The sequence below is a fragment of the Pogona vitticeps genome, chromosome 6 (genome assembly GCF_051106095.1).
Source record: "Pogona vitticeps strain Pit_001003342236 chromosome 6, PviZW2.1, whole genome shotgun sequence".
Lineage (NCBI taxonomy): Eukaryota > Metazoa > Chordata > Lepidosauria > Squamata > Agamidae > Pogona > Pogona vitticeps.
The window spans coordinates 119,588-256,979 of NC_135788.1; the positions used below are offsets into that span (position 1 = coordinate 119,588).

The 137,392-nt window shown below is 55.6% G+C and overlaps 6 protein-coding genes across 9 annotated transcripts in view; 4 read left to right on the forward strand and 2 right to left on the reverse strand.

Moving 5' to 3' along the window:
• Nucleotides 1–13,373: 13,373 nt before the first annotated feature.
• CHPF2 (chondroitin polymerizing factor 2) lies at nt 13,374–20,249 on the reverse strand. Its single transcript, XM_020800208.3, has 4 exons — nt 19,816–20,249; nt 17,365–17,929; nt 16,215–16,397; nt 13,374–14,720 (listed from the first exon to the last, which is right to left on the reverse strand). The coding sequence occupies exons 1-4, from the start codon at nt 20,118–20,120 to the stop codon at nt 13,446–13,448; spliced, it is 2,328 nt and encodes a 775-aa protein (XP_020655867.3). The 5' UTR covers nt 20,121–20,249; the 3' UTR covers nt 13,374–13,445.
• A 166-nt stretch (nt 20,250–20,415) lies between these two features.
• Nucleotides 20,416–28,745, forward strand: ABCF2 (ATP binding cassette subfamily F member 2). Of its 2 annotated transcripts, XM_020800207.3 has the most exons (15): nt 20,626–20,734; nt 21,033–21,199; nt 21,742–21,954; nt 22,874–23,056; nt 23,256–23,427; nt 23,538–23,633; nt 23,738–23,840; nt 24,078–24,173; nt 24,301–24,420; nt 24,579–24,668; nt 24,758–24,868; nt 25,012–25,074; nt 25,503–25,631; nt 27,422–27,625; nt 28,465–28,745. In XM_020800207.3, the coding sequence occupies exons 2-15, from the start codon at nt 21,046–21,048 to the stop codon at nt 28,600–28,602; spliced, it is 1,872 nt and encodes a 623-aa protein (XP_020655866.1). In that variant the 5' UTR covers nt 20,626–20,734; nt 21,033–21,045; the 3' UTR covers nt 28,603–28,745. The 2 variants fall into 2 exon arrangements, with proteins under 2 accessions (XP_078234324.1, XP_020655866.1); XM_078378198.1 differs by having other exon boundaries at nt 20,416–21,199.
• A 10,602-nt stretch (nt 28,746–39,347) lies between these two features.
• Nucleotides 39,348–61,838, forward strand: DRC11L (dynein regulatory complex subunit 11 like). The gene is made up of 20 exons (XM_078378252.1): nt 39,348–39,404; nt 39,905–40,414; nt 40,955–41,068; nt 41,283–41,536; nt 45,020–45,260; nt 45,528–45,620; nt 46,256–46,461; nt 46,893–46,977; nt 47,137–47,268; nt 47,443–47,518; nt 47,937–48,043; nt 48,164–48,254; nt 48,324–48,402; nt 52,836–52,918; nt 57,145–57,252; nt 57,398–57,597; nt 58,023–58,109; nt 58,411–58,588; nt 59,118–59,356; nt 59,580–61,838. The coding sequence occupies exons 1-20, from the start codon at nt 39,348–39,350 to the stop codon at nt 59,688–59,690; spliced, it is 3,051 nt and encodes a 1,016-aa protein (XP_078234378.1). The 3' UTR covers nt 59,691–61,838.
• Nucleotides 61,839–64,493: 2,655 nt separating this feature from the next.
• ASB10 (ankyrin repeat and SOCS box containing 10) lies at nt 64,494–81,367 on the forward strand. The gene is made up of 5 exons (XM_020800250.3): nt 64,494–64,917; nt 73,867–74,134; nt 74,538–75,042; nt 79,835–79,948; nt 80,341–81,367. The coding sequence occupies exons 1-5, from the start codon at nt 64,572–64,574 to the stop codon at nt 80,524–80,526; spliced, it is 1,419 nt and encodes a 472-aa protein (XP_020655909.3). The 5' UTR covers nt 64,494–64,571; the 3' UTR covers nt 80,527–81,367.
• Nucleotides 81,368–90,069: 8,702 nt separating this feature from the next.
• Nucleotides 90,070–99,368, forward strand: GBX1 (gastrulation brain homeobox 1). Its single transcript, XM_078378253.1, has 4 exons — nt 90,070–90,667; nt 94,755–94,898; nt 96,567–96,808; nt 98,223–99,368. The coding sequence occupies exons 1-4, from the start codon at nt 90,193–90,195 to the stop codon at nt 99,093–99,095; spliced, it is 1,734 nt and encodes a 577-aa protein (XP_078234379.1). The 5' UTR covers nt 90,070–90,192; the 3' UTR covers nt 99,096–99,368.
• Nucleotides 99,369–101,083: 1,715 nt separating this feature from the next.
• AGAP3 (ArfGAP with GTPase domain, ankyrin repeat and PH domain 3) overlaps nt 101,084–137,392 on the reverse strand; it is a 71,185-nt gene continuing 34,876 nt past the window's right edge. For 2 of the 3 annotated variants that reach the window (XM_073002621.2, XM_073002622.2), the window contains exons 6-18: nt 135,608–135,742; nt 134,970–135,097; nt 133,353–133,508; nt 129,200–129,292; nt 125,011–125,115; nt 122,360–122,531; nt 113,518–113,709; nt 109,524–109,685; nt 105,197–105,351; nt 104,615–104,705; nt 103,593–103,815; nt 102,173–102,428; nt 101,084–101,926 (exon numbers count right to left, since the gene is read on the reverse strand). In XM_073002621.2, the coding sequence (XP_072858722.2) occupies nt 101,702–101,926; nt 102,173–102,428; nt 103,593–103,815; nt 104,615–104,705; nt 105,197–105,351; nt 109,524–109,685; nt 113,518–113,709; nt 122,360–122,531; nt 125,011–125,115; nt 129,200–129,292; nt 133,353–133,508; nt 134,970–135,097; nt 135,608–135,742 (2,093 nt within the window). In that variant the 3' untranslated portion in view covers nt 101,084–101,701. Of the gene's footprint in view, nt 101,927–102,172; nt 102,429–103,592; nt 103,816–104,614; nt 104,706–105,196; nt 105,352–109,523; nt 109,686–113,517; nt 113,710–122,359; nt 122,532–125,010; nt 125,116–129,199; nt 129,293–129,645; nt 130,828–133,352; nt 133,509–134,969; nt 135,098–135,607; nt 135,743–137,392 lie in introns of those variants that run through there. The other variant, XM_073002623.2, reaches the window with a different exon arrangement.

The window sequence follows — 137,392 nt, forward strand, 5'->3', positions numbered from 1 at the left end:
CAAATTGCTGAAGTTTATTCCACCAGTCTTCACTCTTCCTTCATCTGAATCCAGTCCAGCTTTTCATATATGTTCTGCTTACAGACAGAACAAATAAGGGATAAAATGCACCCTTGTCTGATCTCTTTGCCTATGGGAAACCATTCTGTTTCCCCATATTCTGTCCTAAAAGTAGCTTCTGGTCCACAATACAGTTTATACATCAGAGCACTCAAGGGCTGAAGCACACCCAGGACACAGAACAGGCTGTCCTGGCCCACCTAAGGTCTTTGCATCAGCAGCTTTTCTTTCAGAAGTTCCATGGGCAAGAATTGGCAGGGTCCCAGGGCAACTGGTATGTGTGTGCATGGGGGGGGGAGAGAGAATTAATGGAATGGAGGGAGGTGGGGAGGAAGTTGAGTGAGGAGCACTGGCAAGGGAGGAGGGGAGGGAGGGAGTTGACAGGAGCTTTGCCTACACACCGAAGGTTCACAACATTCCCCAAATCAAGGACACCATAGAGCATCCCCCTCCCATTCCAGGTTTCCCCAGTTCACTGTCCTCCTCTTTCCAGGAACATACAAATACCTGCAGAAACCCAAGAAGAAATTCATTCATGCCACCTCTAAACTATCACAGGCCAGGCCTAATCTGTAAAGTAAATATTTGGATAGGAATCCAATGGTACTCACACACCCTTAGTTGGAGGACATGTTTGTGTAGAAACGGCGGTCTTCCACACCAGCCTTTCCGTGTCCAAATGGCTGATGTAGATGCCCTCTTTCATGCCCCACCTATGGCAGGGCTCTGGTCAGCAAAAGGGCCCTCTCAGGGGCTGCTCCTTCAAATTCCTGGCCCAAAGGCTTGAGCGGGCACCCTCTTGGCTATCACTCCAACCCAGGGCAAGGACCATTGGCTTCTTGGTTTTATGGAAGGTTCCTCTTACATTACCATTTGCTATCTATGTTTCATCCCGCACCCCCTTTCCTCAAATGGGCTTAAAGCAGCACTCTTGGTGGTCCTCCTCTCCAATTTACGCTCACAGAAATCCTATGCAGGAGGTCAGACTGAGTGTGTGTGTGACTCATCCAAGGCCGCCCTGACAGCTTCGTGACTGAGTCAAGACCTGAACCCAAGTCTCTCTGAAGTCCAGCTATCCAACCACTTCGTCACACCAGCTGGCTCTTCAGGTGCTGTGCAAAGAAGGGTGTGATGTGATCCCACCCCCAGGACCCCTACATCTGGAAAGAGAGGCCATGACTCACAGTGCTGGTGGTGCCGAGACATTGCCAGAATTGTCACTGGCTTGCCCCTGGGCAAGCTGCCAGATGTATCGGTTGGGCTGTTGGTGGCTCACGATGGCCATCCCCTGTCAGCACCTAACAAGAACACTGCAGAGAAATGCTCTCTGGTTCTCTACATAGTTCTGACACCGTTCTCTCTAATACTTTCCAAAATACAGATGGACATGCGAGGCAAACAATTGGAGCAGAAAAGGCAAAAGCAGAAAAAGGAGGCAGGTTCATCATTCTCCCTCACAGATGGTCATGCATTATTTGTTCCGTTTCACACTGTTGTCCTGTTTTCTGAAACAGATTTTCTTGTACACATGATTTAATCAGATTCCAAGCAAAAAGCTAAAGTGGGACAGGAGCATCTTCTGCTGGGCAGGCCCAGGGCATTTTGCCTCCTAAAGGGAACCAGGAAGTGGCCCTACCCCCATCCACCTAGGCTGAGGTGCACAGCATCCAAGTTCACCCACCTGTTATGGCCTAGAACCCATGAGGATCCTGCCCAACTCAAGCAGTTTAAGTAGGAAATAGATAACCAGTCAAATAACTCATAATTTGTTCCCTTTCCCCAAGACCTACCACATGTCCAAATAAGGTAATCTTCTCTAGCAACATTTAGCAGTTGGGTGTAAAAATGAAATTCCCACCACAGCTTTAATGAACCAGGAGACAGCCATCAACTGTGATCAGCCATTGCCCCCCCCCCCCGGGCAAAGCCATGCCTAACCACCACCAATAGAATTTTATTTTATACCCAACTTAGAGTGTTAGATCATCTGGAATCAATTAGCTGTCACTGACTGTGGTTGAAGAAGCTACAAGATAGCCTTGACCAACACTGAAATGAAACACCCTGCCCAGGCAATTAAGGAGGTCCTGTGGGGCTCAGTCAATAGAGTGTCAGGTTAGGACTCAAGAGGCCTGGGTTCACGTTCTTGCTTGGCCATGGAATCTCACTAGGAGGATGCGTAGGGTGGTGCAGGTAAACACCCCCCCCCACACACACACACACATTAAATATCTCACATACATTGAAAATCCATTTAGGGTCACCATAGGTTAGATCTAACTTGGTGGCCCATAAGAACAATGCAATTGCAATTGGCATGTGCCATCAAGTTGCCTCTGGCTTATGACCACCTTATGAATGAGTGATGTCCAAAATGTTTTATATAACCTAGCCTATCTTTCTTTTTCCCATCTTGGATTCTGCTGTTAATTTGAGTCCTATTCTTAGTACATTTATACTTTCAGAGTAGACATGTTCTAGATGGGTGGTATATAAGTTTCATAAAACAAACAAACAAATAAACAAACAAACACATAAACAAACAAACAAACAAACATTTATTAGCCCTGCTCAGCTGTTTTAGACTCAAAGCTCGGCCTTGCTTAATGGAGTCCATCTACCTCTTGTGTCATCTTCCTCTTTTCCTGCTGCCTTCAGGAGAAATCTCACAATGAATAATGTTTAGTAGCCAACAATCATGCCCCAAAGTAGGGCTTCACCCATTTCTTCTGTTGCTGCTGAAAAGTAACCCTGTCTGCTTTTCTTACTCACAGAAACAGTCGTGTATTTGTGTGTGTGAGAGAGAGTCTTATAAGGGCTCCAGGTACCAAGGGTAGAAGTCAAAGCAGAGTCAACGTGTGCGTTCCTGTTCAGGTGGGATTTCCTTCCTGTTCTCTAACGAAGCTGAGCAGTGCAGGAGTACCTAAGCCAAGGGGCTCGGGCGGTCTTTCTTTGCCAACTGCCAGGGGTACTTCTCATCCTTGGCCTCTGAACTGAATGGGGGTAAAAGGGAGCAGCATGCGATGAGCCCAAGACACGCACCAGGCCTCTTGTCTTTTCCTCCCTCTCTCTTTAGTTTCCTTCTGTTTGCCGTCCGCTCAGCAACCCCCATCCTCCCCCCTCCCCAAATGACTGTGCCACAAAACACACAAGAAGGTTGGGCAGAATAGGGAGACTTTGTCCAGCCCCACAAGGTAATGGGAAGAAACACTCACAAGGGAGGGCCTTCCAAGATCCAGAGTCCTGAGATAAGAGACATCAAGAGGCAGATTGTTTCAAGCGCAAGATGGCCTCGGCAAAGAGCCTCTCTCTGTGGAATTCCCTGAAGCCAAGGCCACCTGAGAACCCAGGTGAGGGCTTCTGCTTCTCCACAGGGCTGCCCCATCCTCTGCCTCATCCTTCTCCCGCACCACAGACCCAGAGACAGCTGATGACTCCAGTGCCCTCCTGCTCCTTGAAGGCTGCTCTTTCCCTCTGCAGTGCCACTGGACCTGGCAGGAACCAGCATGGCACCCCCTTGGGCGCCAGTCCAATCTCAGACCGAAGAGGCTTGTGTGGAGCCTTGCAAAGAAGGGTGTCCAGTGCCCGAGTGGGTGGGGAGGACAGCTAGAGGGGCGGGACTCCCACGGCAAAACTCTTCCTCAGTCAGTGACCGCTGGCTTCTTAGATCAACAAACCATACAACCAGGAACATGGGAGCAGGATAAGCCAAAAGTTTTGCTCACAAGGGAATGGCAGGGAATACCTCTTGAGAAGTAAAAAAGGTGGACAATTGGGGTGGGGGGGAGGATGCATGACAGGAAGAGGTACTATAGATGGGAAAGGATGTGGAAGGCTTCTGCAGGAACCTGGGGGTGGTCTCATTCTCCGAAATAATTCCTCTCTGCAAGCCACACCTACTGAGTGATCCTTTTCTACAGCCACTACAGCTTTGTGGCCTGGTGGCAGAACATCCACATCAATGGCTGAGTGGGGCTTCATTTACTGCACAGCAATTATGACAATGGAGCTCATAGTGGAAGAGAAAGAAGAGGACCCTGCCCTGCCCCTGATGGTGCCACCTCAGGTTGTGGCCACTGCCTCCCTGAGGAGGTTTTCCCACTCTGTCTAAAAGCATTCCAGAAATGGCTAAATACCAATAAAGCTGTGTTTCTCCCTCCCATGAGAAAACAACTCCATGGAAGAGGAAGCCAAGTGAGTGCCTTGCACGAGAGACAAGGCTTAAAGTAAGTGACTGAAAGACCAAAAGCACCACCACCACCACCATCACCATGAGACCACAAAGCAGAGAGAAGGGGGCTTGCACCTTGCATCCCTTCCAAAAAAGCTACATGCATTGGCCCAAAGGAGAGAAACTCTGGAATTTGCAGAGAAACCCCTTGGATGCACACCTTCCACTGTGTGGCCTTCTGGAACACACAACAGTCCCATCCTTTCCCAAAGGTAGACGCTGCCAGGTAACAGAGCAGTCAGGACTTGGATGCCGGGAAGGCAGTTGTCCCTCATTCTGGAAGTCTCTGGAAGTCAGCCAAGAGTCCACTGATCCATAGCTAATCTCTGGAGCCAAACTAGCTCATGACCTGAGCAGGGAGCCCCTCTCCCATTGGGGTCACGTGTCACCCCAATCAGAGAGGGACTCTGGAGAAAGGTTACTATGGCACTTAAACCTAAGCAGGTCCAGAAACAGCCAATGTCTCTCATCCACCACCCCACTAATGCCACCTCCAACTCACAGCTGCTGTTGGACCTGACCAAGCCTCCCATGGGCACCTCTCTCGGGCGTCTCTCAGGGGCTGGGGTCATCTCTCCCAGCTCTGTGTCCCAGTGATGACTGTGGATACTGTAGTGGGCCAACCAGGTGGGCTCCTGTTGCCATTACCGGGCTTCTCAAGAGGCTTGGAAAGGCCAAGACTGGTGTGGGTGGCATTGGGGGCGATGATACCTATACAGACTCCCCATATGCTCCATGCCACCGAATCCCACTGGCTGACTCGCCACATCGCCCTCCCACCTTCTGCTTGTGGAATTAACATGGGCATCTGCCTGACCATCCCATCAGGGCCTCTCCCTCCTCCTGCAATGCTCTGTTATTCATGTGGGACAGACCTATGGCAGGCATCTCGGGTGTGTGTGTGTGTATGTGTGCCTGGAATTTGGAAGCCACTTCTAAGCAGGGGAATGGACGGGGACATCCATCTCTCAGCGAAAGGTTAGGCCTTGCTCCTCTGGGAGAAGATGTTATCCTGCTCCTGCCTTTGGGGCAAAAGAGACTTTAGCAGAAACAGAGAACGAGTCCTTTAGCGCGATTTACTTTTCCTTTGGAGAACAGCTCCGCGAGGGGCGATCCGCGGAAGCATGGGACCGGCGGCGCAGGGAAGGAGGTGCCCGGCTCTTTCTCTACCCCGAGAGTCGCCCTTTGCCAGAGAAGAAAAGCGGTCGCCGGCACCGAATCACGACATACAAGGAGAATTAAACCCACACACGCACCCCGGTCGGCTGCGGAAGCTGGAACCGACCCAGGCATCCTCCCGAGCGCTCCGGGCTGGGCAGGAGGCGCCCCTTGGTCTCTTGCTCTACTAGCAGAACGGGGGGGGGGGGCGGGGGAAGGGGCGCGCCAGTGTCACCAGTGTCATCGGAATACGAGCGAGGGCAGGCGGGAGGGCGCGCGAGGGACTTCGCCTCCTTGCCAGGGGTCCGAGGAGAGCGTCCGCCCCTGGACGGAGCCGCCTGCGCAAGCAGCCTCGCCGAGAAGCCCCGCTGTCGGGGGCCAGCTCGCCGCCGCCGCCGCCGCCGCCGGACCAGGCGCAGACGCGGGGCTCCTGCCAGCAAAGGGCAACGCTGCTTCCGCGCGCCCCCCCCCCCCAGCCGCGGATCGGCCCGCCGCCCCCGCCCCCGCCCCCGCCCCCTTCGGCCCTCCTGCCTCTGCCGGCTGGAGGCCAGCCCGCCCCGCTCCCCGCCTGCCTCGCGCGCCGCACAGGTGCCCCTCCGGGGAAGGGGCGCTTCTTCACGTGGGCGCGAGAAGCGGGCGGGCGCGCGGGCGGGCCGGCCCCCTCCCCTGGCCCCGCCCGGCCCGCCAAGCTGGTCTCCTCTCCCGGGAGCGAGCAGGCCGGCCCCTCACTCACCCTCCTTCCGCCGCCGCCGCCGCCGCCGCCGCCGCCGCCCTGGCTCTCCGGCTCCGGGGGGGCTCCCGGTCTGGCTGGCGGGCGCGCCCCTCCGCCCCGAGCAGCCCGATGGGGCGGCCCGCTCTCCCGCGGGGGGCCGCTTCTGGCGGCGAGGGGGACCCGGGAGGCGGCCCCTTCCCTGCCGACCCGCGTTGCGGCCGGACCCGAAGACAAAGGGCAGCTGCGCCGGGCTGCCGCCCTCGCCGCCCGCTCGCCCGCTGGCCGGCTCGCCCGCGCCCTGGCCCGCGCCCGGCCGAGAGAGAGCGCCCGCCGCCGGTCCGTCGCTCGGTCCGCTCGTCCGCCCGTCCCTCCTCCCTCCCCAAATGCTGCTGCTGCTGCTGGTGGTGGTGGTGCTGCTGCTGCTGCGGCTGCCGCCCGAGTTTCCATGGGAACAGTATAATGCCTTCCCCGTTGCTGGGGAGATGCAGCCCGAGCAGCCGCGCGCCAGTCAGGCCAGCCGGGCTCCGTCTGGGAGCCGAGCGGCCGCCGCTGCCAGCCAGAGCCGGGCGGCCGGGCGGGGAGCCCGCCCCTCTCGCCCTCGCCCCGCTGCCGGGGAGCCGTGGGCAAGAGCCCCGGGGGAGGGGTGGGAGAGGAGAGGGGCGAGGCGGGAGGGAGCAAACGGCCCTGCTCGGACGGGGAGGACCCCCCCCCCCCGCTAACTTGGTGGTGAGCGCCTGCGGGCGGAATCGCGTCCGGAGGGGGGGCTGCTGTGCCCGCCTTCCCCGGAGGTCGAGAGGGCCACATGGGGAGGGCGGCTGGATGAGAAAGAAAGACCCAGGTGGGTGGAAGGGACCGTCTCCCCGACCCGACCCCCTCCTTCCCCTCACCTCCCCCCTTTGCCCCCGCCTCGGGGAACCCCGCGGAGTATCCTCCCCGCAGCAGCCCTTCATGGGATAGGAAAAGAAGAAGAGGCCAATTGAAAAATGATGATTTTAAGAAAATATGGAATGTATTTTTGGAACATGTATTTCGGAGAGGGAAGGGATATACACAGAGGGAAGAAACAATGAAATTTTGGAGTGAAAATGGATTGAATGAAGTTTAAAGCTAGTTCTGAAGGTGATGGGGGCACATGTGTAATTGTATCTTATGATTTTGTATTGTTTTGTATAGTTTTTTAATGGTTTTTTGTGTGGTAGTAGGTTTATGTTGTATTAATAATTTTTTAAAAAAAGAAAAAAGGGGGAGGGGCACCCGCCCGGCTCCACTGTGGGGAGAAACAGCCCAGCTCCCAGATATAAAGCGGATTTGCTCAGATCCACAAGACAGAGGCTTGGGACTCATGGGGTCAGAGCAGGCATTTCTTCTTCTTCTTCTTCTTCTTCTTCTTCTTCTTCTTCTTCTTCTTCTTATTATTATTATTATTATTATTATTATTATTATTATTATTATTATTATTGCAAAATAACGATTTACAAAACTAACCTAAAGTACATATTCAGTAAAAACTATCCACAATACAAATTAAACCTTCCCCATCTGTACCACCTTCACACTCAGGACTAGGTTAACTAAAGATATGTATTCTCGAAGGCTTTCACAGCCGGGATCTGATGGCTGTTGTGGGTTTTTCAGGCTCTTTGGCCCTGTTCTGAAGGTTGTTCTTCCTAACGTTTCGCCAGCCTCTGTGGCCGATTAACAACCATAACCAAAAGTATCCTTTTAAAACTTTTCACCCTGTTCCACTCCAAAAAATACTGTACATACATTCTCCTGCTGGCCTATAATGTTTTTAAAAGAAAATTAATAATTACAACACTAATATAAAATGTGTATACGTACAATGCAACTATAATTCCCCACCTATGCCACCGTCACCCTCTGGACCAGGTATCCAGAAATATCCTTTTAATCCCTTTTCACCCCATTCCACTCCAAATATACATTGATTCTTCTGCTGGCTTAGGACCTTTCCCCTTCTCAAAGGCATACTGTACTTCAAATATAAATTCCATACCTCTTTAAAATCATTATATTTTCTCATTCCCCTTCTTACTTTCATTTTACATGTTAATTTATCATTAATCACCAACTCCACATTTCTTTGTACAGTACCAGTCTTCAAGATTAATTTGCTTATCACTTTTCCAATTCTTAGCAAACATTAATCTTGCTGCTGTGACCATTACAATAATAAACTCTTTCCGTTCTTTTTTAATTTGGTCATTCTTAATTATATTTAATAGGGCAATAATTGGTGATATTTGAATACTACGTATATCCTATAATTTCTCTAAAACCCAGTGCCCATACTTTCTTATTTTACACATCCACCACATATGCCTATAAGTCCCTTTTTCATTTTTACATCTCCAGCATTGAGATGGTACATTTTTATTTATTATATTCAGTCTTGCTGAGGTAAAGTACCATCTCCATGCAACCTTATAACAATTTTCTTTTACCCTTATAAACGTACTCTTCATTATTCTTTGTGACCATATTTTATTCCAATTCTCACTTTTGACCTCTTCTTCTAAATCCTCTTGCCACTGGTTTTTCATCATAGCTTTTTCAGATCCCACTTGTGTTATAATCTTATAAATTACACTCTGTATCCTTTCTTTTATTTCCTTCCTCTTAAATCTGTCTTTGCTCAATAATCTAAAATTTTGACAATTTTCTTATTTCTCCTACTTTTCTGGTCAACTTCTTTATCCAGCTTTCCATTTGGAGTATATTTAACCAAGATATTCCCTCTTCCTGACCCCAAATTTCCTTTAATACTGTAGTATGTTTATCTTTCTTCTTTTTCATCCAACTTCTTATTGTATTTAACCCTTTCTCTACTAATATTTCTTTAATTTTAAGAATTCTGGAAAAGTTCTCAGTCTCTTGTTATAATGGGAAAGTAAGTGGGCTCAGTATATATCTATTTTCTTGGCCTATAGCCTTTTCATTTCAAAAATACATATTCCAAATACAAGTTCCATACATCTTTGAAATCCTTAGACTTTATTATTCCTCTTCTTATTTTCATTTCATATATTAATTTATCATTGATTCCTAAACTCCACATTTCTTTATACCAGTCTTCCATATTAATTTGTTACTTTTCCAGTTCTTTGCAAATATTAATCTTGCTAATTTGCTTGTAATTATGCTTCCAATCCTTTTTAACATTCCAGGTGTTAAAATGTCTTTCTTGAAGGTGGGCTAACTCTCTTCTGCTCACCCCCAGCTATGTGCTTGACATTGAAACAAGGTTGTGCATGTAGTTTAGGATAGACTTTTCTTTCAAATATATATTTTAAATAAAATTAGTAATCTTTTATTTTAAAGGTTAACATATGACTTGTTTTATTGCTCTAGAAACTAGAACAAAAAGATAGGGTTAAAAGGCTCACAGGAAACACCATGGCTGTTTAGTCTTATAAGAAAGTGACCTCCTAACAGAGCTCTCCCGAATAAATTTAATGATTTGAATCAAACATTACAACATGAGGAAGTGGATTTTGACCCACAACAGCTTACCCTGAAATAAAACACTTCTTCTTTAAAGGGATGCATCTTTTGGCTTCCCACCCCATTTTTTTTTCTTTTGCCAGCTTGCTGAGACAGACTGAGCCACCAGCAGCTGCTTCCTCCTCTGGTGATGAGAGCAGCATTGTAAAAAAAAAGAAAAAGAAAAAAAAGGGTGGGGAGTCTCAGAAAGGGCTTCCAAGCGATCTTCACGTTTGGGAGAAGGTGTCCGGATGGCCCACCTGCCTCTGCATCCCCTGCCCAGAAGGAAAGAAAGGGTTTCTGGAGAGTCCTCAGGAAACAGCTGAGCAGCCCTGCAGGATTGTGGCCTGCCTCCTGAGCAGGCAATGGGACTACTCTGAGAATCTTCTGAGCTTGGTAGCAATAGCAGCAGCAGCAGCAGCCAGCTTTTGCTGGGAAACATGGGGGGGGGGGGAGGCTACAGTGGCATGACTTTGCAATGTGATGCAAGGAAGCCGTACCCTGAAAATGGGCAGGAACCACCAGCAAGGAAGGCCTGCCTGGGTTGTGGCACAGAAGCCTCACCAGGTGGGTGTGGAACAGAGAAGCACAGCAGACTAGCAGCTCTGCCTCCTCCAGCCAGCCTTCGTTGCATCTCAGCACCCCATTCTAGTTCTGTCCCTGTTTGCTCCATATCCTGTTTTATGCATAGTTTAATTCACCTGCATTGTGCTGTCCCACATCCCCAAAGGTGCCCCAAATGGTAGCATCTTTCCTCAGAGGCTGCAGCCTCTTGATCGTTGCGCTTGCCACTTCCCTGCTTCTCTTGTTATGTGTTGTCAAGTCAAGACTTACTTACAGCAGCTTTCAAGTGAAACATTTCAAGGAATGGTTTTTACCCCACCCCCAGCCCCCCCAGTAAGTTTCCATTGCCTGAGCAGGGGGATTCGGACCCAAGCTGCTTGAGTCGCCTTGTCCCTTGATCCACTCCCCCGCACTGGGTACGGCTCCTTCTTCCACTGGACTCTTCTTCAGGTGTGGCGACTATAGCTGCGCAGCCGCAGCAGCAGCACCACCACCAAAGCGTTTGCCGGGGGCCCCCATACTGCTGATTTGTATATAATCTCTTGCATGCTTACTGCAAATGTTTGTGTTCCTTATCAAGTAGCTTCTGATCTACAGCAGCCCTAATAGGATGTTCGAAGGATGCAAGGTGTTTACAGAAGAGCCTCAGCAGTGGATTCCCACGGGTAGGTGGGTCTGTGAACCAAGCTCTCCCGAGTCTTATTCTGACACTCTACGTACCTGCCACTCCAGAAGTTATTACGTATTAGGATACAGATACTACCCCTTGCCAAAAGGTCCCTAATGAGGTCCTAAAGGATACCTGTGAGCCAATATCATCATCACAAGCCCAAACCAAAGGATGGCTGTACTTATTTTCTTGTGTGGGTGGGGTAGAGGAAGAAGGTTATCAATCTTGACCCCTAGGATTTAGCTGCCCCTTGCAGACCCTGAAGTCAGAATCACAGCCCCCCCCCGTGACCCTCGAGCTTTTCCAGCCCCTGCCTCTTGCCCTGCCTCCCCTCCAGACACCCACCCTGCAGGAAGGCCTGGCCACGTCCAGTCTATACACCTGGGCCGGTGGGGGAGAAGGGAGATGACCATGCGAAGGGCGCCAAAAGGGGACAGGAGTCGTCTGGCAGTCAGGCCAGGCAGAGAGGGAAACTTGGTGGAAGGCAAGCCTTGTCCAAGACAGAGGCCAGACCTGTACCGTGGGAACACAGAAGTGCCGCCCGCCTGAAGCGAGGGAAGAGCCTGTCCTGTTGGCGGAAGGCAAAGGTCATCCATCAAAGCCACACTTACATTAGGTAGAAACAAAGAGGCAGCCCAGCCTGGGAGCGGAGCTACGGACATCAGCAACAATTTGTCTCGGCCTCCTCAGATCCCGGCCAGGCTTAGTAGGGAGCAGCCCCTCGTGCCTGCCAGCCCCACCTCCCTCAGCCTCGGAGGACCCAGTTCCAAGGAAAGACAGGCAGGAGCCTGACTCACAGCAGCGCAGGAAGCGGCTGCCGTGGCAAGGAGGAAAGGGAGGAGGCCACTGGACCCACAGAGCTGCTAGTCCCAGCCCCAGTGAAGTGAAAATAAAAAGAGGAACAGCAAAGGCTAACGATTTCAAAGATGTATGGAATTCATACTTGGAGCATGTTCTTTTGAAGGGGAAAGGGCAAATGTCAGCAAAAGAATCAATGTCTTTTTTGAGAGGCCCGGAGTGAAAAAGGATATAAATGGATATTTCACCTAGTCCCAAGGGTGAAGGTGGCACAGGTCTAAGGTGTATTGTATGTAGTAATTCTAGAATTATAGTTTAGTTTTAACGTCAAATAATATGTATCTATCTAAAAAAGACAGAACTAACCCCACGGGCAGGAGCAGGACAAATCCTCCCAAGGCAGCAGGGAAAGGTTGAGTGGTCCCTCTGGCAGCTTCAGCCTCCCACATGCCCAGTGCCACTCCCAGAGCAGAGCCAGCGCAGCCTGGAAGGAAAACCACCTGCCAGTTTCGCCAGGCCCAGCACCATGTGGGTGTTTGCCCACAGGCCCTCCTGTAGACGCCCTGCACACACAGACTCGCCCAAGGCCTGCCTTCCCCTCCCCTCCGCAGTGTCACCAAGCACCTTTCCCACACTGCCAAGCATACTTGTGCTCTGCCATGCCAAATGCCCGGGCGCCAGTAGATGTCCTGGGCTTCCTGCCTCCTCATGACACAAGGAGGGGGCAGGCAGGGCAGATGCCAATCCCAAGAGTGCTATGGCAGCCACTTGTACTACCAAGGCATGTCAAGTTTGATTTCCAGCATGCTGCCCTGTGACACATCCACCCATCCCACCCCCACCCCCGTTACAGGCCGACGTGCATGGCCTGGAGGGCCACCGCCCCCCCCCCCCGGGTGAAGGACCATTAAGACAGAGGAGAGCAGCCCGCCTTGGAGGCTGAGCCGCTGGATCCTTCCATGTCTTGCAGAGAAGAGAAGCCCTGGACCCTCGCGGGCGCCCACTTCTGTCCCGAGGACAGCGCTGTCTCTCCAGAATGCCCCTCCTCTGACATTCTGGGGGGGGGGAGGAGAAGAACGCCACCCCTTCAGTAAGGTCAGAGGGGACTTGCGGTTGGACCCCAACAATCCCTGCTCTGGCCTCCTGGATGTCTGTGGCCATTAAAGACCTTCCAGCACTAGGATCGGGGTGCGCATGCGTTTCCCCTGCATCCCTTAGGGAGCATCCCTGTTGGTGGTGACAGGCGCGCCCAGAGGCAAGAGGGAGGCTGATGCACCCACAGAACATGCAGCTGCTGCCACTGCCCTGCTGGGCTCCCAGGCCTAACTCCCCACCCCACCCCTGCTCAAGTCTGAGGCTGCGGACCTTCCCCCTTACCTTGCATGGGCTTTCTTGTCAGTGTTCCCCCCAACCAGAAAGTAATCAGGCAGCTCTCCTCTATGGGAGATCAAGCAGGCGCCCAGCCGCCCTTTGTGGCAGAAACCCCACCGCCCTGCCAGAGGGAGGGAAGCAGTGTATATGGACTGTGTGCAAACCCGGCAGGAAAGAAGGGGAAAATCCTCTGAGCAGTGCCGCCAGCAAGGACCATCACCCCCCCCCCCGCCTGCACCCACTGTACCCCAGCCCTTGGCAGGAGCAACACCACGTAGAGTCCTGGAAAAGATCCAGTCGATCCATCAGCAATGAGGCTTTAATGGTTTCCCAAACAAACCTATGCTTTTCCTTCTCCTCTTCCCAAGACCTAATGCTCAGGTGCTATTGGCCTGCTCCTGCTCAAAGAAGGCCATGGCCAGGTGGGAGCGCGAGGCCAGGCCCTGCAAATTGCTGTGGACACAGTGGCGGTAGAGCTCCTCACTCAGGCGGGGGTTGCAGCTCTGAAGCACATACTTCTGCACCAGCCCCGGTTCCACCGCCCGGAAGAGATGAAGCTGGGAATAGCGCAGGAACAGGTCAAAAACCTCCAGGTCCTCCAGGGCCTCCTCCCGGTCCAGGGCAGCATCCGCCGCTAGTCTGCTCCGGGCTGCCATGTAGTCCGAGTTATAGAAGCAGGCCTCGGCAAAGGCATGGCGGTCAAAGTGTCCATCCCGCAGAAAGTCTGTGCCACTGGTCGAAGCGGCAGCCGCTGGGTCTCTACGATAGGTCAGCACCGGGTTGAACTCCTGGAAGTGTATGGGGAAGAAGGCCTGCCAGCTGCCAATGGCATTCATGCGGCAGCGGTTGAGAACCTCCCCACTGATCTCCGTCCAGACACTGGCCAGGAAGAAGAGCGTGTCCACCGGGTGCTTCTTGGAGACAACATCCATGAGCTTGATCTGGGAGGGCACTTCCGTCTTGACGCTGATCCAGGGGATTTTGACGTCTGCGTAGCGCTTCTCCAGCTGCGCCACCATAGCCTTGACCCCTGCAAAGACGTCCACCTGGGCCACCCGCTGGGCATCGTAGGGGTCGTAGACAAGCAACAGGGTGAGTAGGACGTTGTCATGGGTGTCCAGGGCGTTCACTGCAAAGGCGTCCAGGAAGCTGCCAACAAAGTCCAGCTCCTGCACCGTGAGGGGCAGCACCAACTGCACTCGCGTGGCCTCCATCACGTAGGGCATGGGAATGATTTCCACCTTGCTGAGTGGGCGCAGGAGGTTCACCCGCTTGGCCAGCAGGTGGCTGTGCCCCTTCTGGGTGACGGCCTCCAGAAGCAGATCCAGGGTGTACTCCATGCCCCGCGTGGGGTCAAACCGCCGGTAGCCATTCAGGAGCTGGTGCTTGCGGAAACGCAGCCGGGGCCGGTAGCGTCGGTTCAGCTGCTCCAGGGCAGCCTGGAGGATGTTCTCCACGTCAGCCTTGCTAGCCCCAGCGAGCTCACACTTTGGGGCCCCACTGGGGCAGGAGAAGAGGTGCTGCTCGGTGAAGTAGTCCCAGGTGATCACCTCAAAGCGACTCTTGGGCACAAAGGGGGCTTCGATGCCCACAGGCCATGTCAGCTTGGCCTCTCCCACAGGCATCCGCGTGGTCAGATTACAGATCTGGTCCTAGTAGCAGAGAGAGCACAGCCTGTTAATCTCCTCCCTTTGACCTTTGCACCTGCAGCTGGACCTTGGAAAACAGCAGTGGCCTCAATTGCCTCCCGAACACACACACACACCTGCCCCAACACAAGGGTGGACTCAAGAAATCTGCCAAGGCCCAAACCCCCCTCCCCCCTGCACAGGTGTCCTACCCAGCCGGACTCCCAAGCTGTTCGATGTCAACTCCCATCACAGGCAGCAGGAACTGAATTCTAGGATCATGGATCTGGAAGAGGCCAGTCAGGCCAGTGAAGGAGTCCAAATCAGAGCAGATTGGACAGAGGGTGGTCCTGTTTTCTCTTAAATGCCTCCAGCACTGGAGCACTCACGACTTCCCAAGAATTCTTTTTCCACAGGTGTAGAACTTCGCACTTGCCCATGTCCAGTTCCATTCTCTTGTCTTCAGCCCCAATGCTCAAGCCTATCAAGATCTATTTGAAGGTTGTTCATGTCTTCCAAGCTATTAGCTATTCCATCCAATCTTCTGTCACCTGCCCATCTGATATTCCCTGCACTCCCTCATCCAAGCCATGAATAAACCTGTTGAAGAGCCCTGGGCCAAGGACTGAGCTTTGGGGTACCCTACTCGTGACCTCCGCCCAGGTTGAGACAGAGCCCTTGCTAAACATTCCCCGAGTGCAATTCTGTAGCCAACTGAGTATCCGCCTGGTAGTTGTTTTATTCTGCCCACTCCTAGTTATCTTGCTACTGTATTCACATTATCATGAGCCACTTGGTCAAAAGCTTTGCTGAAGTCAAGAAACATTACCTCCACAGCAGTCTCGCCATCGGCAAATCTGTGTTGGCTTCTGGTCATTAGTCAATAGAAACTGGGCCTTGCCAGAGGGATCCATGGGCCAAATCATTTGTGCTCATGTTTCCCAGGAAGAAAGAATAAGGGGCATCTTGTTTTCAAAATGGACTAAAGAGATCTGAGGATTGCAATCTGTGAGTTTCTCTTTTTTTAAGAAAGTGGAAGCTCTTCCCATTGCTAAATCTACTAAAACACCCGTTTTCTTGTTTCGTGATGCATCAGGCAAAGGAATAAAATGAGGCCAAGGCCAGGTAAGGAGGATCTCGGATCTTGCGCTGTGTGAGCTGAATTCCTCCTTCTGAATCCAGGCTCACATGCAGCGTCCTGGGATGAAATATCTGGGACCAGAGGGTGGCTGGTTAATTCCCCCATTACTTGCAAACTGTGAATCCTGAATTTGTGAGCCTTTCCATTTGCACGTACGCCCTAGAATCTTGGGATGAACTGCCAGCCTTGTTCGTTCAATTGACTTGGCCCTCCCCACATGTGCCATCTGCTTCTGTGACAGCAGCCCTTGACTCCCTGCCCAATCTATGTGTGCATGCACCCCTGCTTATGCAAACGAGAGACCCACTCCCTCTCCTCTCCATTGGCCCCCAATATTCTGAACCAGGCTGTAACCAGGATTGTCCCTGCCCCCCCACCTGCAGCCGCTCGATCTCTTCGTAAGCCCGCTCCAGCTGGATCCTACTGTATCTCTTATGGAGGCGGTACATGAGGGTTGGCTCAGCCACAGGGTGGACAGTGATCGCCCCCCTAAAGGCCTCCCCTTCTTCCTTCTCTGGCTCCACATTCTTGGCCAGTTCATAGGAGAGGAAACGCTGACCCTAAGAGGGAACACGGAAAGAAAGGTGGTGAGCGGCAGGCGGCCCCTGCCCCCACAAGCCCCACATCTCCCATCTCTCCCCACCCCAAAGCAGGGAGACCAAGGGAGAACCACTTTAGGCCGGGACCAGGGAGGTTTGGCAAAAGAAAGGCTGGCCACAGAGCAATGCTGTCCATGGTCTTGAAGGGATCATTGTGAGCCAAGGGGACAGGACTGCCGGAGCTAATCTCAGCTGGAAGTGGGCTGGCACATGTTCTCTTTCGTGTCCGGGACTCCCCATTGCTGCCCCTCCTGCCACCCGAATCCACCAGTCCCCCAGACTTCCCAGCAGGTGCCCTGTGACTGGGCTATAGAAGGCCAAATCATATCAGCCATGGGGGTGATGCCAGCACAGTCAAGAATGGCCCCAGCCTAACTGGGGGTGGGGTGGGGGGCAGCCTCTGTCACTTGAGGAACCGGCATGTCTGGGGATCTGCACCATGCACGCAGAAGGAAAAAAAAACAGAAGAGTCGGACCTTTTCCCTTCAAAGGCACCAGAGTTGTGGGCTCTGCAGCTCAAAAACCTTCCCACGGAGGGGAAGGCACATGCTCCCTCTTGTCAGCTACGTTGATGCTAGGCACCCTCCTCTCCCTCCCTCCTACAACCCTTCCAAGCTGAAATAAGTTTGGGGTGGGCTGGGGAGACCTGCAGCCCCATCCCAGCCCTTGAATTTGGTCTGGCATTTGCAGGACGCTTCTGTCTTCAGCAACCGACCCAGAGCAACAGCCCCCAAGAGGGTGGGCACCAGCATCAGCCATGCCCACTGAGTCCCCCTCATGGGCTCAGGAGCCATGCCTGGTTGGTTCTGAGTGCCCACTGTAGGCTGGCATGAATGGACCCTGGCCTGCAACACACAGACAGGCGGACAGGCGGCCCTCTCCCCCCCCCCGACCCCTCTGGGTGTGATTCAGCCTTTAGCTCTGGCACCTGAAGCTGGGAGAGGCAGCTGAGGCCCAGGAAGTCCACAATGCAGCGTCCCAGCCACTCGTCCGGGCGCACGCTGAGGATCTCATTCCTGCAGTTGTCGAGGTGGGGGCGCAGCTTGAGCAGGAGGCTGCGGGAGAGCAAGTAGCCGAAGCCCCCGTGGCAGTAGGGGGCCTGCTCGTCCCCCCCAATGAACTGCTCCGCCCGGCCCAGGTAGACATCCTGGTTGATGCTGAGGTGGCCCGCCAAGGCCTGGACCCGCTCCGCCTGGGCGTAGGTGTCGTCTTGCATGACAAAGAACCAGTCAAAATCGCCCCCAAAGTGCTGCTGTATGTAGCGCACAGTCTCGTACATCAGCCAGACGGGCCGCTCGTCCCCATGGGAGACCACCGCCATGCCGTGGGGCACCTTGGCACCCCGCAGCCCCGTGAAGTACAGCAAGTGGGAGAAGTGGTGGGCTACTGTCTTGTTGACGGCCACAGCCAAGGTGTTCAGGGTGGCCTTGGAAGTCAGCACAGCCACAAAGAGCCGCTCTCGGAAGCCCAGCTCCGTCTGGATGTAGCGAGTCCTGCAGCGCATCAGGAAGAGAGAGGCGAGGTCAGGAGGGGACACCATGCACCATCCAGTTCATCCCAAGGAAAGACCCGGGACAGGAACCCCGCCAACCCCATTCGCCCTGTGAAGCAGCACATGCAGGGTTAGTTGGGGCGGCACGGAGGGGCAGGGGTGTGTGTGTGTGTGTGTGTGTGTGTGTGTTGAGCTGCTGCTGGCCAACCCCTCCAGCAGCCCTCGACAGCCAAAGGAATCACGACACAGGATGGCAGCGAGAGACGGCAGCAACCCCACCTGCAGAGCTACCCATCTTGTACTGGCCTGAAGACACCCAGCCCGATGTCTGGTTTTGGAAACCGAGCTGAGCCTCCAGGCACCGATCAGGCCTACTTAGAACCCGGTGAGTCGGGGGTGGCCTTCCTTGTCAGTCACGCGTAGTACTAGCCACGCAGGCTAGTTCCGAGATGGCTTGAAAGCAGCCACCTGAGTCTGACTTCCTTTGTAGCTGGACCTGTTCATAGTGCAGGTGGACCAGCCATCCTGGGAGCCACTGAGAGACACAACACAAGGATGCCGCAGTAACCTGGCCACCGTTGTGCCTGACGTAGCAGGAAGGAATTCTCATTTCCTTTCCTTTGTTGTGTCAGGGAGTCAGATGAGCCTCCCCTTCTCCCCTTAAGCAAGACTTCTGGCAAAGAACCTTACTCTCCCAATGCCAGTGATGAGTACAAGCTTTTCAGCTGGCCTCCAATTTCCTTAACATATACTGCATATATGCAGGAAGGCTGATTTTTTCTTAGCCAAGTCAAGCACCAAGCCCACAACTGGAAGGAAGCCTGGAGAGGCTGGAGGGCTTGTCCCCTCTTCTGTCTACCCATTTTATCCGGGCTCTCAAAGCACTTTGCAGTGGGAGCTCCCTTTCTCTTTCCTGAAAGGGTGTGTGTGTGTGTGTGGGTGTGAACAACCTCCCCCCATGTCAAATACGAAGGCCTTTGTTCTCTGCAGAGTTTGAAGAGGGAAGGAAAAACAAAGTCCCTCACTCTCTCCATATCAAGCAGTCAGAGTTCAGGGAAGGCCAGCAGACCCCTGGCCCCAGGTGGCGGGGGGGGGGGAGGAGGAAGCAGCTGCTAAAACTGCCAAGGGCCATGGGAAGTGCAGCAGCAGGATGGGGGGGGGGCGGTGGCCAGGCACTGGGAGGCTGCCAGCTGGCCCACTGGAAGCGTGGGGAGGGTCTCTACCCACAAGAGCCTGCCCTCGCTGGGGTGTCCTTCCTGAGGCCAGGTGGCTATTTGGAGCAGACTCAAGCCACCTTTCCTGGGGCTGCCTGCCTTGCGGCGCTCCCTCCCCGGCAGCCTCTCCGGCTGGGGGTCCCTGGGTCACCCCCCGCCCCCAAAAGGCTGAAGCCTTTCCCAAGAGGCAGCAGGGAGAACCTCCGGATCCTGACCTGGGCCCACCTCCAGAGTGGCAAACCGAGCAGGGGGACAGGAAGCGGGGGAGTGGGGGGGGGAAGAGGCTCTCTGCCCCGCGGCGGAGGCAGCAGGGCTGGCGGGAGGCGCAGAGGAAGGAGGAGGCCGCCCCGAAGATTCGGCCCCGTCCGAAGAGGCGTCCCGGGTAGGACGCCTTTCTTTGGCCCGAAATGCCGCCGCCGCCGCCGCCCCCCAAAACACACACACACACACACGGAGGGGGGAGGGAGCCGTCCACCCTGACCCTTTGGCCACCCACCGGTCCCGGGGGAAGCACTTCCTGGGCCCCTGCGCGCCGTCGAGGGGCACCCCCCCCCGTGCCGAAGGAGGGCCCTTTTCCACCCCCACCCTTTCCGCACACACGACCCCCCACACACACACAGGGGAGGGGAGGGAGGGAGCGGCTCTCTCTCTCTCTCTTTTTTCCCTCTCTTACCGGAGCACCTTCTTGTAGGGCTTGCTGGGGTCCCGGGAGTAGGGCACGATCCGGGGCTTGAAGTCCTCGTCCGCCGCTCGGCCTCCTCCGCCTCCTCCGCCGCCGCCCTCGGGGCTCCTCCCCGCCGGGGGCCTCTCGGGCCCCGCAGCCCCCTCCAGACAGGCGGCGTCGGCGGCGTCCCCCTCCCCCGCGGGGGCGTCCTGGCTCCAGGAGACGCGCAGGAGGCTGAGGCTGCAGCCCAGCGAGAGCCCGAGCAGGAGGGGCAGCGCCGGCCGCAGGAAGGCCAGGAGCCCCGCCGCCCGCATGGCTCCCGCCGAGGGGGGACCATCGGGGGCGGGCGGACGGGGAGAGGGACCCACGCTCGGTGCCGGAGGGCCGGCAGGCGAAGCCCCGCGAAGAAAGTCCCGCTCCTGCCGGGCTCCGGAGCGGGAGGGAGGGAGGGAGGGAGGGAGGGGCCGTCAGCACGCGGGGCGGAGGCGCTGCCCGGCCGGGCCTTCGACGGGGCTCCCCACGGGGCTCCCCCCCCCACCGCCCCACGCTCGCTCGCAGGGAAAGCCCGTCCGCCTCCCTCCCCCGTCTCTCTCTCTCTCTCCCCCCCGCGAGCGAAACCCGGGACTCAATTTCCCGACAGTCCCTAGACATCGCGCGGGGCACCCTGGGCGTTGTAGTTTCCGCGGAGGGGGGGCGCGGGAGCCTCCGTCACCAGGTGACCTGGAAACTCGCCATCCCGGCGGCGCCCGGCGCCCGATGACGTGGCGCGCGGCCATTGGAGGGCGCGGCGGCGGGGGCGGGGCGTGCGCACGCGGCAGCAGCTGTTCTGTTGCGACAGAAGGGAAAGTGCGCCGAGCCGGAGCCGGAGCCGAAGCCGGCCGGGAGAGAGGGAGGGAGCGAAGCAGGGAGGCGAGGCGAGGCGAGGCGGGTAGGCCGCGGGGCCGCCGGCGGATTGCGTTCTCCCACCCAGCCCCGTCCGGGGAGCGCCGCCGTCCCTGCCCCCGCCTCGGGAGGGAGGGAGGGAGTATCCGCGCCGTCCGGCCACGTGCCCCTCCGGGGGTGCAGGTCTTTTCCCCTCCCCTCCCTTCCCTTCCCCCTGCCGGTGGGTTTTCCGAGGGAGATCCCGGTTCATCCTTCTCTTTCCCCCCCACCGCCCTTTTCTCTCCCTCTCTCTCCCTCTTGCCGGCTCTCTCTTCGCCGCCGCCGCCGCCGCCGCCGCCGCCCAGGATCCCGGCCACGATGCCGTCGGACTTGGCCAAGAAGAAGGCGGCCAAGAAGAAGGAGGCGGCCAAGGCGCGCCAGCGGCCCCGCAAGGGCCCCGAGGACGCCTCCGGCGAGCCCGACGTCGCCGCCCTTCTCCAGGGCCGCGAGGCCAACGGCGCTCCGGAGCCAGGTGCGACCCCCACCCCCAACCACCCCGCTCCGGGACCGGCGAGACCGCCCGGCGGCCTCCCTCCCTCCCTCCCTCTGGGCCTCCGGCCAGTGGCTGAGCCTGAGCGGCCTGCCTGCCTGCGCGGGCAAGCCACCCTGACCCCCGGGGAGGCCCCGACGGGACCGACGCCTGGGACGCCGCGCGGACGGAGGCTGGGGAGCGGGGGGGGGGGGTTGAAGGTGCGCCCCAACCGGCGTCATCCGATGGCCGCTTCTTAGCAAGGCTGGTCCCAGGACCGCTTGGCCTTCAGAGGCTCTCCCCTTGACCCCACCCGGCCCCGGAATTGACCTTCTCTTAACCCACCTTTTGGGGTGCCGCCTTGGGTGGGGGGAAGAGGAGGATGGGCCACAGAGACCTCTCAGCTGGCCCCAGGAGGTGACCTGAAGGAGCAGCCCACTGATCAACTCCAAAGAAGCTCTCTTTTGGGGGAGGGGCAGGGAAGGTGTGGCGAACCCTCCCTCTCGCCCTAACCCTAACCCTCTCCTACCTGCTGCTTCCCGTAGACGTGGATGCCATCACGAAGGCCCTGGAGGAGTTTGAGCTGAAGAAGGCGGCCGCCCGGGCGGTGACCGGGGTCTTGGCCTCCCACCCGAACAGCACCGATGTCCACGTCATTAACCTCTCGCTCACCTTCCACGGGCAGGAGCTGCTGAGCGACACCAAGCTGGAACTCAACTCAGGGCGGCGTTATGGCCTTATTGGGCTGAATGGCACTGGTGAGGCTGCAGGCGGCCATGGGGGCTGGGAATGGCTGCACGGACAGCTGGAGATGGAAGAGTGCAGGCTCTCTTGAGCCTGTGACTTGTTTCTTTCGTTCTTGACCCAGTGCAGCCTTTGTTTGCCCAGATGTGGCACAGGAGGAGCAGGGATGTGCCCGTGCTGGTGGGGCAAGGGTTGAGGTGGTTGGCGCCAGGGTGGGTGGAGGGGCTGGCCCTTCTTCTCTTTGGCTCACTGGAGGCCTTGGCCCGGGTGGTTTGGTTCTTCCTTGTTGCCCTGCTGGGTTTTTGAGAGTCTGGTGGGCAGGTGTAAGAGGCTGCCAGCAGGCAGGCAGGGATTGCCTGTCAGATCCAGGTATAACGTGTTCCTCCAGCCAGGGGTCTAAATCCTTTGTTTGCTTTTCCTTAGGAAGAACTGTTGGGGGTGTTCGAGAAGCCCCCTGCTTGCAGGCAATGATTTTTTTATTGTGCCAAGATGCCCCCTCCCTCCCTGTGCATGTTTAGCAGTGAGCTCTGGACAGGCTCTTGGGAGCCCTGGAAGGAGTGACGTGTTCTTGGCTGAAGGGACTCGAGGCTTCACAGTCTAACATGGGCACCTGCCCGTTCCGCTCAGGGGCCTGCCAGCTGGGCCTTCTCCATGCCTGCCGGGTTCTTCCCAACTGGGGTCTAGCTTTTGCCCTCTGTTGCCCGCGTGCATTTAAGCGGGCTGTCCTGTTTTGGGGCCAGGCATTCTGGGATCAGACGGGCAGGTCCCAGGCCACGCAGCTGCCCCCGACAGGAGCGCCTGGCAGTCACTGTCTTCTGAAGGAAGCCCCTGGAGGAATCTCGGGACTGGGGCCATGTGGGGAGAGAGTGACCTGCTCCCCGAGAGGCCCCCATGGGTGATCGGAGCAATGTGCTCCTCTTCCTTTGTCTGTAGGAAAGTCAATGTTGCTATCGGCAATCGGGAAACGGGAAGTGCCCATTCCAGAACACATTGACATTTACCATTTGACCCGTGAAATGCCCCCCAGCGAGAAGACGCCCCTGCAGTGTGTGATGGAAGTGGACACAGAGAGAGCCATGTTGGAGCGGGAGGCGGAGCGCCTGGCTCACGAAGATGGTATAAACTCCTCCCTGTGCTTTCATGGGAGTTCAGAGAAGGGCTGGCAGCAGGACTCTCCCTCCACGGGTGGGATTCTGGGTCCAAGCAGGTTCTTTGTGGGTGAGCGTTGGAGGGGGGGCGGTGTTGGAGAGGCAGCAATGGGGATGTCTGCCTGTAGCCTCCAGCCACTGAGCCCCTCCCCTCCGTCTGCTTCCAGCGGAATGTGAGAAGTTGATGGAGCTGTACGAGCGCCTGGAAGAACTGGATGCAGACAAGGCTGAGACAAGGGCCTCGCGGATCCTCCATGGTCTGGGCTTCTCCCCGCTCATGCAGAGGAAGAAGCTGAAGGACTTCAGTGGGGGCTGGCGCATGCGTGTGGCACTCGCCAGGTGGGGGCCGCACGGTCAGGCTGGACAGGGCGGAGGTTTCCTCCTTTCTCAAGGGCTCCGAGGGGCTGCTTTGGCTGAGCGGCTCCCTCATTCGGATTTCTGCTCTGTAGGGCGCTCTTTATCCGGCCTTTCATGCTGCTGCTGGATGAGCCCACCAACCATCTTGACTTGGATGCCTGCGTGTGGCTGGAGGAAGAGCTGAAAACGTGAGTGGGTCCAGAAAACCTTTGGGAGAGGGAGGGGGCTGAGTGTGGAGGTCCTTCGTCCACCCCCAGGCCTCACTTTCTTCCTTCTGCATTTCCTCTTGCAGGTTCAAGCGCATCCTGGTGTTGATCTCCCATTCACAGGACTTCCTGAATGGTGTCTGCACCAACATCATCCACATGCACAACCGCAAGCTCAAGTATTACACGGTGAGCAGCCTGTACCTGCCCCCCCCCCCCAGTCCTGGCGAGAGGGAGGCTCTCTCCTGCAGGACCCTGCTTGGGGCCCTCCTGATGCCTGCTTGCAGGGCATGGGCCTACTACAAGGGGGTGGGGTGCCCTTCTTGGGGGGGGGCCACATAGCTGCCTGTGGTGCTCGGTCTGCAAAGGGGTGGGGTATCCCAGAGCCTCGTGCAATCAGGCCCCCTGCTGGACTTCTCCCTTCAGGGTAACTATGACCAGTACGTCAAGACACGCCTGGAACTGGAAGAGAACCAGATGAAGCGCTTCCACTGGGAGCAGGATCAGATCAGCCATATGAAGGTAGCTGCGCAGCCTTGGCTGACCTTTCTCGCCATGGCGAACGTGTAGTTCTCTCTGGGCAAGATGGGCTGGTCTCCGTCCTTTGCAAGGCCTTTGTGCCAACATACAGTCTCTGAACGGTTTGCAGAATTACATTGCGCGCTTTGGTCACGGCAGTGCCAAGCTGGCTCGTCAAGCCCAGAGTAAAGAGAAGACTCTCCAGAAGATGATGGCATCTGGACTAACCGAGCGGGTGGTCAATGACAAGGTGAGGCAGAAGGCTGGCAGATCTTGACTTCCCGGGGCAGGCAAAGGCCCAGGAGGGACACTGACCTAATGTCCTGGGCCAGGGCCGAGAGCAAGAAGGAGAGGCAGCTCTTCTCTCTGGGGCCAAGAGAGTGATAGGACTCCCTACTTGGTTTCCAGACACTCTCCTTCTACTTCCCATCCTGTGGAAAGATCCCTCCTCCAGTCATCATGGTGCAGAACGTGAGCTTCCAATACAGCAAGGATGGGGTGAGTGAGATGGCCGGAGGGAGTGGCCAGGGGCACCTTGCTTCATGACCGGCTCAAACAATGACTCTTTCTCTTTCTGTGGGTTTCAGCCGTGGATTTACAACAACCTGGAGTTCGGTATTGACTTGGATACCCGAGTGGCCCTTGTGGGACCCAATGGGGCTGGGAAGTCTACGCTGCTGAAGCTCCTCACTGGGGAGGTAAGCCTCCTCTGCAGGGCCAGAAAACCAGTGGGCTTGGTGGTCCCAGCCTTGGGCAAAGGCTCTCCCTCCGCTGGGCCCCGGCAGGGGTGACTACGGGTGCAGCTTGTGCTTCTTCTCAAGAGATCTTTTCCTTCCTCCAGCTGCTGCCCACCGACGGGATGATCCGCAAACACTCTCATGTCAAGATCGGCAGATACCACCAGGTGCTTTTGGAGAAGGGCGCAGAAAGAGGAGTGTTGGAGAGTGGGGCACCTGCTCCTCTTGCTGTCCTCCCCAAGCAGATCTGTTGCAGGATGAGATCTGCAGATGGGCTTCCCCATCTCTCATACTCACCTGCTCTTTACTGGCGGTCCACAGACCAGTGGTAGGGAGCCCCTGTGTTGCATGCAGAAGAACTCAGCAGCATCTTGAGGGTGGGTGGGAGACAATCCTGCCTGAAAACTGAAGGATCCGTACTGGTCATGAATGGCCGTTCTGCCCTAGAGGTGCCCCTCTCTTGGTCCAAAGTGAGACAGCCTGCTGGGTGCCTGGAGAGGAAGGGAATGGGGGCCTGCATTTCCATTTCTCCTGCTCCTTTGTCCTGACCAGCATCTGCTTCTCTTTTCCTGGTTTATTCCTCTGTCTGACTCAGCATTTGCAAGAGCAACTGGACCTGGACCTCTCCCCACTAGAGTACATGATGAAGTGCTACCCAGAGATCAAAGAAAAGGAAGAGATGCGCAAGATCATCGGCCGCTATGGGTTGACCGGGAAGCAGCAGGTTGGTCTGGCAAAAGGGACAGAGCAGGGAGCCCTTGGCACCTGCTGAGATCCATGTCGCAAAATTTTGGGACCAGGATTCTGTTTGGGAGAAGGGGGAAACAGCAGGACAGGGTGGGAGCAGAAGCTCTTCCAGGGTAAACTCGGACTTCCCTGAGCAGTGGAGAGAGAGAGAAAGCCCGGTCTCCTTGGTGGCAGCTCTCCCTGGGAACAGGCAGGGACCCCAAGGCCCTTCTGGAACGGGATAGGGTTTACTTAGATAGACTTTCTAGGGCCTGGTGGGCTACAGCTGAGAGAATGGAACAAACCGGGCAGGCAGTTTTCAATTCATGGGATCATGGAGTTGGAAGGTGCCTCCAAGGCCATCAAGTCCAACCCCCGGCTCAGTGCAGGAGTCCAAGGCAAAGTATATTTGATGGATGTCTATCTAAATTTGAATTTCTTTTTAATGCTGGAGGCGCTCACCACCTCCATTGTAATGCTCCTCTGAGAGTTAAAACGTTTTTCCTGGCATTCAACCGAAATCTGGCTTCCTGAAACTTGAGCCCATTATTGCATGTCCTGTACTCTGGGATGATCAAGAACAGATCCTGCTCCTCCTCTGTAGGACAATCTTTCAAGCATTTGAAATGTGCTATCCTGTCTCTCCTCATTTTTTCCTTCAAGGGTAAATGTGCCCAGTTAGTTCAGTATTTCTTCATAAGGTTTGGTTTCTAGTCCCCTGTCCATCTTTGTTGCCCTCCTCTGAACTTGTTCCAGTTCGTTGCCGTCCTTCTTGATGTGTGGTGTCCAGATCTAGACACAGAACTCAAGATGATGCCTAACCAGTGCTGAATAGAGGGGAACTAGTCCCTAATGGGTTTTGGAGAGTATACTTCTGTTAATACAGCCTAAAATAGCATTTGCCTTTTTTGCAGCCAGATCACACTCTTGGCTTATATTCAACTCCAAGATCCTCGCTTACAGAGCCAAGTATCCCCCATCTTGTAACTGTGCATTTGCCCTCCCCAAGTGTAGATCTTTGCACGTAAACTTGTTAAATTTCCTTCTGTTGTTTTCAGCCCATTGCTTGAGCTTATCAAGATCTTTTTGATTTTTGCTTCTGTCTCCCAGGGCATGAGCTGTTCCACCTAATTTATGTCATTCATGAATTTAATAAGCATTCCCTGCACCTGCTTGTCTAAGTTACTGGTAAAAATGTTGAAGAACAGCAGGCCAAGGACTGGGCCTAGTAGCGCCCCATTTGTTATCTCCCCGGAGTTTTAGAAGGAGCCATTAATAGTGAGTGAGATTTTCTAACCAGCTGTGTATCCACCAGGCTACCCAATCAAAAGAACCCAGATTAGTCTTGCTGAATTTGTTCTTGGCGAATCCATGTCAGCTTCTAGTTATTACTGCATTCTTTTCAAGGTATTTGCAGAGTGATTCCTTTGTAACCTGCTCCAGAATTTTCCTCGGGATTGACGTCAGACCGGCTGGTCTGTAGTTCCCTGGTTCCCCCTTTTTGCCCTATTTGAAGATCAGGACATTAGCCCTCCTTCAGTCATCCAGCACTTTACCCATCCTGCTTGTTTTCAAGAAAATAACAGACAGAAGTTCTGAGAGTTCTTTATCACCTTACCAGGCTCTGGAGATTTCTTACTGGAGTTGTTGTTGCTGCTGCTGCTGCTTCCCACAGCATGCACTCTAGGATTGGCCGCTAATAACCCTGCTGCAGCTTTTGGAGGAGGGGGAGGCATTTGACCTGGCATGTGATGTGTAAGCGGGTTTGTCTGTTTCTCTTTGTGGCAGGTGAGCCCAATCCGGAACCTGTCAGATGGGCAGAAGTGCCGCGTATGCTTTGCGTGGCTGGCGTGGCAGAACCCCCACATGCTCTTCCTGGACGAGCCCACCAACCACCTTGACATTGAAACCATTGATGCTCTGGCTGATGCCATCAATGACTTCGAGGGGGGCATGATGCTCGTGAGCCACGACTTCCGGCTCATCCAACAGGTCTGACCAACATGGGCCCTCTGGGGTTGCGGGTTGCTGCTGTATGTGTGGAGGGCATTGTGGTTCAGCTTCAGAAAGTTTAAAACCCCAAACCTTTGCAGAAAGCTTTAGAACGGGGGCAGGCGAAGTGTAATCTTCCAGTCCTCCAGGGATTGCTGGAAAGAAAGTCCCCTCATCTCTCACCGTCAGCTTGGCTGGCCAGGAACCATGGGAGCGGAAGTTCTACCACATGTGGTGGGGGTGGAAAGGCACACGGGCTTCGCACAAGGATGCTGTCAGGCTGACCAAGAATACTTCTGGGTTGTAGGAAACGGCTCCCCAGAGACACTTTAGTTGAGGTAGGGCAGCAAAAGAAAAGGGGGAAACCACCCTGGCAACCCTGGGCAGCGGTGGGGGCGGGTGAAGGGGAAGGGATCACTCCTGGCATGGACAAGTGTCACAAGATCCTTTCTTTTTTCATGCAAAGAGGAGGAGCGGCACTGGAGAGGGGGAGAGAGAGAGAGATTCCCTCTCAGCACTAGATAGCGCTCAGCACCCTTTTCTAAAGGAGCTGGCTCCAGTATGGCTGGAGAAGCGCCTGGGGGTTTGCTCTCTGGTTTATGGTGCTGAAGAGGGGCAAAGGGGGGGTGGCTCTTAGCTTCCAGAGAGACAGTCCGCCCAGAGGGTTGGAGGGCTGGGGTGCCGATGCCAGAGAACTGGTGCTGCTGCTGCCCGCTCCCCGGCTTTCTCTCTGCTGCTCTGGCAGAGACTGGAGCCGGGTCTTGATGATGATCCCTGGCCGTGGCTGTCCCCTCGCCTGCCCCAGCTGCTCATACAGGGCTGCTCTTGCTTGCTTCCAGGTCGCCCAAGAGATCTGGGTGTGTGAGAAGCGGACCATCACCAAGTGGCCGGGAGACATCCTTTCTTACAAGGAGCACCTCAAGTCCAAACTGGTGGATGAGGAGCCACAGCTCACCAGGAAGTCCCACAATGTGTGAGCCCTCGGGGTTGGGGGCTCAGGGGGCCTTTTCCCCAGAGACTGGCAGCACCCTGTGCGGGCAGCCCCCCTCCCCGCGCCCCCCGCCTCCACCGCCTGCCTCCTGCTCACCCCAGGGAGGAAAGAACTGGTTGCTGCTGCTGCTGCTGCTGCTGCTTTGTTTCGTTCTGGTGCTGCCGCAGCTTTTTTCCTCTTCTCACCACCGGCTTCCCTCCGCAGCCCTCGTGGCCTCCACTTGGATCTTGGATTGCACCCGTTTCATTTCCTCTGCCTGCGGATGGCACTTCTCCCTCCCTCCCTCCCACTTTGTGTCAAGGTGGGCAACAGCAGAAGGGAGGAGGGGTGCAGACTTCACTCCAACCTCTTTGGGCCCCCGTTTGTTTTTAACAATTATTTATCAATGTAATTGCCAGACCTGCCTGAGAAGTATCAGTCAATAAAGAGGGGGGGAAACGGTTGCAGACTTCTGCCAGCTTCTTGTACCGTTAGATTGGGGTTGGGGTTGGGGAATGGCTTTAACATCCGCTTTATTGCCACCAACCTCCCAGGCCAATGGCAGATCGATTGAGAGGGGAGGGGAGGGGAGCACTGGGGGTCCCTTTCTCTGCCTGCTGTCATCCGAGCTCCAGGCTTTGTGATCTTGTCCAGGAACTTGGTAAGAATTTCTTCTTGTTTGTTCCTTAGACTCACTGATAAAGATAAAACTTAGAACCTCATGGGGCTGTCGTCATCCACTGGGAGGAAAAGGGGAGAAACTCAGACTCAATAAAAGTTAAGGACTTCATCGCCACAAGATGAACTGATGGCCACCAACTTGGGGGGAACTCCACAGAGGATGGGGTTCTCCCTGATCAGGATGGCTACGTACTGCCTCCCTGTCAAGTGTGCCTCGGTGGCTTAGCGGCTCTCGCATTATAGGGGCCCAAGACAGCACAGCAGGAGCTGCCGTTCCTCTTTGGTCAGTTCAGAGGCTTTTTGTGGAGGACCGGGAGAGTCCTCTGAGGTGAGACGGGTCCAGTTGGCTTGCCTGTGGGGAGCTTCTTTTTCACTAAAATAGGTGGGTGAGGGTTTGGGACAGGATTCGCAGAAGGAGCCTCCGAAAATCCAACTGCTGTCGAAATCCTGGGGTTGAGCCACCCCTGGCCTGATTTGGGAGATGCAGGTGAAGAGGTCAAGGGTGGGTCAGAGGCATCCTTTGGAAGGGTAGACTGTTTTGTGTCCTTCCCCCCCCCCCGCCCCTGCAGCTTCACATTTCTTCACCTCAATCTCTGGGCCTCCAGATAGTGTGGGAATGAAACCTTCCTCCTCATGGCTGACTCTGCCACCTAAAGTTGTTAGGTGTCAGGATGTGGGGAGGCTGGATAGCTGCACCCTATGCAAGGCGCCCCCCAACTTCTCTAGGTCAGCAACCTCTGCCCCCCCTTCTCTGGTCAGGAGCCAACTGCCTTCCCTGTTGAACCTAATCTTTGTTTAGGGTAGGTGCCACCAATTGGGGGGGGGGGGCTGCGCCAAGACCCCAAGGCGTGAGGAGCCCGCTCATTTCCTCAAGGCGTCTGCCTCAGAAAGTGGAGGCAGGCGAATGTCGGAGCAGCCCCGAGCCCCACTCCAGACGGAGGAGAGCAAGGGGCGTTCGCGGTCCGGTTCCTCGTTCCTCTTCCTCGGCGGCAGGCGGGGAAGGAAGCGCTTTCCCGGGCAGGTGGGAAGAGGAGCGGCGTGGGCAGGGAGCCGGAGAACTAGCCAGCGGCCTGGGAGGAGGAGGAGGGCCCCCTCCAGACGCACGGGATGCGGCTTCCACACGACGACGCCTTTTCTTCTTCGAAGCCCGGCGGATTCTCTAGGCCTTTGTCCCGCCAACCGGAGGCGCAGGACCACCGCCCGCCGGCAGCCGCCCAGCGCCAGGGGCTGCTTCCCCTGACCGTAGCGTCGGCCGCGGGGCTCGAGGAGGGCTTGGGGGGGGGGAATCTGCCCGGGCCGGAGCCTCCACTCCGGGCGCCTGGCAGCCCTTGCGCAGGGAGGGAGGGAGGCCAGCGGCCGGCCCCGGAAGAGTCTGCGGCCGCCGCCGGCGTGACTCGGGCAGAGGCGCGGCCCACGGCAACGGAAGCAAGCGAGAAGCAGCGGCGGCGCTGAGGCAGGGAAGGGGCTGCCCGAAGAGCCCCGCCGGTTGGCCCGGCCGGGAGCCCGAGAAGGCCAGCTGGGCTCCGCGAGCAGATGCCTGGGAGCAAGCAGGCGGGAAAAGGGCTGGGTTCCCCCCCCCCCGGCGCGCGTGCCTTTCCTTTTCCTTTCTCTTTCATCTACATCACACTGTTGATTCATATTCAGCTTGTGGTCTTGTGTGCTTTTAAAATCTCATGCAATTTATTCTTTTAATGTTACATTTATACATATTTTATATTGTCTTTGTGAAGTCTTACACAATAATGATGTATTCTGGTATGCCATATGAACTCAATAAGCTTGCAATCTAGGATGATTCCAAGATCCTTCTCGCTCTTAGCATTGCTGAGCCAGGTCTCCCCCATCTTGTAACTGTGTGTGTGTTTTCTTTTTCCGAGGTGCAGTACTTTGCACTTATCTCTGGTCAATTTCATTGCGTTGTTTTCAACCTAGCGCTCCAGCCTATCAAGATCTTTTTGAATTTTGTTCCTATCTTCCAAGGTATTCGCTATTATCTATCCAACCAATTTTGTGTCATTTGCAAAACTGATCAGTACTCCCTGCGCTCCCCCATCCAAGTCATTAATAAAAATGTTGAAGAGTACAGGGCCCAGAACTGAGCCTTTTGGTGCCCCAACTTGTTACTTTCTCCCACTGATAAGCCTGTTGAGAGTTCTGGTACTGTACTGAATTCCAGTACAAAATGCACAGCAGAAGTGCCAGCCGGTTCAGGCAGAATTAGCTAGAAGTTTCCCTTTGTACCCACCCCTCACCAAACACTAGCACTCAAGAATAACACTCAGGAGGCCTTTTGTATAAAAGAAAGAAATCTATATTGTACTCACGAAGATAAGCATTTAGAAGGTTTCAGGTAGATACAGGAATAAAAATAGCGAATACAATGTTCTTCTGTTCTGGCCCCACGTGGCTGGAGGGGTCTCCAGGCTCAGTGGGCCGGCATGGAACCTTTACATCTTTCCAGGTGAAAAGCGTGTGCAGGAATGGTGACCAACAATGGTGGTTCAAACACCTCATGGCCAGGAGGGCCGGAAACAGGGGTGGAGCCTCCCTACCCGGGAACAACAAAACTCTCTAATTGGTCAGCATGTAAACAAACAAGCAAACAAGTTAGTTTGTGTTGCAGGCCCTTCCCCTTTGAAATTTACATCTAGATTGCTTGACCATCCAACACCCCTTCTCAATCTAGCATGCTAAATTTCAACAAGTCCCATCATGCTTCGCAGGTTCTGGAAGCGATCTCTTGGTAGAGGTTTTGTCAGGATGTCTGCTGTCATCTCCGTGGACGGACAGTAGGTCATCTGAATGGTACCCCTCTGGACCAGGTCTCGCGCTAACTCATGTCTCACACTAATGTGCTTGGTGCGCGCGTTCATCTTTTCTGCATGCGATAGCCTGATGCAGCTTTGATTGTCCTCCATCATCTGGAACGGTGTTCCTCCTTCTATCTCGAAGTCCGTCAGCAGCTTCTCCAGCCATAGCAGTTCTCTGCATGCTTCTGCCGCTGCAATGAACTCTGCTTCTGTGGAAGACAAAGCTACAACATCCTGTTTACGACTGCCCCATGAGATAGGACCATCCCCATACATAAAGAGGAAACCACTAGTGGATTTACGATCTTCTGGATCCTCAGCCCAGTCCGAATCTACCATTCCCACAAGTTTTGGGGTGTCACTAGCTGGCAGTCTTAGCTTAAAGTCCATGGTCCCTTTCAAGTATCTAACTACTCTTTTTACTGCTGTCCAATCACTCTGTGTCGGTGAGCTGACTTTTCTGCTCAATATTCCTACTGCAGTGGCAATATCAGGTCTTGCAGTAGTTGTCAAGTATAAGAGCTTCCCTATAGCTGCTCTATACTGGTTACTGTCGGGCAAAGGTTCTCCTTTCTCTTTACTTTTGTAAAAATCTGTAGTCATTGGTGTAGCAGCACCATGGGCATCCTGCATACCTAGCATATCTAACAGTTCAAGTATCTTTTGTTTCTGACTCAATAAATATGAGCCATCTGCTGCTTTCTCAATTTGAATACCCAAATAATATGTCGCATTTCCCAACTCCTTTATTTCTACCTCTTTGCTCAGATTCTGTACTATACCTCTGTACTCCCCTTCTTCATGGGTTGCTACTATGAGGTCATCAACATAGGCTAGAATATATGTGTAGTGTCCATTCCTGTTCCTAGTATACAGGCACTGATCTGCTCTTCCTTGCGTGAAGCCTTGCTGAAGTAGCATTTTGTTCAACTTCTCATTCCAGGCTCTGGCTGCCTGTTTCAGTCCATAAAGGCCTTTCTTCAGTTTGCAGACAAAGTCGGGGTGCTTCTTGTCAATGAAGCCTGGTGGTTGTCGCATGTAGAGGTCTTCTTCAATTTCGCCATGAAGAAATGCAGTTTTGACATCTAGGTGCTTGACTAGCATCTGTCTGGATGCTGCAATACCCAGGAGCATTCGTATTGTGCTGTGTTTCACAACTGGAGCAAAGGTTTCATCAAAGTCTTCTCCATACTTTTGTAGAAATCCTTTGGCAACTAATCTTGCTTTGTAGCATTCCACTTGTCCATCTGCTCCCTTTTTCTCTTTGAATACCCATTTGCATCCGATTGCTTTCTTTCCTGCTGGTAACTTTGTCAATGTCCATGTTTCATTCTTGTGTAGGGCTTCTATCTCCTCTTTCGCAGCTTGTTTCCATTTGGCTCCCTCTTGTGCTGGCATTTGTTCAACTTCTTCCCAGCTCGCTGGCTCGTCTGTCTGCGACGGCCTTGCAAGGTAGGACAGGCGAAGCGGCGGCACACCTCTGTTGGATCGTGATGAGCGTCTGACCTCTGGTTCGGGAACCTCTGGCAGCGTGGTGCCATCCTCTGGTTCTGCAGAGTTGTCAACTGCTCCATCCGTATCCCCTTCTGTTGGTGTACTGCTCTCATTCTTCATCTCATCCTCATCTTCCTCTTCCTCTGGTTCGTTTTGTGAGGGCACTGGGATAGGTATGTCTAGGAGAGGTTGGCTGTATTGATTCTGTTCATCAGAGTTGTCTAGCACAGTCCCTCTCTTGTCAGCCTTCCTTTGTTCATCAAAATGAACCACGTGCCTTGTACTGACCTCACCAGTTCTCAGATTCATGACTCTGTAACCCTTGACACCTGAATCATACCCAATAAGAATTGTTTGTTCAGTTCTAGAGTCCAACTTATGCCTTTTCTCTTTGGGAATGTAAGAGTATGCAATGCTTCCAAAAACTCTAATGTGTGAGATGTTTGGGACTCTACCATGCCAAAGTTCAAATGGTGTTTTTGTGGTAGCTTTTGTTGGTAGTCTGTTCTGAAGGTAAGTAGCAGTTATAATAGCTTCATCCCACATCCTGGTGGGTAGCTCTGCATCTGCAAGCATGCATCTAGTCATCTCCAGAAGAGACCTTAGTTTTCTCTCAGCTACTCCATTTTGTTCTGGTGTGTATGGAACAGTCCTTCTGTGTAGGATACCTTGTTCCTCAAAGAATGTCTGTGTGTGGTTTGAAATGTACTCACCACCATTATCTGACTGAAAAGCCTTAGGCATTCTTTCAAATTTGTTGCTCACCATGGCCACGTATTTCCTCAGAAGGTTGTGGGTTTCACTCTTGTCCTTCAGTAGGTAGGTGACACAGTACCTTGAAAAATCATCCAGAAAAATTAGAATATATCTGTTGCCTCCCATCGATGGTACATTAATTGGTCCACATAAGTCAGTGTGAATCAAGTCTAACACTTTTGTGCTTCTTTGTTCAGTACTTGAATGAAATGAGGGTCTGACCCCTTTTTCTGTAAGGCAACTTACGCACCTGGATGTCTTGTTACTGTCATGTGGCTTTACCTCAAGTCCTTTGACCAGGTTCCTTTTGTGCAGTTCCAGGATTGCACTTGTGTCTCTATGAGCAAATCTGCGATGCCACAGGTCCAGGCTGCTCACTTCTTCTTGCGCCGTCTGCGCTGTGTTGATCTGCACCTGTTCATCTAAGAGACTGACTTTATATATGCCATTAGATTCATAAGCTTCCAAATATATTTCATTGTCCTTTTCAACTGTGCATTTTTCACCATAAAAATGTACATCAAAACCCTTTTTCGCGAGACTTGACACACTGAGCATATTGCAGTCAAGGTTGGGAACATAGACCACGTCACTTACAGTAGTTTCATAGACTGCATTTGGTGTTAGACACATCAAAGTTCCAGACCCCTTGCCTTGCACCTCCACACAGTTCCCATCAGCCACCTTAATTTGCCCATTGGCTGATGAATCAAAAGTTTTAAAAAATGTTTTGTCATGAGTAGCATGCTGTGAACATCCACTGTCAATAATCCATGAGTCTCTATTTCTATGGTAGCTCGGTGTAACTTCATAAGCTATAAATGCACTCTGTTTAGTTTCTTTCTTTGGCCTTTCTGTAGCTCTGTCCCTCTTGTGACCAGAAGCTGCATTCTTGCCTTTGCTAGCTCTTTGTTCAACTTGGTGAGAGCTCCCATTGGCTGGAGCCTCCTTGTGGGCGTCACAGTCCCTTGATTTATGTCCTTTCCTCCCACAAGACCAGCAGCTGATACGTGATTGGTCGTGGGGCGGAGCCTTTCTATGGCTCCTGTTTTGAATCAGGTAATTTGATCCACTTGCCTCTTGGGAACTGAAATAGCCTCCTGCCTGGTTTCTGCATTCATCTCTCAGAGCCTTAACACTGGCATCAAAAGACAACTGTTGTGCATTTACAACTGAGGCAAAAGCATCAAAACCTTCTCCTAGGGATGCTAGCAGAAATCCCCTTTTCATCCTATCAGGCATTTGATGACCAGATGCAATCAGATTATCTGTAATATTTAAAAATTCAGATATGTGTTTTTCACAATCCTTCTTATTATTTAAGCGGATCCTGGTTAAATCCTTAATTAATGCTGCCTCAGTTTGGTGGCTTGCAATCCCAAAAGATTCCTCCAGATTTTTAAGCATTTCTTTTGCTGTTTCACAATTTGCAACATAGGCCAATTGTTCATCAGTTAGGTTGCGAAAAATTATTGTTTGTGCAGTTATATCTTTCTTTTCCCATTCTACTTTAGCTTTGCTTTCTTCTGGTTTGTCTGAATTTAAGCAATCATTGAGCTCCATGCCCTTAAATTCCAGTAATAGTCTTTGTTTCCATCTCACAAAATTAAATGAGGTTAAGGCTGGCAATTTAACTTCCTTCTTTTCTGCCATTCCTGCCTCCTTTTTCAGCACAAAATCAACAAGCAAACAATAGCAAACTCTCTTCAGCTAGTTTGGTATATTGAGGGGGGGGAGAAAAAGAAACGCAAGATACACTTGGAAAACAACAAACGCCCGAAAAATACTTCTTAGCTAGTCTTTTCCTTTTTGCTGGCTGTTTAGTCACTCTGGGCCACATAACCTGTTGAGAGTTCTGGTACTGTACTGAATTCCAGTACAAAATGCACAGCAGAAGTGCCAGCCGGTTCAGGCAGAATTAGCTAGAAGTTTCCCTTTGTACCCACCCCTCACCAAACACTAGCACTCAAGAATAACACTCAGGAGGCCTTTTGTATAAAAGAAAGAAATCTATATTGTACTCACGAAGATAAGCATTTAGAAGGTTTCAGGTAGATACAGGAATAAAAATAGCGAATACAATGTTCTTCTGTTCTGGCCCCACGTGGCTGGAGGGGTCTCCAGGCTCAGTGGGCCGGCATGGAACCTTTACATCTTTCCAGGTGAAAAGCGTGTGCAGGAATGGTGACCAACAATGGTGGTTCAAACACCTCATGGCCAGGAGGGCCGGAAACAGGGGTGGAGCCTCCCTACCCGGGAACAACAAAACTCTCTAATTGGTCAGCATGTAAACAAACAAGCAAACAAGTTAGTTTGTGTTGCAGGCCCTTCCCCTTTGAAATTTACATCTAGATTGCTTGACCATCCAACAAAGCCCTCTCTGAGTATGATTCTGAAGGTAACTGTATATCCACCTGACCCCTGTGTTCAATCCAGCCCACACCTGGTTGCTTGCTAATCAGAATATAATGGGGCATTGTGTCAAAGGCTTTGCCGAAGTCAAGATATACTACATCTACAGCACTTCCACTACAGCACTTCCACCGTCTGCCAGGGAAGTTACCCAATCAAAGAACATTCATTCATTCATCATCTATCTGTCCATGTGTCCGTCCATCCATCTATCCCGCCTTTCTTCTTAATAAAATACTAGATCAGTCTGGAAGGATTTGTTCTAAACAAATTTGTCTTGACTTCTAGTTATTACTGCTTTGTTTTCAAGGTACTTACAGAATAGTTTTTCTTTTTCCTTTTTAAAAATTAATACATGCAAAATTACAAATTACAAAATTAGAAGTAAAATACAACTAAAATACAATGTATATGCATGACTACATGCAATAGGCATTGAACTTTTCTCACCTGCGCCACCTTCACCCTTGGGGCTAGGTGACCAATAATATCAATGTGTACTTCTTTTCATTCCATTCCTCTCCAAAAATACATTGATTATTCTGATGGAATATAGCCTTTTCCCTTCGAAAAGGCATACTCCAAAAGAAATTCCATACATCTTTGAAATCATTAGACTTTACCATTCCTATTCTTATTTTCATTTCACATTTTAACTTGTCATTGATTGCTAAGCTCCACCTTTCTTTATCCCAGTCTTCAAGATTGATTTGTTTGTCATTTTTCCAATTCTTTGCAAATATTAATCTTGCTACCCTAACCATTATAACAACTAACTGTTTCTGATATTTTTTTTTCAAATGGTCATTCTTAATTATGTTCAGGAGGGCAATAATTGGCGATATCTGAATATTGCATCCAATACTTTTTCTAATTTTGTTTAAAAACCAGTACCCATACTTTCTTATTTCACACTGTGAGGGTTCAAATGGGGTCTCTTCAGGTTTGGACATAGACACCATAGGCTCATGAGTTGCAAAATCAAAACTAGGCTTTATTGGAACATTGAACAACAGGTCCTTTGCTTCTAATTCTACTCCAACGTTGTCTCTCCAGACCAACAAGTCCCGAGGGCATCCAAATGTCCTTGTTAAATGGATTAAACTCAGAATCATTCCAGGGACCCTTGGTAAAAGGATTATTGTCATCCAAGTCCAAAGAGTCAATTCCCGGGTCTATCAGCAGTATGGTCTCCTCATCTCTGCCCGCAGGGTTGAAGGGCTCCTCATCTCTTCGTAAGGGAGCCCACGGTCCGGCCATAACCCTCTCCGACGGGCTTCCTCCAATCTCCATGCTCTTCTCTCCCTTCTCTCTCCACACCTTCCTTCTCCTCCCTCCGTCTCCGGCTCCACTCACGCGCCTCCGATCCCCCCCCCCGCCCATACGAGGGTCGCAGGAGGCAGACCTCTTTTCTTCCTGTCGTCTGCCTCCTCCCTGAGAACCCAGACCTTTTCGCACTTCCCGGTCCAGGGGTCTTCCACCTCTATTAACTCCCAGCCCCCGGGTATATTGTCCCTTGCCCCTTTTATATCCCCTGTTCCCGCCTCCACGGTGGTTCTGCCCCTTTCTTCTTTTCCCCCATTTCCCCTTCAGTCTGAGTGGCTATCGTTATTTTAGCAAACCCCTGTTCTAGTTCCCTGGTGTCCGCTCCCCGAGGTACGGTCGGGATGGGTGATGCAAGCGGGTCTGTTTGCGCCTCCTGTTCGTTCCTACGGGAGGACGACACTCCGGCGAGGGCTTCTACAACCTCGCCTCGTGTCTCTCACACACGTCCACCATATGTGCATATAGGTCCCTCTTTCCTTTTTTGCATCTCCAGCATTGAGATGGTAGCAGTAGTTTTTCAAGGTAAGAAAGATTCAGCAGGGGTTCACCCTTGCCGCCTTCTGGGCAGCACGAACACAAGTTAGCTTCAGTGTCTTGCCTCCTCTGCCAGTATCACCTTGAACTACGGAGGCAGTTCTGTTCCAGCCCGTTGCTGCCCTGAAGAGGACGGACGGACACCTCTTGGTGTCTCAGCTGTGCCTGTGACACCTTGGATGACTCTGCTGGGAGTCCAAGCCCATAAGGGAGTCTGGCCTCCTGATGGAGCCTTTCAACCATGTTAGGTGTGCATCCAAGATCAGGGCAATTTTTTGTATCTATCTATTGATCGATCTCTTGATCAATCTAGTAATTTTCAATGGCAGGGCAAGACAATACAGCAGGGTGTCTTTCGGTCGGTTGAGAGCTTAGCCGACTCCCGAGGTTTATGCTCTTGTGACCGCGTTGCTCATCTTTACCCTAGCCAGTCTTTCCCTGGAGCTTCTTGGGTCACGGGGTGAGGTGGCTCCCTCTTTAGAGATGATGGGTCTTACTTCGGTCACTTTGGAGACAGGGCACGAAACCCTCCCTCCCCGAGGAGCTACCTTGCTTCTTTCTGCCACTGGAGGAGCCATATCACACCCGACGTTCTTGAAGCTGGGCGCCATGGGGAGGGGAACCAATTTGTTTGAGGGGGCACTTTGTCTAGAAGGCCTAGATCTTCTGCTCTTGTCATCATGATTTGCATCCTGTGGCCCTTCTGGTCCTCACGTTTCTATGGTGACCCCACGGGACAATGGTGGGTGGAGCCTACACTCCAACCCCGGAGCAGCTTCGTCGGAGGCCAGTCAGGGTGACAGGAGCCAGGAGGCACCATGGCTAGCAGGTGGGTGCACAGGCGGGGTGGGGGCAGGGGCGGGCTCCTCTTTCGCAAAGGGTGAGCCTGTGTCCCCTCCCGCCCTCCCGCCCTCCCGCCTTCCTTCCCTGCGCAAGGGCTTCCAAGAGCCTCGCTGCTTCCATCTCCGTCTCTCCTGCCGGCCCACCATCCTAAGATCGATGCCTAAGCGGTCCCCTCCCCGCCCTTTGCTCTTTCCCTAGCCGCCGCGGGCCCCGGAGAACTCCTTTGGCTTTTTGTCCTGGGGCGCAGAAAATTTTTCTTTGCTAAAAGAGCAGGCTGCTGGAAAGGCGGTCCGAGGGACGGAACAGCTGCGAAGGAGGCGAAGGCCGCCCTAAACCGCCCCGTCGGGGCGGGAAAGGCAGGGGAGGGAGGGAGTTCTGCCTGCTCTCCCCATATGTGGCCCCCCCTTGCCCGGTTGCCGGGAGTCTCAGAGGGCAACGACGCCACTCCTGTAGGCTGGGGCGTCGCCGCCGGCTCCCCACGCACTTGGGGCAGAAGGCGGTGCCCCCCAGGAGAAGGCAGCCCAGATAGCTCTTTCGCCCGGCGGTGAAGCAGGGAGGCCAAGCTTGCGGCCGGGCTCTCGGTGCCGGCGACTCAGCGGGTCGGGGCCTCCCCCCTCCTCCCCCCCCCTCTGCAGCACGTACGGGAAGCTGTGGCAAGAGTCGCGGCTGACCCTTCAGGAGCTGCTGGCCCAGGAGCTGCCCAAGGAGCCGGCCAAGCCCGAGCGGAACCGCGCCGTCTTCTACCATCGGGTGGCCACCCTCTTCGTGCGCTACCTGCAGACGGCGCGCCGCCTGGAGGCGTGTTATGGCCAGGGGGTCCACCCGCAAAAGCGCCAGGTGCTGCGGAAGCTGTTGGACGCTGTGCTGGGCCGCATCCTGGAGCTGAAGCAGGAGCTGGTGGAGCTGGACGTCTCCGAGTACCACTACATGGACCACGTGCTGGAGGAACTCAAGCTCACGCCGGTCCGTAAGGGGGGGCGCGTGCGGACACTATGGCGGGGGGGGGAGCTGCTGGCCACGTCTCCCTTCGGGCCTCTCAGGCTTTGCCCTAGAGGGATCCGCCTGCCCGCCAGGCCCTCCTTTCCTAGTGGCGGTGGGAGACGAGGTGGCCTGCGGGACGCAGCCGGAGTGGAATGAGGCTCTCTCCCCGGAGAGCTGGCCTGGCTGCCTCCTTGGCGTGACCTTTCTCCCCCTTCTGCTTTGCAAGCCTCCAGACACTTGGCGTTGACGTTGCTCGCCCTCGCCTTTTTCGTCTAGGGTGGACACTCTGTGCTTTTTCTGCGCTCCAGCTTTTCGCCTTCGTAACGTAAGGCATCCTGAGAACCTGCCCAAGGGCTGGTGTCCCTCTCACCCATAACGTCACGCTCAAGGCGGACGCAGCGCTCCCGAAGGCGCTCCGTGTCGCGGCCTCGCCCAGTTGCAGCGCTCCCTGGGCCGCCGCGAACGGTCCACTAATGTCGCTCTTCTCTTGGCCTCTTCTTCCTCCTTCTTCCATCTTCCCAGGCGGATCTGGAGGTGCCCATCCCGAAATACTTCCTGAGCGAGCGGGCCAGGGTGCTACAGGAGCGGCAAGAGGTGCTGGCGGGGCTCTTGACCCGCGTCGGACCCAGCAAGGCCGCCTTTGTGAGTCTCTCCCTGCCTTTTTCTACGGTTGGGGAGGGACGTTTTTTCGGACCGGCTGGGGCTTCGGCAGAGGCTCGCGGCCTTTCCGAGCCCTTGCTCTTCTAGGTCGGCGTTTCCTCGCTGAAAGATGGTAGGCCGCCAGGGCCACCATCCTAAGATCGATGCCTAAGCGGTCCCCTCCCCTCCCCGCCCTTCGCTCTTTCCCTAGCCGCCGCGGGCCCTCATGCCGCGAGAGGAGGCCGTGCGGCTGATCCAGATGGCCGAAAGGATGCGGCAGGGCCGCCTGCGGGCCCGCTTCATGTGGGAGATCCGGAGGGACGAGGAGCGCGAACGGCGGGTGCGCGAGAGCGGCATGTCCGAGCCCAATCGAGAGCTGGCGGCCACCTGCATCCAGAAGGTGAAGGAGGGAGAGCTCTGTACCTCCCGGGGGACAAGAAAAGGCAGGGCCAAAAGGGGACCTGGGTTAGAATTAAGCGGCACCATTTGTCCGGAGTGTCCTACTCAAAATTTTGCTTATAATCGCCTGTTCGGGTTCGAGGTGTGTGTGTGGGGGGGGGGGAAGAAGCGCCTCTTTTCACCAGCCCCGCAACTTTCTTCCGCGGCCGACTCCTCCCAGTGCCGCCCCCCAACGGACTCCCCGTCTGCGGCTTGAGCCTCTTCTTTTCAGCCGCCAATCTTTCTCTGCCCTGGCGAGGGTGCTGTCGGTTCTCTGCCCGTCGGAGGTCCGGCCCCGAGGCAGGGCTGGGCGCGGGGGGCGCTCTTTGGCAGCCAAGCCAGCGGGACTGTCCTCCCTGCCTAGCCATTGGCTACTTACTCTCTGGAAGCCGCCTCGCCTCTGGCCTGTCCGCAAGAGACCCGCGGGAGGCCGGGAAGCGAGGAGAACCGGATGGCGGAAAGCTCGGCATCTCACCTCTTGCAGAGGACGAGAGTGCAGGGAAGGAAAGCGAGAAGGACCGGGCCGGCGCCCTTCAACTCTTTCTCTGCGTATTCTGGGGAAGCTAGGTCAATGGGACAGGTTTCTAGGGAATGGGGCTGGAACGCCCCTCAAGGGGCAGTCTGGAGCGCAAGGTAGGAGCCACACAAAGGCAAAGCAGGGTGGGTGGGAAAGCTTGTGCACGTGCAGGCGCCCGGGCCCTATCTGAAAGTGCTGTTCCAAATACCGAAAACAAAACTGTGCCAAGATCATGCACTCTGTGTGGGTGCTGCCACACACATTAAGCGTGCCTACCCCCCCCCACAACGTTTGACCGTATAGTTCCCAAAGATCTAAAGGCAACTTGGACCTATGCAGGCCCCCGGTTAGTTAGATGTTTCCTGCGTTAGTAGGGGGCTGGTCCATGACAAGCCATGATGGGCTTAAAGGAAGGTACTTCAAAATGCCAGATGCAGGGGAGGGGTATCAGGAGACTGGTCTCTAGTGGTCTCCTGTGCTCCAGAGGCATCTGATGAGGCCACCGTGAGAGGCAGGAAGCTGGACTAGAGGGCCCTTGGCCTGATCCAGCCCGGGGCTCTTCTTAGGTTCTTATGGACTCCATAATGCATCAGATCCCTTCCAGCTGTCCAGTTCTCTTGATTCCATGAAAAATCAAGACTGTGTGTTTGAAATTTATGTGGAGTTCTTTAAAGGTGAGGCAAGTTGCATTCAGTGAAGGTGGATTTGACTTTCCTGATCTTAGTTTATATCATTAAGCCTATTTGCAAACTTGTATAAAAGCTGGACAGTAAAGAAAGCTGACAGGGGAAAAATGATTCAATTGAAATGTGATGTTGAGGGAGCTTTGCAGATAGCCTGGACTGCCAGAAAAAGAAAAAGAAAAAGGTCCTAAACTAAATCAAGCCTGAACTCTCTCTGGAGGGAAAAATGTTGAAGCTGTCCTACTTTGGGCCCGTAATGTGAAGGCAGGACTCTCTGGAAAAGACAATAAGGCTGGGAAAAGTGGAAAGCAAAGGAGGAACACCAAATATGGGATGAATCAACTCTTTGAAGGAAGCCACAGTCTCATGTTTATAAGACTTGAGCAAGGCAATTGAGGAGATCACTCATTCATAGGGATGCCATAAATCAGAAGGAACTTGGCATCAAAGTATTTTTGGAGTGGAATGGGGTGAAAAGTTCCAAAATGATACCTTTGGTTACCTAGTCCTGAGAGTGAAGGTGGCACAGGTGGGGAAAGTTTGATTTGTGTTGTGTATAGCTTTTATTGAATATGCATCTTATGTTAGTTTTATTATTTATTTTCCTTTAATTAAAATATTTTTTTTATAAAAGAAGGAACTTGGCAGACATAATGACTAATTGTTGGAACGGATCTCTTTTAAAACAAGCAGACTTTATTCCCTGGTAACTTTGGTACATATGATCACATTAGTTTTGGTTTTCACAAAATATTTGGACATACTTTAGATCAATTAACTGGATATGAAGAGCTTGCTATTTTGTAGCCTGAGTGGAAGGTATGACTTGCCAATCCCAGTTAAATGGCACTGCTTACGAACGCTGCCTTTGTTGGTATTTCAATATGGTCCAGCAGCATGGGGTGCCTGATATACTACCGTGTTGAGAATAAATGGGACCCTGTAGTGCCTTTTAGGGACGTGGTGGCGCTGTGGGCTAAACCGCAGAAGCCTGTGCTGCAGGGTCAGAAGACCAAGCAGTCGTAAGATCGAATCCACACGACGGCGTGAGCGCCCGTCGCTTGTCCCAGCTCCTGCCAACCTAGCGGTTTGAAAGCATGCAAAATGCAAGTAGATAAACAGGGACCACTTCGGTGGGAAGGTAACGGCGTTCCGTGTCTAAGTCGCACTGGCCATGTGACCACGGAAGATTGTCTTCGGACAAAACGCTGGCTCTATGGCTTGGAAATGGGGATGAGCACCACCCCCTAGAGTCGAACATGACTGGACAAAAATTGTCAAGGGGAACCTTTACCTTTACCTAGTGCCTTTTAAGGAAGGGTCTGGAATATCCCTCAAGGGTCACTTAAGCAATGTTACTGCAGTTTTCCTGATGCATCTCTAAAATATATTATGGTCATGGTCTGTCAGTTTTCTTCACTGTCCAGCCTTCACACCCATACATGGGAACTGGAAATGTAAGTGTATGGACGATCTTGATCTTGGTCTTCAATGACACATGCTCACATTTAATGATCTTTTCTAATTCCTTCAACGCTTCCCTTCCAAGTCCCAGTCTTCTTCTGATTTCTTGGCTGCAGACACCATTTGGATTGAACCAAGATATACAAAATTTCCGACTATTTTAATTTCTTTAAAATAAGTAAAAAATAAAATAGGAGGTCCAGCATATAGGTGCCTAACCCGCGGTTGTCCAGATCTTGGCCAAGTCTTAGGGATGAGAGATAGAGCAGTAATTAGGAGTCATCCCTCGATTCACCATTGTCCCACTGCTGACTTCCTGGGAGCAAAAACAGAAATAGATCCATGTGGAAATTGTATTCTTGGCACCGTGGGATGCCACCTTCCCAACTGGGAACATGGAGCTGGTGCATGAAGCTCCCGGAAGCTGGAGATCCAGTACTTCTGGCAAGCGAGGGAAGGTGCCCTTGCTCTACCGGGAAGGTGGGCTTCAGCACTGACCAGTTGCTGTTGCTGGCCTGGCCCTGTTGCTGATCTGGTTTCCCTGGACACCTCCTCCAGAGGCTGGGGTTCGGGTTTTAGGCTGCATGGAGAATGGATGGCTCCCTCTTGTTCCCCCTTGGGAAGCAGATGCGCCGGCAATCTCAAGGATTGCCTGCTTATGACAAACGGACAGAACTAGTGGTCTTGCTCCGAAGTGTGTTTTCAAATGATATCTTTACTCCTGTCTAGATAAAGAAGTAGATAGCAATCCAGCATGTTTGAGGCAAAGTCCTCTGAGCTGTACCTTTGTGGACAAGCAAACAATTCAGTTACGGGTTTTACCGACTTTCCCAACCTCGTTCACAGCCGACTTTTCCCAGCGCGCCCGTTGAGGAGCCGGCGATTCTCAGATGCAGCTCGGGAGCTGCCCGTCGAAAGGAAAGGCTCAGGCCCCCGCTGTGCTAAGACGCGGGTTGCAAACCCCGCCCCCCAAGGACGCTGGCGATCCTTTCCACGGGTGTGCCTTTGTGTAAAAGATAGCCGCTCGCCCACGGAGCGGGAAAAAGAGAACGGGAGCGAGGCCACCCCCGCGGTGTTTCAGGGCAAGGCGAGGCGAGGCGAGGCGAGCAGAGAGCCCCTCCCCTTGGGCCTCCCTCGGAGCGGCCACCAAGTCCTACCCGAGGGCTGGGCCTCCAGTGCTCAAAACATCTGTTTAATGGGGGGCGGGGGCGATGAGCTACGAATCCCTTCCATGGGGAGGTTCTTCCAAGTGGGTCCGAGGGGACTCGCGAGTTCCCTTTGGAGCGTACTGGCTGCGAGTCGCAACGATCTTGACCCCGAAGCTTCCCCCACACACACACACACACCCGTGTAGTACATGGCCTTCTCTGTGCAGATCTGGAAGGGGTGCATCTTGCGGAGACTCACCAAGGTCGCCCGGCAGATGGAGATGACCTTCATTGGCATGGTAAGCGTTGCCCGCCCGCAGGCGGGATCCCGGCCGGAGGCGCCCCGAGAGAGCTGCGCGAGCGGCAAGGCGCGAGGAGGCTGCCGGAGCATCGCCCTCCGGGGGGGGGGGGGTGGGAGGGTGGAGGAGACGCGGGGTCGCTGCCACGGACGGGCACCCCGGCTAGGGCGCCGCTCGCCTACCGGGGTCCGGAGGGGCGGCCCGTGGGAGAAAGAGCTGCGCCCGCGCCGCCGCCGCCGCCGCCGCCTCCTCCTCCTCTTTGCCCCCATTAGCGAGTGTTTAGTTCAGCGTTTTAAATAATTGTGTCCTCTCGGAATGATATTTAAAATCCATTTGCGGGGCAATGAGGCGGGAAAGTGCCTGCGCGCGGCGGCCGCGGGCGCAGGGAAGCGCCGCGCGCCCATATTACAAACTCATTACGGGGTAATTTAGGGAGCGGCGCGCCTCGCCGGCACTCGCTTTCTCCTAATGGCCTCCCTCGTCCCCCGGCACCGCCAGGGGTTCGGTCGGGGGCCGCCCGCGTGGCCCGCTGGGATGATGGCGCGGCGGGGCGGGGGCGGGGGGAGAGGAGGAGGAGGAGAAGGAGGGAGGGGGGAACCGCCCGGCGTCCGGTTGCAGCGCCTCCCTCTCCTCAGGAAATGGAGCCGCAGTTGATGGGACCCTCTCCGGCCATGATCCGGGCGCAACTCGGGGAAGAGCTGCGGCGCATGCGCCAGTCCGACTACGAGGTCGAGTACCGGGACGCCCTGGACCACGTCCGCGACACCCTGTACGAGGTGGAAGGGCCGAGCATGCGCGAGCAGCTGAAGGAGCAGCTGCGCCAGTGGTTCATCGAGTGCCAGTGAGCGTCCTCGGGCCGCACAGGGGCAGGGGCGGCCGGCAGCCCAAAGCCGCGCCAGAGGAGGAGGAGGAGGAGGAGGAGGAGGAGGAGCCGGCTGGAGGCGCGCTGGTCTGTGTGCCCAGCAAAGGGCGTCTTTCCAGCCCTGCGAAAGCGTCCGTCGATCGCAGCCCGCTTCTTCGGAGGCCGCCAGAAGCCGGCTCCAGACAAGAGCTGCCCGTATTTCAGGCGCCGCGGGGGCAATTCCGTGCTTTCCGGGCGCGGCCCTAGGAGGGCTTGGCAGAACCCCCTTGAGCCGGCGACGCAGCAACGCAAGGGCGCCCCCCCAAGCGTCTCCGTGGGTCCGGGCGCCCCTTAGACGGCTCCTCGAGCGTGTCCCCGTCCCCTCCTGCCCTGCAGGACTGTCACCGAGACCCCTTTTCTGCCTTTTGCAGCGACCTGACCGGCCGCTTCCCCGACTACCCGGAGGAGGCGATGGGGGGCTGCGCAGTCCTCTTTGCCCAGAAGACTCCGGAGGAGGTACGGGGAAAGGGGGAAGGCAGCTCCCCGGGCTGAAGAGCCTTCACCGATGTCCCTCGGGGGCTGCCCCCAAGCTGTCCTACAGGATATTCCCTCCCCCCCCCACACGGCTCAGTCACCCAAATTTCTGCACGCCCTCCCCCACCCGACCGGCGGCAGGTGAGGGCCGAGCTGGACCTGGCCGAGATCAAGGCAGAGGCGAAGAAGAAGGAGAAGAAGAAGGAGAAGATGGAGAAAGGCCAAAAGGAGGCCGGGAAGGAGAAGGACAAGAAGGGGAAGGACAAGAAAATGGTGAGATGGAGGGCCCGACCCGGGCCTTCTTACGTCCACCCCCCCTCCCCGCCAGGCCGCCACCTCTCCCGGGCCCGGGGAGGACAGGGCGGCGTCGGGTTTACGAGGGACGAGGCGGGAGGCCGACGACCCTCGGTCTGCGGGCTGACGTGTTGGGCTTGAGGGTCCCCGCAGGAGGAAGACGAAGGCCTGACGCTCTCGCCGTCCAAGTTCCTGGAGACCATCCAGCAAGGTTTCCTGCACTACTCAGGTAGGCGGGCGAGGGGGGGGGGAGTCCTGAGCGGCCGAGCCAGCGCAGGGGCGGGCGGCAGGCGGGGGGGGGCGCCGACAGAGGGTCGGCTGGGAAAAGCAGGGCAGCGTCGGAGCCGCTGAGTCGGCCAGGGGCACCCTCCGCCCGCGCCAGGTCTTCCCAGCTCCCGGGCAGGCGACGGAGAATGAATCCCGAATCGGGAGAAACGAGGGAAGGCTTCTGTGCGACTCTGCGGGGGGGGGGCGGCGGCAGAGGAGCCCCCAACAGTGCCTCACCCAGGCTTTCCAGGGTTGCTCCAAAAGCTGCCAGGCCCCGCTGACGTCTTCTACGCTCGGTGGGGAGGCTCTGTCCTCGCCTCATTACGGGGGGGGGGGGCGGGAGGTGATAAACACCTGCTCTCTCTCTCTCTCCTGTCTAGGCTGCTGGAGCGACCGGGACGAGGTCGTGAACTTTGAGCAGCGCTACCAGGTGGAGCTGATCAAGGTCGAGAAACGGAAAGAGGTGGAGATGGAGATCCGCCTCCAGGTGAGTGAACTCGAGGGCCCGCCTTCCAGGGAAAGGCCGTGTGGGTGGGCACAGCAGCCCAACAACTGCCTTTGCTGGGCCCTCCCTCATGTCCTTCCCTGAGGTTTTCCCGACCCACAGGTGGATGAGCTGATGCGTGAGGAACTCCAGAAGTTGCGTCTGGCCGTGGACCAGGAGGAGCAGAGGGCCACAAAGCCACAGAAGGCACGGAGCAGTGCCAAGGTCCGCGGGCAGGGAGGATGCCCAGGGGACCCCTCCTTTTAACCATTCTCTTTTCAAGTACACATTGGCAAAAAAAATTTTCTCTGGCAGAAAAAAGGAAAGAAAGGTAGAAAGGAGAAAGACCTGACCCCGGAAAGGTACGTTCATTCCTACCCTTTCTGAGCCACCCAGTCTCCCGTCCCCACCCCACCCCCGCTTGATGCAAGCAGTCCTGCAGGCACTAACTAGAATCCACATTTGTTCCTCTCCTCCATGCACCCCCTAGGCCTAGCCTGGCTCACGGAGGCTGGTTAGGAGGAGTTACCTAAGAACATAAGAAGAGCAGCCCTGTGCTGGATCAGGCCAAGAACCCCTCTAGTCCAGCTTCCTGTCTCTCACGTTGGCCACACCAGATGCCTCTGGGAGCACAGGAGACTCCCCTGCATCTGGCATTTGGAACTTCCTTCCTTTGAAGCCTGGAGATTAGATATCCCCATCATGGCTTGTAAATTGCAATGGACTTTTTCTCCAAGAATCTGTCCTATTCCCTTTTCAAGACCTCTAGACCAGATGCCATCACCGCATCCTGTGGAAAGGAGTTCCCTAGACAAACAACATGCTGGGTCAAGAAATATTTTATTTGGTCTGCTCTCACTCTCCTAACACTCAATTGGAGTGGATGTCCCCTGGTTCTGGTATTGTGTGAGAAGGAAAAGAGCTTCTCTCTATCCCTTTTATCCATCCCCTGTAGAATTTTATATGTCTCAATCATGGCACCTTTTCTCTTGACTAAAGAGCCCCAAACACTGTTGCCTTTCTTTGTAAGGGAAGTACTCCAGCCCAGGCATCATTTGAGTTTCTCTCTTCTGCACCTTTTCTAGTTCCACTAAGTCTTTTTTGATGTGCGGCGACTAGAACTGTATGCAATACTCCAGGTGCAGCCTTACCAGCGTTTTATGCAATGGCATTATGATGTTGTATCAATCCGCTTTTTAATGAGTTCTGCATAGCACTTCCCAGAGTAGCATTTTGCTAAATGGGCAGTATATTAATTGAATAAACAAATACTGAAATGAAGAATTCTTCATGAGGGTCCCTCCTTTTCTGCCTCCTGAGTCTCCAGCCTTGGTCCATCAGCTGATGAGACAGGAAGTAATTCCTTCCTGCTCACATTCCTGGTGTCATGAGTGCACCCGAAGATCCAGAACCTGAAGGGTTAACTGTAGCTGAGGAGAATGCTGAGCGATTAGAAATATAAACACCTGAATCGTCTCCAGATTCTCCTCCCCCAGTAGACAGGCTTCAGGCCAGGCTTCGGGGAAGACTTATGACAAAAAGGTCAGAGGATCGCTTGAAGGCTGCTCGCAGAAACATCTAATCAACTAGTCCTGAGTTCTGACAGGATGAAAAGGCTTCCAGCAGTTCAAGGGGCTGTTTTACTATATAAACAGCTCTCAGATGGCTGAAAATCTGTGGAAGCAACAAGTCAAACCTCTGGCTTGCATCCACGCTCCTGACAACCTTGAATCTTGTTCTCTGGACCCTTGGCTTTGGACTCTGACCCTGGACGATGTTGTGTGAGTTGGCTTTGGTACAGTGGTGCCTCGAATAGCGAGTGCCTCTATTAATGAAAAAACTGAATAGCGATTTGTTTTGGGGGGATTTTTTTTGCTTTGATTAGCTATTTTTTATTTGGGGAATTTTTGATTAGCGATGCTTGGGGCGGCGGTGGCGGCGGGGGAAGGAAAAAGGCCCGGGCGAGTGGCGCTTCGGCCGGCTCACTCCTCCGGGGCGGCAGCGGGGGAAGGGGAAGGGCCCGGGCGAGCGGCGCTTCGGCCCTGCTCACTCCTCCCAGGGCGGGGGAAGGGGAAGGTAAGGGCCTGGGCGAGCGGCGCTTTGGCCGGCTCGTTCCTGTGGGGCGGTGGCGGCCACCCATCTTCCGGCGGCCCGGCTGGGCCTCCTCTGGCTCCGGCTCCTCCTGGCGGCCCTGGGGGTCGAGGGAGGAGAACAAAGGGACCCACTGGGCACCTCCCCCCCCGGCAGGCAGGGACGGGCGGGTGGATGGCCCCGCTCCTTCTGGGCTGGCTGGCTTCCTCCTCCTTCCTCGCTCCCTTGGTGGCTGGCTTTGTTCTCTTTTTTAATTTGTTGTTGTTTTTCCCCCATTGAGATGCATTGAATAGGTTTCAATGCATTTCAATGGGGGAACCACGTTTTGATTAGCGAGGTTTCCCATGGAGATTTTTGAATAGCTACGGCAATTCGTTCCTATTGGAACGGATTAGCTGGCTTTCAATGCATTTCAATGGCAAACCGCATTTTAAATAGCGAATTCCAATAGCAATGTTTTTTGCGGAACGGATTAACATCGCTATTGGAGGCACCACTGTATTTGGATATCGGCTCTGCATTCCCTGAATTCCTGACATAGGACTGGCTTGTCAGACTCTGCCGTTGTAACCCCCAGGAACGTGACACCTGACACCAAGTGTACGCATTTTTATGCACATTAAAATCTATGTTCACTTACTAGCCTTTTTTCCTAAGCCAAACAGTCCCCTTTTAGGGGAATACTCCAGGCTCTCGCACATCTTGCTTGTCTCTTCCTGCATCTTCTCCAGTGCTGCTACCTGTTGCATATTTTCAGAATCTCATTAATGGACATACCCAAAGGGCATCAATCCCAGCACAGACTCTTAGGGATGGGAACTAGCCAGAATATGTGTGTAGCAATCAAAATGAAAAATAACCAACTTTTTTGAGAAAATTGCACTTAATGTAGAAAAGCCTAAATCTGACTTCTAAATAAAAGAAGGACGAGGGCCCGTTGTTGAAGGAGAGGCAGCTTCTGACCAAAACAAGGAAGATGGACAAAGTTTGAAAAGTGATAGGAGCCACTCGCAAGATAGGTCTGGGGCATGGGGGGAAGCAGACACCTGAGGCAGAAAAGGACAGAGTAGGCTTTTCCTTAATTGTTCAGTCAGGAGGATACTATGATGGAAATTGAAAGAAGCAAGTGCCAAACAGGATTGCAGCTGAATGTTAAGACAAAAATCATGACTACAGAAGACTTACACAACTTTGACACTGGCACTGAATTTGAAACAGTGAAAGGTTTGATATCCCTTGGCTCAATCATCCTTCCAAATCGAGAAATCAGCAGAAGACAGAAAATTGGAAAGACAGCAAGGAAGGAATTACAGGAGGCCCTGAAGGGCCAGGATGTGTCCGTAATAACCAGGAGCAAGAGAATCCGCACCCTGGCACTTGCAATCCCCACGTACAGGTGTGAAAGCTGGACAGTGAAGAAAGCGGGAGGCGGAGGATTCATTTGAAATGGGGCAGTGGAAGAGAGCTTTGTGGATAACCTGGATGGCTAGAAAGACCAACAAGTGGGTCCTAGATCAAATCAAGCCTGAAATCTCTCTGGAGGCAAAAATGTTGAAGCCGAGGCTTTCCTACTTTGGGCACAATATGAAAAAACAGACTTCTCTGGAGAAGATCTCCAGGCTTCAAAGGAAGGTACCTCCAAATGCCAGATGCAGGGGAGGGGGGATCAAGAAGGAAGTATCTAGTGGTCTCCTGTGCTTCCAGAGGCATCTGTTGGGACCACGGTGAGACACAGGAAGCTGGACTGGAGGGGTCCTTACCCTGATCCAGCAGGTTGCTTCTTATGTTCTTAAGACAATAATGCTGGAAAAGATGGAAGGCAGCAGGAAAAAGAGAAAGAACAGAAATGCACAATTTGGCTTACAATATTTGGACAAAATGAACAAGTAGTTTTATTTTCAGTCCTTCTTTAACTGTACCCAGCATGGATTTGGCCTTTAAAAAGGGGAAAGGCTGCACAGTGGGTCAAGACATCCATGGGGTAACCCAGCACAGTTCCAAGGTTCATTTCTTGGTCAGTTGCTGCTGGCTCAGACCCTTTCTGTTTCCATTTTAATGCCCATGGCACCAGTTTGGAGAGATCTTCCTCTCACCATGTACCTCATGCCTCATCTCTAATGCCAGGTCATTTAGGAACGGGTGAAATGGCGCTGAGCCCAACTGAGAGCCCTTTGTGACATTGTAGTTCACACCCCTCCATTGTCCTTTGGACAGTTGCTCCCATCTCTTCTCAACTGTCTCATGACTAAATGGCTTTGTTTGATCCATCCATTTGCATCCATCTGTTTTTGTATTTCTATCCCTAAAATAATTTGCTGTCACAGACTTATCTGGCCACTTTTTCACTCACCTGAATCTCCAGGTCATTAATGAGCATGGGGGGGGGTGTCAGCTGTTAAAGGGGGGGTGTCAGCTGTTAAAACTCTAATCTTACATGCTTCTTCTTATCTTTATGGATCAGTAAGACCTGTCCTTTCCACCCCATGGAAATCTTTGCTGTTCCTCTGAGGTACATTGGCAGGAGCTTTTTGAAAACCTGAGAAGCCCAAACCTGCTGACCCCTTTCCATTCACATGCTTGTTGACCTCGTAAAGAACTCTGAAAATTTGTCAAGGGAGAGGTGTCTTGGCTACAGCTTTGACCTTAGCAAGGCACCTTTCCCCACAGTGGATGACTTTGACACCCCCCCTCCATTTCCCTCCAGGACCATAGATTCCCTGTATGAAGAGCTGGTGCTTCAGGGCATCATTAAAAAGCCCCAGAAGGTGCAACTAGCAGAGTATTCAGGTGAGTGAGCAAGTGGCCCCATTCTCTTCTCTCCAACCTAGACAAAGGCAATTCCTTAGTGGAGGCATTTGCTGAAAGGATTTTACCCACAAGACAAGGTATACAACTTTTAGCTAGGCTAGAGTGATGAAATGTGGTCTGGGAACTGGAAGTGTTACCCCACTCTCTACCCCTGTGTTCCAAGGATGTGACCTGTGCCTCAGAAGACACCGACAGGGTAAAAACCCTATAAATATGGAATCTTACAAGCCAATTTCACTGATAAATCAAGATGCTAAAATATTCACAGCAATTTTGGCAGCAAGATTAAACAATTTTATAGGGAGATACATTCAGAAAGAGCAAAATGGATTTATACCAGGTAGACAGATGTCAGATACAATGAGAAAGGTGCTTAATCTAATGCACCTGACAAAAGAATCAAAATGGAAAGCAGGAGTGGTATATCTAGACATTTTTAAAGCCTTTGATTCAGTTGAATGGGATGCATTAAAAATACTGATTAAACAAGAAGGATCTGGCACCCAATTTAGACAAATAATCCAGCAATTATATTCACAGAACTCTGCAAAAATAATAATAAACGATGGTATGACTGAATCAATATCGGTAGGCCAAGGAATGCGACAGGGCTGTTCCTTATCTCCAGTTCTATTTACATTGCTAGTAGAAGTGCTGGCACAAGTAATCAGAAACAGTATTTCAATTAAAGGGGGTATATTGTTTAAAGAAAAAAATGGAGAAGAGATTAAAAAGATTACTAACCCTTTCCTTAAAAATCTGTTAGAAAATTGGGAAAATGTTAGAGGTATATTGAGCCCACCAATCTCTCCTTTATCCCGGGTGGTGGATTTAAAGAATTTTCCAGAAAATCTTTTTAAAAATTGTGAATATATTAAAAAGTGAAGGGATAAATAGGATAAAAGACTGGATGGAGAAGATGAGAGATAAAGAAAATATAAAAGAGGTTTTGGGAGGAAAGGGGATTTCATGGTTTAATATGATTCAAATAGAAAGGTGGACAAGGGAATGAAATAGTAAGGAAGGGAAAAGTAGAAAAATGACAAAATTTGAAGAGATTATTGAAAAAAGACTGAAATCAGAGGAAAAGACAGACAGAAAGGGAACTGTAAGTCATACATATAAATTATTAGTTCAAGCCAAACAGGATACACAAGGATTAAAAATACAGTGGCAATATGATTTGGATAAAGAACAAATAGGTGAAGAATGGGATAAAATATGAGACCAAAGAATTATGAAGAACATGTCTGTAAGGATAAAAGAAAAATTTTATAAGGTAATATGGAGGTGGTATTTAACGCTGGTAAAACTGAACATAATAAATAAAAATGTATTACTATGGAGTAATTTTTTTGAATACAGGTGTCAAAAAAGAGAAGGGGATGTATATACATATGTGGTGGTCATGTGAACTAAGAAAGCAAGAATGGAAGCAAATTTTTAAAGAAATAAGGGAAATAACTGGATTAAATATTCAAATGTCCCCATCAATGGCTTTATTGAATTTGGTTAAGAAGGATCAATTGTTGAAAGAAAATAAGGACTTAATAGTAATAATGATTACAGCAGCAAGGTTAATTTTTGCAAGAAACTGGAAAAATGATAACCAACTCAATTTAGAGGAATGATATAGAGAACTATGGGATATGGCAATTAATGATAAACTGACATGTGATTTGAAAATGAGAAGAGGCCTATCAAAAAATAATGATTTTAAGAAAATATGGAGTGTATTCTTGGAATATGTATTTCAGAGAGGGAAGGGGTATACACCGAGAAAGAAACAATGGAGTTTTGGAGAGAAAATGGATGTAACGTTCAGCCCTGCCCTCACCTGTCCGTCACAGCTGGGCAGTGGAACAGCAGCCAATGAGGGGACGGAAGGTGGTGCTAAAGGGGGAGGAGCTGGGATATAAATGGGGTGTGTATGGGGTTTTGAGGGATAGATGGAGATTGGAGATGAGAGTCTGAGCTGAGAGTTTAAAGTGATTGTTAGTGAGAGAGCCTGTCAGTGTGAAATAGTCTGTGTGAGCCAGTGATTGATTATTAACAGTGGTTGATTAGTTGATTCTTTACCAGTGATTTACTATATTTATTTCTGTAATCAATAAACCAGATTTTGTTTTGAAAAGTTACACTTGTCCTTTTATGATTCTTTAAGGATAAGTTGGTGGCAGCAGAGATTCTAAAGTGAAGTAGCAACCACTCTTTGCGGTTTGAGGGTGGCTGTTACAATGGATTGAATGAAATTTGAAGTACTGTGGTGGCACTGATGTAATATGTAATTTCGTTTTATTGTGGTGGTAGTTTTACGTTGTGCAATTTAATAAATAAAATTTAATTTTAAAAAGGGATTGTGGAATTGAAAAAAGAATTCAAAGGAAGAATAGAGAGTGTAATTAAATACTTAGGAATTTATAGGAAATAATTAAGTTAAATATGGACAAACTGAAGAAAAATTGGCAGGCAGATAAACCAGTATCAAAAATTAAAATTGTCATAGCTTGGTGTGGTAAAAGCGTTCCTTAGAACGGCCCTTACACGGGACAGAGAGGGATCCAGGAATGATCCGTCCCTATCTCCAGCAAAATCGGGTCCTGTAACTTTGCTCTAGGCGACTTCTCACCCTTTCGCCCAAGTCTGTCCCGATTTTAAATAAACAATGTCTAGGAGCTCTGGAAGAGCTAATCTTCCTTTCATTAATTTAGGACCCTAATTTGGTAGCATCATGTGGCCAGATCAAAACAATCCTAGTTCCAAAATATCCAATTTACTACAGTAGCTTAGTCTAAACAAGGAGACAGCTTACAGACAATTTGTCTTTTTATATTTTATTACAAAAGATATCATTTCAACAAGCTCATTTTAACGTCATTCAGTATTTCCAAATTATTTCCAAAATAACACCCAGCCTTAGCCACCAGTCATTTCCTCTATAAAGTGAAAATAATGAACTGTCTAACTATATCTTAAATAAGCATTCTTACGCAATCTCAAAATAAAGTCCTGTCGGCTGCATATCTCTCGGTGTGTCGTCTCTCTCCCTTCCATCTCTTCTCCGTCGCTCTCCCTTCCATCTCTTCTCCCATCCTTCTTTCTCTCTCTTTGCCCATCTTTCTTAAATTAAGCCGTTGTGTCCTTGTCCGTTGGAGTTTTGATAAGATAAGGGTCAACTTGTTCTTCTTTACTTTTTTTTCCTTCTGCTGGAAAAAGAACTGACCTTGTACAATTTTTTCTTCCTAATTAACACCTGGACATCAGTCAGCTTCTAGTTGTTTCATTGCTGTTATGAAACAAAATCCATCTCTATTCTACTTTTACAATTTTCATAATCAAATTCATGACACTTGGTAGAATAGCATTATGTAAAATAAAGATTATTCCTAAAGTATTCTCGAGAATACTTCAAAAATACATTATTCTTAAACCTAATTTTCTGTTTTGGATCCTCCCAATAAAGACTGGAGAAATATATCTGAAAGCTTTTAAAGAGATATGGTATCCATATTTGAACTTTTTTTTTTTTTTTTTTGTAAAAGGGAGAGCTCATAAGCCAGCAGATGAATCAATGTATTTTTGGAGTGGAATGGGGTGAAAAGAGATTAAAAGGATATATTTGGCTATCTGGTCCTGAGGGTGATGGTGGCACGCGGGGGGGGGGAGTTTTTGTACTATTGTATGGCATGTATGTACATTTTGTGTTAGTATTGTTATTATTATTTTTCTTTACTAAAATATTTTTAAAAATTAGGGGGAAATAAATATATCTGAAAGACTGGCAGAAATTAATAAATAATTATTGTAATGGAAATAAGTGAACAAGTGGAAAGACTATATGCCAGCCAAAGAATCCATGTACTTCTGGAGCGTAAAGTGGGGCGTAAAGTGGCACAAATTGATGTTACTGGTTCCCTAGTCCCACAGGTGAAAGTGGCACGGGTGGGAAATGTTTATTGTGTATGGTGAGTAATTATTACTGAGTTTGTATTTTAGTCTTATTTCTGCTATTTGTAATTTTTTTTCTTTTTATAATTTTTAAAAAAGGTTCTCACAGGGGGATCTCGTCCCCACCTAGGCTGCTTTCAAGCTAGCCTTCTTCCCATGTTTATTTCTCTCTGTGTGTGTGTGTGTAAGTGTGTAAGCACGAGTGCTTTCCTCATCGCTGCCTGCTTCTCCTTCTTGATGTGTCTCCTTCCCACCAGGTGACTTCTGCTATTTGGGCACTACCCTGCGCCAGCAGGAGATTGAGCCGACACCCTCGACGGTGGATGTACGGCAGAACATGGCCTTGTATGCTATTCTGCGCCTGGGTGGGTGTGCTCAGTCCTCTGTTCCCCTGCATGGGAGGTGGAGGTTGCTTTGGGATCCTACTCTTAGAAGGTTTCCCCCCCCCTTGCCCCACTCTCTTTCTTGCACCTTCTGCCAGTGAGTTCCTCCCCTCTCCTCCCACCACAGGCTGCCAAACTGTGCATGAGTTGGCCCCCCTGGTGAAGTCCCTCCTCTTGGCCGGTCCTGCGGGCACAGGGAAGAAGATGCTGGTCCAAGCCGTCTGCACGGAGACAGGGGCCAACCTTTTTGACCTCTCTCCAGAAAACCTGGTGGGCAAGTACCCAGGCAAGAGTGGCCTCCAGATGCTGGTCCACCTTGTGCTCAAGGTAGGGCCTTGCAAGAACGGTTGGGCAAAAAATCAGGGCAGTGCCCTGTCAGGCAACTCAAAGGTGCCTCTGGTCTGGGATCAGAGGGAGAAACAGCTGCTGGTGCCAGACTGAAGCCAAGGGTGTCTGGATTTGGGGGCTTTTGGGGAGGCAGTAAGTGGGTGTTTGTTGGATCCGGGAGGGGACACCCTGGAGCCCAAGTAGAGGACACTGTACCTGCAGAGCTTCTGGCCACATCTTACCCAGGCTTGGGCAGCTCCCTCTGTCCTGCTGGCCTTGACAGAGCAGGGTAGAATGGCAGGGTTACTCTCCTCAGCCAGGGGAGGAAGCAGGAGCAGACACCAGACCACATGACACCACACCACACCACACCACTAATCTCCATTTTGGCCTCTGCTCACATTCCTTTTCCTCACCCCCTGGAGGTGGCCCGCCTCTTGAAGCCCTCGGTCATCTGGGTAGGCAATGCAGAGAAGACCTTTTATAAGAAGGTTCCTAAAGAAGAGAAGGAGGTAAGTCAGGAGGGGAGGGGAGGGGAGGGGAGGGGAGGGGAGGGGAGGGGAGGGGAGGGGAGGGGAGGGGAGGGGAGGGGAGAGGGATGCTGTGCTTCCCTGCCAGGACTTTGAGGGGCCCCTTGCCATGGTGTGAGATTGGCATAAGGCAATGGCCCTAACTGCAGAGGGACACCCCCTCAGCAAGAGTGAAGTGTGCAGACGTGGGCAAGCCAAGTCCAGGCTGGGTATCTTGCCTGGCAACACCCCCCTCTCAGAGCACTGATTTGGGTCCTGCTGGCCCTTTACCACCCCCTTCCAGTTTGACCCCAGGCGCCTGAAGAGGGAGCTGCCAAAGGCCCTCCACCTTTTGAAGGCTGGCGACCGTGTGCTCCTGCTGGGCACCTCCAACAAGCCCTACCTGGCCGACGTGAAGGGCCTTTGCAAGACGTACGAGCGTGTCCTGCTCATCCCTCGCCCAGACTACGCCTCGCGCTTTGGTGAGGTGGGGGCGGGGGAGGGAAATGGGGAAGGCAGTGGTTCTGCAGAAGGAAGGACAGGGAGGCCTCGCGGTGGGAAGGGGGCTGTCCAGATGCTCCTCTGAAAAGCATCGGAGAGGAGCCTGAACCCAGGAGAGCCTCCCCGGCTGAGATGGAGCCTGAAGCAGGTCCTCCTTGAAGGTGCTCCATGAGAGAGCAGAGCAGGTGCCCAGGGGGCAGCCGGGGGCAGCCCTGGGGTGGGGGGGAGAGGGGTGGCCCCCCTCACTTCTTCTGGAGCTCAACTCCCACCGTTCTCCACGAATTCTGGGAATTCCAGCCCACTGGTCCTTAAATGCTTGGTGGGGGGGGAGGGCTGGATGGGGGGGGGTTCCAACTGGCACAAGGAAAGAGGGCATCAGGGTAGAGTCCCCTCTTGGAAGCAAGGGCTCCTGGCAGACATGGAAGCCAAATGGGGGTGGGGGTTAGGGTTGTTGTAGGGAAGGGAGGAGCCTGACGCGATGCTCACCCCACTCTTCCTCCTCCGGGGCAGTGGTGTGGCAGCAGCTGATCCAGAGGCACGGTGGCGTGGTGACCTCCAGCCTGGACCTGAGCGCTTTGGCCAAAGTGTCGGATGGCTACAGCCAGGGCAGCCTGGCGCGAGCAGTGCAGGCCGTGCTGACCGAGCGGCGCCTCCTGCAGCTGCCCAAGCGCCCACTCAATGCAGGGGAGCTGCTGCAGATGCTGGCCAGGACGGACCCCATCTACCCTGAGGAAGAAGAGATGATCCAGGTGCCCTCTGGCCCCCCTCCTCGCTGCCCATACCCAGGCCAGGAGCTGCTCCAGGGCCCCTTCCTCCCTCCTACCCCCCCCGGCTCTCCCCGGGCCCAAACAAAGCCATTTTTTGGTTTGGGAACGGACCAGGGCCAAGAGGTTCAAGCAGCCTGTAAGCACCCTCTCCTTCGGCGCCCATCCACACCGTGTCTGAGCTGTTCTCTCTGGGATCTGTTGGCAGGAGTGGTACTGTAAGACCCCACTGGGCAAAAGGAAGCTGAAGGAAAAAGAGGAGAAGATCAAGGCAGCTGAGGCCAAGGACAAGAAGAAGGAGAAGAAGAAGAAGAAATAGGGACTGAGAGAGGGAGGGGCCAGACGGTGGCCAAGGTCTTGTGGGGTGCAAAGCAACATAAATGGGCTTGTGTGCGTGTGCATAAACCAGGGTTTGCCTCTGGGGAGGCTGATTCAAGGCACTCTAGTCTTTGGTCATCATGTGAGCATGTGGCAGAGCCACCTATGAACAGTTTCTGCCCCATTGGTATCAGGTCAGGGTGGAAACTTTGCCAAATCAGGAAGACACTGGGGGGCGGGGGATCCCAGAGGAGAGGAACTGCTCTCTCCAGGATGCTTTCTGAGTCAGAGGAGTTCTGTGGTCACTGGGCCAGTCTTGTGGCAAGAAAGGGCTTTGCAGCCCACTCCCCAGGCTCTCTGGGGCAGAAACTAGCTGTCCCCCATAGAGACGGCAGACATGGAGATTTCTCCTGGCTCCACAGCAGAAGATCAGCCATGGGCTTGCTCTGCTGAGGTCTGGATCACCACTTTCACCAAAACGTTCCTGATTTTTGCCATGGGACAGAGCATCCTGATTTGAGAAGCAGGTCCTTGGGGAGGGGGCCCAGTCTTCTTCTTGGAAGGGCGGGCTGGCCAGTTTCATGAATGATTGGTTGGGAACAGGTGCAAGGATTCCTGATGTCCAGATGCATCTTGGGCTTTCACACTGCCCAAGGACCTGCCTGAGGTGCCTTGGGAGCTGTTGGGAAAATTGCTAGTGGAAACCAGCTCTGTCTTGTCCCCTGGAGCATCTCAGACATTGCAAGTGGCCCCCTTCCCTGAAGGCTGGAGCACTTGCAGTGCACCAGCCATGCCCATCTCTGCATTGTCCTGCGGTTTTAGAATCCCAGCGCAGCAGGGAGTCATTCGGGGGGGGGGAGGGGAGAGGGTGCTGGGATGATAGTGGCATCAGGGCACACATCCCAAAGAAGCAGCAGAAGCAGGAGCAGCTGTCAGACTCTTGTGAACTGCCCAGATGCTCCATAGAGAGGAGTGGATGGCTGTGTGATAGCAAAGAGACTCTTTAATACTGTAAAATGCAGGGAGGCTGCTTTTCTTCACCCACAGAATGGAAAAAGCAAGCAGGCTGTGCACTTGGAGGAAGAATTCAGGTTGGCTGGAGAAGGAGACTAGCTTTCATTACTGTCAGCCACGGTATCCTCCTAGCCAGGCTCTTGGTGGTGGGGATCTGGGGACTGGATTTGAGCTGGTTCTGATCCTTCCTTAAGGATTGTCTACAGAGAGCGCAGGTTGGGGGTTTGCTGTCAGCCCCTTAGATCCTCACATGTTACCAATACCTCCAATGCCTTTTAAAATATGTTTACAGCTGCTGGGGTAGGTCATCGGGAGATCTGGAGTACGTCTGTGCAGTGGACCCCATCCAGAGGCTGGAGCGTTGCTTGGCTTTGGTCCTGGACTGGAGCAGGGCCAACAGGCTCGAACTGAACCTGGACAAGACGGGGAATCCTCCTCCTGGGGGATCCCTAGGGGACACACTCTCTAGGCTGGTTGGCGTACATGATCCCATATAGGGGAAAAGTTGGGGACCTGGGTGGGCTCCTGGACCCAGCTCTGTTTTGGGATTCCTGGATTGCAGTCAGCTGAGCCTTGGCACCCAGCTCCACCCCACCTAGATGTGGGGGCTCTCAGGAGATGGGTGCATGTGGTGGCGATCTTCAGGATCAACTATTGTAATGCTCTCATTATGGGGCTTCCCTGAGGTCGACCCAGAGACTGAAGCAGGTCCAGGCTGGTGGAGAGAGTGAGCAAGTTTGATCACATCTCCCCAGTCGTGGCTTGTCTGGTTATCTGTTGTATTCTGGGTCAAACATCAAAGCTTTGATGCTCACTTATAAAGCCCTCCGAGTCCCTTTGCCCAAGGTAATCCACCAAAAATCATCTGAGAGAAACCAGACCTTCTCAGCAGTGGCACCTGTTCTATGGAACCAGCTCTGGGCAGAGCTGCTCCTGGGCCCCCTCCTTCCCCACTTACAGGCGGTGGCTGAAGATACTTCTCTTCAGAGAGGCCTTCCAACGCAACCTTCCTGGATTATTTGACTCTCTGCTCTGCCTTGTATCCTATCTGAATTCTCACAACATACTATGTAACTGATTCTAAGTCAATAAAGGGAGCTCTCAGGGTGTTGCCTTTAGGCTCCGCTGGCTCAGACATCTGTGGTCGGCTCTCCTTTGTACTTTTTCTAAGGCAATTAGCCTTCCTTTGTTCTGTGATCACCCACTGCTGATATGCTTTTTATAAAATGATGTCACGTAAGTTTCTGCACCTTCAACATGAAGGTGGAAATGTTTGCAGATGGTTACAGTGCGAAAGAAAAGTTGGGGAGGCAGTATTTTTTAATGTTTTAGAATTTTAGATGATCTATTATTATTATTATTATTATTATTATTATTATTATTATTATTATTATTATTATTATTATTATTATTATTGTTGTTGTTGTTGTTGTTGTTGTTGTTGTTGTTGTTGTTGTTGTTATTGTTATTGTTATTGTTATTGTTATTGTTAATTATTAATTATTTATTATTATTATTATTATTATTATTATTATTATTATTATTATTATTATTATTATTATTATTATTATTATTATTATTATTATTATTATTATATGCTATGTGCTTTTTAACTATGTAATTTATTATGTCTTTAGTCTAACTTATGTTAATGGCTGTGTTCTGCCTTGGTTCCCCTCACTGGGAGAAAGGTGATCTAGAAAGGGAACAAACGAACAAACTGCATTCATTTACTGCACACTGTCCATAAGACCATGGCAAGGTTCTGCTGAGACTTAGAGCAATCCTAGGAGTCTCATCAAGAGGAAAGCCAACTGGATTCCACTGGATTTGCTGTCAAGTAAAAGGATACTGGATCACACGCTAATTTGACTTGTCTCTCATTATGGCTGAGGACAAGTCATGCTTTCACAGCTCCCCTAGAGAGAGCTACTAGTGGATGCTATGCTTCCGGCAGCCCTATTTTTGGCAACCTTCATAGTAGGGCTGTGTAACGGGCAGCCATGAGCTCACCTGTCCGTCACAGCTGGGCAGTGAATTGTCAGCCAATGGTGTGACGGAGGGTGGAATTGAAGGGGAGGAGCTGGTATAAAAACGGGGGTGGAAGAGTGTGTGAGGCAGATTGATTGAGTGAGAGAGTGAGATCTGGAGAGATCGAGTGTGAGAGAGTTTGTTAGAGGCCTGCGTGCCTGGGTGTCAGTGAGGGAAAGTCTATGTGTTTAAGTGAATAAGAAATTGATTTACATCGTGATTATCTTCCTGTGATTTTATTTTGTAACCAATAAACCAAGTTTTATTTTTGAAAGAAACCCTTGTCCTTTTTATTTAAAGGAAAGGTTGGTGGCAGCAAGAGTGTGTAGTGGCGTGGTGGGCATTCTGAGAGGCCTGAGTAGGAGGTGACCTCAGAGTGGCTCAGCCACGTTACAGGCTGTTATTCACAAGTGCTGCAGATCTGTCTCACAATCCTGTCCCTCTCACAGAGTCTGACGTTTCTAGCTCTGCATTTTGCCCACATGGATCATCTCTGTAGAGGGGATGAATCATAGCCGTCTTACTATTCCTCGCATGGACTGGCTTTTGGTAGTACAGTACATGCCTGATCCTGGAAGGTGCTTCTCTGGGGAAAACATTGAGCAGCCCACCGGCAGATGCATGAATACCCTTTTCCTATGAAAGACCTGCTTCTTCTGCCCAGGAAAAAGACATCAATGGCCATTCCTTCTCCTTTGTGACTGGATGTGGTTTCTTTAGAGCTTCATCTCGAACTAGCTGGAACCACCTGATGTGTTTCATACAAGGAGCCCAAAGTGTTATGCTTCTGATGACTGTTTGCTTTGCTTGTTTATATAGTGGTTGTTTTTTTAAAAAAAAATTGTTGCTTTAAGTTGTTCAGAAAAGATAGACTTCTTTATCTATTTTTATTTTACATTTTACAAAATTTTAATTGTATTGTGTATGTCTTTTTGAATATGTATCCCAAGATAGTTTGTCATTTGTTATTTTCTTTTATATGTATGTGTGTATGTGTATTATTTATATATATATATATAATTAAAAGAAAATAACAAACTAACTTGGGTTACATATTCAAAAAGACCTACACAATACAATTTAAAAATTAAGCCTTCCCCACCGGTGCCACCCTCACCCTTGGGACTAGGTGACCAGTAATATCATTTTTACAACTTTTTACCCCATTCCTCTCCAAAGGCACATGGATTCTTCTGCTGGCTTCTAACCTATCCCTTTGAGAAAGACATATTCATAATATAATTGCCAAAAAAGACAGACTTCCTTTTCCATAATGTGATGCCTTTGTGTTCCTCCATTTCAAAAAGGAGAGAAGATGGGATTATAAAGATGGCTGCTTGATATCCTCTTTGTCCCAGAACAGTCAGGAATGTAAGATTCTGAGCAGAACATTTAAGAAATCCACATGAAAATATACATTTCCACTTGCTGTAAGAAGTCAGGGACTCAGTCCTTCTGGAGAGTCACGATTAGGATTCCTTGGAGTCCCCCCCCCCCCCCCCGTTGTCTGAGAAGCTAAGCTGTTCATGGCTTCTCATTGCTAGTAAGAAGGCACTCTGTATGTGCTTGGAAGCGCTCATTCTTTTCTTTGCTGTGCATTGAACCTGACACATGAAACCTGACTTGACTCAAATCCTAAATATATTTTGGGCGGTGATGACAGATGGACTAGCACAGGCCAGCAGTTGTTGTCCAAAGAGCTATTTATACCAGCTGAGTCAGACCCAGGCCTGGGAAAGGTGGTGGGGCAGGCAGAAGCACTGCTTGTCAAGGACAGGCACCACACAGCAGTCAGCATAACGTCTGCTGAAAGAGGTCAGGCCCAGGGAGGTCGTCTATGTCTGGATCCTCCTCCTCCTCCTCCTCCTCCTCCTCCTCCTCCTCCTCCTCCTCCTCCAGGTGGCGTTCCCTGGGGCTGGAAAAGGAGCAGCAGTGGCAACAAAGGAAGTGGGAGCGTGCCAGGTGGCCAAGACCCTGCCAAGGGCCAGAGGAACTGCACCAGCATCTCCGGCGGCCAACAGCAGCCTGCAAGGAGCCACTGGTGTGCCATGATATGGTGGTGCAGAATGCCCTGTACACAGGGGACCTCACAGAAGTGCAGCGCCATTTCTCCGAGCATGCCGAGGTCAACTTGGTCATTGAGGCCAAGAGCCATGATCTGCGTTGGACTAGCCATAAATGGGGTAAGAAGAACTGGGGCAGAAGGAGGGTGAAGAGAGGTGGCTGGTTCCATTGGGTGGGGGTGGGCTGCTCAGGATGCCTGCTCTGGCCGAAGGAGTGCAGGGTGGGGAGGGGGGGTTGTGCTGTCCCTGTGCATGGGGGACGAGGCCCTTGGAGGGGGGAGGATCAAGCATCCCTCATGTCCTTGGAGAAGACTTTGGGAAGCCACACAACAATGAGTAGAGGGGAAGCAGGCTTAATAATAATAATACCATCTATGTCACTGATTGTCTCATGTAATACTTCTGTGTTATTTTATTGTATATATGTTATACTGGAAGCCACCCAGATGGGTGGGATATAAATCAAATAGATAGATAGATAGATAGATAGATAGATAGATAGATAGATAGATAGATAGATAGATAGATAGATAGATAGATAGATAGATAGATAGATAGATAGATAGATAGATAGATAGATAGATAGATAGATAGATAGATAGATAGATAGATAGATAGATAGATAGATAGATAGATAGATAGATAGATAGATAGATAGAACTCTACCAATCTAGCTCTACCATGGTATAATAATACCATGTAGAGGGAGGGAGGGAAGGAAGGAAGGAAGGAAGGAATGGCTTTCATGTCTCCTTTCTTCTGCCCCCAGAGCATTCTAGCTTCTAATGTTTTATGGGTGTTGGTCTTTCTTCATTCACTTTCGTGCCTCTTCACCAGAAATCTTCACCAGACATCTTTCTTCCAAGAAATTCTCAGCATCATGCGATAAACCCACATTTTAGATATTTCTGTCTTTTTTTTTTTTTACAGCTGTTTCTCTTCAGGCTCATGACTCACTTCCACATGTTATGTTTTTTAGCATGGTAATTGATCCTTTTCAGTATTTGTATACTCACTGTTGTCAGCTTTTATATTTTCTTTTAATGATGTAAGTCTCCTTGGGTCCTTTTAAGAAGAAAGGCAGGGTAAAAATATTTCAAATACAGTAAATAAATAAATAGAGCCAATAATACACAGCCTTGGGCAGTGTATATTTTCAGGGCCCACATTAAGTTTCTTTACATCCTTCACCCTAAGGAACGCACTTTCAGCTGCCTCAACTCTTGAGTTTTCCTCATAGTGGTGATTCCATTCTCCATTCTATCCAATTCCAAGGGACTCACATTTGCCAACAACTTCTACACATTCATGTTGGCGTTTTTAGGGCCGCTCTCTTTCTATAGCTTAACATAAGCTCACTTTCTGTGTGTCATTTTGGAACTGCTTTCATTAACAACTTCATTGGCCAGAATTCCATTCAAGAACCTTCCGCCCCACCCCCCAATGGATAAGGACTGTCAACTCTCACTGTGTGATTGATTATGTGATCACCCCCTCTACTCCATGATCCTGAAACAAAACTCTGGTCATTGGTTCTACTAAGCACCTTTTGCAAACATGGTAAGCTGCCACTTGTAATTCAATACCATATGCATACCAGATGGCACTGATAACTTCTCCACTGACCAGGATACTTAGGCATCCTTCAGTCTCAAGAGACGATGGTCACATGCTCTACATGGAGGACTTGGAACAGTGTCTAGTGTGGCTGAGGAGGCCGATTCGAGAGTGACAATTCCTTCCACACTGAAGACAAATCCAATCTGTCCCCTGTCCAGCTCCCTGATTTTGCTGCTTTTGTGACTTCCTCTTTCCCTCGTCCTGCTGGACAAGGGTCTCTTCAAATTGGGTGAGGCCGTGATGCAACGCCTGCCTCCAGGCTGAACGCTCAGATGTCAGAGTTTCCCATCTGTTGAGGTCCATTCCTAAGGCCTTCAGATCCTGCTTGCAGATGTCCTTGTATTGCAGCTGTGGTCTCCCTCTGGGGTGATTTCCCTGCACTAATTCTCCATACAGGAGATCCTTTGGAATCCGACCATCAGCCATTCTCATGACGTGCCCAAGCCAAAGTAGACATCACTGTTTCAGTAATGTATACCTGCTAAAAATTCCAGCTTGTTCTAGGACTACTCTATTTGGAACTTTGTCCTGCCAGGTGATACCAAAAATCTGTCGGAGGCAACGCATATGGAAGGTGTTCAGCATCCTCTCTTGCTGTGCATGAAGGATCCAGGACTCACTGCAGTACAGGAGTGTGCTCAGGACACAGGCTCTATAGACCTGGATCTTGGTATGTGTCGTCAGCTTCTTCTTGAGCCATACTCTCTTTGTGAGTCTAGAGAACATGATAGCTGCTTTGCCAATGTGTTTATCCAGCATAACATCTAGAGAGAGTACTTTCTTTTGAAACAGCAGGCACTTTATTTTTATTTTATTTATTTATTGCATTTATTGCACCTATCTAGTCAGCTTTGCTAAAGATGGTTCCAGAATGCTAATTAAAAAACCAGTGGCAAGAGTACACAATCACAGTTAACACCGAGAAGAAAAGTTAAAGGCATCTGAAGAAACAGGGTGGCTCCATGAGGAGCCTTCAGTTGATCTGAGATATAAAAAGGGGTCAGGTAGAAAATGTAAAAAGCTGGACAAACGACCATGGAGGATCATGAAGAAGGAGCCACCAGTATGTCTAAGGAGAAGGGTTAAAGCTGAAAACAAGCTCAAACTGACACAGTATCAAAAATATGAAAATGTGAAGTGTTCTGCTAGGCACAGAGCAAGGCGAGGGATGAGATACAAGCAGGCCCCCTGCATGGACAGAATGGAGAAACATGAACAGGTGACAGAGGGAAGGCTTAACATCTACTTGGTGTCCTCCCAAAAGGAAACAGTACCCAACCTAGAGCAAGCAGAAGAAGCTACTGCCCAGGGACAAAACAACATATTGGTCTGAAGCTGGTGCCAATATGAAGCTACTTCCGGTCATTTCACACAATGGTGCCCTTATGGCCCTTCCGTACAATGCACATTTGGCCCCATTTCAAAAAACACTCAGGCTTCAGCTGGACAAGGAGCTCTTCCTCTTCCACAGGGCTTCCTTGTCCAGAGGGCATCTGGGCAGGAGGAGCAGCAGCAGCAGCAGCAGCAGCAGCAGCTGGGGAAGCCTTCAAGGGCCAGGGAAAGTGACCACCTCGGCTGAAATGCCCTCCCTGCAGCTGCTGTCCAGCCACCTTGTGGAGAAGGAAAGGCAGCCTGTTCCATGGGGAGGCTCCATTTCCACTGCCTTAGAGAGGAGCATTTTTCACTCCAGATAATCCACAGTAAAAAGCTTATTGTCAGTTATTTGCAATGTGTAATTCCAGTCCAAGGTAGACAGAGGGGTGGCATGGGTCCATCCAGCTGCTTTATATGAATGCAAGCCTCTTGGGGCTGTTAAAACTGCACTCAAGGGCATTAAAGAAACATGCAGGTGTCAACACAGAACCTTTGGCTACATCAAGGGTGGCTCATGACTGGGGAGGGAGGGGGAGAGGCATTTTCCTGGTTTGGGGGAAAGATGTGTCCCCCCCATGCTTGTTCACAAGCCACTTCAGTCTAGCATCTTTGAGAATTCTTTAAGAACAAGGGAAGTCCCCTAAGACTGGACGCGCATTGTCTCTCTCTTCAATGAGGTGGGAAAAGAAGATTCAGGCAGACTTTTGGCAGTACTAGGAAATGTCTAGAAGAAATTGTTACACATTTGCTCTGTGAGCCCATACGAAAGAATGCACTGATTAATAAAAGCCAGCAAGTGTTTTTTTGAAAAGATTAATATTGTCTCTAATGCTATCTCTCCTTTTCCAATGTTCAAAATCACAAGCCGGATAGGTGAAATGCTTTGGATGTAGCGGCCAGAATTCTTGGTCTCAGCAATGCCAACCCTCATGACGTCCTTCTGGACAACCTGGTGGTATCCTTAGGGCTAAACAAGGCTATGGCTGGGACCTTTAGCTACTTGGCAGGAACAGTTCCTTGCCATCCTGGAGAAGTGACACGCTGGAGGCCTCAGGGTTCTCTCCTGACTTTGGAAGCATGGAAAATGCAAAGTTTTACTTTTAGTTGTGAAACATCAGAGGCACAAAATGTAGGTTTGGTGTCAGCTGGCTAGACCACAATATATGTGGGGGGAAAAAATCTAAGAGGGGTCTTAACAAACCACAAACTAAACATGCATAAACAGTGTGACATGTGGAGAGGGGAGTTAACACAATGCTAGGTTGCAACAGTAGAAATCCCAAAACAGTACATGCCATCAAGTCACTTCCAAGCTATGATGACCCTCTGAAAGAATGGCTTCCAGTAATAGTATCATTGTTTTCTACTTTGGTCATGTTGCAATTTTTATTTAGATGATTAAATCTGTTTCAAGAGCTCTGTTAGGAGGTCTCATTCTTGGCAGAGTAAACAGTGATGGTTTTCCCTCTGAGCATTTTAATCCCACCTTATTTATCTGTTCTCTGGAGCAATAAAACCAGACAGATGCTAACCTTAAAATAAAATAATCCTAAATTTATTTAGAAAAAGGATAGATGAGTTTGTTTATTTATTGGGCAGAAAGGCCTCCCTTAAATGAGACAGAAGAGCCTGCCAGAGGGTTGGATTCGAGAGCCACTCTTGGCACCCCCTCTAGAAGTACCGCTCTGAGGTCCTACGATCCTGGCATATTCCTCGGTCCCTTCGGTCCTCTGCTCTGTGGATTCTCTGGGCTGACTTTTGTTGCCAGAACAAGATGGAAATTATGTTGAGATCCCTTGAATGTTGCTTGTTCTGTGCCCTCCTTGAGGTGCCTCCTACTCATAGCAACCTTATACATGAGCGCTCTCCAAAATATCCCATCCTCAGCCACTCTGCTAAGCTCCTGCAGACTCAAGCACATACTAGTCTCTTTTAGAGAATCAGTCCATCTCACGTTGGGTCTTCCTCTTTTCCTGCTGCCTTCCACCTTTCCCAGAGTCATTGCCTTTTCCCCAGAATCCTGCCTTTTCATGATGTGTCGAAAGCAGGACAGCCCCAGTTTCAACATTTTGGCTTCCAGAGAGAATTCAGGCTTGATTTGATCTAGGACCCACTTGTTCATCAGGCAGTTGAGGTTATGCAGAAAGATCTCTTCCATCACCCTTTCCAGACCAAGGCTTTACTGGACCACCCTCGTATCCCACACGCCGGACACCAATTATATGTAGCGGGCCACCCTGAAGCCTCTACTAACTCAGGCCTCCAGGAGTGCTCACTACTCTTCTTCAACTGCTGCCACCAAAGATTATTCAATATTCAAAAAGACAAGTGTTTCTTCCAAACAAAACTTGTTAATTGGTATAATAAAATAAAATGAGTAAATCACAGGTAGATAATCAAGTTGTAAATCACTAAATCACACAGACTTTTCCCTCACTGACTATTTTGGCTCACAGGCCTACGAACATGCTAATCACTAACTCTCTATCTATCAATCTATCAATCTCCCTTTCTCGCATCACACACCCCTTTATATATTCCAGCTCCTCCCCCTTCAGCACCACCCTCCGTCCCCTCATTGGCTGATGTTCCACTGCCCAGCTGTGACGGACAGGTGAGAGCAGGGCTGAATGTTACACCTGCTTTCAAACAGAACTCTTTTTTTCCTGTCAGTGTTCTTCACTGTCCAGCTTTCACACCTGTACGTACATAGTGATCAGTAATAGCCTGAATGATCTTGGTCTTGCTCTCCAGTGACATATCCTTACACTTGATATTTGTGGCCTCCCAGCTCCAGAGGTTCCTAAATGAGGCGGAGTATCTAGACCTGTTTCAGTCTGGCTTCAGGCCTGGTTATGCGACAGAGATGGCTTTGGTCGCCTTGGTAGATGGCCTATGACGGGCACTGGATAAGGAGTCTGTGTCCCTGTTGGTTTTGCTGGACCTCTCAGTGGTTTTCGATACTATTGACCCCAGTATCCTCCTGACCCATCTCTCTGGAATGGGACTTGATGGGACTGTTTCACGGTGGCCCCAATCCTCCTTAGAGGAGGGAACTGAAAAGGTGGTGCTGGAGGATTCGTGTTTAACACCTTGGACACTGACCTGTGTGGTCCCTCGGGGTTCTGTTTTGTCTCCTATATTATTCAACATCTACACTGAAACCACCGGGAAAGATGATCCGGCGTTTCAGGGTTTGGTGTCACCAGCATGTGGATGACACCCAACTCCACCTCTCCCTGCCACCTAAATCTGAGGAAGTTGCTTTGGCTCTGGATCAGTGTTTGGCATCGGTAACAAACTGGATGAAGGTGAATAAACTGAAACTTAATCCGGAGAAGACAGAGGTGCTCCTGGTCAGTTGAAAAGCAGATCAAGAAATAGGGATGCAGCCTGTACTGGATGGGGTTGCACTCCCACTGAAAAAAACAGGTGTGCTGCTTGGGGATACTCTTGGATTCATCCTAGAACCTGGATGCCCAGGTCTTGGCAGTGGCCAGGAGTGCATTTGCACAATTGAAAGTACTGTAGTGTGCCAACCATATCTGTTTATTGAGATATCTGATCTGGCCACTATGACACATGACTTAGTTACTTCCTGGCTGGATTATTGTGATGTGCTTTATGTGGGGCTGCCAATGGAAAGTGTCAGGAAACTTCTGAGAGTCCAAAACGCAGCAGCTTTGACTGGATTTTTAGTACTGCTTGTGTTTTCCATTTCTCAGAGTAGCATTTTTAAAATATTTGTATACTTATTGTTCTTAGCCTTAGCATTGCCTTTTAATGATGTAAGATGCCTCTTTATACTCTTTTTAGCCTTAAATATCATCTTTTAATGATGTTAACTACCACTGTTTACTCACTGTTTTCAACTTTAAATATTGTCTTTCAGTGTTGTAAGCTGCCTTAGGTCCTTTTCGAGGAAAAAGATGGGATAAAAATATTTTAAATAAACCATTCCTTCATTGCTGTCTCAGTCTTTTTCTGATTTCTTGGCTGCAGTCTCCCGTTGGAGGGATGGTTGAGCCAAGGTGTACAAATCTCTCTGTCAATTTCTTTATGGTCATCCTAAAAGTTGTGTAGTTCTTCCGTAGTAGTGATTTTTGCCTCCTTAATGTTTATCTGCATCCTGCTTTAGCCCTTTTTTTCCCCACTTTTTGTACAGTCCTTGCTGCTTTCTGCCACAGAAAGTGTGTCCTCCGCATATCTTAAAGGGAATAAAATGCGCCCTTGTCGGACACTTTTGCATATAGGAAACCATTCTGTCCAATTGGTAGCTTCTTGTTCACAAGACAAGTTAGGCATCAGGACCATCAAGGGCTTTCAGAATGACCCCCTAGCTTCTCTTATGTATAGAGACCTCTGTTTACCAACCCTTCCATCTGCTTGCCCCATTTGGCACAGGCTTTCATGATGATGGGAAATCAAGCACGCCTATCCACATGCACAGGGGCATCCAGGCAGAATATCCTTTCTCTGATTCCTGGCTTCCTTTTTAAATTCATGCTGTGTGTCTCCTCCCGTTCTTCCACACGTGCTGGTCAGTTCTGCCCCACTTTCTTTTTAAGGAGACTTTTTAAAAAATCGTCCAGCTATTGGTTGTGGTGGGTTTTTCGGGCTCTTTGGCCGTGTTCTGAAGGTTGTTCTTCCTAATGTTTCGCCAGTCTCTGTGGCCATGGGCATCTTCAGAGGACAGCACTCTGTGCTCATGAATGAATGAATGAAAGAAGTGCTGTCCTCTGAAGATGCCCATGGCCACAGAGACTGGCGAAACGTTAGGAAGAACAACCTTCAGAACACCGCCAAAGAGCCCGAAAAACCCACAACAACCATTAGATCCGGGCCGTGAAAGCCTTCGCGAATACGTCCAGCTATCTTTATTGTTCTGTAACCACTGCGCACTGTAACACTCCACCCCTCTTTTTTTTTTTTTTTTTTTTTTTTGCCTCGCAATATAAACATCGGCCAGACTGGAGGAACAATTCCCCTTTTGTAATTAGATATGAGTGAAAAGGTTTATTCAAACATCAGGGCCCTCTTTTTTTCTGTTCTGCTTTCCGCGTTGATTGCGACATAGGGGACCCGACACGACTTGCTAAGGTCTCGAAAAGAAGGGGGTGAACTCCCCACGCCCACCAGCCCCTCCTTCCCCTTAGGGGCAGAGACACCTGCCCGGCATCCTCGCTCCCCCGCCCCAACCCCGCGCCGCCGCCCAGCGCTTCTCCTTTAAACAGGCCCTTGGCCAAGCGTCACAAGATCGGGGGCCCAGAATAGAAGTTCGCGCTGGGAGCGGGGGAGAGGCAGCGGTTGCCACTCCAAGCATTTCCTTCCTGCGGGGGAAGATCGGGTCCCGTCCCGTCAGCCATGGAACCGATTAACACGCGCAGGGCGAAGGGCCCGGTCCTGGCCTTCTGGCAGGCCCTGCTAGCGGGCGACAGCTGTGCCATCCTCTGTCTCCTGAAGGACAGCGAGAGCGGCGTGGGCCCCAACTCCGTCTTCGACACCAGCGACCTGGACGAGTGGAAGAACTACCGCTCCAACTCGCGCTGGTTGAGTGCGCCAAAAGCGAGCAGCCGGCTGGGGGACGGGCTGGGCTGGACCCGGGTGGCCACCTCTCCCAAGAGCGGGCCAAGACTCCGCCGGGGTTCGGGCCGCCGCCGCCGCGGGCCGGCAAGGAGCGCTCCCTCGTTCCGGGGCTGGGGAGAGCCTGCCATGGCCTGTCTCCGTTCTAGCCCCGGTTGATAAGCCTCCCTCGGCTCAGCCGACGGAGCACAGCGTCTCCGAGCGCGGGCAGGCAGCCTTGATGAAGGTGGCTGCCCTCCAGGGCCGCACGCTGTTCATGCGCAGAGGTCAATCCGGTGTGCAGGGAGCCCTGCTCCTCCCGGTTGGGCCGCGTGCCTTGCCTGTGTGCTTCGAGGTGCCCCGCTTGCGTGGGTTTTACACCGAAAGGCGGGTCTTGAAAAGCTCCAGAAGTAATTTATCTGCGCGGCCCTTTGCTGGCACTGACTTCTCTTTCTTTCTTTCTCGGTCCCGGTCCCGATCCCCGATCCCCGACCCCCATCCCCGGCCTTTCAGGGCTTTGGTCTCTGACCTACCAGCAGGAGCTCACCACCCCCCTGCACGTGACGGCCAGCCGCGGCTTCCTGGACTGCTTGCGCCACCTGCTGCTCCGCGGGGCGGACGTGGACTTGGCCCCGGGCGGACAGACGGCTCTGCACGAGACCTGCGCGGCTGCCAAGACGGACTGCGCCCGACTGCTGCTCTCTTTCGGGGCTGACCCCAACGCCACTTCGGAAGCAGGATTCCAGCCCCTTCACCTCTGCCGGAGCCCGGACTCCATCGAGTGAGTCTTCGGCGCGCCCACTGGTGCCCGCGGAGGCCTTGGGAGGGGGCGCCCTTGCCCCCGCTCGGAGGGCATCGCCGCTGCCAAAGCAGGAGACGTCGTCCCCTCTCTCCCCAGAGAGACGCGGCCTTGCCCGCGGTGGTGTCCCTGCTCTTGGGCAGCCCCCTTTCTGTGGGGACCCAGCCGGAGAAAGCAGCGCCAGGGGAAAGGCTGGAATGAGCAAACCGGCCCATAAACGAAGAGGTATCGCAGGCGCGCCACGGGGCAGAGGCGGGGAGGGAGAGACGGAGGGAGGGAGGGAGGCGGGCGGGCTCAGTCGGAGTCAGGTGCAGCGAGAGTCGCGGGGGGGGGGGGCGGCGGCCCCGTCGTATCCCCTGACCGGCGCTCTTACTCTTCCCATCAGGTGCGGCCGCCTCCTGCTCCGCCACGGCGCCAACGTGAACGCGGCTTCTGAGGAAGAAGAGGAGACGCCGCTGCACGTGGCGGCCCGGCTGGGCTTGGCGGAGCACGTCCGGCTCTACCTGCGCCACGGGGCGAACCTGGAGGCCAAGAATGCCGAGGGGCAAACCCCCCTGAATGCCGCCTGCGCGCAGCCTCACCCGCCCCAGGTCATGGGCAACTACTACGACGTGTGCCGGCAGCTGGTGGAGGCGGGGGCGTGCGTGAACGCCGCGGACCAGGACCGCCAGCGCCCACTTCATCAGGCCTGCAAAACCGCCAACCCCCGCGTGGTGGCGCTGCTCCTCGCCCAGGGCGCCAACGTGAACATCATGACCTACAGCGGCAGCACCGCCCTGCACAACATCCTTCAGGTGGCCGCCTACAGGCTGGAGCACCAGCCGGAGCTGGTGGTGCGCGACCTGCTGAACTACGGGGCCGTACGCGTCTGGCCAGGCGCTCTGCTCAAGGTGCGTAGGGGACGCCGGAGTGGGAGTCGGGCAGCGGGGCCGGGGGCCACTTTCCAGACCAGCTCTTGAGGAAACCCTGGGCCCTTCCGGCTGGTCGGGGTACAACCTCCACATTCCCTGGTCAGGCTGTGCTGGTTTAGTTGATTTTGGAAGTCCTCCTCCGAAAACCAAAGTTACTTTCCCAAGCTATGCTTCGGGACTCCAACTGCTTCCGGGCGCCCTGAAGTCCCCTTCCCGCTCCCAGAGGACAAAGAACCTGCCTGATCTGCTCTGCGGGGAGCCTCCTTAACCCAAAAAGCCGAGTGGCAGGGCCGGGGGGGGGGGAGCAACTGCGGGCGGGAGTGGGGCTGGGGAACGTCCTGAGCCCCGCTGCTCTAGGCCACCCGCTCAGCGTGCAAGGAGTCAACTGTCTGTCTTAATTCCCAGCTTGGCAGATTGCTCTCTCCTTTGGGAAAAGGCAAGGAAATCGGCAATTAACACTAATTAATCTGCTATTAACACCAGATAATAAGGGTAGAGCAGTTCCCTGCAGCCGGCTCAACCATTTGACTGGCAGTCTAGACGGAATGGAGAGAGGCTTCCGCGAAGCCACCTGAACTGGATGGGGAAAAGACGTGGGATCGGGGTGTGGCTTCCGGGAGCCCCGCTGAAGAGCGGTGGAGGTCCCCGCCAGGACTTCTCTGGGAAGGGTCACGGGCTGGCGTGACCCTTTCCTCCACCGCGCAGGGGGTTCTGGAGATGCGGCGGCCATTGCCCTTGTCTTTGTAGGCGAGGGGCAGAGAGACCTCAGCCAGCCCCTGGCGAGAGGGCAGGGGAAGGAGAGAGCTATGGTTGCCTTGATCCCTCAGGTTGCCAAGGCTCCTGGAGGGGAGACGCTTCTATACCTGTCCCCGGAGGAACAGCAACCCCCTTAGTCTTTTGCAGCCAAGGGGATGAAGGTTCCTGTTAAAGGGAGGGAAGGTGCTACTTAAACGTTCATGGGCTGCAGCCCAGGTTAATGCAGAGAGCTTGGGCTTTAATAAGCGCGCTCTCGTCCTTAAAGTAGGCTGAAAGGCCACCTTATTCTCCTAAGTACTGTATATGATTCAGGTGGTGGCTCAAAGCAGATCACACACACCCTGGGTCCCCATGGGTATCTGTCCTGTGGAACCATGTGATAAAGGACAGGGCGGACGCCCCCCCCCCCAGCAATACCTCCCACACCAAAGGGTTCTTTGGTCCTTTATGAAGTACCCTGTCTGGGTCAAACTGTCTGGCAGATGAAGGAGCCCCCGGAGACTAGAAACCAAGACCAACCAGCTTAGCTGCTTGGAAAGTGGGAGTTCAGGCTTGATTTGATGTGGTAGCCACGTCCTCCTGGCATCTGGCTGCAAGTCTGGGGCATCTGGCCTGATCCCAGGGTGGGGCAAGTCCCAGCAATGCTTCCAAGCAGAAACCTAACCAGAGTGCAAGGTAGTGCAAGTGCCAGAGATCTTGAGCTTGATTCCAAAACAGTCCAAGGGTTGTGCAAGTAAGGAGGGAGAGAGCCCAAAAGGCCACAGGTGGCAAGGAGTCAGCAGCCAAAGTCTCGGTGCAAGGCACTGCCTTCCATGGCTTTGAGTCCCAAAAGAGGGCTCTTTATATAGTTGGGCTGCCTGGGCTCCTCCTTGATCTCAGCTGCAGGGGCCTCCCCGGGAGAAAGAGGTAAAAGCTCCTTCTCCAAAAGAGGAGGAACTTTCCTCTGCAGCTGTGCATCCCTTCTGGTTCTTCCCTAATAATATGTCTGGTTTCAATCTGCAGTTTTTCTGGTTCACAGTCAGTTGGGTTTAGTAACGCAAATTTATTTTTATGTAGTATCCCACCTATTACTGGTGGTTTATTTCTTCCAAGTAATTTTAGAGTAGCTTTGACTTCATTTTCTGTAATTACAAGCTTTTCATCAAAATGTTCTTCTGTGAAGAAATCTGCCATCTATACATCTCTCCTGTGTCATTCTTAGATTCATTGTTCATATTCTCTTTTTATTTTATCATGATCAGTTAATGCATTTCTCTGCTGATCTTCTAGCATCCTTAACCTAGGTTTCAGAACCAGTGTGGATCAAGGGACAGTCTGCGAATCAGGAGATCTTGGTGAGATCCCCACTTGATCATGGAAACTCACTGGCACCTGGTCTTTAAATTCTTCATAAATGTTGTTTAAATTACATTTTGGTGCTCTGATAGTTTGAGTGTTGTCCTGCAGCTATACTCTAATTTGCAACATTAACAGTTCATTATCTGTTCCATAGCCTAATCCTGGTCTTGTTTTCATAGAAAAAAGAGGAGCTTCTGCAATCTGTCTTCTGCTTCTAATTAGGGTATATGGTCTATTTGATCTCTAGACCGGCCTTCCCATGACGCCCACATGTGTGACTCTCTGTTCAATTGCCTGAAACATATATTTGTAACAAACAGATAGTTAATTTCAGAGAACAAGTCTACAAAATCATTCTCTACCTCTCTTCTGACTCCTCAGCCCAATTCTCTGATTATGCTTGGTTTTGCTTTATCTCTTAATTTTGCTTTCTGGCCAACCATGCTTATCAGCACATGATGTCATGGTGTGTGGTCAATTTCTTCCTGGACACAGCCATCAAATTTTTCCATTTATTCATCTTCAGCATCTATAGTTAGTCCATGAACTTGAAAAAAGTCTGATTGATATTATTTGATCACACTTTGCATTGAGGCCCCTAGGTGGTTGCACTATATCATGCCTCAGTGTTAGATCCACACAGTTTCTTCTGTTTGGTCATTGCCAGAGTAAAATACTTTGCACTTAGCTGAGTAAAAAGATCCTCTTTAATTCTTTCACACCACATATTGCAACATTTAGATGTTCCATTTCTAATTTTACAGTTTCAGGCTTAACTTAATTCTTTTTTTTTAATCAGCAAGATGTTTTTTCAACTATAATACAGTTGCTACATTAGTGATGGTGCTATTTGTACATATCCTTTCCTTTTCTCCAGTAACTGACTGAGTGCCTTCTAACCTGGGAATGTCATCTTTCAGCACTATATCTTGTTTCATTTTGTGTTAGAGCTGTGGGCTTATGAACTTTGTAGTCCCAGTAGAGAGGAATATCTTTAATTCCCTTAATGCACAGCAAAAGGGCTGGCTCCCAGATGCTCCCCACCTGCTCTGCTTCTGAACTGGTGGTGGGTTACTCTGGGAGGGAAGCGACTTGTACTGCACAGACAATGCTGGATGGCTTCCGCCACCCCACCCTCCCCACCGCACACCGGTTGGTGGAACTGGGAGAACTACTTCTATAGAGTATATTAATCAGGTGATCTGATTGATTCAGCTACCCACTCAGTCTAAAACCCAACACCTTAACAGTGACCATATTTTGAAAAAGACAAAAACAAGGAGCCTTGTCGCAATTTAGAGAGCGGCAGGTTTTATCTGGCCTAAGTTTCGTGGGCTGCACCTTTCCACCCAGCCCCCCACACCACCCTGGGAAAAACACAAGGGCTGCGGTCTATGGCGGCCCTGCAGGAAAAGAAGAACACTTGGTTCCAGGTCCGGATGGAGCAAAGTCCAGTGGACGCCGGTCTCCGCGCTTGTGCCCTGGCTCTTCTCCAGTTTGGAACACTCCCCGGGATCCTGCCGCCCCGACGCCCCTGGCCCCGAAATGGCTGCTTTGTCTGGCGGCGAGGGGCGGGGGTGTCTCCCGCTGGCGTAGATGGGCGGAAAGGCGGGGTAGTTCTCGGATCAGGCGGCACCGAGGGGTAAGCTCCAACCCCTCAACCCTCTACCGGCTGAGCCTCCGTTTGGCGCCCCAAAAGGGAGGGGTACTGGCCGGCTGCAGGGTGCCTCCCTGAGAGTCTTGTCAGGGCGCGCCCGGGTGTTGCGCTCTCGCTCTCGCTCTCGCTCTTGTTCTCTCTCTCTCTCTCTCTCTCTCTCTCTCTCTCTCTCTCTCTCTCTCACACACACACACACACACACACACACACACACACACACATCACCCAGGATATTGGCACCCAGTGCTACTGTTAGCCCCCGGTGTTGGGACGGCAGGGCTGCCCTATGGAACCGGGAGAAGGAGGGGCGGAGGACTGGGCGGCGCCTGGGCCACCCGCGAGGGGCTCTGAGCCTAGACTGGAGAGGGGGTGTCTGGCAGCAGACCAGGACATTCTCGGGGGCGGAGGGGCGGGCGGAGCAGCCATGGCAGTCCCTCCTAGCGAGAGAAGGGTTTTGTGGCACTTGAAGACCAAGACGTTTCAGGGGCACAAGCTGCCCTGCCCTGCAGCCAAATTCCCCGGAGGCATCTGACCCGGCATTTTTCCTGAGGGTCTTCCAGGGAGGTTTCTACAAAGTAGTTGAGAGTCTTAGGCAGCGGCTTTCTGGCGAAGTTGAGTTCGCGGGAAGCAAAGAGGACTGAGAGCGGGTATGATCGCTTCTGAGGCGGCCCAACATCCTGACCGCAAGAGCCGTTTGCCAGGGGGACAGTGGGTGGCCTTGAAAGGGGGCCAGCGCTCCTTCCCTGGAGGCGCTTAAGCAGAAGCTGGAATGCTACCTGGCAGGGATGCTTTCTGGCAGCTGTGGGCTTCGATGGCCCTTGAGTCCTCCTCGCCCATTCTGTGACCCAAGTTTCCACAGAACTGTCTTCTGCTGGGCCCCACAGAGCCGCTCGGAGGGTCTGCGGCTGCGGGAAGACGGCCAGACTGACCTTCTTCCCGGCTTCTAAGCGGGTCGGGCTGCGGCCTCGGTCCAGGCCTCGCTGGTTCTGCAGCGCTATCCTGGCTCTTTCTCTTCCACAGGTGCTGCGCTACTGCTGCGCCTCTCCCCGCACCGTCGAGGCCCTGGTCAACACCTATGAGCGGGTGCGCGTCACGGAAGAGTGGACAGAGGCTGTCCCGGAGGAAGTGGTGCAGGTGAGCCAGGGTGAGGGTTGGGGTCCGTGGTTCATCTCTTTCCCCGCTATTGCACCAGAGGCCCAAGTGCCTCCGGAGCTCCAGGAAAAAAAAGAGCAGCGCTCCGCTCCTGCTGGTTTTCATTTTGGATCAGAAGGCGCATGGCTGGCAGAGGGCTGTACCGACAAGGGCCGGGATCGGGGCCTGCGAACGGCGACCCCGTGAGGCCTTCCATGTTCCTATCCACGGCTAGGCTCCAGCCCACCTGAAGTTGAGCGGGGGGGGGGAGAGAAAAGCATTAGAAGAGAGGGCGGGGTGGGAGGTGGCAGCAGCTCCCCTCCCGCACCGCGCAGCTGGGCTCTGACTGTGTCAATGCCCTGCCTGCCAGCCAGCCTCTCATCTTTTCTTTGCAGCGGCACCCTCGGTTTTTCCAGTCGCTGTTCTCCCTGGGCCAGAGCCCCCGCGCGCTGCAGCATCTGGCCCGCTGCTCCCTGCGATGCCACCTCGAGGGCCGCCTGCTCCGGGCCCTCCCCGAGCTTCACCTGCCGCCGGCCCTGTGCCAGTTCCTGCTGCTGCGCTTCGAAGATGTGCTTTACTAGGGTGACTGTCGGATGTCCGTCGGTCTGGCAAGAACCGTCCCTTCCCTTTGCAGCCGCCCCTGCAGCCGACGCTTCTTTCAAGGGCCAGCGAGCGAGCAGTAAATAGCAGAACCACGCCGAGACCTGGCGAAGGCGAAGAGGCAGGCCAGTCTTCCCCGCTGAAGCCGCTGGGCGACCCCTTTGGGAGCGAAGCCGGATCAGAGGTTGCTTCGGCGTGCTGCCTCGTTGCCGGTGCACCCCCCACCCCCCCATTATTTGTTAACCGACCCATCGATCTGCGACGCTTGCAGCCTGGGGACAAAGGATGCGAGGGTAGGGGTTCCCGAGCAAAGAGCCAGGCAGGGGAGCGAGCGGACGCTGGTGCTGGGCGGGAGCTAAGGAGGCGGCTTCCTCCGCGCAGAGCGGAGGGAAACGGCTGAGTCGGATAACGGACAGAGGAAAAACGGGAGCTGGCATCGGACCCTCTTGCCTCTCTGAACCAGGGACCGACGGAGAAGGGAGAGGGCGAATCCTGCGAGCAGGGCGAATTTCCTTCGGGCAGGACGGAGGTAAGCAAAGGTCCCGGCGGAAGGAACGCCTGGCGAAGGCAAGCAAGTGGCTGTCCGGCGGGAGGGCAGGCAGCGGCCCAGGAAAAGCCCCATTCGTTTCTCACGGACGTCCACGATCCGCCTGCGTTTCCCGCACCTCTTTTAAGGACTGGAGACTCGGTCCTTCCTCAGAATTTTGGCCTCTTCCTTTCGCCTATCTTTGTACAACCCCGCCCCATCCTTCAATAAACTGGCGCCTTTGGACGCCTCCCGCTCCCAATGGTGTGGCTCCAGACTTCCAGGACCCGGCAGGACCCCTGCCTTCAGTCTTTTGCTTCTTTCCATCCCAAGGGGGGGGGGGGAGGGAGGCAGGGGGGCTTATGTTGGCAGGGGAGTGGTCCTGATTCTTCTAGCACTCAGCCCTCAGCCTTGGGGTCACTGCTCTCCCCCGCCAATAAATCTTGCCTTCCGGAGGGGATCTCTTGCTATGGGATCCTGACGCCTTTCTTTTGCCACCTGGCTTGGAAGCCGGTGCCCAGGGAGTCAGGCCTGCATCTGGAGCGGGGTCTCCTCTAGGGAAGACGGGATGGCCGGGGATGCGGGGCGTTTTGCTGGCATTCCTTTTTCCCTCGTCGTTTCCGTTCCTTGGCCTGCGTTTTCTCCCGTTCTCTTGCTGAAACCTCCCACCTCTCTCTCTTTCACGGGTTCATCATGAACTCCCACAATTCTTCTGTGAGAGGCTAGGCACACCCGAGTTGGGGGAAGAAACACTACCTTCCGCGACAGGGAGGTTCCCCTGGGAGGACACATGATTGCCCTTCCCCTGGCTTTGGGCTTCTGCCCGGCCGAACCGAGCAGCCAAACTGGCCTGATCAAGACGGGGGGGGGGAGTGGCCCTGGATCGGGGGGGGCGCAGCTTTCCCTCTCCCCTGAGTAGGAAGGAGGAGGATTTGGGTCCCCTTTAGTGGCAGAAATCCAAAACGGCCCAAACGAGCGGCAAATGGGCCTGGCTGCGAATCCGGCACCTTCGCCCTGCGAGTGGCCGGAAGACAGGACGGCGCGTGTCCGCTGAAGGGCTTTTCCTGGCTCCCAGGAGTGGATGCCCATTCGCAGGACAAATGCCTGCTGAGCAGCCTGGCGCATGGAGAGAGAGAAACGTTCCAAGCTGGAGGCAGAGGCCCCGAGGTAGGGGCTCCTAAAAGACGAGGAGGTGCGCTGCTTGGGAAACGGAGGAAACCCCCCCCCCCCCTATGGCCCTGGAGCCTTCCGTCGCTTCAGAGGCAGCTCCGAGAAAAGAAAGAATCTGGAACCGCCGGACTTGGGAGGGGGGCACATCCTGCCGACTGGGTCACCCAGTGCCCTGCCTCTGGTGGAACCTAGCATCCGGAAGAAACCGGATGAGCCAATGAGCCACGGCAGCAACCCGCTCCCAGCGCGCATCCCTCCCTCCTCCCGCACCCCAGGGCAAAGCCCTTCAGCAGCATAAAGCGCCGAAGTGTGTGTAGCTGGGGGAGGGAGACCACCGGGTCCCGTGCAATCCGCCCTCAAACACCCTCCCCAGAATCTAGTCTTTGCTCTTCCCCAAGATGACAAGGGCACACTAGTAAGAGGAGAAACCAGGAGAGATCGCTTCCCGTCGTTTGCAACCCACCCCTGGGAGGGACCCACCCTGGCCCAATAGTAACTGGGAACTGTGACCTGATGTAGGACCTCTCCCACCCCACAGCCCACACGGCCTCATTTCGGATACTCCACACCACACCACGGCTGTACCGGAGGCAGAAGGACGAGATTTCCCTTGCTCCCGAGGAAAAAGAGAGTCAAATACGCCCGGCGTTTTCCAGGAGAGATGCCAAAGGAAATGTTCAGCCAACCAGAAGCGGGTTGTGGGGGGCTGAGGTAGGGCTTGGCAGGGGGCGGGGGCAGAGAAGGAGCCCTGCCCAGCCATCGCAAGCACTTTCGGGCTTGAGGGGTGGGCGTGTGGGGCCCGCCAAGGCCCAGCGTTAGGAGACGCTCCCGTTACCGCTGTCGACCTGATTCCTCCGGCTGAGTTCGGGACTCCCTTTGCCTCTCCAGGACTCATCCCGAGTTAGGGAGGCTCAAAGGCCACCCGGGGTGTGACAAACCCAGACCTACTGGGATAGGTCACACAGTTACACTAAGCTGCCACCAACCATTCCCTTTAATAAGTCACACAGACCAGGGATGGATTTTTAAACAATAAAAAAAATAAGGTTTATTTAAATACACACAGGGTAAAATAAGCAATCAGGTGAATAAAATAAAGTAACGTGGCTTATTCTCACACACACAAGCATACAGTTTGGTTCACCTAGAACCTTTAACTTAAAGCACAGACCCTGAACCCATCAGTTCTGGCTAACCCACAGACCCCTGAACCTTTCAGGCTGGTACTCTGACACACAGTAGTACCCTGTCAGACACACAGACTCCCACAACAGCTTCTTCTTCCCCAGCTGCTGCTTCGTCCCAACCCAGTGTCTCACAGTCTGTCTCAGCATCTCCCCTTCACCACACAGGCATCACATATTTATACAGTACAGCCCCTCCTCCTGATGTCCCGCCTTCCACTCCCCATAGGATGGAACTTTCCCTCCAAACCCATGACAGACAGGTAACATCAGTGCTGTTATGTAACACCTCCCCTCTTTATAAGTTGTTTTGTAGGGGGAAAGCTAAGGTGCTTTTCACCAAAAAACAACCTGGGTAAAACATACAAAAACATTTATACATACCAAATAATACTCACTTATACTTACATTCTAAGTTAAACCATAGCAAATAGGCATTTAAAACATTACCATATACATTACATCAATTTACCTTTATTCATACAAACCAATTTAAAACCAGGCACATTTTAACTTTTTGTTCTCATTATATACATATAGTCCATGTTCTTTCACCGTCTTCAGTCTTCAGGTCTTCTTGATAAGGCGTCAGCAACACAGTTCACTGACCCTCTGACCACCTTCACTTCAAAGTCATAGTCCTGTAGGTTTAAAGCCCACCTCATAAGTTTGCTATTGTGGGTTTTCATTGTCTTTAACCATTGCAATGGTGAATGGTCAGTACACAGAACAAAATGTCTTCCCCAGATGTAAGGCTTGGCCTTCTGGATCGCGTAGACTATGGCCAAACACTCCTTCTCCACGGTTGCCAAATGTCTCTCACCTTTTTGAAGTTTCCTACTCAGGTAGGACACTGGATGCTGGTCACCATTCTCATCCTCCTGGCACAGAACTGCTCCTACCCCGCTGTTAGACGCATCGGTGTAGATGATAAACTCCCGGTCGAAGTCTGGAGCCCGCAACACAGGATAGTTGATTAACGCCTCCTTCAACCTCTGGAACGCCGCCTCACAGTCGCTGGCCCACGGGATGCGGTCATCAGCCTTCTTCCTCGTCAGATCGGTCAGCGGAGCCGCAATCTCGCTAAACCTCGGGATGAACTTTCTGTAGTAGCCCACCAACCCAAGAAATGATTTGACTTTTCTCTTGGTGGTGGGTCTAGGCCAATCTCGAACAGCTTCTATTTTGGCCTCCAGGGGTTTTATCATTCCTCCCCCTACCATGTGACCTAAGTATTTTATTTCTGGGCTACCCAGCTGACACTTGCTGGCCTTTACTGTTAGCCCTGCTGCACTTAACCTCTGCAGCACTAACTCCAGGTGTATCAGGTGATCTTCCCAGGTATTACTGAAGATCCCTATGTCATCAATGTAGGCCACTGTAAAGTCACTGAGCCCTGCCAAGGTCTGGTCCATCAGCCTTTGGAATGTGGCTGGTGCATTTCTGAGACCAAAGCTCAGGACTCGAAACTCATAGAGACCAAAAGGGCTGCAAAAGGCAGTCTTTTCTTGATCCCTGGGATCAATTCTTAATTGCCAATATCCCTTTACCAGGTCCAATGATGAGATGAACCGACAACCCCCTATGGTTTCAATCAGGTTGTCTAGCCTGGGCATTGGGTAGGCATCAGGAGTGGTTACACGGTTTAATTTCCTGTAATCAACACAAAACCTAATGCTCCCATCAGGCTTGTCCACAAGGACTATCGGAGAGGACCAAGGGCTAGAAGAGGGGACGATTATGTTCTCCCTCAGCATCTCGTCCAGCTCCTTCCGCACCTTGTCCCTATAGGGTCCCGTTACTCGGTATGGGGATACTGCCTGCGGGGGTGCATCCCCTGTGTGGATCCGATGCATCACTCCCTTCACTATCCCCGGCTTGTTGGAAAATACCTGTTGATATTTATTAAGCAGCATTTTTAGTTCTTGCTGCTGGTCTTGGGTGAGTGCAGGACTGATCTTTACCTCCTCTGGGTTGTATTTTACTTCCCCTCTACCCTCCCAGAAGGGTAATTCAGCTTCCTCACTCTCAGCTGCTTTTATCGCAAATAAAACCCTCTGTTCCCCTCTGTAGTAGGGTTTTAGGGCATTCACATGAACCACCCTCCTTGCTTGGTTCTCCTCCTGCTCTATAAGGTAGTTCAGGTCTGACATCTTGGAAATGACCCTATATGGTCCTGCCCATTTGAGCTGCAGTTTGTTCTCTCTGCAGGGCCTAAGCCAAAGCACTTCCTCCCCTGGGTCAAAGTGCCTCTCTCTAGCTTTGTGGTCATACCATGTTTTCTGTCTGACCTTCTGAGCTTGCAGGTTTTCTGCTGCCAGCTCTAGATTTCTCCTTAGGTCATTCATCAAGGTGTCTATGTAAGTCACAACGTCTTGTGGGTCATCCTGGGTGATCTGCTCCCAATTTTGTTTGATCAAATCAAGGGGCCCTTTCACCCTTCTCCCAAATAGAAGTTCGAATGGACTGAACCCGGTACTGGCTTGTGGCACTGATCGATAAGCAAACAAAAGGGATTGCAGCTTCTGGTCCCAATTGTTTGGATTCTCTGCCAAGTAAGCCCTAATCATGCGCATTAGAGTCCCATTGAACTTCTCAGTTAACCCATTACTTTCAGGATGATAGGCAGTGGTTTCCTTGTGCTTAATTCCACAGATCTGCCATAAGCGTTTCATGAGCTTTGATGTGAACGATGCTCCCAAATCTGTGATTATCTCTGAGGCAAATCCCATCCTGGACATATACCCCACCAAAGCATCGGCCACTGTGTTAGTCTCAATGTTAGTCAAGGGTATGGCTTCAGGATACCTTGTGGCATGGTCCACAATTGTTAGGATGAACCTGTTCCCCCTCTTTGTGGCCTTGGGCAAAGGTCCCACTATATCCACCCCTATGCATTTGAACGGAGTGTCAATCACAGGCAAAGGGCACAACTTTGCTTTGGTCCTGTCGCGGTTATTCCCCTGCCTTTGACACACATCACATTGTTTACAGAACTCCCTGATCTGCTTCCCTATGTCAGGCCAGTAGAAATTCTGTGTGATTCTCTGCTGTGTCTTGTTCACTCCTAAGTGCGCAGCAAACATGTCAGAGTGACCCCTTTGTAAGATCATAGGGCGATACTTTTCAGGTACCACCAGCTGACTTCTGATCCCATCTCCCCCTTTTGAGATATTCCTCAGGGTTTCTCTATATAAAATCCCCTTTTTCTCCAGAAATCTCACTGGGGTTTCAGGTGTTAGCTGGGCGTCAGTCACCTGTTCAAAACACTTTTGGAGAGTGGCGTCTGCCTTTTGCTCCTGTCCAAATCTGCTGTCTGTGGTTAAGGTTTCCACCACAGCTTCTGAACTCCCCTCTGCTTCCGTCTCTGGCTCATCATTACCCCCCTGAACTGTCCCTGTGGTGGCTTGTGAGCGTGTAATCACTAGCACCCGTTTCACATGTTCAGCCAGGTCATTTCCCACGAGCACGGCTGCTGGCAGAGTCGATGAAATCGCTATCCGCCAATCTCCCCTCCAGCCTTGAAAGTTGACAGGTACCTCTGCTACTGGCAGAGAGATTATCTGCCCCTCAATCCCTGCCACCTTCATGCTCTCATTTGGGATTATAAACTCCCTAGGGATGATATCTGGATGGCACAGGGTTACCTGGGAACAAGTGTCCCGCAGTCCCCTATACTGACGGTCAAGTATTCCTACGTCCACCCCTGCTGTCTCAAACAACTGAGAATCTGTTTTTATCAGCAAGCAGCGCTTCACCTCCATAAGAGGACCATTTTCCTCAGCCTGATCAGCAGAGGTAGCTGTTCCAGACTGAGTAGTCATGGCAACCGGCTCCCTCTGTGACACTGAGCCTTGCTCTTTCTGGACACAGAACACAGCTTTTGGCTTGGTCCCACTAGAATTCTGAGGCACCATTCCTTTTAGCTGCTTTAATTTCTCACACTCTGAGATTAGATGACCCTTTCCCTGACAGAAATAACATTTTCTGGCGTATTTTGATTCTCTCTCATCTTGTTTTGGTTTTCCCTCCAAAATCTGAGGTCTTGGTTTCATGTCTGAGGGCTTCCCTTCACCATGGGCCCCTCCCCCTTGCTGGCTTTTCCCTGGTCCCTGAGAGTACTTGCTGTAGGTTTCTTTGGGTTTACCTACAGATTTCCCCTCACCCAAGGGCTTTCTTATTTGGGAAATAAAATCTGCAATCTCTGCGGCTGCTGCCACAGATTTCGGTTTCCTTTCCCTCACCTGGAATTTCAATTCCCCCTGCAGGACTGAATAGAACTGTTCCAGTGCTATCAAGTCTTTAAGCTGTTCATAGGTCTCTGTTCCTTCCTGCGATAGCCATTTCTCAAGCAGCCTCACCAATTGGGCCCCCACTTGGGTAAAAGTCTGTTCTGGCTTTTTGGTGAGGGACCTGAATCTTTGTCTCAGCTGCTCTGCATTTATCCCATGTCTGGCAAACACCAGTTTTTTAAACTCTGCAAAATCTTTCATCCGTTCCTCAGGCATCTCGGCATAAACCTCAGCCAGGCTACCACTGATTAAAGATCGCATGATGGTCATCTTCTCAGTTTCCCTCACTGAGAAGTCCACAAACGCTCTTTCCACTAAGGAAAAGAACACCTCAGGACAATCTCCCTTGTGGTACACAGGGAATTTCTTCAGGTCAGCCTTAGACAATTGGCCTCCCTCAGAATCCCTATTATTATTATTGTTCTGGTTCATCAGTTCCAGTTTTTTTAATTCAAACGCCATTTTCTCCCTCTGCAATTCCCTCTCCATTTCCATTCTCTCTCTCTCTAATCTTTCTTCTTTTTCCAATTGCCTCATCCTCAATTCATGCTGTTGGGCTATGAGCAATTTTCTGAGCTCTGGGTTCTGTTCTCCTGTGCTGTCACCCCGCACTGAGCCAAATTCATCCTCAGAACCTTGGTCAATCTGGGGGTCTTTTACTTCACTCATTTCTGCTACTTGGCTTCGAGTCAAGGGCATAACCCCCCCTCAGAACAGGCTGCTTTAAAAGTCAAGCCTCAAAATAAAACGACCACTTTTTTTTCCTTCTTGCCTCAGAACCAGCTCTCCCTAGAGATTGCTGCTGTTCTTCAGCACTTAAATCGCAACAGTATCGAGTCAGAGCCTACCCCCCTCTGCTGGGCCTCTCAGCTGGCAAGCTAGCTCGCTGTTGCTACGCAGTTTTGCCTCAGCGTTTTCCCGCCAAAATCAGGCTGCCTCAGAGCACCTTAATCTAAGTCTCCCCAGTTGGCACGTTCTTCTACTAGTGCACCTCCCCGTGAGGTACACCTAGAAGATTACCTACGCGCCTCAGACTGTCCCTGACTAGACCCCCCTTGCTCTGGGCACACTTGCCAAGGCTTTGCTGGACCGCTGGACAACTGGACCAGTCGTATCCCACACGCTGGACACCAATCAATGTGACAAACCCAGACCTACTGGGATAGGTCACACAGTTACACTAAGCTGCCACCAACCATTCCCTTTAATAAGTCACACAGACCAGGGATGGATTTTTAAACAATAAAAAAAATAAGGTTTATTTAAATACACACAGGGTAAAATAAGCAATCAGGTGAATAAAATAAAGTAACGTGGCTTATTCTCACACACACAAGCATACAGTTTGGTTCACCTAGAACCTTTAACTTAAAGCACAGACCCTGAACCCATCAGTTCTGGCTAACCCACAGACCCCTGAACCTTTCAGGCTGGTACTCTGACACACAGTAGTACCCTGTCAGACACACAGACTCCCACAACAGCTTCTTCTTCCCCAGCTGCTGCTTCGTCCCAACCCAGTGTCTCACAGTCTGTCTCAGCATCTCCCCTTCACCACACAGGCATCACATATTTATACAGTACAGCCCCTCCTCCTGATGTCCCGCCTTCCACTCCCCATAGGATGGAACTTTCCCTCCAAACCCATGACAGACAGGTAACATCAGTGCTGTTATGTAACACGGGGCTCCCCAGGGGTTCCAGCCCGCAAACTCGACGGCCGACCGGCCGGTGTCTCTTGTTGAGTCGCCCCCTCCCACCGCCCAAAAGCGCTCTCGGTCCCTTCTTTCTCCAGAGCAGCTGGTCCCGCCCCGTCCGACAAAAAGCCCTTGTGCGCCCGGCCGGTAATTGGCAATCATCAATCACCAGCCATAATAGCTGATGAGGCGGGAGGGGGCGGCGCCTTCCCAGGGGCCCCCTGGCCCGCTCCAGTGGGAACTGGCTGCTGGGCCCCGACCCAGGCGGTTGAGCCGGCGGGCGGGCGGGCGGGCGGCTCTGGGAGGAACTCAAGCGGAATTTGAGGAAGATGGATGAGTCCAAAGGCAGGCAGTCGGAGGCAGGGAGGGAGGGAGGCAGGCAGGCAGGCAGACAAGCAGGCAGGCAGGCAAGCAAGCAGGCAGGCAGGGCGACACCCCCTTCCCCCTCCTCGCCATCTCCTCCCCTTCACTCACGCCCGCCCGCCCTCCCTTTCGGCAGAGAGCGCCCGCCCTGCGCCAGGCGCGGCAGAAGGAACACCAGCCCAGGCAGGCGGAGGGGCTTGCAGGAGCGCTTCCCGGAGCAGTGGCTGGCCAGAGGATCCGGGCGCTCCGAAAGGATCGCGGGGAGGCCCGCAGACGGGCTCCGCCGTGCCTTCATTGGGGCTGGACCCAGGGCGCACCGGCAGCCACTCCCGTGGGCGCGGAGCCTGGCGCCCAGCGGGCCGTGGCCGGCTAGCCCGGCTCGCAACTCTCGCTCGGGGGGCTCGGAGCACTGGCCATGCAGAGACCAAGCGGCCCAGGGGCTGCCTTCTCCATCGACTCGCTAATCGGCCACTCGCCACCTGCGCCGCGCTCCGGCCCTTTGCTCTACACCGGCTACCCGATGTTCATGCCGTACCGGCCGCTGGTGCTTCCCCACGGGCCGCTGCAAACGGCGGCGGCCGCTGGGCTGCCCCCGCTGGCTCCACTCGCCTCCTTCGCTGGCCGCCTCACCAACTCCTTCTGTGCCAGCCTCGGCCAAGCTGTGCCCTCCATGGTGGCGCTCACCACGGCTTTGCCCAGTTTCGGGGAACCCCCTGACGGCTTCTATCCGGCTCAGGAGCTGCCAGCCACAGGGCGAGGCAACGCTGAGCCGCCCTGCCGCCGACGAAACGCGGCGGAAAGCGTGGAGAGCGAGGAGCTACCCGGAGGTCGGGACAAAGGACCCGCCGAGCCGCCCCTTCACTTCCCGGAACCCTTCCCCGGAGTAGCAGGTGGGTGTCTCGGCCTCTGGTACCCTGGGTGGAAATCGGGAACACGGGGAGGGGAAAGGCGACTCGCGGCAGCGGCGGCGCCGGCGTGCTGGAAGAAGTTTTCTGGAGCGGGGAAAGTTCTGTGAGAAGGGCGGGGAGGTGCTCGGAGGACGGGAAAGTCCCTGCGACGGAGCGGGGCGTGGAAGGAGGCTGGAGACACTTCTTGAGAGGTGCGCCGGAAGAAGGACAGCCACTGAAGGCCATCCCAGCTGCTGAGCAGGACCGCCTGTCCTTCTCTCCGTCCCCCTTGGCCGTCTTGCCTCCACCCTTCCTCCTTTACTGCGTAATTATACAACGCAGGCGGCGGTTCTCCCGAGGGGCCGAGAGCCCAGTCTCGCGACCCTGAGTTTCAGGGGCAAGGTCCGGACGAAGACGGTTCCGTGGGCTCCCCCCTTTGGAGATCCTCCTACTCCCGCCCGTCTCTACTTGGAACTTCAGCCGCTGCCCTGAGCTCAGGCGGCCCCGAGAGGAACGCTTAGAGAAGCTGGGGCCTCTCCCGGCCTCTCTTACTCTCTTTTCGGGAGGGATGGCAGGGGGCCAAGACGGAGGAACCACGGGAAGGAGAGAGGAGCTGTCCACGGTACTGGGAGGCCTACTAACGGGAGAGGGACCCAGCCTGACCCCTTGGTTGTAGGGGGAAAGGGGTGCTTCAGTCTGGCAAGGGAAAGGCCACAGCGCGGTGAAAGGCGGCGCGGGGGTGTGTGTGTCTGCCTTCTCCAGAGCTGAACCAGAGACGAGAATAAGCCTCTTCCACAGAGACCTGGAAAGTGCTGCGCTGCCCCCCATCCCCCACCCCCCACCCCTCGCGCGGAAGGGAGTTTGACGTCGCGGGACTTTGAAGCCTTGGCCTTTTGGCGCAAGGAGGTCCTGATCCCCCGACCACCCGACCGACCACCTGCCTGCCTTCAGGGCTGGTGTCACATCCCAACGCTTCCTGGCAGCGCCCCTCCTGAAGCCCTTCACCCCTTTTCCCGAAGGCTGAGCCGTTTTGTTGCAGAGTCAGGCCGGGCTCCATGAAGGCCGGTGCCTTTTCTCTGACTCTCAGTGACAGGGCTCTGCAGGTCCCACCAGAGTTCACCTGGCCTGCCCCTGCCTGGGGTCTTTCACTCCTGCGGGGAAGTGGGAAGCGCCATCCCTTCTGCGAGCTGGTAATGGGGGTGGAGTGGGGAATTCCCAAAGGGAATAGTAGGTATTGGCGCTTGGACTTGGAAGCACCATTTCCAGAAGGACTGGCTGGAAAAGGGTTAGAAGGGGCGGGCGGAGCGCGGGAAGGGATCTTCCTCCACGAAAGGTGTCTTACAACCCCCCCACACACACACACACACAGGGCTGCGAAAGGTGGTCAGAGCAACGGGATCCCACATTCCGGCTCTAGGAGTTTTGGTTCGTTTTTCTAGTCGAGTCCCCAGTTCTGAGCAAACCCAGCATGTTTAAGCAATTCGTTGAAGAAGCTTAGGCTGCGATCCCACTGACTGTCTGTCCGGGAGAAGCACCATTGTGGTGAATGAGGATCGCGCTTATGTGCGCGATGGCTCTGCTAAGGCGATACCGTTTATCTGGAGGTTAGAGCTAGAGTTTACTTCTAAGAAGACAACTGTAGGATTGGACTGCCCTTGTCCAAATCCACCCTCTGGATGGCCGTCATAGAGGCTAACTGGCCAGCAGGCAGATGGGCCGGGGCTGAGTCCTACGTGCACCAGTTTCCGTCTCTCAGCTTGCCTCGGGGGTGCAGGTCACCTCAAACTGCGAGAAGAAATGCAAGGTGAAAGGCAGGGGCGGGGCGGGGGGGGGCAGACAGTTTTCTCCTTTAATCTTCAGTGAGGGTAAATGTGACCTCTCGGGAACTTCCTTCTGTGTCCTGAAAGTGCGCCTATGTCAAAGCTCTGGTGAAATCAGCTGGCTGTCCGCTGAACGTCGTGGAAAGGAAAAGGCAGAGACTCGGTCAGCTATATTCACCGAGTCGAGCGACGTTTCCCTTGAACCTTAAGAAGCCCCAGCGAGAGAGACCGGAGCGGCGGGCAGAGCGCTCCCCGCCAAGGCTAGCCCAGCTCCTGCCTGCTGCCTCTGCTCTGGCGACGGCGGCGAGAGGGCCTTTCCAGCCACCGGCCCTGGGAGGGGGGGGGCTGCTCAGCGCTCCGTCTCTGCCCTGTGTTCCGCTGAGCGACCAGCACCTCCATTCGGCCCCCCTGAGGCAGGGACAATCCGGTGGAGGCCGGTGCAGTGACTTTGCCCGGCTCTGCTGCAGCTTCTCTCTGCTGATGACTTGGGTTGTTGTCCGAGGCCACCTCCTAGAATTGCAGGGGAACTGTAGATTTGGAAGCGGTGCCAAGGGTCAGTTCGTTCGCCTTCCCAGCGGTCTTCTCTGCCTGTTGGGGTTTGCAAGCCCCACCCCGCCTGTTCTGTGAGCACGTGCAGGGCTTGTCTGGGTTCTGTCGGAGTGGGTGGGTCTCTTTGTACCCAGGGAGGGGAGGTCCGATCAGCACAGCTCACTACCATCACATCCAGCCAGGTCTCAATCCTGGGAGGACCTGAGGAAGAAAAATCTGCCTTCCCTCAAGCCAGCCTTTGGTCCCTCCGCTGTTGTGTTAGGCACACTGAGAAGAGCCGGCGCTCAGGTCTGGGCCAAGGGGATTCCCACCCCCACCCCCACAGCATCTCTTGGGAGATGCTGCTGGCGATGGCACCCTGTCCACAAAGTGCGAACAACTCTCCTGTTGAGAGAGAGCAGCCAGTGGAGGCTTCCTGAGTACCATAGCCCGGGAAAGGACTCTCCCCAACAGCCCCTTGGGACTCTGCTACCTTCTCACTGCAGTGGGGAAGGGGAATGATCTTGGTTTTGAACTTGCTTCTTCAGTTTTAACTCCTGAAGTTACTCGTCAGTAGTAGGATATCCTACTACTCTCGTCCTTCCATTGCGCAATTCCAGAGAATCTTTGTCACTGCTTTGTGATTTCTTCCCAGCACTAGTGGAGGGGTGGCACTCAGCATGTTGGTGTGTGTGTGTGTGGGGATGCCCATCATCGGAGTGCAGGAAAAGCCACCGCAGGGACAGCCTTCCTCAGAGTGGGAACAAGCAGTGGACCAGTGGCTGGGGTACAGGGCTCAATCCCATCTGGCCTCTTGCACAGCCTTCAGAACCTTTGTCATCACAGAATTGCAGAGCTGCCGAGCTGGAAGGGTCCAACCCCCTCCTTCACCTGGGAAGTGGCTAGGAGGCCAGAAGGAAATGGAGGAACCCAGGAGACTGCCTGTCCTAGAACTATCAAATTGTACAGTTAGGAAGGGCTTCCAAGGCCACAGAGCCCAATCCTACTGCAAGTACAGGAACCACAGCTTGAGCAACCCTGATGAAGGCCATCTAACCACTGCTGGAAAATTTTCCTCTGCATGTGCATGCCTCTGTGTGTGTGTGTGTGTGTGCACGCGCGTGCGCGTGCGCGTGTGTGTGTACACTTCACAAGGCAGGCAAACCTTGGGAAGCTCTTCCTAGCGTTGGGTCAGAATACCTTTTCTTGTCCTTTGAGTCCATCTGGGGGCCAAATAAAACAAGTTTGCACCATCTTGCAAATGTTTGGTGATACCTAATGCATCACCTTTTGTTTTTTGCTCCCAGCTCCCTCGACCATTAATTGCAGGGCAGAGTTCCCAGACCCTTTGTCATCCTGGGGGCCTTCCTCTGGACATGTTTCAGCATACTGATTTCCTTCCAAATCCATGAACCCCAAAACAGGACAGGATTCCTGACAAGGCCTGACCAAAGCTGAATGGGGCAAAGGGAGGGTTACAAATACTGTAAAAACTTCTCTTGATTCGGGCAGCATTCTCCCTTTGAGGCATCCTAGTGAGCCATTCAGTTCTTCTGCCACTGCCTCATGCCATGGATTCACCTTTAGTCAGCCGCTGGCCACCCATCCTATACGTTTGCACCTCACTTTTTCTGTCTAACTGTGGAAATTTACATTTTCCCCTCTTGGAACTCATGTTGTTTGTTTCTGCCCAGTCCTTTGACCTCTCAGGGTCACCTGGGTTCTGTCACCTGGTCTTTCAGCAACCCCTCGCAGCTTCATGGGGTCGCATCTCCTCGACTCCCTCATCAAACCGATTGCTAAGCATGGTGCTCGCTTCCCACTGCTAGAACCCTTAGAGCACGGCAGCAGGGATGGCACGCGGCTCAGCAGGAAACCCAGTCTCGGTCAGCTTGGATTGACACTTTGGCCAAAAGGCACTGGTGGGGACGATCTGAGGCTGGGACACGCGCCTTTCTCTCAGCCCTCCGTTCTGACTTTCGGGCCGGCTAGCAGATTTCCTGGTGGCCACGAGGGGCTCCCCTGTTGTACGCAAAGAATGGGGTCAGTCCCGCGCGAGGGGAGGTAAGGGGCTACTGAGGCTGCAGTGAAAATATCAGCAACCTTGCACCTTCACAGGTTAGCAACGGGAGGAGTCCACGGGCCTCCCAAGCTCTCAGGACAAAGGCCAGCGTGGACAGGTCAGGCGGCTGGAGCCATCCACCGCTGCCCTGGCCTCCCCCGTTCTCAGTGGGTGTTTCAGAGCCCCTGGCCTATGTTCTGACCCAGTCCAGTCCACCTTTCTCCTCCCCGCACCCCCAATCTTGGGATCCAGTCTCTCTCTCCTATTCTGGATAGCACTAAGGAATTAGGAGGACGTTCAGGGCGAGCCTGTTGGTGTGCGACAAGGGCCTCCCTTCTCTCCCCCCCCCCCCCGCAGATGCCTGGTGTGAAAAGGAAAGGCTTTCTGCCTCGTTCGAGGAGGGGTTTCAGCCCCGAAAACCCTTGGCGATGGACTCAGGCAAGCAGGTCCCACCTTCCTCTCCCACCCGAGGCGCTGCTACGTAACAAACAGCGCCCCCTGCTGCCCCCGTTTGGGGAAGAGCGTTGTTTCGGGGTCTTGCGATTGCCCTCCAAGGCCCGCAGGCAGGATTGCTCCCGGGGGTCCCTCAGTCAAAGGCTCCTCCTACCAGGCCGAAGGAACCTCTGGAGGGCTGGTTGAGGGAGAAGGAGACCACTCTCTGCCAGAACGGTTGTAGACCCCGAGAGCCAGGCAGTCCTGGTACGAGCGATCTCAGACTGACCGCGCGGGGGGGGGGGGGCGACAGGAGGGACCAGCCAGCCGCCTCCAGAGGCAAGAGCAGAAACCTCGATCGGTTTGGGGGGCTCAGCCTCCAAAGCAACCAATTTCCAGGCCAACCTCTGTGTTCCAAAGAGACGCTCCTTCCCTGCGGAAGGTTAGGCCCCTTCCCCTCCCTCAGGAAAAGGTCCTGGGGTCCGTGGGATTACACAGAGGCAAAGGTAGGGTGATGCCCTTGTTGAGCCACTGAACGTTGCAAGCTTTCGTGGAAGAAATTCCACTTCCACAGGCTGGGCGCACGACACGCGCGCACCCTTCATGGACAGCGTAGAAGAAAATCTTCACGAAGGCGCAAGTCCCTGTCAAGACTGCTTTCGTGGGGTGCCTTCAGACTTAGGTTGCAAACGTCAGCTGGTGTGTGGTGTGTATGTGGGGGGTTTGTGTGTGTGTGGTGCCTGCGGTTGATCCGCTCCATCCCGGCGGCGGCAGCAGCCGGGGCCTCCCATCTGAGGGAGAGGTCCTTCTGCCAGAAGGCGGGCGGGGGAAGGTCCGAAGACCCATCCTGCTGGCAGCGCTTCCCCTCCGCCTGGGAAACCCTGCCGGGACCGAGCATTCCAGACCTTGGGAGGGTCTCCGCTCCTGGTTGGGACGGGCCACCCGGCTCCCTTTCCAGAAGGAAGGAGAGAACCGGGCGAGGGGAGCGCTGTCTTGGGTGGGCCAGGGCCGGGGCCGGGGGCGGGAGAGAGAAAAGCTCCTCTCGTTGCCCGTCCGGTAGGAGCGGAGATTTGCCGGAACGGCGGCTGCCTTGCTCTGACGTGGAGAGATGCCTTCGCCTGCAAGGCCAGGGTGCTCGCGGCCCAGGCAGTTGCGGACCTGAGCGCGCTTTCCCTCCCAGGCAGTCTCCGCTCGGCCTTCCTGCGCTGGAGACCCCGAGCACAGCTGGCCGAGACAAATGAACCAGGCAACGGTTCCTCCCGGAGCCGCTTCGCGCCCTGGACCCCTCAGTACCATATCTGGGTGCAGGAGTGGTCCTGGGGCTCTCGAATGCCCCTTCTGGCACCGGGGGGGGGTGCGATGGGGAAGACGTGGCGCCTGCCTTCCAGTCGGCCTCCTGCTGTCCCAAGGCGCACGTCCTTCTATTGGCCCCGGTGGGGGGGTGGGGGTGGGAAGGCGATTTAACTCCGGAGTCGGAGGAAGGCGCGTTGGCTTACGTTTCTTCAGTCGACACCGTCTATCTAGCCAGTCTTGGGCGCGGGCGAGGCGTGGGGAGGAAGCGAGTAGCCACTTTCTCAAGAATTCTGCCCAGACCCGACAGCCTGGATCCGTATCCCAAGCCCCGCTATTCTTCCGGTGGCCGGGAGCGTCGCAGAGGCAGAGCCCCGGGCAAACCGGACACCTAAGGGCGAGAGACTCGTTCTAGAAGACCGAACCACCCCCCCTCCCCGCTCAGGCCCCTGTGGGACTACCAGGAGTCGGAACGGCATTTCGCCCCTGTCCTTAGGTAAGAAAAGGGGACGAAAGGCCGAGAGAAAACGGGAGAGAGCGCAGGACTGGAGTGCATCAACAGAAGTGCACTGCTTTCGTGAGAAGGCAAGATTCTCTGGAAAAGATAATGACGCTGGGAATGTTTGAAGGAAGCAGGGAAAGAGGAGAATCAAATACCATATAGAATGTCTCCCTCGAGGAAGCCAGAGGCTTGAGTTTTCAGGAGCTGCTGAGGGCAGGACATTCTGGAGAGCGTTCATTCATAGGTCACAGGTAACTTGACGGCACCTAACAGCCATTCTGCTTTGGGCAGACCTTGCCTGGTATCGTGTGCCCAATTCTGAGCGCCAGTTTAAGAAGGCCAGCCACACGCTGACCCTCGTCCAGAGAGAAGGAGCAGGCAAACCGTCCGGAACCCGAGCTGTATAAAGAGAGAGCAGTCATGCTGAGGGACAGGGGCGAAGACTGAGAGGAGGCATGACCGCCGGTAGTACTGCTGTTCTTAGGTGCCCTCAAATGGCGTCCGATTCAATAATTTGAAGCCCTCTCAAAGGTCCAGACCCTGGTAAACTCAAAGCGGTGGCTTCCTTTACTGCACGGATCCCTCACCTCTTCGATATTCCTCCAACATCTCGGACGGGGACGGGGACGGGGAAGGGGGGGGCGGTTCCGTGGGCAAAATGTCTCGGGCGGCTCCGAGGCCAGAGCTCCTCAGTGAACAAACAGGAACTTGCGGCAGAGGCGCCGCCGTAGGAAGGAGCTCCGCGGCTTTGCGGAAGGGCCTCCTAATTTTTAATCTTCTCTCTAGTACATGCCCCTCCCCCCAACCTTAAGTTCAAGCTTATTTGGCGGCTGTCCGCTTCCCGGCGGCCCGGGAGGGAGGGTCTACCTAACCCTGAGCGGGCGGAGAGGGGCCCAGCTCACCCAGGTCAACTTCCTGGCCTAGCCGGGCTTGGCTCTCTCCGACGGGATCCACTGCCCAGCACTCCGACCCCGGACACTCACACCCCGGCTGGCTTTGCCCACTCGTCCGTCGGTCGGTCGGTCGGTCTGCGCTGGACTGTCGACCTTCCTGCGTGGCTTTCCTAACTCTCCGCTCTTCGCCTGTCTGTCCGTCTGTCTGTCTGTCTGTCTGTCCGTCCGTCTGTCTATCTGTCTGTCTGTCTGTCCTGCAGACGGAAGGGCCTACAGCTCGGACGAAGAGAAGCCGGAGGGGCGTCCCAGCGAGGCGGCCTGCAGCAGCGAGCGGGACGAGGACGAGAGCTCGGCGGCGGAGGCAGACAGCGAGGAGGACCTCTTCCTCGACAGGGCGGGCGGGGGCCCGCGGGGCGGCGGGGGCGCCAAAGCCAGGGCCAAGCGGGTCCTGGGCGAGTCGCCGGCCTCCGCAGCCGCCGGGGGGGCGCCCTCCTCCTCCTCTTCCTCCTCCTCCTCCTCCTCCTCCTCTTCCTCCTCCTCCGCGCCGCCGTCGGCCTCGGCCTCCGCCTCGTCCGGCCCGGGCAAGAGCCGGCGGCGGCGCACGGCCTTCACCAGCGAGCAGCTGCTGGAGCTGGAGAAGGAGTTCCACTGCAAGAAGTACCTGAGCCTGACGGAGCGCTCCCAAATCGCGCACGCGCTGAAGCTCAGCGAGGTCCAGGTCAAGATCTGGTTCCAGAACCGGCGGGCCAAGTGGAAGCGCATCAAGGCGGGCAACGTGACCGGCCGCTCCGGGGAGCCGGTCCGGAACCCCAAGATCGTGGTGCCCATCCCGGTGCACGTCAACCGCTTCGCCGTGCGCAGCCAGCACCAGCAGCTGGAGCAGGGCGGGCAGCAGCGCCCCTGACCCACGAACTGCCATGGGGGGGCGCGGGGGGGCGGAGAGGCGGCGGCCCCCTCGGCCCGGGCCAGCACCGCCCTTGTACAGTCCCCTATTTATTCGCCGCCGGCGCCTCTCGCTTGCTTGCCCTGCCCTGCCCTGCCCTGCCCTCCCGGCCCGCCCAGCCTCGGCCGCCCGCTTCCCCCCCCCGCCCCCACCCGCCGCCGCGCGCCTGTACATATGATTCCCGCGCTTGGGTGTGTCTGTTTTGTGCAGAGTTGTGATCCGAATCAATAAACCTATTTTCTATGGACGTGGCTCAGGTGCCGTGTCTGACTGGAGCGGGCTCGAATGCCGCCTCCCGAGCCTGGCTCTCTGGCCCATTGCCGGCGGCCCCTTAGCCCGGCTGTAGAGAGAGCAGAGGGGAGCTCGCCGGCCCCTTCGTCGCCAAAGATCCTGCCCGAGGGGGCGAGGCAGAGCCGCGCGGGTCCACCTGGCCATCGCCCAGCCTGCTCTTGCGGCCCCACCGGGCATCCCAGGCCGAGCGCAGTCTCGGGTCCAGCCGCTTCCTCGGGGCCCTTCCTCGCCTCCTCCTCCTCCTCATCCGCCGCCGCCGCCAGTGCTGGACGAGGCACGTTTTCGCCTCAGTCGCCCTCCCGGAAGGACCCGATCCAGCCCGGGACCGCCGCCGCCTCCTTCTCCAGTCCCGCAGCAGAACAGGAGAGCTGGGCGAGGCGGAGCCTTGGGGGGGGCGGCAGGGAACACGGGGGCCGCTCTGTCCCCGCGGAACCCCCCACCCCACCCCAAAGCCTTCGAGGCAGCGGCGCCGGCAGGGGGCAGGTGGCCGAAGGCGAGCCCTCGGAAGGCAGCGCCAGCCGGCACGGAGCAGCCCAGCCTCGGCGGCGGCATCCCACCCTTCCGACGGGGCGCCCGCCCGCCTGCCGTGGCTCCTCCGAAGGGGCCTGGGGGATGCCGTCGAACAGGGGCGAGGCGGAAGAGGAGCGGCCCAAGGCGTGACTCGGGAGCCTCCCGGCTGGCTGGCTGGCAGGCAGCTGGCCTCCTTCGCCCGCCGCCGCCGACCCCCGACTCCCTGGCCCGGCCTCTGCTTGCACTGCCGCGCGGGGATGGGGAATCGGGGCCGCTTGCCTTGTTCTGGCAGCTGCGGAGCCCGCAAAAGCTTCCAACTAGAGAAGAAATGGGCGGCGGCGGCAGCGGGCACGGCTCTCTCCGCCACCGCCGTTTGTGTCCCTCTCCGGGGGGGGGTCTTTCCCCCACAGGTCTGGCTGGTCCCTATCACGGGCAAGGAGGCTCGCCCTTCCCCATGTCTTTCCTCACCGCAGTGATGAAGGGGTGTGTCCCCGCTCCCGGTCAGGAAGCCGCCACAAGGGCCCTAGGGTCGGCAGGTACCTGTTTGCACCCAAGTGCGGGGAAGCCGTCCTCCGCCTCCCCCCCCCCCGCGCTGCCTCAACGCCCACCCCGGCCCACCAGCAAGAAGCTCCGGAGGGGAGCCAACGGCGGGGCCCCAGGCTCTTCCCTCGGCCTCAAGGGCCTTTTCTGTCCACCCCAACCCCGCAGAGCAGGTACTCCTGGTCTGACACCTGACAGCTCCCGTCCTGGTCTGGGGGAGGGCTGCTGAGAGGCAGGCAGGGTCCCCCCCCCCTTTAGTGGGAAGCCAGCATCAAACACAAGGCGAGAGTCATGGCCATTTATTTATAGGTGGGTTGCAAATATGTCCTGCTAAGCACAAATGGCTCCCTTGGGGACAGGAAGCCGGTCTCCTCTGTCCAAAGCAGGCCAGCACCACGGTCATATGCACTCCGAGTGTGTGCGTGCGCAGGTGTGTGTGCACACACGGAGGAACAAGAGAAGCAGAAACATGGCCCAAAGGGGGCTGGCCCTCCCCTACTGCCCGGGTTGTGGGGTGGGTAGGACTTTCTTGGTGCTGGACAAACACCCACACATATGCACCCCCCACACACAGATCCCCACCCCACACCAGTCAGGGCTTCACTGGGTGCAGAGGAACAGTCACTTTATTGGGCAGCTTGACTATCTTGCTGCAGGTCAATCTCTCTCTCTCTCTCTCTCTCTCTCTCTCTCATGCGCACGCACACATACAGAGCAAAGAAACCTTATTTACATACTGTCATATAAATATTTCCAATGTACATTTTATATACAAGGGACTGAGACAAGGGGATGGGTGGGGAGGAGCAGCATCTAAAATGTGGGGAGTCAGTCAGTGAGCCCCCTCCCAAATCTGACCCCCCAAGGCTGCAGCAGACACAGAGTGGATGCGGAAGAGGGAGCAGTCTGAAGGACAAACCCATCGGTCAGGGTGGGGTGGGGTGGTCCCTTTGCTCTGGGACGCTCTGTGTGGGTCCTGTGTTCCCTTTTTCCTGGGGGCAGGGAGAGGGAATGGGAAGGTGTGGACTTTGGAGGTCCACCCAAAGCATGACCAGGGGTCACGAGGCACACTAGAAGTGCTGCTGTTGCAGGGAGGGGCTGTGACACCCCAGGATAAGAAACCCTTGGCCCTCAGTCGCGCCACCGTTAGCACAGGGGGCAGCGGGGTGGGGGGGGAGAGGCAGCTGCTGCCGCCGGTCATTCCCAGAGGGCTGCCTGGCATAGGCTCAGTGGGTACTGCCAGGGCACAGGGGGCTGTCGGAAGCCAGAGGGCTGGAGGCGTTGTTGTTCAGGTTCCGGCGCGGCAGGCTGGGCGTGAGGACACTCAGGCCGGTGTCGCTGGGGCATCCATGCTGGAGCAAGATGTCTGCGCACTCCTGGCTGCCGGCGCGGCGGGCATAGGCGAGCGGGGTGAGGCCCCGGGCATCCCGGCTTTTCACGTCCACTCCGTACTGAAGACACCGGGGGGGGGGGGAGAGAGAGAAAGAGGCCAAGAGGCCCATCAGCAGGACAGCCACCTCTCCTCACCAGCCCGCCAGGATTCCACACCAGGGTGTCCCCTCCTGCTGGCCACTGAAGGAGGCTGCTGTGGGGCTGCCCCAGGGTCCCCACAGGCTGGGAGGGAGAGGGGAAAGGGGGTCCTCCTGGGGGAGGGAATGGGGTTGGGGGGGTGGCTTGACCCACTCGCTGGTCTTTACCCAGATGAGGAGCTGAGTGAAGACCACGTTGGCCATCGTGCAGGAGAGGTGCAGAGCGGTCCGGCCGTCCCCGTCCCCGTAGGTCTCGTTCACCTCCTCCCGGGTGCCGTGCGCAAGGAGCGTGACCACGGCCCGCAGGTCGTCCTCTACCACCGCCCGGAGCAGCTGCTGGCCGAGCGGCACATCCGAATGCGGCAGCGGCACGAGGAAGAGTTTCTGCTCGTACTTGGCCCGGATCCAGCGCTCCTTCTCCTCCCTGCCAAGGGAATCCGTCGGGAGAGGCTTTGGCACACCAAAGAGACCTACTCTCCTGCAAAAGGGGGTGGGGCACCAAAAGGCACCCTGCCTGTCCCCATGGGGGTGGGGGGAGCATCATCTGTTGCAACCCCCACCCAGACCATCCACCACTCTGGCACATGAGGCGGAGCGAGGCGGGGGGGGACAGGGCGCAGAAGCATTATCGCAGCCGCCGTCTCGCAGTCCACACAAAGGCGGCTGTGCCGAGGGGGGGCCCCGATGGATGCAGCCGGCACCCCGCTATCTGCTGCCCATTCTATCCATCTGCCTCTTCCCCTGGGCCACCGTCCACACCCAGGATGGCGGCTGCTCAGAGCCTCCTGCCCCCTGACCTGCTCTTATCCACTGATAAGGCCGCAGAGAAAGGCCCTCTTGTCTGAGTGTCCGGATGAGTGAGTGACAGGAGAGAGGGACAAACAAGCAGCAGCAAACGCGGCCCCCCACCGCAAAGGGAGGGAGTCGAGGCGCCTTGCTTAACCTCTTCTTTGCCACAGGCGGGGCTGCGAGGGAAGCAGGAATCTGCCAGGCAGGGTTGGGGTGGGGTGGCGGCTCCTGGCTGCAGGCTCTGGTCATTGGGGCTCAAGCGGGGTGGAGCCACTGGCCAAGGGCAGTGTCTGGGCAGCGCACGGCTGCACCACGGAGAGCTCAGTGGGCCCAGAAGCAGGGGCTGGCCTCCTTCAGCTCAGAAACCAGAGCATGTCTGTGGAGGCAACAAGCAGACTGGGTGGGCTGGGATGCTGGGTGCCACCTATTCTGGCAAGCTAGCTAGCAGGCTGGGTCTGGAATGCAGAAGGAAGGAAGGAAGGAAGGAAGGAAGGAAGGAAGGAAGGAAGGAAGGAAGGAAGGAAGGAAGGAAGGAAGGAAGGAAGGAAGGAAGGAAAAGAGAGTGGAGGATGGAAAGATGGGAGGGAGGGAGGAGCAACAGTCCTCAACGCCTTTTGCTTCTCCACAGAATGGAAAAGGCAGGGAAGGGAGGGCACGCAGGGCAATCCTTATGGACGGCTCTAATCTGTCTCCAGATCTGGAAATTTCAGTAACTGACCGGGGGCAAGGACAGGGACCGCCAGCCGCCTCTGCAGAGAGACTCCCTGCGGGTCACCACCATCTCCTACCCGCCCCTTACCTGCAGCTGTCAGGGCCAGGGCGTGGGTAGCTCTCCACCGCACCTTCCCAGACGGAGTTGGCCAGGGCGTTGCCAATGGCGGTCATCACCATCACCAGCTCCAACGGCCAGTCGTCCAGGTCGAGGGAGCGGACGCGGGAGAGGTGGGTCCCCAGGTTGCGGTGGATGCCGGAGCACTCGATGCAGATGAGGGCCCCCAAGTTCAGGCTCGCCCAGTCAGGGTCTGCGGAGGAGGCAGGAGGCTGGGGTTGGCTGGGGAGCAAACCCTCCATGCTCCCACTCTCTCTCCTCCCAGTCTCTCCCCCTGCCTTTGGGCCCAACAGTTTGAGCCCTCTCTTCCCATCTGAACCAGGCTCAGAGGGATTGCAGTTTCTGGCCAGATTCCACGGGAGGGTTTTCCTCCTCAGAAAACAGCTCTCGCCAAAGTGTCTCTTCTGCTTAGGGTCCCCCACCATTCCCTATCCCCCCAACCCACTTTGAATTTGAGTCCTTGTGGAACGGCGAGTGTAGGGCTGAAGCCCTCTCGCCTCTGCCCTCCCCAGCGGATCTTTTTTTTTTTGGGAGGGGAAGCTGGAAGCCTGGAATCACAGAGCAACCCAACCCCCCAAATTGTGCTGCTTCCACCCTACGGAGGAAGAGCAAGGTGACCCTCACCAGCCTCTGCATTTGTTTGAGTGTGTGCGCACCACACACACACACACACACACACACACACACACACACACACACACACACACACACACACACACACACACACACACACACACACACAAAGGCCAGGGTCCAAGGCAGGGCAGCCAGACCGCCCACACCCTTCAGGATCCCTCCCCCGCACAGGGCAAGGAGACCCCCCCTCTCTGTTCCCTGAGCAGCAAAGGACCAGCACTCAGCCCCTCGGATGGAGGGCCTGCCACAACCAACCCCGGGCAGTCCCTCTGCCTCCTCCGGCCAGGGCTGATTCTGCCAGATCCAGACCCACCCCACCCCATAGCTCCTGCTGGCACGCCAGCCCCCCTACTCACTGGGTGCATCGCAGTCCACACAAAAGCTGTTCCCTCGCACAGTACGGATGGACTGGATGGCCAGGGCGTCGCTGTGGCTGCCCAGTCGAGCCTGAAAGGAACACATCTGCCATCATCTCTGGTTGGGGGAAGGTTCCTCTTCCACCCCACCTTCCGGCTCAGCACCCAAGGCGCCTCGGCCAGGGCGGGGGGGGGGAGGTTGTCCTAGCGGAAGAGCGCTCCCTCCAGAGCCCACCTCTCAAAGTCCACTGAAGTGCTGCGGGTCAGGGTGCCCCCCACCCCACATACTGCCTGTCCAAGACAATGGCACCCCTCCTCTACGCCCAGGGGCAGGCCTTGACCCACTCGACTCCAGCACAGAAGCTCAAGCCACCCGCACCCACCATGGACCCCTCCTCACAGAACGGCTGGCCTCAGGTCTGTCCCCCCCCGAAGGGCTTCCGCTGCCCACCCCCACCGCCCACCCTGCTAGTCCCTCAGGAGGTTGGGTCACTCCCCCGGCCCTCCCTCGCTCTCTTTGTGCCCCAAAGGGTGGGGGCTGCCGGCCACACCCCTCGTCCCCCCGCCCCCCGCGGGGCCCACCTTGTTCTTGCTGCTCTCGCAGCCCTGGAGACTGGCCAGGATCTGGCCCTCGACCGCCTGGACCCAGAGCTCCCGCTCGTCCGCCGTGGAGGCCTCGAAGAGCCAGGACTGGCCCGTCAGAGAGACGATGACAAACTCGAAGGACTCCTCTTGCTCTAAAGGAGGGGGGGACAGAGAGGGGAGGGGGCTCCGCTGAGACGGGACTGGTGAGCATCTTCTGGCTGGGGAAGGGGCTGGGGTGGGAGCCAGCCCAGGAGCCCCCCACCCCCCCCCGCAGCCGGCTGAAGCCCGCCTCCCCAACCCCCACCACAGCTTCCAGGGGCCCCAACCTGGAGAGGGACACAGCCCTCAAGAGGCTCCCCGAGGGGGGGCAGGGGGCGCGCGTGGGGCGCACAAAAGTGACCAACTGAGACGTTGGCCTCTGGCCTCACTCAAGGGGCTGGAAGAGGCCATTAGAAGGGGAGGGGGGCCAAAAGGAAAGGACGACACAGAAGGGGCAGCTTTCATTTTCTGTGGGAAACGTGTGGCCACCCGGCTTGTCCTTGCAGACCGCTTTCTGCCCCAGGAAGGGGCGCCACAGCCCGGGAGGTGGGCACGCAATCCAGGCTGCTGGCGGTATGAAACTCAGTCTCCCCTTGGCACTTTTGCCGACCAGTATGAGGAAAGCTTTCCTTTTTGGCTGCCTGGAGCCGCCGGCACTTCCGGCTTCACTGGGAGGCCCTCCGGGGCCTACCTTGGCACTTGTTCTCTCCCGTCCTGCATAATTGTGGACATATCGACCGCGTGGCCCTGTTCCTCACACAACAAAAACAAAAGCGAAGAGCCTGTGGCGCGTTGAACCCTGAGCGGATCGGCCCATGGCCCGCGGCCCAGTCCTGGCTCGCATGGCAACTGCTCCAGAAGGACAACTCTGGAACCCTTGGCCGGGGGGGGGGGCATGGCTGTGGGACCGGCAGGACAGGCCTACCCGCCTCCCGGGCTCAGCTGCAAGGGCAGGAGTCTGCTGAATGGGGGCGGGAGGAGAGCGAGAGCGAGGCTACAACAGGAGCCCACGACCGCCAGGCCTCACAGGCACCTTCAAGTGGCACAGAATTCCTCTGGCTCCAGGTATCCTGCCCTGAAGCAGCGGCTGTTCTGAATGTCTTGCAGGGGGATTTCTTCAGGCGACTCCCTCCAGCGCTCTCGCCAGCAAGGCGGGAGCCACGGCCAGCCTGCTTCCCTCTCTTGGCTCCCTGGCTCTGGCTTCCTCTCTGAGCTGTGCCTTCTTAACTCTCCTCACACCCACTTTGTGCATCAATGTCCCTACCCCTTCTCCCCCCCCCTCGGGGGTCTGCCTCCCCTCTGCAGGTGGCTTCCCTTCTCTCCCCTGCCTCTCACAGCTGAGGGCCAGCAAGGGACAAGGCCCCTCCCTGCCTGCCTGCCTGCAAGACCCGGAGTCACTTCCTCATTGCCAACAGGTGATGGCCGAGGAGGGCTGTGGGGCTGATGGAGTGCCAGAGGTGTGCGCGCGTGCGCGTGCGCGTGTATCCATGAGACCTCCAGTATTCAGCACATCCCTGAGGCTCATGTCCTGGTTCATTTCAGGTTCTTGCCCCCATCGCAACCTCACCTGCCATGGCTCCGTGTGTGTGTGTGTGCATGTGTGTGTGTGTGTGTGTGTGTGAGAGAGAGAGAGAGAGAGAGAGAGAGCGCACCATGCCCAACCCTCCCGCCCTCCCATTTCGGCGCGTTCCTCTGGGCCCAGCACCTCCCCCTCCCCCCCCAACTCATTAGCTCAGTGACTGACCAACTGAGAAATTAGAGGAGCATTTGGGTAATTTGATGAGAGATGGGGAGGGGCTGCTGCAGAAATCACGGGGCTTGGCACAAAAGAATTCCCCTCCCTGGATTTGTTGTGGGGGGTGGTGGTCAGGGACCAATGGGGGGGGCCGCGTGTGCGCGTGCTGCTACTGCTGCCGCCGCTGTCGCCACCGAGTTGCTCCAGGAATTAGTGCGCAGAGAGAGGAAGAGGAAGGGCAGCCGTGTCTCTTGATTATTTTTTGACGACGACGCTTATGGAGCGGGCAGGCTGAAGGGCTCCCGAGCAAGCCAGCAGCGCCGCTGCTCCTGCTAATGGGTGTTAACACACACACACACACACACACACGACCTCTTCTCCAGGGCTGGCTGCCTCCTCAGCAACATGCCCACCAAATGAGAGAGAGAAATTAGCAAGGGTGATGGCGGAGCAAGGGAGTGCGGGGGGGCAGCCCAGCTCAGCCCCCCCTCCATTCCTGGGGGCAGCAGAGGAGAGCCACACGCCCCCCTCCCGCCTCGCTGCTCCCAGGGGCAGGTCCACAGGCAATCTCTGGGGGAACTCACCTTCTGGACCACAACCCTTGCGGCCTCAAGAGCAGGAGATGACCCTGCGGAAGGACAGGAGGGAGGGAGGGAGGGAGGGAGGGAGGGAGGAAGGACACCCACCCCCCACCCCCGGCAGGGCACGGGGGTGGTGGTTCCCAAAGAGTCCCTCCGCCAGAAAAGACGTGGTTCTCTGGCCCCACAGAGCAGCTCCTGGCACAGCAGAGGCAGAGGGGCTCCCCACTCACCCACACCGCACTAGGATCTCCACAGCCGAGCAGGCAGGCGCTGGGGTACGGGCACCAGGCGGGGGCCATCCGTAAATGTCACCCTGCTGCTGCCGCCTCATTTTGCAGCTCATTAAACCCAATATTCCTAACCTGTATTAGCGCATCAGGGACAGCGCCCGCCCCCTCCCTCCCTCCCTTCTGGGAGGGAAATGCCCGCCATGGGGAAGGCGGCTCGTGCCTGCCAGCCACCAGGTTGGGCAAAGGGGAGGCAGTTTCCGTCAGTGGGGGTGGAGGGCCCAGAAGGGGCTGACGTGGGGGGGGGAAGGCTCTCTGAACCCTGAAAGGGAAGGCTCCGTTGTCTCTTGGGGAGGGGCTCTCCTGGCTCTCTGAGAGGGAGGAACCCGTCCCAAGCAGCCTCCGGGTTCAAGAGAAGAAGCCTGGGCCGCCGCTGGGGAGGGCAAAGGAGGCTTCCTAGCTGGTCCCCCCCCCCCGCCCAAGAGAGCAGTCCTGAGCACCAGGAGCCCACATGCTTTGGAAGGGGAGGGCCAGTTCCAGTTGCATGGCTGGAGTACCACAACCCCTGGCAACCTGGTGGAGCCTCCCACACACACCCCCCGCGGTGCCACCCCTAAATCTTTGTGGCTTTCAATGCTCCTGCTGGATCCAGAACTCCCCACAATTGAAAAGCTGAGCAGGGGTCTTGGGAAGGGGGGGGAGAGATGCCTCAGATGTCGGAGCCTGTGGGAGTGGCACTCCTCAAACCCACCTTAGGGTGGAGGCGTCCTTCCCCAAACCCCGTCACACTCCGGAGAAGCCTCCTCGTGCCCTCCTGCGCCCACAAGCTAAGCTCCCTCACGGAGGCATCTGGTGGGCTGCGCTCTTGGAGCCGCCGCCGCCGCCGCTTGCTGGGTGCCCATGAGCCTGAGCAGCGTGGCACATGGAGGCAGCGGCAATGACAGCAGCCCCCGCCTGCACTCTTTCCCCCCCCGCCACCTCCTTAACATGCGGCCACGTAAAAAGCAAATGCTCTGTGCTTGATTTATGATACTTCAGAACAACGAAGATTCAATTGCACGGCACGTCTTCGCCTCTGATTACCTCCTAAATGAGATAAACTGATAGCAATTCATTGCGAGACCTCACCCCTCTCCTCCGAGGGTGGCAACCTGAGGCATCGAGTCTGCCCGTGGGCAGGGAGGGCCTGCCAGCTGGCCCCAAAGGCCTCCTTGTGCACGCTGGCCAGGGAAAGCCTCCAGTTCTCCACCCTCTCTCGTTGCTCTGCCTGGCCAGTGTGACAAGCAAAGGGGAGAGGCTAGCGTTGCAAAAGCCAAGCCGGAGAAGGGGTGGGGAGGGGTTCCCCGAGCAGGAGGGCCAAGGAGGGGCTCCAACAGGGGAGGGGCTCCCTCTGCTTCCAGGAAGAGCTTCCGATGGGGCAGGCTCGGGCGGCAGAACCCTCGGCCGGTCTCCAGAGATGGAGGTGGAGGTACACTGCCATGCCATCGCTTTCAAAACCAAACTTCCCCAGCCAAGATGGGCAGGTGTCCGTGAGCCTGGCAGGGTGTGTGTGTGTGTGGGGGGCTCAGTGGACCCTGAAAGGGAAGCCTTCCTCAGCTCTTGCCGGGGAGGGGGGCTCTCCTGGCTCTCCGAGAGGAGGGAAACCTGTCCCACGCACCCTCCTGGCTCAAGAGAAGATTTCGCACTGGCTGCCCCTCCATCCACCCCAGTAGCGCCAGTCGCAAGCCCAGGAGGAGGGGTACCTTCGCTTGCTGCGCCAGCCCCGTCGGGTCGGCTGGAGCCGGTGCTTTTTTTCCGGCGATGCTTCTTCCGGTTGGCGTGGGGGGACGGCGGGGGCTCGAGTTTGGGGCTGGCGGTGCCGGCCATGCTGGGACTGGAGCTGAGCGAGTCTGCAGCGCCGTTGGCTAAATGAGGCGGGGGGGTGGGAGGAGAAAAGCTGTCAGTGCTGCCGTCCCATCCAGTCGCGCCCGACTCACAGCAACCCGCAAAGACCAGGCGAGATATTTAAGGGTTAAAACAAAAACGGAGCCACCCTCTGGGAGTTTCCACGGACAGGTTCTCCCGAGTGCTAGCCCACGGTCCTCTCTGCTGTGGCACCCAGGCGCTGCAGCAGGCCAGCAGGGCCCCCAAACCTCGTCCCTGGCCTGCCCGACCCCAAGAGGGTGCACCCCCCCCCACCCACTGACATCTTCCCTCTCCCTCCTCAGTGCCAAGAGTCCAAGCCCAGGCCTGCCTGGACCACCACTGAGGAGAAGGCAGCCCCCACCCCCCCCAACCCGGGACGCGTCGTCCAGGTCCTCCAGGCCTGGCCCAGGAAGAGCTCTGCGGGTGCCTGATGCTGCCGAGGCACTCCAGAGCTGTACGTACCCCTGGCTGCCATGCGCCAAATTTATCCTCAATCATACTGTTCCTTACAATTAATAGCAGAATTAGAAACAATCAGGGAGCTGGCTAATTACTGTCAATTAGAGTGCACTAATCAAGCTTCGATCACACACATGCACGCACGCACGCGCACGGCACACACGCGCGCACACACACACACACACAGAGCCGCAGCTCTCACCATTAAATGTCAAATTTCATTAGAGACCAGCAACAAAATCAGAAGGCTGACATTCAGTTCCAGCCGCGCAACACGGAGCGTCTGCTTCCAATCAGCCCAAAGACGGAAGCTCTCCTGCCAGGAGCACCAGTTGCCCCCCCCCAAACCCAGCCCCATCCCACCCTCTTGCTGCCACACACACACACACACACACACACACACACACACACACACACACACACACACACACACACACACACACACACACACACACACACACACACACACACACACACACACACAGAGTAAGCACCACCAACCCTCTGGGGCCGGTGGTTTGCAGCAAGGACACAGTCCCCCCCCTCAAGACAGCTGGTTACAACCCTGGCAGTAGTTTGGGGAGTGGGGGCCATGCTCCCCCTTTAGCAGGGCTTCAGATCAGAAGCTGGAGGTGGGCCTGTGGCCACCACAACCCCCACCCCCATGATCCCCGGTTCTCAGACTACAGGTCCCAGAAGCCAGAGGCGGTTTATGGCTATAGTTTAATGGGTGTCACCATGGGTCCTTGGAGGGCACAGGTGCCTTCCTGCCTTCAGCCCCCTTCCTCACTGAGTGAAGCTGCACGAAGCCCCCCCATCTCCCTTCTGCAGCCCACCCCCCAGCCAAGAGGGGAAGACAGGAAAGGGAGGGTGCCAGAGGAGATGCAGCAGGAGACCAGGGGAGACGCCCTCTCCGGACCCCATCCGGGGCAAAGATGGAGCAGATCCCAACTGCAACGGCACCCTGGCCGTGGCCGCGGCGGTGGCCTCGGCAGGGTGTGTGCAGTATGTGTCTATCCATCCCATGGCTTGGCAGCTGGGAACCAAGGACCCCGGCGGGCTGCAGCTCCATCGGTCCTCCTCAAGAAGCCCAGAACGGGGGCCACAGGCCTCCCTGGGTTGGATGAACCCAGCCTCACGTGGCTGCTCCCTCTGCTCCTGGAGCTGCCCGTGGACGCACCGGCCCTTTACCCTCTCGGGAGGGGGGGGAGTGGAAGCAAGCCAGGCCAAGGGTGCAGCTGTGTGGCAGGTGGCACTAGGGCTAAAGTCCCAGGAGGAAGAGGAGGAGAAGTGGACAGCCTGCCTGAGCCCCACCTTTCTCTCTCCTCTTCACAGGTTCAGCTCCTTTTCCGAGTTCACCGGCAGGGGACGAGCGAGTCGGGGGGGGGGCATCACCACCACCACCACCACCACCACCACCACGTGGGCATGGGCCTCCCGGCAGGCCAATGAGACTAACACTGGGGTTGTGCTGATCCTACAACCACACCTTTCTGTGACTGAGGTGGCTGCCGGGGCCGCCCCCAAGAGGAGGCCGAAGATCTGGGGGCTAGAGGAGCCCCCCAATCACCAGGGGCAGAGGCTCTCCTCCTCGCTCTCCTCTGACAGGCACCGGATCCCTTGGGGTGGGGCCTTCCCTCCCGACCCCTTCCCACAGCGCGAAGGCCCCCTTGCCTTTGCGGAGTGGGGAGGGCTGCCCCCTCCACCTTCCTCACGGGCAGGCGCTGCGGCCAACGGCTCAGCCAGCTCGCCCGGCCCCGACTCAGGGCAGGCAGCCGGGGGGGGGAGAGAGTGGTGCAGGGGTTCTCCCACCTTCACCACCACCACCACACGGGCAGCGGGCCCTCCATCGTGCCCATGCTGGCGCGCTCGCTCCCGCCGCAGCTTGCTCGCCTGCCCGCCCGCCCGCCCGCCCGCTCTGCCCCATCAGCAGTAACAGTCTGATTAATTCGCTTCCAGCAGGGAGCTGATGGGCCCAATGATGGAGGCGCTGCATCAGGCGCGCTGAAATTGATAGTTTTTCACAGTTACAAATGAGGAGCCTCCCCAGCGCCAAATGGCGGCGGCGCAGTCGGACTCCGGTAATGATCATAAAGAGGCTCTCTTTAAACTGCGAAAGCCCCTGGGAGCGAGCGGGGGGGCGGTTGCCGCGCTAATGAGAACGACAAGGGGGCGAGGAGGCATGGAAACGGCTCCTCCGCTCTTGATGTGCTTTTAACTGCTTTTTTAGTGCGGCGGCAGAGCCAGGAAGCACCGAGTGATGGATGCCGCACAGAAGCATTTATTTTCCAATTCGGCAAAGTGGCTATGTTGGGAAATGTATGAATTATTTTAATTCACTCAACTGTCCTGAAACACCCATGCAGGAGGCGGGCAGGCAGGCGGGCGGGCAGGCGGGTGAGCAAAGGAGACGGTAACTGGGACTCTCTCACACACACTCAGCCCAAGTGGCGGAGATGCACCTGTGGCCAGCGGGCGGTCAGACAGCTTGCCTTCGGCCTGGCCCGCCCTGGCCCTGCTCAGCCTGACGCGTGCGTCTGACTCACGAGGCCGCCTGCCAGGCCGTGTACGCTGCCCTCTCCTGGGGTGGCAGAAGGACCCCGATGCCCACAACTACAGGACCACTTTCCTCCAGCCCGATCCCTGGTCCCACCCTTGGCACCTGGCCCGGCCTAAGGGGTCCCACAAAGGGCAGCCTGCGCCCCACACACATCTCAAGACACCGAGCTTCTCTCCTGCCCCCCTATTCCCACCCCAGTCTCCAAGCCACTGGCTGGGGCACCTCCTCCTGCCCCCCCCCCGCTTCAGCAACACAGGAGAGAAGACGGGGTGGAGCCACAGGGAGAGCGTGGCACAAACACCGAAAGAGGGCACCTGAGCAGAGAGATGGGTGGGTGGGCAGAGAAGTTCCAGGGTCCGTACAGACACCCCCCCCCTTGCCTTCACTCCAGAAGGCGGACGCATCATCGTAAGACCACAGGACGGTATAGCCGGAAGAGACCGGAGGGCCACCAAGGCCAACTCTCTGACAGAGCGGGAAGGCACAGCGGAAGCTCCCCAACGAGCGGCCGGCCAACCTCTGGACACGGCAACAGAGGGAAGCCGCCACCTCCTTTCTGAGGGAGCCTCTTCCACGGCTGGCCGGCCTGCTCTTACCGTCCCCCCGTCTTTCTTGCAACTGCAGCCCATCCCTCCAGGCCCCGGGAGCCAAAGGACTCGCGCGTTGGCTCCCTCTTCCGTCCCTGGAGATGGCGGTCCTGTCCCCTCTTCCCCTTTCCCTCCTCTAGGCCCCACTCTGCCCGAGAGCCCTCCCGGGCTCGTTTCCTCCAAGGAGCCACTCGCCGCGCCACCTGGCCGACCTGGAGGACTCACCTGGGTTGTTGGCTCCACCACTAGGGATGACGACCGCTTCGCTCCACTGGTCCGCGCTGGAGACCGAGTAGGACCGCTGGTGCAGGCTTCCTCCGCCACTGCTGTCGGGCTTGGCGCTCAAGGACCCGAGGTGGGTGCCGCTGCCCGAGCGCTCTGAGTGCAGAGATGTACTGCTGGCTGAGTGGGGGGCACCTGCGGGGGGGGGCGAGACAACCCAAACTCAGGTCAGGGTGTGGAGGAAGAAAGGGAGGGTGCTGCTCCGTCCAAGCTCTGCCCCAAGAGAGGCCCCCGCAAGAGCGCAGAGTGAGGCACATGACCCAGACAAACGGCCCGCAGAAAGGCAGACGTGGCTACCGGAGGGGGAAGGGGTGGTAGCCGCCGCCCCTGGGCCAGGAGAACCAAGGGGCAGCTCCTCACACCACTGCCCCCCACACCTCATTTGGCCCTCCAAGGCCCCCATTGTTGCTGGGAATTCATCCATTTCATCACTCATGGACCAAGCTGGGCCCCGAGAGTTCATTCAGAGACAAAGGGGTCAAAAACCGCCCCATCCCAGGAAGCAATGATGCTCAGAGAGATTCGCCTGGAGGGTCAGGGTGGCAGCAAAAGAAGGCCTGAGCTTGAGAGGGTTTAAAGGGCTCCGTGAATGAAGCTTGGGGGGCTCCCAGGAAGAGGGTATTTTTTATCCAGCTGCCAAATCTGGGCAACAAGGAAACACCCCCACCCCCACCCCCACCCCCACCCCCAGGCCAGAGGGAGTCCTGGCTCACTGGACAGCAGGCGGATGGAGCCTTCCAGGTGTTCCCCCGACTGCCTGGCTGCCCTGCCCTGCCCCCACCACTTCTGCCAAGGCGGCGCCCAATCCCTGGGGGTGCCACGTTCAAGGAAGAGACCATCCCCCAACGGCTGAGATCCTTCTCCCCATGCAGTGTCTCGGCCACAACGTGGCCCACCCCCTGGTGCCGGTGCCCCCCCCTTCCAGGGATCCTGGAGGCCAGAAGGACTCAAGAGACAGAGGGACCCACGTGGGTGTCAGCCCAAGAGAAGCTCTCAGTTGGATGCCAGCGACCAGGAAGAAGACTTTCCCACTCCCAAGGCATGGGGGAGCACTTCCCCCAAGCCCACCTAGGAGAAAAGCAGGGCCAGGAGCCAGTGGCCTAAGAAGACGGGGAGGGGGAGAAAGCAAAGCCGCCACTGTCCGTCCTCCCCCCCCCGGCTACCTCCACCCCCTCAGAGAACAGCCCTGCTCTGCACCACCCCCAGGACGACATGGTGCAACAGGCCGGCTGGCTCTTTGCTCCGCTGCACTTCCCCCCTGCCACCCCCCAGGTTCAATGCCTCAAAAACACGTGTAAAACCATGACACTGACTTTGCCTCTAATTAGCCCTTAATTTACAAGACACACTCGGAAGGGTAATTAGCTGCTGCTCAGCTCCCTCCTGACTGCCACATCCATCTCTTTTGCTGCCTTCCCTGGCAGCGGGGGTGGGGGTGGGGTGGCAGCGGCGGTCAGAGCAGGGAAGGGGAGGGGTGGCCACCACCACCACCGAAGACGTCAAGAAGGCAGAGCTTCCAGGTAGTGCTTTGCTCTCACTCTCTAGATGAGAGTCCCAGAAGGACACCCCACCCCACCCCACCCTACATTCACCCTTTGAGCCTCTGCAGGCTCCTAGCTAGCAGGAATGGCCCTTGTGGGTCTCTGGGGCCAGCCACAAGCCCTGGCATAGGGAAGAAGGGGGGCAGGTCCCCAGGTGAGACGCGGAAGCGTCTCAGGAAGGGCAGAAGAAAGAAGGACAGAAACCTTACAAGTCGGCCCCCTTTCCTCGGAGGAGGCTTTTGCTTTGGGGACGCAGTCACGGCCAGTGTGGCACCCAAGACCAACATGGCCTGGCATGCAGAGGTTGGCAAGCCCGACCAGAGAACCAGGGCAGAGGCTTTGGGCAAGCCAGGATAAGGAAGAAAAAAGAACTGGAGCTTCAATGGCTCTGTCTGGAGCACTACCGTAAGAGTGCAGAGAAGGAGACTTTGACGACATCTTGAGCTTGCCCCCTTTTTTTAAGAGCAATGGGAACCCAGGACACAAGGACTTCTAACAAAGAAACAAGACCCCGTCTGATTCGTAAAGGACATTGAAAAAGAGATGAGCAACGAGGCGGCAGCCGATCTGGCCAGAAACACCCAAATCCTCAGGGAATGTGAGAGGAAGCAGAGAAGCAAAGAGCTCTGGGAGGGTCTCTCCAAACGAGGGAAACAGACATTAACTAGCAAACGGCCTTCAAAGTAAGTCAGTGTTTAAAAACAGGTACTGCATGCCCCAATTGAGAGCCACTGTACTGCACCTTCCCCTGGACACTCAAAATGGGCGGCGCTGGTTGAGAAGGACCCCCTGAAGGCGAGGGTGGGAGCCCCAGTGGCTGCCGACACCTTTCCAGGCTGAACTGAAAGCGCTGGTTTTAGCCCGGAAAGTCCTCAACGGCTTTGGGTCCAAACAATCTCAAGAACCCTCTCTCCCTCTATGAGCCTCCTACCCAGGTGCTAAGAGCCTCAGGGAAGGCCTTCCTGTGGGTCCCATCACCACCGTGGTTAGCTTTAAAATACTGATTTTCAATGATTCGAACCATTTTGGGTCTTTTAAAAGCAGAAATATGGGATAAAACGTATTTTGAATTAATAAATTTGAAATACAGTTACTGCTCTGAATGTGTTTTGCTGTTTTTAGTATGATATTTGTTAAATCTTTTTCAGTATTTGTACACTCACTGTTCTTAGCGTTAAACACTATCTTTTAATGATGTGAGCCGCCTTGGGTCCTTTTTAAGGAGAAAGGTGGGATAAAAATATTTTAAACAAGCAAGCAAGCAAGCAAACAAATAAATTAGAAACTGCCATTATCCTCCTGCCTCCGCACAAAACTGGGCTGTGAACATTGTGTACAGTTGTGGTTGCCACACTAGGGAGAAAAGAAGATTACGTGGATGGGTAAAAGCACCCAAAATTATCTCAGAGCTGGAAGGGAAAGTACAACATTTACGTGCCTGTAGTTTAGAGAAACGTGGGTAACGGGGTGTGGGTGGGTCGCCACGCAGGTGTATAAAATTGTGCCTCACTCATAAGAAGAGATTCTGATGGAGCCACCCGGTCAAGCTGAGAAGTGTGTGAGAGAGAGAGTCCAGAGGGAGGAGAAGAACCCATTTCCTACAGCAAAGGACCAGCGGCCACATCCTCTGCCACTGGGACAGCGGGGGCTGCCCACCGACCGGGGCAGTTCTGAAAGGGGAGTGGGCCAGCCTTGGCGGCCAGCCCTAGCGCAGCCCCCACTCCCCGCCCTTAGGAGGCAGCCTGTTTCGGTGCCTCGGGGACAAGGCCACTGCTTGGCTCACCTCCGGCCCCTGCCTTTCCTGCTGTGACACCCCCCCCCTCGAGACCGGCCGAAGAGCAGGTTCCTCTCAGGGCTGTCGGGGCCTTGGCAGGGACAGAGGGGGGGCCCTGCTCCGAGCTGACCTCTCCTCCTGGGAGGGGTTGCCTCCTGGCCTCCACCCGGCTCGGACCACATGGCTTCCACTCCCGAGCAGCCCGCCCGGTCCCACGATCTTCAACAGACCAAACCTACCCCAAACCTACAGATCCCTGTTTCAGCCGGGGTTGGGGAAGAGAGGGCCTTCCACAGGCAAAGTGGGGGCTCCTCAGCAGAGTGGCGGTCCAACCCACTCCCCAGCAGGAAGCAGGGCCTGCTTGCGGAATAACATGCACCAGGCTGTGCCGGCAGCACCGGTGGGGGCGGGGGCGGGGGCGGGGGTGGGGGTGGGCGAGCAGAGGAGGGCCATCCTGGCTTGGTCTTCTCCTCCCGCCCGGCACTCCCTCCTCCTTGTGCTGCAGATCTCTCCGAGAGAGGAGAGTCGTTAGGCCACCAGTCTCAGAAATGCTGCCAGCGGTTACTGGGGGAGGGAAGGGCTGGCCACTGGAAAGGCCTATCCCAGCGCCATGCAGGGGTCCAGGGGCCAGGGTGCAAAAGGCCAGCTGGGCCCTGTTTCTTGGGCACCTGCACACAACAGGTGGGAAGCCTCTCCGTTACTAAAGGAGCAGTGTTTCTCCCCCCCCCCAGGGGCCAACCACCAGGCGGGAAGCCACAGCCCTCTGGTCTTCTCCAGGCCATTGGACGCCCAGGCCGTGCTTCGGAACTGGCCTGCCCCTTGCGCAGCCTGCACGCAGGGTGACGGGGCTATCATGACGGGGGCCAGACGATGCAGCCTGGACCAGGCTCAGCACCAGAGGAAGGAAGGCGCCCGTGAGCCACCCCCCCAAGGCACTGGGCAGGGCCAGTGAACACACCCCGCTCGCTCCAGGGGAACCAAGAGGGAGCAGACCAAGCGAGAACAACCAGGCCTCACGAGAGGCCCAGGTGGGGGCTCGGGGGCTCTGGCACCAAAGCCTGTGGAGAGAAAGCCACCCACCTCCAGGCGCACCCGGGCAGAGGGGCAGGAGGCGTGGGGATGCCTCAGGCAACGCCTCGAGCCGGAGGAAGGCCTGCGGGGCATGGGATGGGAGAGTGCTATGCTACCCACTGGGCCCCTTCCAGAACGGGGGGGGGGGGGGGCTTGCAGGCGCCTTGGCTCCCCCTCGGCTGGGGAGGCTGCTTTTCTGTTGCTGGCACACAGGCAGCTCAAGGCTCCAGAGAAGCCTTGCAATGCATGGGGCAGCCCCTCCGTCCCCCCCCCCCCCCACAAATGTGCCTCACAAGGGCCCCAGAGTGGTTACGTAAGCCTGGGGGAAGCCTGCCACTGAGGGCACCGGCCCCCTTGCAATGGATAGGGAGCTGGGGGAGAGGGAAGGGTGTGTGGAAGACCAAGAATCTCAGAAAACCCTTTCACAGAGCTGTGCAGCTCGAAAAGGCATGGCGGGCGGGCAGGCGGGCGGGCGGGCAGGCGGGCAGGCGAGAGCCACTGGAGCAGCACCAGAGTGTCAGGGCAATCAGCACAGATCCAGGCCGAGGAGGGAGGGAGGGAGGGAGGGAGGCAGCGCAGCAGCTGGAAAGGCAACAGGGAGGGGGAGGGGCTAGCCACCCGGGGGGGGGAGAGGCAAACCTCCTTCAACCGGGGTGGGGGTGGGGGGTTACACCCACCCCCCTCAGGGCAGGGAGCACCCCGGGTGCCCAACGGTACCGAAAAGCATCAGCGGGGAGCCACTGAGCCCTCCCGCGGCTGCTCCAAGACAGCCTGTTTCGGGGCAGGGCGCCTCCCTGCACCGAGGCTGTGGAACTGATGGGGCGATGCTCCTTCTCCTCTCTCAGAAAGGCAGCAGGGACCCCCTTGGCCCTCTTGCGGGCCCATGGCTCAATCCACCCGAGGCATCCCGTGTCCTGCCCGGAAGAAGGCCAGTGCAGAGGAAGGAAAAGCCAAAGCCAGACGGGTCGGGGCCGCAATAAGAAAACAGGGAGACAAAGCGTAGCCGGCCGGGGCTCAGCCAGTCTGTGGCCACTCAGAGCTGCTGACCACAGCAGCCACGGCTGGAGTCTGCCTGCCCATCGCTGGGGAACAGACAGCCACGGCGTGGGGGGGGGGCACAGCTGCTCCCCCGGCCTGCTGCTAGGTGCCCCACTGGGACATAGAGAGAAAGAGAGAGAGAAAGAGAGAGAGGGCTGGGCTAGAAAGGCCTCCAGAGAAGGACTCCCTGCCTTGGGACGGACTCCCCCAGACAGGTAGAAGCTGGAGGGGGGGGGGGTAGAGAGAGAGAGAGAGAGACACCCCCAAGAAAGGCAAGTGATTTTTAGCTTTCTTTAAAAACAGCATCAGGAGAGGCTCCCCTGTGCTTTCTTCAGGACCCCCCAATATTTTGCACCTGCCTCCCGAGACCCTTCACGGAGGCCTTTCCAGCCTCCAAGGTGGAGCGAGATCTCAGCCGGGAAGGTGGACGTGGGTTCAGGGCCACGAAAGGACCTCATGCTCTCTGTGGCCTCCCCTTGAATAGAATTGCGGCCGCCTTTCCTGAGCCTCCTCCTCCAGACCTCCTCCAGCTTCTTGCATTTCTCCGGGGGGGGGGGGAGACAAAGGCTGAGGTCTCCTTCGGCATCCAGAGAGGGACACCCCCCCCCGCCAAGTGTTATCACTGACATATCCTCTACTCTCACAGCCGGAGCCCACGTTTGGTGCCTGGCAAGGAAAGACACGGCGAAGCCACGTCTCCACGGCCATACCACGGGGCGAGAGAAGGTTTGGACAGGAGGGCTCACAACATGAGCGCCCAGAGGGGGGGTGGTAAGGAGGGGAGCCACCTGGAGAGAAGGGGCCTGCCTGATGTGGGGCCGGGAAAAGTTGGGTCTCTTGCCATCCACTGCGGGGCATGGGTGGGCCGGGGGCCGGGGGGCCGCTTACAGCCATTTCCAGGCAGCAGCACGTGCAGCCCCAGCAGTCCAGGGGAGAGGAGGAGAGGAGAGGCGAAGGGATCTCCAGCAGAGAAGCTTCTTCTGCCAGAGACCTTGGGGAGGTTTGTTTTTTCCCCAAGAATCTCTTCCACAGGTGAGGGGACTATACCTCGGCCCCACTTTCCAACCCTCTCCCCTCTGGTCTCAGTGCCCTAGACGGGTTCCAACTCAGCCCCACGGCGCTCTCGCCCTGGCCAATGTCATCGCCCCCCCCCCAGTGAGTGGCAAAGCAGGGGCAAAACGGGGCTCCCTTTTCTTTGTTAATTCTTCCCGCATTACATTTGAAATTCCACCATCAGGGCGCACTGTAATTGTCGAATTTGATGCTAATGATTAATGAATTAAACATGGATCCATCAATTAGTCCTTGGAGAATAATTCTGCATAAAGCAGCGGATAATGTAATTACAGTAACAAAGATAATGAGATGTTAACATCGACGGAGCCTGACGTGACACGATCACAGCAGGCAGAGCAACCGGGCGTGGGGAGCCAATGGCAGGCTCTGCCCCCGTGGAGCCGGGAGGGGGGGCAGGGGGGCGGGCGGGCAGGCAGGCACGGCCAGGGCGAAGGGCAGAGCACCGCCTGGCTGCCAACCCTGGCTCGCTCACGCTCAGAGAGGAGCAATCAAGCAAATGAGCAAGCGAACAAGCCACTTTAGCTTTGCCAGGAGCTCACCGGAGCTGGGACAAGAGCAGGCAGCCCACCCACCCCTCACCCCGCTCCCGGTGGATCGCACACTCTGCCTCCCTGCCCACCCCCCACGATGCCCAAGCTCTTCTGCCTGTACCAAGCCTGAAGAAGTCCTGGCTGCGCGTAGGGCCGAGGTGCATGCAAGCATGCTCACACCCTGCTCTGCTGTGCTGACTGAGCAAAGGCGCTTAGCTCCCATCCTCCTCAAGGCTTTCTTTAATATAAGGACTGGCCAGTCTGCTTCGCAACCCCCCCCCCCACCTCCTCCACAATTCCCTGTCCCTCCTGCGTGGGACCAGTGACATGTCGTCGCTGTCTCTGCACAGCCCCTGGCACCGCCATGCCCCAGAGCAGCAGCAGCAGCAGCAGCAACAGAAGGCTCAGCACCAAGGGCGCAAAGGACCCAGGGCATCCGTTGGGCCCCTGCTGGCACCAACAGGCACCGATCCAGCGGAGCAGGAGGGGGCTCCCTGGCTCCCCACAGACTAGGAGAGTGGGCGGGTGCAGCTCCAAAATGTTTTTCAGGTGGCAGAGCCAAGCAAGGGGGGGGGGCACCAGAGAGGCCTCCGGAGATGCTCCCAGCCAGAAGGCCCAGAGCAGCCTCCAGGCCGGGATATATATATATATATTTTGGGGGGGAGGGAGAGAGGAAGAGGCACTGCAGCAAAGAGACACCAAGTCAGCCCAGGGCAGCAGAAGGGGTCCTTGGCAGCGCCTGACAGGGCCACCAGCCAAGCAGGGCTACAGCGGGAGGAAGGCAGGCTGTCCTGCAGGACACAGAGCCCCACCCCCACCCCAAAACGCACACACCCCCGGCCACACCTCCGTGGACGTGTATGGGCAGCCGGTGGGACATTCCTGCCCCAGCCCCCACTTGAAGATGGTCAAAAGGCCCTGTGAGAGGGAAATGGGGGCCTCCCACAGCCCCACTCCGGGGGGGGGCTCTCAGGAACAAAAGGGCCAGGGCCCCACCCCAGAGAATGGAAAGGTTTGCATGGATGAGGCTTGCAGTGAGATGGGAGGAGAGCCGGCCTGGGGGCCGCCAGGAGAAAAATCTGCTTGGCTGGCTCTCTGCACTCCCCCTCCCCCCCCCCCCACGAGCAAGGACTGCGTCTGCACGAGAAAGCGGGCCCCCACTTTGTAAACTTCCCAACTTTGGAGGGCTTGGATGCTCAGCCGTAATGGGGCTTTAATGCTAGTTATTTGCATTTAATTAGACACTGGAAACCGTTAATAGAGCCTGCACGCGGCTCCCCTCCCCCCTTCCTCCACCCTTCCATCTACATTCCATTAGAGGAGCATTTGAGAGCTGCAAACTCAAGCGCTCCAAAGTTGGGCGACACGGAGGGCTGTCCTGCCCGCCCCCCCTCCCACGCTGGGACCAGGGCTCAGCCCCTCTGCAGAAGGCCCACTGCACTTGTGGCGGATGGCAGCCCAATGGGGCTGGGGTGCATTTGGAAAGGTCCCCCCCCCATGGGGCCCTGCTTGGGACGCGACTCTTTGTAAACCCCCCACCCTCTGCTGCAAACTGGGCTGGAGACCCAGCAGGAAAGCACGGCAGGCGGCGGAAGCGGGCGGCCACCGTTGGCTGGCGGGACCCTGGAGCAGGAGAGCTCTTGCCCAGGTTTCTGGGCCCCCCTCAGCCAGGGCCACCCCACCGCCTGGGTCGCCAGCACGGTGCACCCCCTGTGCCTCGAAAGTGCCCCAAGGCAAAAAGAGCGTGGCCTTACTGGACCCTCCAGGGAACTGGACGCTGCCCCTCTCCTTGGCCAAGCCATTGGTTTTCGGGCTGGCGCTGGGAGCAGAGGCGCTGGCGCTGGCCCGTGGCAGCCTCTTCCCTGGCACCTTCACCGTCGTCCTCAGCAGGTCGATCTCCTTCCCGTGGATATTCTGCATGTAATCCTGGGAAGGGCAGAGAGAGAGAGAGAGAGAGAGCTCAGAGCCATTCTGCATCACCAGGGACAGCTGTCCCTGCCCCCCCCCATATGCCAAGGGAGCTCGGGCCGCTCCTACCTTGGGGCAGCTGTTTTTGCAGGTGGCAGGAGAAGGACTCTTGGCTCGCACACACACGCACCCCCTCCATGGCCTGTGGGGAGCACCTCCCCTCTGGAGGTCCCAGCCAGGCAGGCTCTGGGCTGGGTGGCTTCCCAGCCTGACAGAACAGGGGGCTGGCTCAGGATTGGAACCCACCCCCCCGGGGAGGGAACACGCGCCCAGGGAACCCCTTTTTGGGGACACAACCCCAGTTCCTCAGGCACGGGGTGCAGGCACCAGAAATGGAATGGGTGGAGCCCCACTTCTGCATGGGGTGTGTGTATGTGTGGGGGTGCTCCAGTTCACAAGGAGGTCACCTGGCAGCTGAAGCAGAGCCCCCCCCCCAGGCCTCAGGCAGTGCAAGTGGAAGGGAGGGAGGGAGGGAGGGAGGCAGGAGGCTGGAGGAGGGCCAAGCCCAGGAAGCCCAGGTCCTTCCTACCCCCCTCCCTGGCAACCTGGCCACATGCCCCCCCCAGTGGCCTGCTCTGCTCTTCTCAGAAGCATTTGCTCCCTCAAAGGCATGTGCGTGGGGGGGGGGGGTGCTTTGGAGCTAGGGAGGGTTCCCCCTGGCTCAGCAGAAGCACAGCTGGGCCCACGGCACTTGGGGGGGGCACAGCAGGTCCACCTGCCCTCCCACCAGGCCGGCCGGCCAGCTGCCTCCTGGACAGCAGCGGCGGCAGCGGCATCACCTCCTCTGCCGGCACCACCAGCAGCGCGTGTGCGTGCGTGCGTGTGCACAAACACACACACACACACACACATACACGCGCGCACGGTCACCAAGTGCTGCATTTATTGCCTGCCATAAAACAGCAATTTCTTCCCCAGCCTCCTCGCTAATTACCCAGCCAGTTCTCTCATTTCATTTTATTACTGGAATTAACAACGAGTTCAAAGCGTGGAAAGCTATTAAGATGTGTGATTAAGCCACATTCAATTAGCTTCTACAAACAATTTAATTGATGTTGCAGATAGAATTAACAGAAGGTGATTGTGTGAATGGCTTTGATGGCTGCAGGATGGGAGGGGCCTCTTGCTGCTGCCGCCACCGCCACCACCACCGCTGCTGCTGCTGCTGCCGCCACCGTGGCTGTGGCGGCGGCTGCTCCCTACACGTGGGCGGGTGTCAGCAGTGGGCGGGGGGGGGAATGGGGGTGGGGGGAAGAGAGAGAGAGAGAGAGAGAGAGAGAGAGAGAAGTGCTGAGGGCGGACCCCCAGCCAGCCAGGCTAGGAAAAGGGGAGGCTGGTTGCGAAAGGCCCACCAGACACTTGATGTGTGTGTGTGGGGGTGAAAGGGCAGAGGGGGGCCGCTGGTTCCCAGCATCCTGCCCCCCCGCCCTGCATGCCTGGTGCCCAACGGTGCTGCAGGCCACCCATCCTCTCCGACCGCCCCCCCCAACCACTCCCCCTTGAGATGCGCCCTGGGCAAGATGGCCACCCTCTTTGCCCCAGACGCCCGGTTTGGGTGAGTCGTCCCCCCCTCATCTGGAACGTTTTGGGGAAAGAGGTGGGAGGCGTCAGGGCTGGAAGTGAGAATAGGTTGTGGGCCGGTGGGGAGGGCAGAGGGCGCCCCCCCCATTCCAAGCCTTTCTCCAGGTCTCTCTGGAAGGCATTCCTCCCACCCTCGCCTGGAGGGCCAGATCCAGGCTGTTTTCCTTTCCAGCATGTCCTGAGCCGCGCGCTTCTGTGGCCCGCAACGGCCCAGAGGAGGCGGGACCCAAGGCGCCCGCTCGTTGGAGGGGCCGGAGATGAAAGCCCACTCTCCCCCCCCCCCCGAGGGACCTCTGCCCGAGACAGTGAGCAGAAGCAGGGCAGGGTGCCTGTCTGGACGGGCGGGCGGGTGGAGGAAGCGCCTGCTGGGCCCACGGGAGACCCAGAGCAAGGAAGGACGGGGCGGGGGGGCACAGCAAAGGGGCCTTCGGGTTGCCCTTCTCACACCAACTCTCACACCAACTTCCCTCCCACCCCCAGCAGCCCTAAGCCTGGCCTGTGGTGTCACAGGTGCTTTGAGCCTGCTGGGAGGGCTGCGTGTGTGCCTGGGGGGGGGGGCAGACTCTTTGCCTTCAGTAGCCTGCCATGTTCCAGCCCCAGCCTGCCAGCATCTCTTCGCGGGGGTGGCGACAGAGATGGATGAGCCGCAGCACTGCGCTTGTCGCCTTGCGCAGGTGACAAAAGAGCCCAGCGCAGGCAGGCAGGCAGGCAGGCAGGCCAGGCCAGGCCGACAGGCGCGGGGGGGGGAGCTGCCGTGGTGGAGGCCGCCTCTTCCCCTTCCCCCTTTCCTGCCCCCCACCCTCGTCGGGAATGGCCAACCCCCCCCCACCGCCACCCTCGGCAGAGGGAAACTCACGTGGAGGCTCGGGTGGTAGGTGAGGACTCCGTTGTCGCACAGGGTCACGTACTTCTTCTTCCACTCCTTGTTCAGGGACTTGCCGCTGCGCTTCAGAAGCACCCCCTGAGAGGGAAACAGCCACACGGTGAGGGGCCGTCCTGGCGCCCTCCCCCCTCCCTCCCCAACCCCCTTGGTCCCGGGATCCTCTCCTCTCCTTGTTATCTGCCCCCCCCACGGGCGGCAGAAGCCCTCGCAGCCAAAGGATGCCCCCCCTCAGGGACTCCCCCCCCACAAGGGTCCCACCTCCTGGGCCCTTCTCCTCAAGGCCCCCCCCCCGGAAGTGAGAGATGTGGGCTCTGGGAAGAGGCAGGTGGGGGGTGGGCAGGACCCTGGCTCTCACCTGCCGCCTCCCCCCAGGCAGGTCCACCCGAAAGAGATGCCAGGACCCAGACACGGATGCAGGGCACAGCCGGGCCAAGGCGGCAGCGGGCAGGGCCTTTTCCAAATGGTCCCCTGGGGGTCCAGGACACCTGGGCACTCAGCACGGATGCCACACACACACACACACACCACACAAGGGGAGGAGGAGGCAGCTGCAAGCAGTCAGAGCCACCCCAATGTGCTGGGGTCCCTGGCCTCTTGTGGCCCAGCCGCAGGATCGGGATGTGTGTGTGTGTGTGTGTGTGTGTGTGTGTGAGAGAGAGAGAGAGAGAGAGAGAGAGAGAGAGAGAAAGCAGGCCAAAGTCTCTCTCTCTCTCTAACCCACCTGGTAAGCGGGTGCAGGAGAGAGACCTGCCCAGCAGCTGCCAAGGTGGAGAGAGAGAGCAAGGGGACTGAAGCTGGAATCAACAAGCCAAGGCAGCCGCCGCTCTGACCAATGCCGCCTTGGCAGCCAGCCCCATGAGGAGGGCGCCTCATGCCCCCCCCATGCTGCCTTGGACCCCTGCAGCCGTTCTTGCCCGCTGTGGCAAAAAAGGGCAAGGTCTGAGAAGCTGCTCTGCAAGGGCTCAATGCCCTTGGCCTGAAATATCTAAAAGATTTGCCCCCTCCCCAAATACTAGACCCCCATGCTCACACAGGTCCCCCCTGCAGTCAGCTGTGTTGCAAACAGAGGCAGAAAAATGAGAACACAAAAACCAAACAAGAAACAGTCCAGGTTTCTGGAATCTGCATTTAAGCAACCCAGTGCTTGCCATTCCACACCCAGAAAAAGGGACACCAGAGGATGCTTTGTGAGGAAGCAGAGCAGGAGGTGAAATTGAAGGGCGGCCCCCAGATTGGATGAGCCGGGAGGGCACTTGCCCCCTTCCCTCGGCCCTCTCCCCGTCCCCCACACCCTGTCCTGCGCGACAACGTCCAACAGCCACTGGGACGAAGCCCCCCCCCGCCTTCCTAGGCAGGGCAAAAGGAGGCCAGCAGCGAGAACCACCGGGCGCTGAGTGGAGGAGTGCCTCGGGCCCCCGGCCAGTCTCTGGACAGCTGGGGGGGCAGGAAAACCCCCACGCTGCTCCCTAGAAAGAGAACACGCCAGCCCCCTCCTCGCCTCCTGCAAGAGGCAGCCCCAGACTCCCAAATCCTGGGCTTGGGGAAGCTGTGCAGGCACACAGCACACCCCACGGCTCGTTCTTCTCCTGTTGAGCGCTGTAACTTGTGCACTCCCAGGTTCACCTGCCAAGTTTGGCTACTGCTGGCTCTCTCCCAGTCTCAGGAGAGGGCCGGGCCAGGCCAGGCTGCTCCCCATCATCACCGAGGGGTCAAGTTCCCCATCTTCCGCACATACGCCCATCCCTTGCTCGAAGGGGCCGACGTTACACTCCCTCCTTCACAGACACAGGAGGCCGGGCAGAAGGCTGGGAAGGAAGGGGGCCCGTGTACTCAGGTGAGGCTGGAGCAGGAGGAAACCGGGGGGGGGGGAGGCAGTTTGGGGAGGGGGCAGGACCCCTTTTGCCTTGTGGTGGCAGTGGCGGCGGCGGCAGGCCGCGGTCCTCCTCCCCCCATGGAGGGCTTCTGGTCAGCCCTTCTCCCCCCCCCCCGCGAGAGACCTTTCAAAGAGGGGTCCGAGACTGCAGAGAAGCCCCCAGCTTGCCCTCCGCACGGGCACGGGCACTCCTTCTCCCGGCTAGCCTGCGAGACCGAGGCAGTGGCAGCCACGGCCACGGCACAAGCCAGCCGCAGCACAGCCACCGTGTTGGTGGGAGCGGCCGCCTCGGCGAAGGCAGCAATATGCTGCGTAATGAAGCGGGGGCCCTCAATGGTCCCCACAGGACTCGTTTACTCCACAAATCTCCCTTCTACTCACTTTTCGCTAAGAATTTTAACACCAAACTTAATTGTAAAGCCGCGTATTGATTGGAAAATGCAAATGACAATTTAAATGTAATCTAAGCTCCCAGCGTGATCCTGGCTCCCTTGGAGGAGACGCCACCCAGCCCAGGCAGCGCTGGAGCAGGCAGACCAAGCCCGGGCAGGGAGGAGGCAGGCGGGGAAGAAGAAGGCAGCATGGGGAAGGGAGGGGAGGGGAGGGGAGGGGAGGGGGGCTAGCGGCCAAAGGGGTCGCGGGTGACCGCGGGCACCGCCCCCGACAGGTCAAAGCAAGGATCCTGGTGCTCAGGCTCCCACCCGAAGGCCTGCAAGCAAGGGAGCGGGCACAGCCCCAGCCCCTCCCGGGCCCCAAGCCCCTGCCCAGCCGGCTGCCTCCTCCCAGCGCCCCCTGACTCTTTGGGGCCAAGGGGGAAGGTCTAACCCTATGCTGGGGGGGGGATGGGGAGGCGCAGTGAAAGGGGGGCTCCCAGTCACACCCACCCATGGAAAGGCCCACGCGACAGACTCGTGGACCGTGCTCTCTGGCAAGGCTGGTCGGGAAATGGAGAGCCCGGCGAAAGGACGGACCTTCATCCGGGGTTGAACGGCAGCTGCGTGAAGCACAGGGGTGTACCAGGACCCTAGAGAAGGCTCTCTCTCTCTCTCACACACACACACACACACATACACACAAACACACATACAGGGCACGCCATCCGGTAGACAAGGGGCTAGCACAGGGCCCCACCGCCTCACCCTGAGCTAAGACTCAGAAGGGGGCTTTTGCCCCTTATACTCAGGGTCACTTCTCAGAGCAAGAAGGAACCGCTCTGTCTGTGTGTGTGTGTGTGTGTGTGTGTGTGTGTGTGTGTGTGTGTGTGTGTGTGTGTGTGTAAGAGAGAGAGAGAGAGAGAAAGAACGAACATCCCCTGCTCTGAGGCCAGCTGCTCCCCCCCCCCCGTGATCCAAGAGCAGGTGGACGGGAGGGAGGGAGGGAGGGAGGGAAGGGCTTGGCAGCACTGACTCCATCCGAGGGTGTCTTTCCCCTGCGAAGGGTTGTGGGATGGAAAAGGCACCTCAGAGGGCACTTGGGGGAACGCATACTTCCGTCATGGGGGCGGGGGGGGCGGGATGGGGGTGCTGGGATTCCAAGATAGGTTTCATGCCAAGCACCAGGCGTTCCCTCGGGGCCAGTCCACCCGTCACCCCCACGGCCTCCTTGCCTTCAAGGGGTGGGGTGGCGGCTCCCGACAACGGTCCAGGGCATTTGGAGAGGAGGGAGGGAGGGAGGGAGGGAGAGGCCCGCCTTCTGCCCTTCCTTCCAGCGGCTATTCTGGCCAAAAGGGCAACCTCTGGGGAGCGTGCCATTTGGTGCCACCACCCCTCTTTGGCTACAAGGACCAAAACCCCTCCACGCCGGGCAAGGCCCGAGCTTCGCCACCCCAATCAGAGCTGCACCCCAAATGCCTTCCCCATCGACTCCCTCCCCTTCACCCCCACCCCCTACCCCGTCCACTGTTCCCTAGGATGGTCCTTGGGACAGCTTGGCAGGAGCCGGGTCGAGAGGTTTCTTCCCTCCCGCAACCCCCCCATGTCGGTTGCAACATGGAGGCAGACACTTCTACACACTCAACCCCATGCACGCTCGTGCACACGCTCACGCACACAGGCACAGCACAGAGCCGGTGGTGGCAACACTTGCATGGCGGAAAACGATGGACTTGACACAGAGATGCTTCTTGCTGCAGGGTTGTGGGTGGGGTGGGATGGGGCAGGTGAGAATGAACATGTCAGCCCCAAAGGACCCTGCTCTGTGCTCTCTGTGGCCCCCCTCCTCTCCCCTCCCCTCCCTGCAATCCCTCAGAATGAGCCCAGGCTCTCCAGCCAGGGGTGGGGGGAAGCCAACCTGCTTGATGGGGATTGCCCGCCCGCTGCCGATGGTGTCTCCCTTGCTCTCCGGGGCCTTCTTCTCCCGCTCGATGTCCGTGCCTTTCCGGGACTGGAAGAGAAGAAGACAGATGGGGGTTAGACCTCCCTGGGGGGCGAAGGGCCAGACCTACAGAAGGGAGAGAGAATCCCCCTGAGGCTCTCTACCCACCAGGTCCAGGACCATGGGGGGGGGGGTGCCTCAGCCTCCGTTCTCCCACACACCCTGGGCCAAACCAGATGGGGGTGACGGACAAGAGCAGGATGGGAGGGGATGCGGGGGGGGGGGGTTGCAGTGAGCATGGATGGCAGCAGAAGCCCAAGCAGTGGCGGTGGGGTGTGTGTGGCAGCAGCGGCAGCAGCAATGAGAGCGGCGGCAGTGGAGCAGCGGCAGGGCGGAAGCCCCAAAAGAACGGCACCAGGCCCTACTAATCCAACCGTTTATTTGATGAACACACGGACGCCATACAAAGTTGCGGAAGTCACTGGGCTTCTTATCGGCCCCCTTACAAAAGAACAGCTACAATAACCAGCTAGTTTACATTTAGAACTTGATTCGGAGGTCAAGACGGGAATCGGAAAGAAAAAGAGAGAAAGAGAGAAAGGGGGAGGGAGGGAGGAAGAGAATGCAAAACTCCAGATCATCATCATCATCATCATCATCATCATCATCATCATCACCATCAGTATCTTAATAAATAAATAGATCAATAAACAAAGTTGGAAATTGACAGTCCGCTGAAAAGCCATCCATTGAAGGAGCTTGAGAGACAGTGGAGAATTTATCGCGAAATTCACGGCATGGAACACAATCAATACATTCAGAACCACGAGAAGGGCAGAGAAGGGGACAGGCTTTGGCTCTCGGTCAATCGTCCATCAGTCCTACAAGCCCTTCTGTCTGTCCGTCCATCGCAACAGCCGGCTGCAAGTACCCACACACTCAAGAGGAGCCGACACCCCGCTTGTCCCAAACCGGCCAGCTCGAAAGAAAGGGGGGGGGGGCCTCCACGAGCCACAGAGAGCTGCTCTGTTTGGAGGAGGAAGGCGAGGGAAAGGAGGAGGAAGAGGAGGAGGAAGGAGGAAGAGTCCATGCAGGAAGAAGGAGGGAGCTGGAGAGCAGAGAGCGCGTGGCAGGCGCTAACGGCGGTGGCGGCGGTGGCAGCGGCAGCAGCAAAGCGTCCCTTCGCCCCTCCATCTCCTGGCACTTCCTGGCGGCTCTGGCAGTCTTCCTGTCCCAGGAGGGCCATCTCCGACGCCACGAGGACATGGGGCAGGCCCAGCAAAGTCCCGGCTGACAGTGCAGGCGCAGGCTTGCTCGCTCGCTCGCTCGCTCTCTCAGAGACTTTACAGAGGGGGGAGGGATTAAAGGCTCCTGCGTGTCTGTCTCCGGGAGGAGGGGGACCCAAGCGGCAGGTAGGAAGGGGTGGCCAGGCCGCTAATCTGAGATCACTCCCAGTGCCTGTCCCTGATCCGGCCCTGGAGAGGCAATGAAAAGTGAGAGAATTGGTACTGAGGTGCCTGCCGGGGAGCCACCTGGATCTTCTAATTTGGAAGGAGTTGAAAAGGCCTTTTGGTTGATGAAAAGTTGGAAACATTGGCACATATCTGCAAATATTGAAAGAATAAAGAGTTTGGCATGTTATACTCAGAATACGAGGCACATCTGCCCGCCTGCCTGCCTGCCTGCCTGCCTGCCTGTCCATCTGCCTACCTGGGCCGTGGCAGAAGAGACACAACCTGAGCCCAGTGCTGGGAGGTGGGGGTGGGGGCGCGGAAGCAGCAGCAGCAGCGGCGGCAGCAGCAGCAGCAGAAGGAGCGCAGAAGGGGCAGACTGGCCGCTGGAGAAAAAGCAGGAGTCTGTCTCCACCTGCTGGCCAGAAGCAGAGCTGCATAGCAGCACCAAGGGGCACAGTAGAGGGGAGAGCAGAGGAGGCAGGAGATGGGGGGGGGCAGAAGCAGCAGGAGGCAAGGGGGAGGGAGGGTGGCAGGGGCAGAGAGCAGCTCTCAGGGACCAGACTCTGAGGAGGAGCCGTGCAGAAGCACACTGAGCGAGCGGGCAAGGCAGAGGAGAGGAGAGGAGAGGAGTTGAGAGAAGGGGGACCCCTCAAGCCCCAGCCGGGCTCGGAGGAGGAGGAGGGGGCTCCCTCTTTTTCAGGGAGGCAGCCACACACCACTTCCTCTCCCCTTCCCACCCCTGAGAGTCCCAAAGCCCCTCAGGAAACCCCCAAACCTACTGCCTCCGCCCCCTCCCCCGCCCAGCCCGTGCAACAGAATGAACTTCAGCCAATGGACATGAGCCGGTGTGGTTCAGCGCCCGCCCCAGACAGCCCCCCCCCCACGGGCCCATTCCACCCCCTGACGACAGCAAGCCATTCTGCGTATGGAAGTGCCAAGCCAAGAAGCGAGTGCGCGGGCGCGTGAGGAGGCCAAAAGAGGCAGGCAGACACGAGGGGGGGGGCAAAGGGGCAGCCGAAGCAAGCAACAGCAGCCGTGGCAGGGAAGGAAGGAGGGAGGGAGGAAGGGGGGGGCTGGCGTGCAGGGGGTACAAAGGCAAGCAGGAGTGCAGCCACGTGCTCAGCAGCCACACGGCCACGGGGGGGGGGAAGAAGCTGGGAGCCCGGACAGCCCTTGCGCAAGGGGTGCACATCCATGGGAGAGCCTACGCCCGCATGCGTGGGATCAGCCACGGAGAAGGTGGCCAGTCACGGCAGTGAAGCAGGGAGGGCAAAAACGAGACACCACTCTTGCAGCCTGCCTGCCCAAGCCACACACACACACCCCGGGGCGCTGCTGCAGCTCCTAGCCGAAGAGGCCTGGACCCGCCAAGTTCGCCCTACGCACAAGACACTCGCCTCGCCCGGCCCAAACCTCCCCCCCCCCACGGTGTGTGCTCACATTGTTCTGTGTCCTGCCCTGGGCCCAGTCGCAGCTTCCCTCCGAAGAAAGCCCTCCGAAGGGACCGTCCTCCCTCCCCAACATACAGGGACACAAGGGCCCCGAAGGGCGCAGATGCTGCCGGGCAGGGCCGGAGGATCATCCCGAAGCCCGGGAGGGACCCAGTGGCAGCCTGCCTTGAGGAACGAGAGCCTCCCCACCCCACACCTCTGGCTCCCCCTTCAATGCCCAGGCTCAGCCTCAGCAGCATCCTCCGCCAGGTACAGTGCCCTCTCCCTCCCTCCACTATCAGCTCTTCCCTCCCTCCCTCCCTCCTTTCAAAGGCAGGCCTCCTCTTAAAAGCTGCTGGGGCCATTTCCTGCTGGGTCTCCTCCAAACCCCTCTGGCCCAGGTTTCTCCTGATAAAGGAAGCTTTGTCCTGTTCGCGGAACACCCCCCCAGGTCTCCCCCCGCCAGCCTTCGAGACACCTGTTCGGATGCCTCCTTCCTGGTGCAGCTCTCCTCTGCCCGACAACCCTTCTGACTCTGCCATTTTTGTAGCCAGATTCTACGGGGGGGGGGGGGGGGGAGAGGCAGGGAACGGCCCACTCAAACGTAGAGGCCAACTGGTCCTTCCTGGCAGTTCTGAACAAGGAGACATTTCCCTGGCCCCCTTTCCCGAGGGCCACACCATCTCCCCCCCCCCCCCCCCGCAACCCTCCCAGGACTCTCCCTGAGCAGGTGTGGCTTTGCAGCGGGACTTTCTGGGCAGAACAGAGAGCAGAGAATTTGCCCCCCCCCCCCGCCTTGACACTTGGGAGGGCGGAGCTCCCCGGCCCCTGCGGTTCCCAGACCCTTCTCCTCCCCGACTCCCCAGCTTTAACTGGAAACAGTCCCTTCCCTCTTCCTCCCCCACCTGCCAATGCTTACAGGGTCACAGGCTGGAGTGTCACCCCAGTCCTGGATCCCCCGCCCGCCCACCCCACACACATGCAAACACACACACCCCACACCAGACACGCAGGAAGAGGTTCCTTCCCAGGGCCAAATCTTTTGCAAACACCGAGAACCGTTCAAGGCACAAGGACGGATCCCTCAACCCTGAAGGAATATCCCGGTCACCTCACGTGTGCTCCACACACACACACACCCCACACACACCCCTGTGTATGTGTCAGTAAGCACACACTTCATGCTCAGAACCCCCCCCCAGTCAGCTGCCCACTGGCCCGCCCTTGCCTGGGCCCAGAACTCACTGTAAAGATGTTGGAGCGCCGTTTGGACTGCTTTCGGATAGGTGTGGGCGTATTGGATGCGGCAATGGTCTCAATCCGCAGCTCTCGCTGGCTGATGCTGGGGGTGGAGGGCACCGAGGAGGAGTAGTCACTGAAAGCTCCACTCCCGTTCGCAGCCTGCCCGGGGGGGGGGGAGGAGGAGGAGGAGGAAGACGACAGAGGAAGAGAGAGAGAGAGAGAGAGAGAGAGAGAGACCATGCTCACAAAACAGCTGCTGAGAAGGACAACCACCCCACCCCCAGCTGCAGGCAGAGCTTCCCCCAGCTTCTCCAGCCTCCTCCCCCCTCCCAACACACACACCTTGGAGAACTTGGGCGCCTTTTTACTGTGCCAGCACCAGGTGGCTGAAGTGGGTCTTGGGGGTGCCACCCCCTCCCCCTTTCATCTCCCGCTTGATTCCCTTCTTCTCCGGCTCAGATACCGACAGGGGCCCAGGGCTGATTCCACGGGGTCGGTTTTGGGGTGGGGCGACCTGCAGAGGGGCAGCTTTCAGCCTGGCCAACTGCCTGAGGGCTGGTCTCCCGAGGGAGCATTACTAAAGCAGAAATGCATTGGGGGGGGGGGGCTCGTTTGATTGCTTAAGACGGCTTTGTATTTTATTTACTGCAAACCCAGCATGCACCACCTAGTGATTAAAAAAGGTGTTTTAATGTCTAAAAACAGAAAGGTAAGGTGGGGGGGGCTAGGGTCCCTCAAATCAAAAAGAATCATGCCCTCCACACCTCTTAGAAGGCACAGGTGGGGGCTTTTAATTAATAAATTTTATTTCTACAAGTTATATGCTGCCTTTCTGACATTAAAAGAGTTTTCTACTTTTCCCTTCCTTACTATTCCATTCCCTTGCCCACCGTTCTATTTGAATCATATTAAACCATGAAATCCCCTCTCCTCCCAAAACCTCTTTTATATTTTCTTTATCTCTCATCTTCTCCATCCAGTTGTTTATCCTATCTATCCCTTTGATTTTTATTATATTCTTAAATTTTTAAAAAAAGATTTTCTGGAAAATTCTTTAAATCCATCACCTGAGATAAAGGAGAGATCGGTGGACTCAATAAACTCTAAAAATTTTCCATTTTTTTGAGGAAAGGATTAGTAATCTTTTTAATCTCTCCTCCAATCTAAAATCATTTTTAAAAGACCCTTTAAGAACACGCCTAGAAAATATTCAAGTTCCCGAAGAGAGCCTAGGTTAAATGTTCTATGCCATTCCAAAGTCTGTCTACCAGGTCTTCACCCCTTTGCCAGGGGGACCAGAGCCCCCCTAGCCCCCCCCCAAGGGAGGGCCCTGCCACAACCTGGGAGCAGCCACAGAGGAGGCCCTCCCTCGCATCCCCCCCCCCCGTCCGCATGCCTCCTTCCGTCCGGTTCCCAGAGCAAGCCATCCATCCGGGCGACCAACATGTCCAGAGGGAACCTGGAACCCCACCTCCCTCCCTTCCTTCTTCAGGGCCTCCTGCTCTCTCTCTCTCTCTCTCTCTCTCTCTCTCTCTCTCTCTCTCTCTCTCTCTCTCTCTTTCACACACACACACACACGCACACACACACACACACACACACAAAGACCGCCGCTGGTACCTGGTTGATGTGCACGGCCGGGATGGAGGCGGCCGAGACGGAGGAGTGGCTGGGTGAGTTCGGCAAGGACTTGCAGGGCCCGATGGAGAGCTGCTGCTTCTTGCGGAGGGCCACCACCTTCTGGGCCACTGGGGGGGGCAGATGGGGGGGAAGGAGAGAGAGAGAGGCTCCAGAGAGGGGCAGGCAGACCCTCAGTGAGCTGAGAGGGGCTAGGGGGGGCTTCCAAGAGGGGCCTTCCTTCTTGACCGCCGTCCAGGGACAGGGCACACCCCCCTCCCTAGCCCAGGGCAAAAGGGCCATGCGGGGGGGGCGTCAAGCTGAGTTGCGACAGGCAACGGCCTGGCAAAAAGAAGCAGGAGGGGTCGTTCCAAAGAGCATTTGCCAGTCTGCAAGTGATCTGCAGAACTCATGGCCACAGGATGGGCAGAGGGGAGGGGCCTCGCGGCCCAGGCAGCCAGAGGGCCCACCCCCCCCCACTGAGGGGCAGCCAATCCCTGCGGGGTAAGGCCTGACCCGTCCCGTCTCCCCCTCCTCTGGGACCTGCCCTTGGGCTTTGGCAGGGCAACTCCCCCCCTAAAGTGCCCTGGGGGGGGGGGGAGAGGAGAAGGAGGCCTTCCGGCTGGCACCCCCCCCCTTACCGTCCTGGAAGACCCGCTCCACGTTCAGCCCGTAGGTGGCGCACGTCTCGTAGTAGGTGCAGCGCTTGAGGTCATTGGAGAGCTTCCTGGCCCGGGAGTCGTCGATCACCCGTGGGTTGGTGGCACTGATGGCATCTGTGGCCGAGGGAGAGGGTCAGGGGGTGTCTGGGGGGGTGGGAGTCTGTTTCAGCCCCCCTCCCCTACGCCACTCACCCAAGGGCAAGGGGTGACGCTGCCCCACGCAGCCTGGGCAAAGCCTCCCCTCGCAAGAGAAGAAGGAGAAGGAGGGAGGGCCAGGCTCCCGGGGGGGGGCGGGCGGGGAAGGAAATTCCTCATCCTCCCCCCCAGAACAAGACAGGTCACATGGGACCACAGGACAGTCGGGATGACTCCCCCTCCCCCGATCAGATTTCTGGGGGCCCTAAGGGAGAAACGGGGAGTCCTGGCAAGCGTTTCCCAGTTCCTGCCAATTTCATGGATCTAGACCACTGGCAGCCCTTTCCCGCTTGTGGAGGACACAGGGGGAGCGGGCAGGTGGCTGGACGCTCGGTCGGTCGGTGCGGAGCTTTGTGGGAGGTGTAAGGATTATGGGCCTGGTAGCTTCTGTGAGAGGCTTCCTGAGCCAAGTCTAACGGGCACAGACGACCAGAACATAATCCCCAGCAGCTCCCATGGGCCTTGGCCTTGCCCACTTAGCCGCTTCCCCCCCCCCCGGTCATCTCAGAACTTGGCAATACCTGTCAGAACTTGCCCATTTCTCCCTTAGAGCCCCCAAAAGCCTCCCCCCTGCTCCCTTGGCACCCCATGGCAAAGGCTCTAAACCGCCAAAAACTGAGCGGAGGCTGTTCTGGGGGAAACTGCCTCCCCTCCTGTAAACCCTTCCCCTCCCTCCCCCCCCCGCCACCAATGTGTCCCTCCTGCTTCCCAGTGGCTACATCTACCCATGAGAGGGCCCCAAGGCCCCCCCTGGTTTTGCCGCCAGGTGGGGGCAAGAGCAAAAGGCTCTTGATGGGCAGTGGGGCACCGTGGTCAGAGCATCAGCAACCCATCAAGGGCCGTTCTCTGGAGATGCCCTGCCCTGTGGCAGGGCATAGGGGAAAGCATGTGGGGAGGAGGGGTAGTGGGAGCCCCCCCCCCGCCCCCCAAGAGCAGGGCTTTTCCTCCTCACACCCCACCTGGAAAAGGCTGGGCGGGACCTGCAGTCACGCCAATCCAGCTATGTGCTCAGAAGGGGCCTTTGCCTTCAACACCACCACCATGCACGTGGTTAGACAGACTCGCCCTTCCCCAGGACCCCATGGCTCTCCTTCTTTGTTGCGGGGGGGGGGCAGGGCGGGAATCATCCCCATTCACGCTGCCCCTTTCCCCAAAGGAGTTCCCTGTGCACAGAGAAGGAACCAGACTCCACCTTCTCTGGAACTGGCCCATTTTCTGCTGCCCTTTAACTGGGATGGGGAGAAAGCTTTCCACCTCCCTCCCTCCCTCCCACTCGGGTCGCCTCTAGTGGGGCAGCCCAGAGCTGGGTTGACCTCCTTCCCAAAAGAGGCGGAGAAGAAGAAGGGGCTGCCCGTCTGTTCTCCGACTGCAACCCCACATCAGCACAAACAGCAAAACCCATGGGAGGGAAGGGCCTGAGACACAGCCCCGCAGAGCCTGGAGGAGGAGGAGGAAGAGGAGGGCCGGATTCTGCACCCTGCTGCTCTAGGGGGGGGGAGATTCCCCCCTCCCCACGCTCTTCAACGTCCAGGCCCTTCGGCTCCCTGCTCCTCTGGGCAGAGGCACCGT

Excerpts from the sequence above, each read along its gene's own strand:
- ASB10 (XM_020800250.3), top strand. The coding sequence starts at position 64,572 with ATGTCTGGATCCTCCTCCTCCTCCTCCTCCTCCTCCTCCTCCTCCTCC. Across the intron at positions 74,135-74,537 it reads CGGAGCCCGGACTCCATCGA|GTGCGGCCGCCTCCTGCTCC; the intron begins GTGAGTCTTCGG and ends TCTTCCCATCAG. Across the intron at positions 75,043-79,834 it reads GGCCAGGCGCTCTGCTCAAG|GTGCTGCGCTACTGCTGCGC; the intron begins GTGCGTAGGGGA and ends TCTCTTCCACAG.
- DRC11L (XM_078378252.1), top strand. The coding sequence starts at position 39,348 with ATGGTGGGTGGAGCCTACACTCCAACCCCGGAGCAGCTTCGTCGGAGG. Across the intron at positions 46,978-47,136 it reads CCCAGAAGACTCCGGAGGAG|GTGAGGGCCGAGCTGGACCT; the intron begins GTACGGGGAAAG and ends GACCGGCGGCAG. Across the intron at positions 47,269-47,442 it reads AGGGGAAGGACAAGAAAATG|GAGGAAGACGAAGGCCTGAC; the intron begins GTGAGATGGAGG and ends GGGTCCCCGCAG.
- ABCF2 (XM_078378198.1), top strand. The coding sequence starts at position 20,563 with ATGACGTGGCGCGCGGCCATTGGAGGGCGCGGCGGCGGGGGCGGGGCG. Across the intron at positions 21,955-22,873 it reads TATTGGGCTGAATGGCACTG|GAAAGTCAATGTTGCTATCG; the intron begins GTGAGGCTGCAG and ends CTTTGTCTGTAG. Across the intron at positions 27,626-28,464 it reads ACTTCCGGCTCATCCAACAG|GTCGCCCAAGAGATCTGGGT; the intron begins GTCTGACCAACA and ends GCTTGCTTCCAG.
- GBX1 (XM_078378253.1), top strand. The coding sequence starts at position 90,193 with ATGCAGAGACCAAGCGGCCCAGGGGCTGCCTTCTCCATCGACTCGCTA. Across the intron at positions 90,668-94,754 it reads ACCCTTCCCCGGAGTAGCAG|CAACCCCTCGCAGCTTCATG; the intron begins GTGGGTGTCTCG and ends CTGGTCTTTCAG. Across the intron at positions 94,899-96,566 it reads CAGCAGGAAACCCAGTCTCG|GAGCGGAGATTTGCCGGAAC; the intron begins GTCAGCTTGGAT and ends CCCGTCCGGTAG.
- CHPF2 (XM_020800208.3), bottom strand. The coding sequence starts at position 20,120 with ATGCGGGCGGCGGGGCTCCTGGCCTTCCTGCGGCCGGCGCTGCCCCTC. Across the intron at positions 17,930-19,815 it reads CCCTACAAGAAGGTGCTCCG|GACTCGCTACATCCAGACGG; the intron begins GTAAGAGAGGGA and ends GATGCGCTGCAG. Across the intron at positions 16,398-17,364 it reads GCTGCCTCTCCCAGCTTCAG|GGTCAGCGTTTCCTCTCCTA; the intron begins GTGCCAGAGCTA and ends GTTCCCTCTTAG.